At 35.5% G+C, this 144,179-nt stretch overlaps 1 protein-coding gene across 42 annotated transcripts; it reads left to right on the top strand.

Annotated features, from left to right (window-relative positions):
- Positions 1-27,416: 27,416 nt before the first annotated feature.
- Positions 27,417-141,823, top strand: POT1 (protection of telomeres 1). Of its 42 annotated transcripts, none has more exons than XM_077998116.1 (21): positions 27,417-27,453; positions 28,271-28,452; positions 42,651-42,723; positions 45,863-45,942; positions 59,369-59,482; positions 60,269-60,393; positions 60,650-60,697; positions 65,453-65,567; positions 93,636-93,766; positions 101,134-101,424; positions 105,687-105,842; positions 111,602-111,768; positions 112,822-112,901; positions 117,775-117,831; positions 121,289-121,445; positions 123,074-123,279; positions 128,803-128,938; positions 135,743-135,831; positions 137,793-137,884; positions 139,726-139,831; positions 141,008-141,823. In XM_077998116.1, the coding sequence occupies exons 7-21, from the start codon at positions 60,689-60,691 to the stop codon at positions 141,118-141,120; spliced, it is 1,905 nt and encodes a 634-aa protein (XP_077854242.1). In that variant the 5' UTR covers positions 27,417-27,453; positions 28,271-28,452; positions 42,651-42,723; positions 45,863-45,942; positions 59,369-59,482; positions 60,269-60,393; positions 60,650-60,688; the 3' UTR covers positions 141,121-141,823. The 42 variants fall into 42 exon arrangements, with proteins under 42 accessions (XP_077854242.1, XP_077854247.1, XP_077854246.1 ...); XM_077998121.1 differs by lacking the exon at positions 45,863-45,942 and adding an exon at positions 37,653-37,713; XM_077998120.1 differs by having other exon boundaries at positions 28,268-28,452.
- The last annotated feature ends 2,356 nt before the right edge of the window (positions 141,824-144,179 follow it).

The raw sequence follows: 144,179 nt of genomic DNA, 5'->3' as shown, positions 1-144,179 counted from the left end.
TTTGAGACAGAGTCTCCCTCTGTCACCCAGGCTGGAGTGGAGTGGCACAATCTCAGCTCACTGCAACCTCCACCTCCTGGGTTCAAGCGATTTTCCTGCCTCAGCCTCCTGAGTAGCTGGGATTACAGGCAACTGCCACCACATTCGAGTAATTTTTGTATTTTTAGTAGAGACGGGGTTTTGCCATGTTGACGAGGCTGGTCTTGAACTCCTGATCTCAGATGATCTGCCTGCCTCGGCCTCCCAAAGTGCTGGGATTACAGGCATGAGCCACCGCGCCCAGTCTAAGTACAACTTTTTACCCTGTAATCAACATCTCCCAATCCTGACTCCACTTGAGCCCTGGCATTCTCTTTGATTCCGTAAGTTTGACTTTTAGATTCTACATATCAGTGAGATCATACAGTAATTGTCTGTGTCTGGCTTATTTCATTAAGCATAATGTACTCCAGATTTATCTATGATGTTGCAAATGACAGAATTTTCTTCTCTTTTAAGTCTAACATTTCTTTGTGTGTCTTTGTGCATATATCTCTTTGAAATACTGATTTCATTTCCTTTGGAGACATACACAGTAGTGAAATTTCTGGGTCGTATGATACTTCTATTTTTAATTTTCTGATGAAGGTCCATAATAGCGTTTCCATAATAACTCTGCCAATTTGCATTCCCACTAACAGTATGCAAGAATTCCTTTTCTCCCACACTTCCTATCCCTTGGTCATTTTGATAATAGCCATCCTAACAGGTGTGAGATGCTTCAAATGTTTTTATTCTTTAGTATGAAATATGTGTTTTCTCATGCTGTATCTTTCTGTAAGTGCTTGTGTGGTTTACTTCTCAGAAGATTGAATTTTTATAGTCTCAACTTTTTATAACAATGTTAATTTCCTTTTATTATACAATATTTATTGACTCACCACTACAAGCAATTAGAATATCAGCTTACTTCACTCCCTCTGACTCTAGTTCCTTCCATTTACCACCTAATTTACATGAGTTATTTTATTATTTTTCTAGTAATTATTATTATTATTATTTTTTTTTTTTGAGGCGGAGTCTCGCTCTGTCGCCCAGGCTGGAGTGCAGTGGCACGATCTCGGCTCACTGCAAGCTCCGCCTCCCGGGTTCCCACCATTCTCCTGCCTCAGCCTCCCGAGTAGCTGGGACTACAGGCGCCGCCACCACGCCCGGCTAATTTTTTTGTATTTTTAGTGGAGACAGGGTTTCATTGTGTTAGCCAGGATGGTCTCGATCTCCTGACCTCGTGATCCGCCCGTCTCGGCCTCCCAAAGTGCTGGGATTACAGGCTTGAGCCACCGCGCCCGGCCTCTAGTAATTATTTTTACCTCATATATTCTTATGCCACTATACCTGGTTTAATCAGCATTTTGGTGTCTGCAAACTTTACCACATTTTAAAACTATGAAATCAGGATTTTTATAAACCTCCCTTTTTCTTTTTCCCTCTATCATCCAACATTTGATATTCATAGTGTTATTTCTGCCTTGTCGCATAACTTGTTCTGTAACCACAGTTTTCCTAGATATGCAAGTCTTACTTCAACATTTAAATGACATTAGGCTTAACCACAGTCTTTGCATTTATTTCAAAGCTGGTTGAAATGCATCCTCCAGTAATTTCTTGAAGAAGAGTCTGTAGAAATTATTTTGCCTGAATTATTACCTGGCTGAAAATATCTGCTACCTTTAGAGATATTCAAAAATGTAGAATGGTCCAAAATTTTGAGTCACACTTTCTCTACTTGGTCTTCCTAGAATTGCTTTACTTCCTTATTACATTGAAAAATGCTGTAGAGAAGGTTAAAATCAACCTAACAAGTACCTCTTAAGGTGAGTTAATATTTTATTTTATATAGTTTTGGTAGTGTCTATGCCATAAAAATCTTGCTTTAGTTTTAATCACAGGAAATTTCTGTGAAAAGGTCTCAGTATTAATAAATTGGAGGCAATTTTAAATGGATACAATATTCATTGAATTGAACCAAGTATTCTTTTATTTCAAGAATCTTTTTCATGGCTGTGTCTTTAAATATAGTTTCTGTTCTATTTGTTCTATTCTCCTCTACATGAACCCCAAGAAAGAATGTAGTGAATCTCTTTCGGCAAACTTCCACGTATATCTCTTTCTCTCCAATTACTTAAATGCTTTTATTATTTTCTATTACATTTAATTCAACATTCTGAAAACTGTTCTGCATTTAAATAGGTTTTTTTCCAGTGGTAGAAATGCTTCAATTGTTTGTTGGTTTTTGTTGTTGTTGTTGTTGTTTTAATTGCACCATGTTCTTTAACTTTGTTGCACACCCTTGAATGTGAGAAGTTCTTTCTGGCCCCAGTTATTTACAGAATTTAATGTGGAAAGAGACCAGGTGAATACTTTAGGCTAACATAAAGAGGAGGGTGGTAAGCTGCCTTGTTACAAAAATTGAATATGTATAGTTTTATTTTCTTCAATCCCAACTCCCTTGCCACTACAAGAGGAAAAAGAAGGCTTCTTCAGTCATGCTACACACTAGACCTTGAATGTCTAAAACAAGATTAGTTAAATTTCCACTGGATGGTACTAATCACTTTGGAAATCTACTACAATTACAGGTCCGCTCATTATCTGTAGTGGGTGATGATCTCTTTCATTCTTCTCTGTCAAAATGGTCCAATATTTAATGGACTTGGCATCCTTTATAAAGTCTGAAATTATTGCTGCTAATATCATCTAAGATAAAATTACCATTTCTATTTCTCATTTTCTTTGTTAGGAGTAGGCAGATTTTGCTCTTCCTCCAGCTTAAAACTACATGTCTGCATGCTTCCATTTTTTTAAGAGTAGGTCTTTTCTGTCTTTTCCATTGTGTCTATAGTTATTCATTAATTCCTATTTTCTATTACTCTAGAGCCAATACAGGTAATTTATATTTTCCTAGAAAATTGTCTATTTCATTTAGTCTTTGATTTTATTGACATAAATTTTTACACAGCATTAGTTTATACTTGTTTAATATTCTATATCTGTAATAAGTCCCTTTATTTCTAATATTTTTGTAATATTTTGGCTCACTCTGAAGATACTAATTATATTCATCTAAGAGTCTTCTGTTTACTTTCTAAAATATTGGGATTAGCTTCTTGTCAAATTGATAATTTATGTTAATAAACCATATTTTCTTACAATTTTGGTGATTTTATTTTGCTACCTTCTCATATTTTTATTATTTCTGCTTGCCTGGATGTGGATGTATGTTCTGACATCAGAGCTGGCCTCAGGAGACAGTGGGAAAAAAAAAACTGCTGGTAGACTGTGCCAGAAATTTCTGATTATATCTGGCGTCAGTGATCTAGGCACTCTCCCACGCAATGCTGTTCTGAGCGCAAATGAAGCTGATGCACAGGGAAGGAAAGAACTCTGTCCACCTATTCCACAGGCACTTACCCAAAAAAGTCCTTTCTCTGGGGGTCTCCCCAACTGTTTGTCGGTGTTGACTCTGGGCTCAAAGCATCCTTTGGTACCATTCAACATCTGTCACAATGTCCTCTTCAGTATGTCTTTTGGGTCGTGGTTTAGATGAAACTGTTTTCTCTGTTTTCTGTATTTAGTGAATTTCTCAAATTACAAGGTTAATAGAAAAAATAGATATTCCAGGGTTTCAGTACCACTTGAGATTTATTATTTTGTAAAATATATATGGCCATTTCAAAGAGAATTTGCACTGGAGAGGACGACCATGTTTTCAGTCAGACTTTATCCAGTGTCCACATTTGGTACTTTCTATGATATCTGATTTGAAGCCTGTTTTTTACTCTGACCTATATCATCTGAGTAGATTTCTCTTTTCTAGAAATGTGAGGGTTTATTTGTTTAAGAGGCATTTTTGCAAGGGAAACTTTCACTTGCAGAATGTTTTTTCCATATGTGCTTAAGGCAGGAAACAGATTCTAAAGGTTGTAATAGTAGAAAAAAGTGGTTTAGTTATAGCTGACACATTAAAATACAGTAATTCATGGTACGAAGATCAGAATAATATCAGTACATATTTTATTATCTAATGATACTAACTGAAATTAGTTTAAAAAAAAACTTGTGGATTAGGTTATGTGGAGGTTAAATACTTATATTTTTAAGACCTATGTTTTTCATCTTTGTGGCAGTCATCACCATAAAATGGAAATAATGGGGTACAGACAGAGCACAAATGTATCTATGCAAAAATGTAAGTATTTGCACTCAGTTAAATGACTCTAACATTCTGTGTTTTATGTCTGTTTTTCTTGAAATATCGGGGGGATCTGTTGACGATAACATGAAAACTCATATTAAAACTTGGAGCTATATGAATGTAATTAAACCTGCAATTATAATTAAAATATGCCAAAAACCATCATTTTACAAAAATGACTCTAGCTCGAGTATGTATTTTGTTATTTGAGTCTGGAGAAAGCAAGAAAATTGTAAATTTTATATAGGCATATAGAAATTGCCACACATAACATTTCTGGGAAGAGTCTTATGGTGTTAATATTTCATCTTCGTATTAATTTTTGATGACTTTTCTCAGGCTTTCTGGGATTTACAAAAGTGTTAAACTAGGGTAGTAGATAGCTGTATTTACCAAAGGGCCTCTGAGAAACAGTATTTAGATTAACAATTTATCATAGATTGTTTGTCCTGAAAAGGGTCTTTGTCACTGTTTTCTCCAGAATTTCTTTTTATCTTCAAAAATAAACATTTTGAAAGAGATTAGCATTGCCTTGAGGCACTCACTGTGTGTACTTTCCTTTTAATTCAGTAATTTCTAAGAGATAAGTGCTTTACCTCCTAATTCAGTGTTCTGAAAAATAGTTTATAAACTAGTCTTCAAAAAGTGAAATAAGGCTGAGCGCAGTGGCTCACGCCTGTAATTCCAGCACTTTGGGAGGCTGAGGCAGGCGGATCACGACGTCAAGAGATCAAGGCTGAGCCCGGCCAACGTGGTGAAACCCTGTCTCTACTGAAAATACAAAAAATTAGCTGGACGTGGTGGCACACGCCTGTAGTCCCACCTACTCGGGAGGATGAGGCAGGAGAATCACTTGAACGCGGGAGGCAGAGGTTGCTGTGAGCTGAGATCACGCCACTGCACTTCAGCCTGGCGACAGAGAGAGACTCCATCTCAAAAAAAAAAAAAAAAAAAAAAAAAAAAAAAAAAGCGAAATAAAATTCCTGTAAGGATATGCCATATATCCTTTCCTTGGCCCTCTATGCCTTCTCAACAGCCTCCTTTGACCTACTTTCTATCAGAAGAGGCTGATATGTATAGATCTCCTCACTGCTACCCCATACCCTCTGGCTTTTTTTCTTTTAACTTTTATTTTAAGTTCAGGGGTACATGTGCAGATTTGTTATGTAGGTAAACTCATGTCACAAGGGTCTGTTATACAGATTACTTTGTTACACAGGTATTAAACCTACAATCCATTAGTTGTTTTTTTCTGATCCTCTTTCTCCTCATACCCTCCATCCACAGGTAGCCCTTGGTGTCTATTCCCTTCTATGTGTCCCTGTATTCTGATCATTTAGCCTCCATTTATAAGTGGGAACATGCAGTATTTGATTTTCTGTTCCTGTGTTAATTTGCTAAGGATAATGGCCTCCAGCTCCATCCATATTGCTACAAAGGACACGATCACATTTTTTATGGCTGCATAGTACTCCACTGTGTATCTGTATCATATTTTCATTATCCAGTCTACCACTGATGGGCATTTAGGCTGATTCCATTACTTTGCTATTGTGAATAGTGCAGCAATGAACATACACCTGCATGTGTCTTTATGATAGAATGATTTATATTCCTTCACTGGGTCAAATTGTAGTTCTGCTTTTAGGTCTTTGAGAAATCGCCACAGTGCTTTACACAATGATTGAACTACTTTACACTCCCACCAACAGTGTATGAGCATTCCTTTTTCTCCACAACTTAGCCAGCATCCATTACTATTTTACTTTTCAATAATAACCATTCTGACTAGTGTGAGATGGTAACTCATTGTGGTTTTGATTTGCATTTCTCTAATGATCAGTGATATTGAGCTTTCTTTCATATGCTTATTGGCTGCATATATATCTTCTTTTGAAAAGTATCTGTTCATGTTCTTCGCCCACATTTTAATTGAGTTGTTTGTTTTATTCTTGTAAATCTGTTTAAGTTCCTTATAGATGCTGGATATTAGACCTTTGTCAGATGCACCGTTTGCAAAAATTTTCTCCCATTCTGTAGGTTATCTGTTTACTCTGTTGATAGTTTATTTTGCTGTGCAGAACCTCTTTAGTTTAGATTCCATTTGTCAATTTTGCTTTTGTTGCAATTGCTTTTGGTGTCATCATGAAATCTTTGCCTGTTCCTATGTCCAGAATGGTATTGCCTAGGTTGTCTCCCAGGATTTTTATAGTTTTAAGTTTTACATTTAAGTCTTTGATTCATCTTGAGTTGTTTTTGTGTATGGTGTAAGCAAGGGGTCCGGTTCCAATCTTCTGCATATGGCCAGCCAGTTATCCCAGCACCATTTATTGAATAGAAGAGTCCTTTCTTCATTACTTGTTTTTGTCAGCCTTGTCAAAGATCAGATAGTTTTAGGTGTGCAGTTTTATTTTCGGGCTTTCTATTCTGTTCCTTTGTTTTATGTGTCTGTTTTTGTACTGGTACTATGCTGATTTGGATATTGTAGCCCCATAGTATAATTTGAAGTGTGTCAGTTTGATGCCTCCAACTTTATTCTTTTTGCTTAGGATTGCCTTAGACATTCAGGTGCTTTTTGGTTCCACTGGAATTTTAAAATAGCTTTTGCTAGTTCTGTAAAGAATGTCTTTGGTCGTTTGATGGGCATAGCATTGAATCTGTCAATTGTTTTGGGCAGTATGGCCATTTTAATGATATTGATTCTTCTTATGTATGAGCAAGGAATATTTTTCCATTAATGTGTGTCATCTCTGATTTCTTTGAACAATGTTTTCTAGTTCTCATTGTAAAGATCTTTCACCTCCCTGGTTAGCTGTATTCCTAGGTATTTTATTCTTTTTGTGGCAATTGTGAATGGGATTGAAATCCTGATTTGGCTCTCAGCTTGGCTGTTGTTGATGTATAGGAATTCTAGGGATTTTTGTACGTTGGTTTTGTATCCTGAGATGTTGCTGAAGTTGTTAATCAGTTTAAGGAGCTTTTGGGCCAAGACTCTTGGGTTTTCTATATATAGAATCATGTTGTCTGCAAACAAAGATAGTTTGATTTCCTCTATTTCTATTTCAATGTCCTTTATTTCTTTCTCTTGCCGGATTTCTCTGGCCAGGACTTCCATTACCATGGTGAACAGGAGTGGTGAGAGAGGGAATCCTTGTCTTGTGCTGGTTTTCAAGAGGAATGCTTCTGGCTTTTGCCATTCAGTATGATGTTATCTGTGAGTTTGTATAGAATAGATGATTCTTATTACTTTGAGGTATGCTCCTTCAATATCTAGTTTATTGAGAGTTTTTAACATAAAGGGTGTTAAAATTTGTCAAAAGCAGTTTTTTGCATCTCTTGAGAGAATTATGTGATTTTTGTCTCTAGCTCTGTTTATGTGACGAATCACTTTTATTGATATGCATATGTCAAACCAACCTTATATCCCAGGGGTAAAGCTTACTTGACCATGGTGAATAAGCTTTTTGATGCACTGCTGGATACAGTTTGCCAGTATTTTTGTGAAGATTTTTGCATTGATATTCATCCAGGATATTGGCCTGAAGTTTCCTTGTTTTGTTGTTGTATCTCTGCCCGGTTTTGGTATCAGGATGATGCTGGCCTCAGATAATGAGTTAGGGAGGAGTTCGTCCTCCACAATGTTTTGAAATAGTTTCTGTAGGAATGGTACCAGCTCTCCCTTGTATATCTGGTAGAATTCAGCTCTGAATCCTGGGCTTTTTTTGGTTTGTAGGCTATTTATTACTGATTCAATTTCAGAACTTGTTATTGGTCTGTATAAAGATTCAATTTCTTCCTTGTTCAGTCTTGGGACAGTGTGTGTCTCTAGGAATTTACTCCTTTCTTCTAAGATTTTCTAGTTTGTGTGCATAAAACTATTCATAATATTTTCTGATAGGTATTTGTATTTGTGTGGCATAGGTTGTAATATACCCTTTGTCATTTCTAATTGTGTTTATTTGGATCTTCTCTCTTTTTCTCTTCATTATTCTAGCTAGCAGTCTATCTATCTTATTAACTATTTCAAATACACAACTCCTGAATTCATTGATCTTTTGAATGGTTTTTCATGTTTCAATCTCCTTCAGTTCAGCTCTGATTTTGGTTATTTGTTGTCTTCTGCTAGTTTTGTGGTTGGTTTGTTCTTTGTTCTCTAGTTTTCTTAGTAGTTCTGTTAGGTTGTTAAATTAAAATCTTTCTAACTTGTTGATGTGGGTGTTTAGTGCTATAAATTTTCCTCTTAACATTGCCTTAGCTGTGTTCCAGAGATTCTGGTATGTCGTATCCTTGTACTCATTAGTTTTAAATAACTTCTTGATTTCTGCCTTTATTTCATTATTTACACAAAAGCCATTCAGGAGCAGTTATTTAATTTCCATGTAATTGGTTTTGAGTGATTTTCTTGGTCTAGATTTCTAATTTTATTGTGCCATGTTCTGAGAGAGTGGTTGTCATGATTTCAGTCCTTTTGCATTTGCTAAGCATTGTTTCATGTCTTAATTGTGGTTGGTGTTAGAGTATATGATACGTGGCAATGAGAAGAATGTATATCCTGTTGTGTTTGGATGAAGAGTTCTGTAGATGTCTATCAGATCCATTTGATCCAGTGTTGAGTTCATGTCTTGACTACCTCTGTTAATTTTCTGCCTCAGTGATCTGTCTAATACTGTCAGTGGGGTGTTGAATCTCCCACTATTATTGTGTTGGAATCTAAGTCTCTTTGTAGGTCTCCAAGAACTTGCTCTATAAATCTAGCTGCTCCTGTGCTGGGTGCATATATATTAGAGACAGTTTGGTCTTCTTGTTGAATTGAATGCTTTACCATTATGTAATCTCCTTCTATGTCTCTTTTGGTCTTTGATGATTTAAGGTTTTTTTTTTTTTGTTTCACTTTGTTTTTGAAATTAGGATTGTAACTCCTGCTTTTTTCTGTTTTCCATTTGCTTGGTAGATTTTTCCACATTCCTTATGAGTCTCTGGGTTCCATTGCATGTGAGATGGGTCTCTTCAAGACAGAAAACCACTGGGTCTTGGTTCTCTGTCCAGTTTGCTACTCTACTTTTTAACTGGGAGCATTTAGACCATGTATGTTCAAGGTTAGTATTGATATGTGTGAATTTGATCCTGTCATCATGGGTTAGCTTATTGTTGTGCAGACTTGTTTGTGTGGTTGCTTTACAGTGTCATTAGTCTGCATACTTAAATGTATTTTTGTAGTGCATGGTAATGGTCTTTTCTTTCCATATTTAGTGGTTTCTTCAGGAACTCTTGTAAGGCCAGTCTAGTGGTAATAAATTCCCTCAGTATTTGCTTGTCTGAAAAATATCTTATTTCTCATTTGCCTAAGAAGCTTATTTTGGGTGGATATGAACTTCTTCATTGAAATTTTCTTTCCTTTAAGAATGTTGAATATTGGCCCTCAATCTCTTCTGGCTTGTAGGGTTTCTGCTGAGAAGTCTACTGCTAGTCTGATGGGCTTCCCATTGTAGGTGGCTTGACCGTTCTCTCTAGCTGCCTGTAACATTTTTTTCTTTCATTTCAACCTTGGAGAATCTGATGACTATGTGGCTGAGAGATGATTTTCTTGTGAAGGATTTCACTGATGATCTCTGCGTATCCTGAATTTGAATGTTAGCCTCTTTAGCTAGGTTGGGAAAGGTCTCATGGATAATTTCCTGAAATGTGTTTTCCAAATTGCTTCTATTCTCCCCATCTCGTTCCATCTCTTTCAAGGACACCAATGAGTCATAGATTTAGTCTGTTTGCATAATCCCATATTTTCCAGAGGTTTTATTCATTCTTTTTCATTTTGTTTGTCCATTCTTTTCTGATTGTCTTATTTTAGAAAGCCAGTCCTAAAGCTCTGAGAGTCTTTCCTCCATTTGTTCTATTCTACCATTATTACTGTGATTGCATTATGAAATTCTTGTAGTATGTTTTTCAGCTCTGATTGGTTACATTTTTTTTTTATACTGGCTATTTTTTTTTGTCAGCTTCTGTATCATTTTATTGTGATTCTTAGCTTCTTTGGATTGGGTTTCAATATACTCCTGCATTTCCATGATCTGTGTTCCTATCCATTTTCTGAATTCTATTTCTGTCATTCTAGCCATTTCAGCCTAGTTCAAAACCCTTGCTACAGAGCTAGTGCCATTGTTTGAACGAAAGAAGGCATTCTAGCTTTTTAAATTGTCAGAGTTTTTGCACTGGTTCATTCTCATCTGTGTGGGCTGATGTCCCTTCAGTCTTTAAAGTTGCTGTCCTTTGGATTTTTTTTTCTTTTATCCTATTTGATGACCTTGAGGGTTTGATTCAGTCAACTGGCATTATTGCTGGAAGATTTTAGGGGGCCAGTGCCCCACTCACAATTCCTGGATTGTGTGCTCTAACTCTGGGTGACTGGTATTGGGCCCTGACTTTGTTCTCTGGCTCCTTGAGGTTAGGAACCCACTGCACTATGGAGGCTGAGTTGCTCTCAAACCACTGTTCATAGCACTTCAATAGGTGGTGCCAGCCAAAGTGCTTCACAGGGTGATGGGAGTAGGATCCATCCTCATTTGCATGTGCCCACAGAAGCAACAGTGGCAGTGTGGCAGGATGCATGATCATCCACTGCAGTAGAGTGCCAGCAAGTGCCAGGGTGCCAGCCTTCCTGCAGGTGTTTGCAGCAGCAGCAGAGGCAGCACAGCTTGAAGAAGGTGGGTGCCCTGCTGGTGCCTGTGAGCAGCCGCACTGGTGATAGTTTTAGCCTGTGGGATGGGGTGTTGGTGGGCACAGGACCGTGTGTACCCTCTGCGCATTCACACAGGTGGAGGTGGCCACTGATGGTAGGGAGGGTTTGCTGTTTTCCATACGTAGTTTCACTGCAGTGGTAGTGTTGGCACAGTGGCAGGGCACTGGTGGCAGCAGAGCTGGTGGGCATAGGGCCCACCAAGGCTCCAACTACAATGACAGTAAGATATTGGGGCTGGCAGTGTATGCTTTGCTGGCAGCAGTGGGAGGCCAGCTTTCAAGCATACACATGCACTGGTGGGGCAGGGAAGAAAAGATGCCCTCTGACTTTTGATTGGCCTTGGCCAGTGGGGAACCTTGACAGTGTTACTGAGGGAATACAGATGTGTAGGTTTTCCTGAGGCTGGGTATATCAGTATATTGAAGGCCACACACCTGCTCAAAGTTGTGCTCTCTATATGACTTTCTCCTTCTGAGATCTATAATCTGCTAGCTCTCCTTGCTGTTGATATAAGTGGTCCTACAGCTTTACATGTAAACACAGATGATGTCAAGCCTCAAAATGGAAAGATTAATATCACTAGTAAAGAAAAAGAGATGGCAATAATTTCAATACATAATGTAGATAAGATCTATTTTTGGCTCATGGATAATAAGAACTTGCATTAATTATTTTAAGTGAAAGAAACTCATCAAATTTTCATAAGTAAAAATATATTAACTCTTATAACTGGAAAGTCTAAAAGTAGATAACCAGATTACAACAGATGCCTGGGTGGTTGTAACATTGCCTTTGGACACCTGCGCACATCCCTTCATTCTTATATTCCTCAGCCTCTTTTCTCCAACCTCTCCCTTTACTATTTCTTAGCTCTATTTTTATTTTAAGGGATTTTATTCTCAGCAAGCTCTATGTTTATCAAAGTTGAACGTACTTACAATCTTACAATATCTTGGTGTCTGGAAAGCCCAATGTAAGGAGAGCTTCTGTTTTTCCAGTTATTACAGCAAAATTCCCTATAGTTACCAAAGTAATTGGCTGTGTGATTGTTTCTAAACATCAATTAGTGTGGCTGGGGTGATAGGATTTGTTAACTGACCAGGTTTGCAGCAAATGAGTGCCTAGGATTGTGAGGATGGGGAGTGGGGTTACCCACCAAAATATTTATTCAATCAATCAATTAATATTACAGACTGTCTATATCCTATGGCACTTTCCTAAGTGATAGGGATATAGTCTGTAATAAAATCTCTGTCATAGTGAAACTTATCTTCTGGTCACAATTATAAACGGTAAAAATAAACAAACTGGAAATATATAGTGTATTAGTCTGTCCTCATGATGCGATGAAGAAATACCTGAGACTGAGTAGTTTATAAGGAAAAGAGGTTTAATTGACTCAGTTCTGCCTAGCTAGGGAGGCCTCAGGAAACTTACAATCATGGCGGAAGACACCGCTTCACGGGGCAGCAGGAGAGAGAATGAGAGCCAGTGGGGGAAATGTCAGATGCTTATAAAACCATCAGCTCTTGTGAGAAATTACTCACTATCATGAGAACACCATGGGGGAACTGCCCTCATGATTCAGTTACCTCCCACTGGGTTCCTCCCATGGCAGGTGGGAATTATAGGATTACAATTCCAGATGAGATTTGGGTGGGAACATAGCCAAACCACAACATTCCACCCCGGCCCCTCCCAAATCTCATGTCCTCACACTTCAAAACACAATCATGCCTTCCCAACAGTCCCCCGAAGTCTTAACTCATTCCAGCATTAACCCAAAAGTCAACAGTCTAAAGTCTCATCTGAGGTAAGACAAGTTTTCAAAACCAATCACGCCTTCCCAATAGTCCCCCAGAATCTTAACTTATTCCAGCATTAACTCAAAAGCCCACATTCCAAAGTCTCATCTGAGACAAGACAAGTCCCTTCCACCTATAAGCCTGTAACATCAAAAGCGAATTAGTTACTTCTTAAATATAATGGTGGTATAGGCATCAGGTAAATACACCCATTCCAAATGGGAAAAATTGGCCAAAGCAAAGGGTCTACAGGCACCTTGCAAGTCCAAAATCCAGTGAGGCAGTCAAATCTTAAAGCTCTAAAATTAACTCCTTTGACTCCATGTCTCACGTCCAGGTCACGCTGATGCAAGAGGTGGGCTCCCATGGCCTTGGGCAGCTCTGCCCCTGTCGCTTTGCAGAGTACAACCCCCCTGCAGGCTGCTTTCACAGGTTGGCATTGAGTGCATATGGCTGTGCAAGTACCTATGGGATTGAGTGGCTATAGCACGGTGCAAGCTGTTGGTGGATCTACCATTCTGGGGTCTGGAGGATGGTGGCCCTTTTCTCACACCTCTACTAGGCAGTACCCCGGTGGAGACTCTGCTCTGACCCCACATTTCCCTTCCACACTGCCCTGGTGGAGGTTACCCATGAGGATTCTGCCCCTGTAGCAAATTTCTGCCTGGACCTCCAGTCGTTTCCATACATCCTCTGAAATCTAGGTGGAGGTTCCCAAACTTCAATTCTTGACTTCTGTGAACCTGCAGGTCCAAAACCACATGGGAGCTGCCGAGGTCTGGGGTTTGCACCCTCTGAAGCAACAGCCTAAGCTGTACGTTGGCTCCTTTTAGCCATGGCTGGAGTGGATGGGAAGCAGGATGCCAAGTCCCCAGGCTGCATACAGCACGGGGGCCCTGGGCCAAGCCCAGGAAACTATTTTTCCCTTCTAGGCCTCTGGGTCTGTGATGGGAGGGTCTGCCAGAAAAGTCTCTGACATGGCCTGGAGACATTTTCCATATTGTCTTGGTAATTAGCATTTGGCTCCTTATTACTTATGCAAATTTCTGCAGCCCACTTGATTATATTCCCAGAAAATAGGATTTTCTTTTCTACTGCATAGTGAGGCTGCAAATTTTCCAAACTTTTATGCTCTGTCACCTCTTGAGTGTTTGATGCTTAGGAATTTTGAAACCACCTTTGTAAAACTATGACTGAAACAGTGAAAGAGATCTAACTTAACCAATTCCATCTTGTTCTAACCTCCAGGCTGTCTTTGTTCATTCCTGGGCATAGGCTGAACTAACTTTGGGAGAAGCTTAGTTTGTAGTTTACAGTTTAAACAAAGATGGTAATAGCTCTTTCCCAAAGCAGACCTCCTTCTTGCCTGGAGACTAGACTAACATTAGCCACAGGATTAGAAATTATGGTTTAGGAGTTGGACGAGCGAAGTGGCTCACGCCTGTAATCCCAGCAGTTTGGGAGGCTGAGGTGGGTGGATCACGAGGTCAGGAGTTTGAGACTAGCCTGGCCAATATGGTGAAACCCGTCTCTACTAAAAATACAAAAATAGTATTAGCTGGTGTAATGCCCAGACCGTTTGTTCCCCAAAGAAGACCACCAGAGTCCAGAGTCAAAGCCAAGCTGCAAGGATCTTTTACTGAAAGTTCGAACTTGGTCCCTCCATTCCACAGCATACAAGAGGGCCCCGAACAATGCGAGTGCTTGCCTTTTATAGCCCGATGTAAATAGGATACGTAAAGTTACAGAGGAACAAGGGAATTCTTTTGGTTACAGCACTACAATTGGTTAACATTTCAAGTTATACATTTAGCAGTTTTCTATTGGTTCCCGCGCTTTCAGTAAAACCATGAACGGCTGTGTCCTTATCGGAGACTTTCCAGGTGGTGTTTTTCTAAAGTTGAGATATATGGTAGTCTCTGAGTTGAGAAATGTGTTTGTACTGGGCTCAGGAAGTTGAGAGATATATGGTGGGATGTGTTTGTACTGGGCCTGTTTGTGTTGAGTCCGGGGTTGAGGAATGTGCCTGTTTTCTGTGTTTGTACTGGGCTCAGGAAGTTGAGAGATATATGGTGGGATGTGTTTGTACTGGGCCTGTTTGTGTTGAGTCTGGGGTTGAGGAATGTGCCTGTTTTCTTTCACTGGGCGTGATGGTACACTCTTGTAGTCCCAGCTGCGCCAGAGGCTGAGGCAGGATAATCGCTTGAACCCGGGAGGTGGAGATTGCAGTGAGCTGAGATCACACCACTGCACTCCAGCCTGGGCGACAGAGCGAGACTCCATTTCAAAAAAGAAAAAAAAGGAGTCACGCAGCTGGAGGCTACAACATTCTGATCCTCCCTACACTGCTCCTAAGATCAGTGCTTGAGATATTTTGCAGACTCTGCACTTGATGGATCTGCTGGCACCACCCAGATAGATAAACTGGCTCCTTTGATCTTGTGGCCCCCACCCAGGAACTGACTCAGTGCAAGAAGACAGCTTCTACTCCTATGATTACATCTCTGACGAATGAACACTCCTGACTCATTGGCTTCCTCGCCACCCACCAAGCTATCCTTAAAAACTGTGCTTTTCGAATGCTCAGAGGGACTGATTTGAGTAACAGTAAAACTCCGGTCTCACACACAGCCGGCTCTGCGTGAATTACTCGTTCTCTATTGCAGTTCCCCTGTCTTGATGAAGCGGCTCTGTCTAGGCAGTGGGCAATGAACCCCTTGGGCGATTACAATTTCTTTTGCCAGATACCCTAAATCATCTCTCAAGTTCAAAGTTCCGGCCGGGCGCGGTGGCTCAAGCCTGTAATCCCAGCACTTTGGGAGGCCGAGACGGGCGGATCACGAGGTCAGGAGATCGAAACCATCCTGGCTAACACGGTGAAACCCCGTCTCTATTAAGAAATACAAAAAACTAGCCGGGCGAGGTGGCGGGCGCCTGTAGTCCCAGCTACTCCGGAGGCTGAGGCCGGAGAATGGCGTGAACCCGGGAGGCGGAGCTTGCAGTGAGCTGAGATCCGGCCACTGCACTCCAGCCTGGGCGACAGAGCGAGACTCCGTCTCAAAAAAAAAAAAAAAAAAAAAAAAAAAAAACAAAGTTCCACAGATCTCTAGTGCAGGGACAAAATGCTACCAGTCTCTTTGCATAGCGAGTGACCTTTACTCCAGTTCCTCATCTCCATCTGTGACCATCTCAGCCTGGACTTTATTGTCCATATCACTATCAGCATTTTGGTCAAAGCCACTCAACAAGTCTGTAGGAAGTTTGAGAGTTGGAGATATCTTCTAGAGAGCAAGTGGAAATAATTAATACACAGTTGAAAATACAAGTCTGGAATTTATGAAAAATACAAATTTGGGATGTATATATCTAGAACTGAAGATATAAAATTGGGAAGTCATAAGCATATAAACTGCACTAAGAGTGGAAAGGGAGTGATTTATCAAAGGAATGTCAAGCTGTTGTTGGATAGTGGAAGGATGAGAAGTTAAGTACAGAACACTTAGGTGCTATACATTTATTTACTGTATTCTCCCATCTGGTAACAGTTTTTACTAAGTGCAAAGATTATTAGTGATTTTAGATGTCATGAGACTGTGAATTTCCTGATGTTTGACTGAAAGGAGATTGTTATTTTACTGCTAGTAACAGAAAACCAAAAACTCAAACTGACTTAAATAACAAGGAAATGTTCTAGTTCCTGTAAGTAGAAATTAAGAGACACATGAGATTTCAGGGTTAGTTCATGTAAGGGCTTAACACTACCATGAAAGTTGCAGATTTTATTTATTTTTTAAATTTACGTGGCATTCTGTTCAGCCAACCACAGGATTGGCTTCATCTTAAGTTGGGCTCCCTTTGGTCATGGAATGGCTGCCAGGAATAATCGGATTACACATTTCCTCACACAGCATCAGGAAGAGGAGAGGTTCATTTCCCATGATATTTCCCCAGAGAGAAAGAAAAAAAAATGTTCTAGAAATTCCAGAAGGTATTTCCTTACATCTCTTTGGCCTGCATTTGGTTACATGCTCATTTCTGAAATCTGCAGCTGTAGCAATGAAGACAGGATTTTTCTGCTCCAGGATACATGGTTTGATATAAAGGGTATCTGGTCGAAACGGAAAGAAAAGAAGCATTTTTACTATGAGGAAAATGAAGGAGGAGATTGATCAAGATTAGTATCATTAGTATTTGGATGTATAATATGGATAGAATTAACAGATTATCTAGAAGAGGTAGAAAATTATTGATGGTCAGATATAAACAACAAGATAAAAGAAATACATTTCTTTTTTAACATTTCCTTTCAGTGTAATAGACTTACAAGAGTTTATTAAACAAACATGCCTGTATACTTAGGACTGGTTTACACCATCCTCATGTGAAAATAAGTAAGAGTACAAAAGTATTTCTTTTTCTTCATCTCTTCTGTTCCTTTGGCTGTGCCAGACTCTGACGCCAAGTTCTGGGTTGAATATATCCTAATTAAACTGAAGTTTTTCAAATGCGATTATATAGTAATCACTTCTATTCTGCTCTAATCATAGAAAATATATCTTGGAGTAATTTTTTACTATTGAGAATTAGGTAAAAGGGACAACACAAATGAGATTTTATTATCTAATTAATACAGTAGCTGTAAACTTATCCTTCTAACAATACATAGTCTTTCATGGGCAAATTGTGGGGAGGAAAGGTAAACTCATATTTAGCCATAGAAAGTCTCAATATTATTGCACACAAGTGAAAAATAAATAAGCTACCCACAGTTTTCATCAAGGAGACTATATATTGACTTTCCCATTTCCCATAGAAGTGTATGAATGTAATGAATACAGGCAAATTTAATTTAAATTAAAAAGAAGGTTCTGACAAAGTTACAAAATGTCTTTCTGTGTTAAAAGTGTGTTTTCACCCTGAAACAAATGGTTCCTAATTACTCCAAATAAGCATAATGAACTTAAAAATCATGCAAACTCTTAATTATCTTTCCATTATTTAAAGCTATTCATTATAAAGTTTCTAAATTTGTGCCAATTGTTGATCATTCAAAAAACAGGAGGAAGACAAAGAAAAATGTCAGGCTAACAAATTGCTGTCTGCTTCTGTGCTCTCCAGCTTAAAGCTGGTTCATTACTTTTCAAAACAAATTAACTATCAACTCTTTTTTAAACATCTAAGATTACATAGAAAAGAAGCTGTAGATGTGGGCATTATTACAGATTTTCCCAGGACATATCTTCATGATATAAAATATAAGATATGTAGATGAAGGGGACATTGAACGCAAGACATAAACCCCTACCTCCACAGTGTAAAGGAGTTGAAAGATCCTCTTTGACTAGTCTACTTCTGTCTATTAATTTCCAGCAATTTTTTTTCTCTTTCTTTTTCTTCATGTGCCTTTTGTGTGTGCTGCGTCAACTAGAAATGCAGCAATCTGACATAAATCAAGCTCCTCACTGGTTTTCTCAAAAATTTCACTCATTCTTAAGCATTCTGTGAGCTCGATAACTTTTCTAAAGATTTTTTCTTTTTTTAAAATTATACTTTATGTTCTAGGGTACATGTGCACAATGTGCAGGTTTGTTACATATGTATACATGTGCCATGTTAGTGTGCTTTGAGTGGGTTGAATGCGGGCACAGCATAGGCATCAAAGAGTGGCATCTCCTCTGGGAAACATGCATACTCTCTTGGTTTCTCTGGTTCAGTTTCTTTTCTTCTTCTCTTGCTTCCCCATCTTTACAGAGAAACCTGAAGAACCAATCATTTTCTTAGGCAACATAGTTCTTCTCACACATAGGCACCTGGAGGATCTTGGCTGTTACTATAAGCAGATTTGTCAAAGAATGTGTTTCTGAATAAACACTCAGAATTATCACTCAAAATAATTTTCCTAAATGCAGGTTTAAAAAAAATCAGTAAATATATTTGGTGTAATTTAACCAAAACTTATCTCTGTTGAGATAGTCTATCTTAACCTTGTACCTTTTAGATACTGAGTCACCTAGGTGCCACATGGCATGGCTCAAAATTAGAAAACGACCCATTTCTCTCCACTATGAAAATTTTGGCTGTCCTTGCTTAGTCTGTGCCTTGTTGCATATACTTGGATCCTCTGTTATGCTAATTTGACTTTGAGGCTTTTATTTTCTTTCCGTTCATTTTTCCCTTAGTGCATGGCTTGTCTCAGCATTTCTCAGACAGGGCTTTTCATTGTATTTGTTTTCATTCACTCTAAGCCATTACCCCATCAGATGTAGTGAGAAAGGAGCTTAAAAGTAACCCAACCTGATTAAAAAATATGCTCTGTTGCTGAGAGAAAAGATGGCATGAGGGATCTTAATCTCCAAAGAGTGCTGGAGATAGACCTCTTGTTTAAACATTCTAATTAGAAACTATCTAATTCAAAAATCACTTGTCTTTATTAGCCTATGTAAACTTACAAAATTTGAATCTTGACTAATGTATGACATTACATTACACTCAAAAGTTTTTTCATTTCACTTGTAATTTACAAAATATGGTCTTTGAATCACTGATAGGCCATACAGATTCTCCATGTTATTCATGGAATAAATATATATAATGCTCATGTTTATAATATAGCTTCTCTACTTTTCTGGCATAAATAAGAAATTTGCGTGTTTTTCATCATCATAGATAACCTCACTGGTGTCTATCCAAAATCAGTCTTTCTTCATGTCCATCCTACTGATGGTTTCCAAGCATTGCTATATTGAAGTTAATGAAATGTGTTGTCCATCGGCCTGTGGACAACTGGAGAGAGAACTGGTTAGTGAATCATTAGGGATGGTGTTTAACCATTCATTAATCAAGTAATTATTGACTGCCAAATGAACAAAACAGGCTGAAATTCCTACTACTGTGGAGCTTACCTTTCAGTGTGAAACACAATTAAAAGGGTCGGTTTTACAGTATGTTAGAAGGTGACTAGTGCTCTGGGGAAAAAGAAAAGGGTAGCAAAACTCCGGAGGGATGTGTGTGCAAATTTAAATGCAGTAGTCAGTTTGACTTCTTTGACACGGTTATATCTGAGGAAAATTCTTGAAGTAATTGAGGGAATTAGTAAGGGAAGAGTATTCTAGCATTCCACTCTAAGCCTCCAGATAAACAGCAAGGAAGCCAGTCTATCTCAAGTGAGTGAACATAAGGGGTAAACTCAGAAGGATAGCAGAGGGATTCGATCACTTAAAGGACTTTGACTTTGACCCTGACAGTATTGCAGAACCCTTGTAGTGTTCTGAGCAGAGGAGCAAATGATCTGACCTGCTGTTCTTGATGAGAATGGACAAATAATTGCGCATGGGCAGGAAGTGAAGAGTAAAGAATCAGGGGGACACTCTAGGATGCTATTGCAGCAATCCAGTCCAGAGGGTATGTTGATTTGGATCGCAGTGGTGGTGGTGGAGGTGATATGCATTGGTCTGATTCTGTACACATTTTAAGATGAAAGCCAGTAGAAATTCCTGAGTGTTATCTGTCACAATGCTACTGGTTGCAAGTAACAGAAACTTAACAAAAACCAGTAAGTACTGGTGGAATTCAAAAGTGTCACATGGAACCTAGAGTTTTAACTCCTTTTGAAGGACATTTAACTCCTTTTGAAGAACTGTATCAAAGATACTGAAGATACTAAGAACCCAGCAAACTACTCTGTCTTTTTCTCTGGGATTGCATGGTGTCTGGGTTTGCTTCTCTGTATGTATCTGATTCATCCTTCTTTGCAGTTTGTTTTTTTCTGCCTCTTCACGCTGTTATGGACAATGGCCACCCTAGCCTCCTATTTGCCCTTGCAAATCAAGTGCCAAGGCCAACTCACTTGTACACAAACGACCAAAGTCGTTTACTGGGTTCTTTTTTATTTTATCTTTATTTTTTGAGACGGAGTCTCGCTCTGCCGCCAGGCTGGATTGCAAGTGGCGCCATGTCGGCTCACTGCAACCTCCACCTCCCAGCTTCAAGCGATTCTGCCTCAGCCTCCTGAGTAACTGGGACTACAGGCATGCACCACCACACCCAGCTAAGTTTTGTATTTTTGGTAGAGATAGGGGTTTCACCATGTTGGCCAGGATGGTCTTGATGTCTTGACCTCATGATCCTCCCACCTCGGCCTCCCAGAGTGCTGGGATTATAGGCATGAGCCATTGTGCGTGGCCCAATTTACTGGGTTCTTAAGAAACAGATTCTAACTGGCTCCATCCAGGCAATAGATTGGCTGCCTCCTGAGTCAAGTGATCAGGTGATTATCTTTTTTTTTTTTTTTTTTTTTTTTTTTTGGAGACGGAGTCTTGCTCTGTCGCCCAGGCTGGGGTGCAGTGGCCGGATCTCAGCTCACTGCAAGCTCCACCTCCTGGGTTTACGCCATTCTCCTGCCTCAGCCTCCCGAGTAGCTGGGACTACAGGCGCCCGCCACCTCGCCCGGCTAGTTTTTTGTATTTTTTAGTAGAGATGGGGTTTCACCGTGTTAGCCAGGATGGTCTCGATCTCCTGACCTCGTGATCCACCCGTCTCGGCCTCCCAAAGTGCTGGGATTACAGGCTTGAGCCACCGCGCCCGGCATCAGGTGATTATCTTGATCCAGCCTGTAGTCAGGATGGAACAGGATTAAGTGCATAATACCAACATGGCTACATACACAGACTTGTGTGTGTGGAAGGCAGCTCTTAGTGGCGTGTGAACTGCATAAACATCCAAAATGTTGTATATATGGTTATCAGATAATTTTACCACTAGAGGTTGCTTAAATATGAGTCTTTCAAAAAACTTCTTTTGGTTTAGTTATTTTTAGTCATGTGGCTAAGTGATAAAAGCAGTGAAAAAACTTTTGATTAAAAAAGATAAAGCAGCTAGTCATCTAAATTCTTCATTCAACAATAACCAGTGTGAACATTTTATCAATATCATTTCAGATATCTCTGTATAATACATATAATTAGACTTAAGCTACTGGCCAGGAAGACAGAGTTAATTTAAAATAAAATAATCATAAATGATATTTTAAATTAAAAGTATTAATTTAAATTTTATTTGAATTAAAAAACAGTTTAAGTAAAACTGAAGGGATGATTAAACTTTGGATTAATGATTTTTTCCCCAACAAAACACATACATTCTTATAAGAATCCTCTGATCTGGAAGAAAGCAAGCTGGAAGAAGAAAGTGCCCATTCTTGTCATAGCACTGAGATGAACCAGGGCCTTTTATTTATTCTCAGGAAACAGCCAACTCTGAGTCTTGAGGGTGCTCAGGTTGACTTTTAGCAGCAGAACATCTAATTCACTGACAAGCCTTGAAGGCTTACTCTGTGCTTAGAAATAGGTGAATATACATCTATAAAAATAAAATTATATGCCATAGATGAGAAAATTTAAAGAAAGGGATCCCTGTCTTTTCAGAATCACTAGAGAGATTACAGTTATTATACAGAGTCTTGAATTTTACAAATTGGGTTAGAAAACTAAGGGAAAGAACATGGCATAGCCGAACACTTGTAAATATTACCGGAGCCATAGCTGTAATTTATTTCTAATCCAAATCAAGGCACAGAAAGAAAATAAAGAAGAAAACAGGACACATCTGAAGAAGGTTAATTACATGCCTAGGAAAGAGACCATTTGAGAGGCAAACATTCAGGGGAGATGGTGCCCTGACCACAAATGTGAACATCCACATGTATTTCTTCAGTAGACTATGACACCAAACTCACATGACTTGATTATGTTAGGTTGTAGGATCATATGAAACATTGTGTGTGTCGAAATTCCATGCTTTCTCAACAGCCAAGTGTTTATCATTTGGTTCCTCATAAGTACTGATATGAAGATAATGCCATATTCCAGATATATAGCTAATAATTTAAAACATTTGGTTGGAATTTAATACATTTGTATTACCAGGTTTTTAAAAATATCAATGTGAGTTTGTTTAACATGAGCCAGTTTCACCAGAGTCACACTCTGAGTATTTTTTTGTGTCTAATATCTGAGCATGATCACATAAAATCATTGCCTATATGAGGGCTATATCCGTGGCAGTCTACAGCCTAGGGATAACAAAAGAAGTGATGAATTTGATCTGAAGACCAAAATTAAGGCTGCAACAGGGTTTAGAGAGTATTTAAGAATAAGAAAAAATATGTATATATTGATTAGCCCACAGTTTTTTATGCTTGAAGCCATATGTTTTTATGACTGAAATGTACTACAGAGAACTAAAATTTGCCTTTATTTTATTGCTGTATTTTCATCTCTGCTTAATTCTTACTTCTCAGGAAGGTCTAATGTGACCTTTCTATCTAGGTCAGTTTCTTCCATTACATACTTTCCTAGTACCATGACTATTCTTTGTATCTCACATCATAATCAAAATTTTGCATCAGTTTATCTGAATTTTGAAAAGAGATTCTGTCTCCACTGCAAGATCCAAATCAGCTAGGGCCACGCCTGGTTGTGTTTAACTTATTGTTACATGGCCCTGCTCAATTTCAGGTACGTGGTAAGTGTTCTCTGAATATTCATTAAGTTTACATAATACCTTTTTTCTAACATATTAAAAAAATGTTATCAGAAATGGTGGCTCACGTCTGTAATACCAGCATTTTGGGAGGCCAAGGTGGGAGGGTCACTTGAACCCGGAGTTTGTGACCAGCCTGGGCAGCATAGTGAGACTTCACGTCTGCTAAAAATAATTAGTGGGGCACAATGTTGCCTGCCTAAAACCCCAGCTACTCAAGAAGCTGAAGTGGGAGGATCACTTGAGTCTGGGAGATTGAGGATACGGTGAGAGGTATGATCTTCCCACTGTATGCCAGCCAGGGCAACAGAGTGAGACCCTGTCTCAAAATAAAAAAAATATATATATATATAGAAAGAGAAAATGTTATACATGAGGTATATGAGGAAACATGTATATTTTTGGGGAAGTCATACATTTCTAATAGTCTTTGAACAAGAGAAAGTTCATATTTGTAATTCATTTATACAACTCAATACACTATAATATATTGACCTACTTATAGTTTATAATTAAAATTTGAATCTAGGTTATTTTATTCTTTTCTTGGACAATTCTTAAAATGAGTAGCAATTGAAGGAAAGACAATTTTGTAACTGATGAGGATTTTTTTTCTTTTTTCTTGAGATGGAGTCTCGCACTGTTGCTGGGGCTGGAGTGCAATGGCGTGATCTCAGCTCACTGCAACCCCACCTCCCAGGTTCAAGCGATTGTCCCGCCTCAGCCCCCCGAGTAGCTGGGATTACAGGTGCCTACTACCACACCCGGCTAATTTTTTGTATTTTTAGTAGAGACAGGTTTTCACTATGTTGGCCAGGCTGGTCTCGAACTCCTGACCTCGTGATCTGCTTGGCTTGGCCTCCCAAAGTGCTGGGATTACAGGTGTGAGCCACTGTGCCTGGCCTAGGATATTTTAAAATAATAAATTAAAAAGATTTATTATTAAAGTACAAAAGCTTTTGGGAGACCTCTTCAATGGACACTAATGTTTTCTCAATTTGTAGTACCTAATATTATGTTTTAAAAATATCTTTATTTTCTTCCTAATATGCAATGAATTATTACATGCTTTACCATTTAAATTTAGAACTTAAACATACATTTGAGAAAAATTTGTTTGATTTATCTCCTGGTTCAGCTACATAACAATATAAAAATTTGATGCTTTATTGAAATAGGACTTTACAAATCCACTTAGATGTTCATTAGGATTGGGCAGAAAGACTATTTGATACAAGGAAATGAACTCCAACTAATGTAGCCTAGCTATTATTGCTAGAAAAATCTCAGGAGTAAGAAGATGATACTGTCAGGCTCTAGAAATGCAACCTGATGACAATGGCTTGCAGGACAGATCAACTGCAAATAGGAATGGGTTAATCACCCCACAATTAATGCAAAGGAAATGAATTTGAAGCGCCGGACATGTTAGGAATTCAATTTTACATTTAGACGTTAATAAGTAAATAGTAAAGGATAATATGAAAATGTTATGACAGGGAAGATGTGTCAGAAATTTGCAGATTAATTTCTTTCATTTTGATTTATAATAACTGTACTGAATCTTTATATTTATACATCACTTAAAAAATTACCCATTCCGCTTTTGGTCTTCATTATTTATTAACAAAAATTTAATTTTAACTTTTCTTAAAATTGAACATTTTCACATTGTAGATTTTATATAAAAACTTTTTTCATTGCACCTTTAAAGGTCATGACTTCTAATAACAATTACATTAATTGTTAGCCTTAGAGTAGCTTTTTTATGCTGCTTCAACAGGCATAGAATAACAGTAATGGATTGTTTTGGCATTAATATGTCTTCATTGCCTTATTCAGTTGATTCAATCTCTTTTTTTCCTCTCTTATTATCTTAAATTGTACTGTATATTCATGAGCAATTTTCTTCATCTGTGGAAACTAATTACTAACGTGAGGTAAAGCATTACAGGCTCTGGAGCCTCTGCCACTAATTGGGAGATTATGCAGAAGAAATAAGATTGGAAGTTACTTGGACGTGTAGGAAGTGTTGTGTCCCACAGGAACTGAGAACAACCACTTTAACAAAATAAAAGGACTTAGTATACCTCTATTAGATATCTTCATCACATTCTATAGAACAGGGATACTTATCGGCTAAACAGATTATGAGAAATTTTAAAAGATTCAGTTGGTAGAAAGTAAAAGGAAAACTAGGACCATGTTGTAGCACAAAGAATGTTTTCAAAAATATGAGACTAAAAATGTCCTTTTGGGTTAGCAACAAAGAGTTCTTCAGTGGTTTTTCTAAGGGCAGTTTAAGTGTAATGGGGTGGTGCTGGGCAGGGGTAGGTGGAGGGGTGGAAGTCAGAAGTAAGATAAACAGTTTTCCTCAGCATTTGTTCATTCAACAAATATTTAACACTCACAGAGGAGTGTGAGACCAACTGGGCAACATAGTGAGAACTCGTCTCCACAAATTTTTTTTAAAAAATTGGCCGGGTGTGGTGGCCTGTGCCTGTGGTCCCAGCTACTTAAAAGGCTGAGGCCAGAGGATTGCTTGAGCCCAGGAGTTCCAGGCTGCAGTGAGCTATCATCTTGCCACTGCACTCCAGCACGGGCGACAGAGCAAGAGCCTGGGAGAATGTGTTTAAATGGTGACAGGAAAGAATGAATAAAGAAGGAAAGCTTAAAATACATTGAGAGAAAATATATTGATGATGATGGAAGGGAGATGAAAGTGGTCAGGGTCCAAAGCCCATGTGGAGGGCTTCACATAGAAAGAAAGAACAGTATTTCACAGGTGGATGCAGCCAGAGTTGGAAGGATAGCATCTAAACTTTCCCTACAGTTTTCCTCAAATGGACAACTCCTGAGTTCATGCTCTTGTCACCCCTGGCTTCTGCATGGGATATAACTACAGGGATGGGGAGGGGAAATGGGAGATGGGCTCACACTGAATGCTTCCTGTTGATAAAAAAGGCACTTTAAACATAGCTGGCTGGGCCCGCTGGCTCACGTCTGTAATCCCAGCACTTTGGGAGGCCAAGGTGGGCGGATCACAAGGTCATGAGTTCGAGACCAGCCTGGCCAAAATGGTGAAACCCGTCTCTACTAAAAAAATACAAAAATTAGCCGGGCATGGTGGCCTGCGCCTGTAATCCCAGCTACTCGGGAAGCTGAGGCAGGAGAATTGTTTGAACCCGGGAGGCAGAGGTTGCAGTTAGCTGAGATCGCGCCATTGCACTCCAGCCTGGCGACAGAGCAAGATTCCGTATCAAAGAAAAAAAAGTTAGCTATATCCTCCTACAAATATGTATATAAAGAAGATATTTTAGTTCAAATTACTCTTGGAAATATTAATGTAAATTCTTTATTACATTTAGTTTCACGCTAGGATGGTTTCACTTAAATGATTGAAGGCATATATCTGAAATTAGCAGAGGATTCAGTTTAACAATTTATCATTATAAATGATAAATGATAATACTTATCAACTATAAGTTATAATAAATATTAAATAAACTATAATAAACCTATAATTTATAACTATTAATTATACCACAATATCATAGCCCTATAAAACAATGACAAGGTTACAAATCTGTCTGTAAATAGCAAGACTCAATGGTGGCATTAATGCCAATGCCAGAAATTACTATAGAAACTCTCAAATAACACTGTTATCCTTGTAAATGTTTCCTTATAAAGACTGCAGTAGGTGCCTACTTCTTCGGGGAAGAGAACTGGACATTAAAAGAAAGGCTCTGCCTGCATAAGCTTCCAATCTACCAAACGGAAGCTGAAACCCTGCCCAGCGGACCCGCCCACTTGCCCTGAACGTGCCTCCCGCCACGCAAGCTGGAAAGCGACTGGGGGCGGAGCTAAGGGGAGCGGCGTGATTCCGGAAATGTGACCGGACTGGGCGGGGCCTGTACCTTGGCCCTACGCTCCCGTTGGCGCCGCATCCTGTCAATATTTCGCCAAACCTCCAGGCGCCGTCAGTGTGTGAACCGTTACAGAGCTTGCCGCCGCGGGCGGAAAACTAGCTGCTATGCCCAGGGATCCTGCACGCATGCGTGGAGCTGGACCGTCAACGTACGAGTGACGTCACGTGCGCGCCAGTCTAAACTCTTCCTAGGGTTCTTTCTAAACTGCGGGTGAGTAAAATTTGTAAGGTTTGGTGTGTTCGTTGAGTGGGTACCAGACGGAAGGGGCCCGGGATTGAATTAGTTTAGATCCAAATTTGATGTAATTGTCGCAGAGAGACACTTTTTCTTACGAGTGTTTATCTCGATCCTACTGTGTTCAACATCTTTCTTGGTGTTTTGGGAGGAGCAGAGTTAAGTCCAAGTCCCCGCCCTCACAGAGCTCAGGTGGCTTGGGGGAAGGTTGGTGCGCAAACGTTAAAATAGGATATCGACACTAGTGAGTGTCACAGTCAAGAGGTCTGCAAATAAGGTGGAGCCTACGATGCACAAGTTTATCTCAGTTCAGTAATTTTTGTTTTTTAGTTTATTTAGGGAGTGAAGGGAGGAGGCCACAGAAACATCTTGGAGTACGAAGCTTTTGGTGCACAATTTGCCTACACAATATTACAGCTCCCGTGGGGGTTAAAAAAAAAAAAACCCAGGATTTTTCAGCTTCCCTCTTCCCCAATAACTTTTACATTTTAAAGCGCAATGTTAAAGGCGTAGCCTACTTTTTAATGTTAGTGACATTGTTACAGATTTTAAAACTTGCTTTTTAGAGGTACTTTAAATACGCAGCTTAGTAGAAAATGGTTAAGTTTCAGTTCCGTGGAAGAATGTCCTGTATTGATCTTTGCAATAAAATCGTAAAATAATCCATCCTCCTGTCACCCCCAACCCTGAACCGTGTTAACCATAATAAGGAAAAGCATAACTAAGTCAAAGAGACTTAAAGCAAATTATTGACTGCATTTTGGATAAAACACTGGTTTTGTATCTTCAGCAGCAAGTTGTCAGATTCCCTAGTTGAATTTGCTTTGGACATCAGTGTGAAGAAGAACTGATATGCCACTTGAATTAATAAAGGAAGTCAATGGGGTGCCTGAAGTTCAGCCGCTGAGTAAATTACGTAAAGTAGATTTCGGATCCCTACAGCCAGGTTACAATTATAGCAAGAAATATATTCAGGTAAGAATTTCTGTAACTCAGAATGCTTTTTCCTACTAAAAGGAATGCAGTTTTTAAATGTTGAGTTTATGAGAACTGGTTTAGGTATGGTTTTTGTCTTTGTCATAACATTTGAGATTGAATATTTCAATACGTTTTTCAGTATTTAGCAAACAATGAGAAAATTCGTGAAACATTGGAGTAAGTTTCTGAGGTACAAAGATGAAGAAGTGTAGTCCCTGAACTAAAGGTAATCACATTTCTGTGGGGTCTGACAATCACCTGATCTCCAGTTAAAATTAATAGGTGTGTTATTAGCATTGTGATATGTGAGTATGAGAGCTTTTGGTTCTGACAGATCAGGAAAGTTGAGCTGCAACTTGAGGGATAACAGACTGTGCTGTACCTTCCTTTGGTGTAAAAAACAGTTCTTATGTGCATATTGAGGAATTTGGATGTTACTCTAAAAACTATGGGAAGTTTTTGGTAGGTTTTAGCAGGAGAAAAACATGATTTACTTTGAGTTCAAAAAACTTTGCTTCTAGGTAGAGGGTATATTGGAGAAGGCAAGATTAGTGGAAAGATGTTAAGAGGCAATTACAGTAATTTAGATGAGAGTTGATGATAATCTGGGCCAGTGGCAGAGGGGATGCTGGAAAGGAGATTGAAAAAAGATAGTAATAATAATACCTAAAGTTAACATTCGTTGCATTTTTTTCCGTACGTTAGGTAGTGTTTTAAGTGCTTTACATGTATTATTTAATCATCAGAAAGACCTATGACAGTAGGTACTGTTATTAAAGATGCTGTATTTCAGAAAGATTAAGCAATTTGCTTGAGATTGTATTGATAAAATGTAGTAGAGCAGGAATTTGAATATAGATGATTTGCTTTAGACTTGACAGGATAAAGAAGCAGAATCAGCAGGTCTTAGAGAGCAATTAGACTAGAGTGGCAAAGAGAAATTCAGGAAACTTCTGTTTCTAATTCCTAGCCAGCCAGGAGAAGAAAATAGGGGGTACACATTTAGGGAGAAACATTTAGGGAGTTCAATTTGGACAAATTTGAAAGGTCTTCAGAGATGTATAAATAGTAGTGTCCGGTAGGCAAATGGATTGGGGAGTTTGAAGCCCAGAGGGTCTCTAATTTAGATGGGTTTGAGCCAAAGCATAGAAGAGAAGAGAACCATGTTGAAGGAGTCAGTGAAAGAAAGTAGCATGAATAGGAAGCAGAGATGGTCTAGAGAAGGAGGAAGAAACTCAGGAGAGAGTGGTGTCTTTGATACATAAGAAAGCAAGTTTCAGTAACACTTGTATAGATTGCTGTTTAGTAGGCACTCTCCTAAATGCTTTGTATATGTAATCTCTTAGTCCTGAGAACCCTAAATATTATTCTCATTTTATAGCTGGGAAACAAACACAGGTTCAGTAATTTATTCAAGGTCTAATAGCCAGTAAGTGGCTGAGCAGTGATTTACATGCCCATTGTCTTTGCCACTAACCAGAGCATTATGTTGCCATTAGATGCCCAAAGGTCTGAAAAGTATCTGTTCATTCTAATAACCAAGAAATTATTGATCACTTGGAAAGGTTAGTTTTGTTTAAACACTAAGAAGCAAATTCATTTTTCGGTAGTGTGAGGATTGAATATGTCAGGTGAAAAAATGAAAGCAGAAAATGTCTTTCAAGAAATGAGTTGTGATACTTTTGATAATTTAAGCAATTTTTTAAAAATTTGTTTTGTAAATATGTATGGGAAACAAGTGCAGTTTTGCTACATTGATATATAGCATTGTGGTGAAGTAAGTGCCTTCAGTGCATCTGTCCCTGGAGCAATGCAGCTTGTACCCACCAAGCAACCTCCCATCATCCACTCCACTGCTAATCCCCTACCCCTCCAAGTTTCCATTGTCCATCTTTCTACACTCTGCTTCCATGTGTACTCATTATTTAGCTTACATTTTTGAGTGAGAACATGCAGTATTTCTCTTTGTGTCTCAGTTGTTTCATTTAAGATAAAGGTCTCCATTTCTATCCATGTTGCTGTGAAAGACAATTTCATTCTTTTTAATGTCTAAATAGTATTGTGTATCTATATGACTTTTTAAATCCAGTCCTCCATTGATGTACACTTTGGTTGATTCCATATCTTTGTGATTTTGAATACCACTGTGGTGTACATATGAGTGCAGGTCTCTTTTTTATTTAATGATTTCTTTTCCTTTGGGTAGATACCCAGTAGTGGGATTGCTGGATCAAATGGTAGTTCTACTTTTAGTTCTTTGAGAACTCACTGTACTATTTTCCATAGAGGTTGTAGTAATGTGTGTTCTCGCCAACAGCGTAAAAGAGTTCCTTTTTCTTTGCACCCCAATGTCATGTTTTTGTTTTTTTAGTACCCATTCTGATTGGTGTAAGGTGATATTTCATTGTAGTTTAATCTGCATTTTACTGATGATTAGTTATATTGAAAATTTTCTCATGTGCTTGTTGGCTGTTTATCTTCTTTTGAAAAATGTCTATTCATGTCCTTAGCCTACTTTTTAATGGGATTATTTGGGGTTTTTTGGTTGAGTCTCTTGTAAAATCTGGATATTAGTCCCCTGTTGAATGCATAGTTTGCAAATATTTTCTCTCATTCCAGAGATTGTTCATTCTGATTATTTCTTTTGTAGCACAGAAGCTTTTTAATTTAATTAAGTTCCATTTGTCTATTTGTGTTTTTATTGCCTGCACTTTTGAGGTCTTAGTCATTGTGGGGAAAAGAAAAGAAAGATCAGACTGTTACTGTGTCTATATAGAAAGAAGTAGACATAAGAGACTCCATTTTGTTCTGTATTTGAGATGCTGTTAATCTGTGACCCTACCCCCAACCTTGTCCTTGCAAGAGACATTTGCTGTGGTGACTCAAGGTTTAACGGATTTTGGGCTGTGCAGGGTGTGCTTTGTTAAACAAGTGCCTGAAGGCAGCTTGCTGGTTAAAAGTCATCACCATTCTCTTAATCTCAAGTACTCGGACGCGTACACTGCCAAAGGTCGCAGGTACCTCTGCCTAGGAAAGCTAAGTATTGTCCAAGGTTTCTCCCCATGTGATAGTCTGAAATATGGCCTCGTGGGAAGGGAAAGATCTGATCGTCCCCTAGCCTGACACCCGTGAAGGGTCTGTGCTGAGGAGGACTAGTGTAAGAGGAAAGAAGCCTCTTGGCAATTGAGATAGAGAAAAGCATCTGTCTCCTGCCCATCCCTGGGCAATGGAACAACATCTCGGTGTAAAACCCGATTGTCTGTTCCGTTTACTGAGAAAGGAAAAACTGCCTTAGGGCGAAAGGCGGGACTTGCTAGCGTCATGCTGCTCTTTATGCACTAAAAAGGTTTATGGAGATGTTTACATATGCATATCAAGGCACAGCATTTTTCCTTAAACTTCTGTCACAGAGATCTTTATTCATATGTCTTACTGCTGACCTTCTCCCTACGATTGATCCTATTATCCTGTCACTTCCCTTTTTCTAAGATGGTAAAGATAATGATCAGTAAATACTGAGGGAACTCAGAGACCGGTGCTGGCATGGATCCTCTGCATGCTGAGCGCCGGTCCCCTGGGCCCACTTTTTCTTTCTCTATACTTTGTGTCTTATTTCTTTTCTCACGTCTCTCATTCCACCTAACGAGAAACGCCCGCAGGTGTGGAGGGGCAGGCCACCCCTACAGTCATGAATTGTTTGCCTAAACCAATATCTAAAAGAGTTTTTCCTAGGTTTTCTTCTAGTATTTTTATAGTTTTGGGTCTTGCATTTAAATGTTTAATCCATCTTAAGTTTATTTTCATATATGGTGACATATACGAGTCCAGTTTCACTCTTCTGCATGTGGCAATCCAGTTTTCCCAGCACCATTAATTGAAAAGTTTGTCTTTTCCCCAGTGTAGTGTTCTTGCCATCTTTGTCATAGATCAGTTGGCTGTAAGTATGTGACTTTATTTCTCGTTTCTCTGTTTTGTTCCATTTATCTGTGTCTCCATTTTTATACTACTACCATACTATTTTGGTTGCCTTGTAATATGTTTTGAAGTGAGGCAATGTGTACCTCCACCATTGTTCTTTTTGATTAGAATTGCTTCGGCAATTTGGCCTCTTTTTTGGTTCCATATGAACTTTATCATTGTTTTCTTCTAATTCTGTGAAGAATGACATCAGTAATTTGATAAGGTTTGCATCGAACCTGTACTTTGGGTGGTATGTTCATTTTAATAATATTAATTCTTCTGATCCACCAGCATGAGATGTTTTTCCATTTTTTTAATGTTGTTTGCAATTTCTTTCATCCGTCCTTTGTAGTTTTCCTTGCAGAGATCTTTCACCTTGTTAGTTAAGTATATTCCTAGGTATTTTATTTTATTTTTGCAGCTGTTGTGAATGGGATTGCATTCTTGATCCTCAGCTAGCTTTTTATTGGTGTATAGAAACACTACTGATTTTTGTACATTGATATTGTATCTTGAAGCTTTACTTAATTTATCAATCTAAGAGATTTTTGTTGGAGTCTTGAGGGTTTTCTGTATACAAGATCATATCATTAGCCAACCATGATAATTTGACTACTTCTTTTCCAATTTGGATGCCTTTTGTTTTTTTCTCTTGCCTGATTTTTCTGGCTAGGACTTGCAGTACTATATTGAATAAGAGTGGTGAAAGTGGGTATCCTTATCTTGTTCCAATTCTTAGAGGGAATCTTTTCAACCTTTCCCCAATTCAGTATTATGTTGGCTGTGGATTTGTCATACATGGCCTTTATTATGTTGAGGGATGTTCCTTCTGTGTCTGGTTTGTTGAGGAGTTTTGTCATGAATGAAAGATGAATTTTGTCAAATGCTTTTTCTTCATCGGTTGGGATGATCATCTGGTTTTTGTCCTTAATTCTGTTTATGTGGTGTATGACACTTATTGATTTGTGTATGTTGAACTATCCTTGCATCCCTGAGATAAGTCTCACTTGATCGTGGTGTGTGATCTTTTTGACATGCTGTTGGATTCAATTTGCTATTATTTTGTTGATAATTTTGCGTGTCTGTCATCAGAGATACTAGTTGTCAGACCTCTGAGCCCAAGCCAAGCCATCGCATCCCCTGTGACTTGCACATATATGCCCAGATGGCCTGAAGTAACTGAAGAATCACAAAAGAAGTGCAAATGCCCTGCCTTAACTGATGACATTTCACCACAAAAGAAGTGAAAATGGCCAGTCCTTGCCTTAAGGGATGATATTATCTTGTGAAATTCCTTTTCCTGGCTCATCCTGGCTCATCTTGGCTCAAAAAGCTCCCCCACTGAGCACCTTGTGACCCCCCACTCCTGCCTGCCAGAGAACAACCCCCCTTTGACTGTAATTTTCCTTTACCTACCCAAATCCTATAAAATGGCCCCACCCTTATCTCCCTTCGCTGACTCTTTTCAGACTCAGCCCACCTGCACCCAGGTGAAATAAACAGCCATGTTGCTCACACAAAGCCTGTTTGGTGGTCTCTTCACACGGATGCGCATGACACTAGTCTGTAGTTTTTGTTTTGTGTGCCTTTGTCTGGTTTTGATATCAGGGTGATTCTGACCTTGTAGAATGAGTTAGGGAGAATTCCCTCCTCAGTAGTTTTGGAATAGTTTCAGGTGGATTGGTGTTAGCTCTTTTTGTGTTTTGTACATCTAGGCTGTGAATCCATCTGGTCCTGGACTTTGTTTTATTGGGATTTTTTTTTTTTGTATTACTATGCAGTCTTGCTATCATCATTGATCTGTTCAGGAATTCTGTTTCTTCCTGGGTCAATCTTGGGAGGTCATATGTTTCCAGTAAAAGAAACCAGGCACATTCCTCCATATATCTCCCGACTTCCTGAGCCCAGCACAAACACATTCCTCCATATCTCTCTCAACTTTAGAAAAACACCACCTGGGAAATCTCCGATAAGGGCACAGCGGGAACCAATAAAAAATGCTAAATGTATAATGTTAACCAATTGTAATGTTGTAACCAAAAGAATTCCCTTGTTCCCCTGTAACTTTACATATCCTGTTTACATCAGGCTATAAAAAGCAAGCACTCGCATTGTTCGAGGCCCTCTTGTATGCTGTGGAAGGGAGGGACCAAGTTCGAACTTGCAGTAAAAGATCCTTGCCGCTTGGCTTTGACTCTGGACTCTGGTGGTCTTCTTTGGGGAACAAACGGTCTGGGCATAACAACAGCAATTTATCCATTTTTTCTATGTTTTCTAGTTTATGGGCATATAGTTATACATAATAGTCTCTGATTACCTTTAGAATTTCTGTGGTATCAGTTGTAATGTCTCCTTTTACCTCTCTAATTTTATTTGGATCTCTTCTCTCCTTTTCTTGGTTAGTCTAGCTGATAGTTCATCAATTTTATTTCTCTCTTTAAATAACCAACTTTTTGTCTCATTGATCCTTTGGGTTTTTTTGTTGTTGTTTTTGGTTATTGTTCATTTAGTTTTGCTCTGATCTTTGTTATTTCTTTGCTTCTGCTAACTCTTGAGTTTAATTTGTTCTTTTTTTTTCTAGTTTCATTGAGGTGTGATGCTAGTGTGTTAATTTGTGATCTTTCTACTTTTTTCTCTACTGAATCCCACATTGTTTGTGAAAGGACACAAAGATACAGAAATGCGCGCCCTCCCTGTCCCCCCGATGTTGCTAAACTCTTTGTTCTGCTCCATGCACGTACCAAAGGTTTCGTAAGTTCTGTAAGTACATGTTTTTCTTTCTGAGGCCAGGTCACAAGGAATGTTTAAGTAAGATGGCCAGGTCACAAGGAATGTTTAAGTAAGATAGCCAGGTCACAAGGAATGTATAAGTAAGATAGCCAGGTCACAAGGAATGTTTAAGCAAGATAGCCATAAACTGGTTGTGCAACCTGACGCAATATAATTAACTGCCTTTGTGTAAAACTGCTCATCCGCCTCAAGGGTTGTACTGAAATATCAGAAATGGCGGGAACCAATCATAGTTTGCCAAATCGCTTTGTTCAAACTCTAGCCAATCATACCTCTGATTTGTGTAATAATTCTATGCCTACTGTCCTTAGAATATATAACATTGTTGGGAGCTCACTTGGGGAGCTCTCCTGCCCGTCTCGTTTCACGAGCGAGGGAGAGTTCCAGGTTCGAACCTGTAATAAAGATCCTTGCTGCTTAGCTTTGACTCAGGACTCTGGTGGTCTTCTTCGGGGAATACGGTCTGGGCATAACATTTGCTTGTCTAGGAAATTTTTTATATCTCTTTTATTAAGCTTCTTCTGGCAATATATAAAATTTTGGCTTACTTTTTTTTTTTCTTTTTTTCGAGCACTTTGAAAATGCCATCCATTCCCTTTTGGCCTGTAAGATTTTTGTTGAAAAGTCCAGTTAGTTTTATAGTGTTTTCTTTATAGGTGACTAGATAGATGCTTTTCTCTTGGTAATTTTAAATTTTTTTTTTTAAACTTTGACTTTACATGTTATGAATATAATATGCTATGGTGAAGTCCTTTTTGCAGTGTATTTTCCTCGGGATAGCTGGGCTTCCTGTATCTGGATGTCTAACTCTCTTCCTAGACTTTAGAAGTTTTCATTGATTATTTCCTTAAATAGGTTTTTTAAACTTTCTAATCTCTCTTTCTCCTTAGGAATACTGATAATTCATACGTTTGTTTGCTTTATGTAGTCCTGGACATCTCAAAAGGCTTTGCTCATTCCTTTTTATACTTTTTCCTATTTTTGCCTGACTGCATTATTTCAAAATTTCGTTCTGTCTTCAGGTTCTGAGATTCTTTCTTTTGCTTGGTCTAATCTGTTATTGAATCTTTTGAATATATTTTGTATTTTCTTCAATTTTTTAATTCATGGTTTCCATTTTTTTTCTTTCTTGTTTTTTTAAAGATCTCTGTTTCATTGGTAAATCTCTCATTCATAACCTGAATTGATTTTCTGATTTCTTTGTATTGGTTTTCAGATTTCTCTTGCATCTCATTAAACTTCTTTAAAATCACTAGTTTGGATTCTTTATCTGGCATTTTGAGGAATTTTTTAAAATTGATATCTATTGCTAGATAATTGTTGTGGTCTTTTAGCGATGTCGTATTTCTCTGCTTTTTCATGTTTTCTGTGCCCTTCCTTTGATATCTGCGCATCTGGTGTAGCAATTACTTGGTCCTTTTTTTTTTTGAAATTGCATTTGTAGGGAAGAAATGTTTTCTGAAGATGTGTATATGTTGTTGGTTAAGATACTTTGGCTTTGATTTTTGGTGCCTTTGGTAGTGTGGCCTTATATTAAGAGTGTATCAACATTTCCTTTCTTTTTCAACTTATTTATGGTTTAGTATTTTAATTATCTCTTAGCATATAACAAGATCATGTTTTTTTAATCCAGTCTGACAGTCCTACTATTTAATCAGCATAGTCAACTTATTTAAAATAATTATTGATATGGTTTTGTTTGTCTATGAAACGATTTGAGTTCCCTTTGTTTTTCCTGTTTTTTGTTTTCATTCCTGAGTTCTTTTGGGTTAAATATTTTTTATTCTATTTTATTTTCTCCATTGGCTTTGAACAACACCTGTTTTGTTCCTTTAGTGGTTATGATAGTGCTAACAATATGCATCCTTACTAAGGTATACTTACAGCTACTATTGTACCATTCCCCATGGTACAGTTGTTATTTCTCATGTCCTGCTTTTTTCTTCCCTTGACAAATATAAGAATCTTATAATAGTGAAATTCCATTTACTCACTCCCCTGTTCATTGAGCTGTTATATTTTTTACATGTACGTGTATTATAAACTCTACCTTACTTTACTACTTTTGCTTTAAACAATGAGTCTAAAGGAAATTAAAAGAAGGAAAAAATATGGTCTTTATATTTACTGACATATTTACCATTTCTGGTGTTCTTCATTTTTACCTGTAGATCCATTTTTATCTGGGCATTATTTCCCTTCATCTTGAAAAACATCTGCCATTTCATATATTTCAGCTGGAGATAACTTCTCTTAGCTTTCATTCGTTTGAAAATGCCTTTATTTCATGTTTGTTTTGAGGGATGTATTTATTGGATATAGAATTCTGTGTTGACTTTTTTTTTCTTTTAGGACTGTAGAGATACCAGTTCACTGCTTTCTGGCTTCTATTGTTTTGTATGTGATTTGCATTTTTTTTACTGTCCCCTTTCTATTTTATCTTTTAGTTTAAGCAGTTGGACTGGCATGTGCTTAAGTATGCTTTTTCTTTGAATTTCTTCTCTGTGGGTAAGTGAGCTTCTTGGATTTATTCAGTGTTTTTCATCAAATTTGGGAAATTATTGGATAATATTTCTTGAAATATATTTTTTCTGCCACATTATTACCCTTTTCTGTTTTTGGGATGCCAATTACATGTGTATGTCGTATTAGGCTGTTTAATACTGTAACACAGATCTCTGAGATTCTGTTCCTTTCTCTTTTACTGTGTTTTATTTGTGTGGCAGAGAGGATTTTCAGTTGAGTAATTTCTGTTGCTCTCTCTTTGAGTTCACTGAACCTTTTGTCTGCCATATCCAATATTCTGGATGCATTTTTAGTGAGTGTTTTAATTTTAGTTGAGGGAGTGAGGGATAAAATATATCTGATAATAAAAAGAAATCTACATTTCAGTTTTGCTTGTCTATATTTTTCATGTAGACATTTGTTTGTAACACATTTTACTCACCTATTTCTTTTTAATTTTTATTTCTATTTATTTTCCTGGAATTTTCTTTCTTATTAAATGAAGTGTTATGAATTACAGTTGGTCTTTTCTACTTAATTGCATTTAAATTATTATCAAATGCTTGTTAGCATTCTCAACGTATTTTACATCTGGTCAATTAGTGTGATATTTCTTGTATACTTGTATTTATTAATAAAGTGCCATGATTTGATTCCTTTTTGACATATCATTGATAAGGATTATTTCCAAGCTGCATCTAATTTTGACATACTTTTATTGTTTTGTATGCTTGATATAGAGATGTTAAATACTATGACAGCTTACTAAGTTCTTATTTTATTTTTGTTCCTACTAGAGGGCAGGGTCTTTCTATGTTCCCCAGGCTGGTCTCAAACTCTGCACCCTCAAGCAATCCTCCCACCTTGACCTGTCAAAGTGCTGGGATTACAGGCATGAGCTATCACCCCTGTCCAATTTTAACATTTTTATTAACGAATTCTTTTAGCTATAAGTGAACATGTTAGTATCTAGTAGGGCTAAAACTAGGAAATACCTTTTATGTATTTCTCATGGTTAACAGATTGCTATGTAGAATGCTCGTTTTTTTAAAAAAAAGATTGAGGTATTTGTGTTCTTTTACATATTGGAATCATTTTTCAGCTCTCTATTGTGTACTTACATACCCTTTTCTAATCTGCAGATGTCAATGTTTTTTGAATTTTATTAAATGGATTTTAGTGCTACATTCTGTTTTTTGTGTAGACTTCTATGAGTTTTGACAAATATGTGCAAATGTGTATGTAACCACAATCACAATCAAATAGTTCATCACCTTCTAGAATTTTATAGTTAGCTACTTTGCCAACTCTAACCACTCATGACCGCTTACCAATTTCCTGGCATTGTATTTTTGTTTTTCAAGAATGTCATATAAATGGCATTATACAGCATGTAACCTTTTGCATCTGGCTTCTTTCACTTAGTATGATGCATTTGACATTCTTTCAGGTTGTTTTTTTTCAGTAGTATTTCTTTCTGTTGGTGATTAGAATTTTGTTGCAGCCTATTCATCCCTTGCGCAGTGTAGGAATATTTGGATTCTTTCCAGTTTTTGTGATGGTGAATAATACAACTGTAAATATATATGTACAGATTTTTATCTGAACATAGGTTTTCATTTCATTTGAGTAAATGTCAAGTGTTCAAATAGTTCCTAAGCAACAGTATATGATATAGCTCGTAGGCTGACATGCTACACTTCTCTAGATTCAGCTGTTAAGGAGGCAAGGCACCCAAATAGATTTAGGTAGTATATTACTTATTGGCACAGCAGGGAACATGAACTTCATGTTTGCACTGGTTCTTCTTTCCTCCCCAAGTCCCATGGGGGCAGGGCCAGGTACATAATGTGCACATGGAGTTTGTAGCACATCTGAGGGTCACTGAGCTTAGAAAATCCCCAGTTTTTAAGAAGTGTATATTTGTTTGTCAGGTCAGCCATAACAAAGTACCACAGATTGGGTGGCTTAAACGTTTATTTTTCTCATAGTTCTGAAGGCTAGAAGATCAGTATCAGAGTGGCCGCAAGATTGGTTTCTTCTGAGGTCTCTCCTTGGCTTACAGATGCTCACCTTCTTGCTGTGTCTTCACCTGGCTTTTTCTCTGTGCTTGCCCGAGACTCTGGTATCTTTCTGTATGTCCCATTCTCTTTTGAGGTCACCAGTCAGACTGGATTAGGGCACATTCTAATGGCCTCTTTTTAACCAAACTACCTCTTTAATGGCCCTGTCTCCAAATACAGTCAAATTCAAAGTTATTGGGGGTTAGAGCTTCAACCTGAAATTTGGGAGAACACAATTCAGTCCATAACAGGATGTGTTATGTTTTTTATATCTATACTAATTCATTTTTGTCCTAAAAGCAAACAGAATTTGTAGAGTCAGACTCTTATCACAGTTATGCAGTGTATACGATATCTCAGTCTACAATGCACTGCATATATGATGGTGGTCCGTCCCATAAGATCATAGTACTGTGTTTTTACTCTACCTTTTCTAGGTTTGTATATGTTTAGATACATACTTACAATTGTCTTATAATTGCCTACAGTATTTAATACAGTATATGTTGTGCAGGTTTATAGCTTAAAAGCAATAGGCTATATTGTATAGCCTCGGTGTATAGTAGGCTATACCATGTAGGTTGGTTTAGGCATACTCTGATGTTCACACAAAGATGAAATTGCCTGACAACACATGTTTCAGAATGTATCCCTGTTGTTAAGCACCACATAATTATATTATTCTCAGCAACTGCTCCATTTCAGCATATCTCAGCAATAACTCCCTGCCCATTCTCCCCATTCAGAGCGATGCAGTGAGGGCCAGATGTCTTCCTGCTATGTGAAGGGGATTTCTTGTACTCTCAGTGAGGAAGGTTGAAATGATGCATCTAGGAGTTTATATAGGGCAGCTATTCAACTTTACCCCTCCTGATTAAGTTGTCATTTAATCTGATTGATTGTGGTTCTCTTGATTGCTTTGTGTTTTTTCTTGCCTTTTTTGTATGTCTCATATGTTGTTATTGTTCAAAGCTATACGTCTTGTGTAGGACAGTGGAAATTGAGGTAGTTTTTATTTCTGGGCATGTGTAGGTCTTTCTTTGTGCTAGGCCTTTAGTGTGGTGCATTGAGTTCATCTAGTCAGGGGTAGAGTTAGGTTTGGGATTTGTTGTTGTTGGTTCTTCAATGCACTAGAGGCTTCATATTCCTCTAAAGTTACTTTGTATGTAGGATCAGAGCTGGTCGACTAGAGGATTTTTCTTTTGTCTTCCCCATCCTTAGTTTTAGATCTTTCCTCTGTGCTTTGCCTCAAATAAGGTCTCTCTCCCTGCTCCAGGTCTTCTCTTCCAGTAGTAGACTATGTTACTTTTTACTAGGTACTGGTTAGCCTTTAATTGGTAGATGTTCTCTGTACTGATGAAGCCTGTCTTGGTAGCAGTAGGTCCCGGGTCTTGTGAGTGGGGCCTTTTCAATGATCCTGCTTTGCCTCTAGCTGTATAGGTCTGGGCCTTTCACCTATGTACCTGTTCCTGCCCACCCCTAACAGGGATAGAAGGTTTTTTTTTTCTGTTCTTGCCTTTCAGCTGCAGTGGGTTTCCACCAATAGTCGTGGGTTGACATGTTTTTTTGCCCTTCTCCCAGCATTTTAAGGCCTTTGTTCTGAAAGAAAGAGGAGAAAGATCCAAGCAGAGTTTCCTGCCTTTCGTGCAGTAACTGCTGCTGCCATTGCCCTACTTCTGTCCTGAACCTTGTCAGGTCTGTGGAGAAGCGCATGTAAATGAATATGAATTCCCCTGTGTTTGCAGCTCCGGGGCTCCATGTGTTTTCATTGCCCCATACTTGGCCTCTAGCAATTCATTAAAAGTGTTAGATGAATTTTTCTTACAGATATCTGGGAACATTTGTCATTTAGGTAAGCAAGTTGCTATAAAAATTTTATTTATATCTTGGTGTGATTATAAACTTTGGCTTTTCTTTGTAACTATTTTTTTTTTTTCATTTCAGGGAAATCTTTCATTTATCTCTTCTTTAACTTATGACAGAAATAAAACAGTTGTTTTATTCTCATTAGAAGTACCCTGCTTTTCTCAGATTTCTGCTTAGTTGGTTGCCCTGTCACCTCAACACTTCTGGGTCAAGAAAAGTTTTGAGATTTACAGATTGTTTAACTTTTTGTCATTGTTACTTTTTTTCAGCTTTCTATCTTCTAAATGTAACTACTTTTGCTTTTGACTGTAAATCATTATGCATTGTTGATAACCATATTTTTATTTATGTTCCTATAAGTAAAATTGAGTTCTATTTTATAAGTAAAATTGATGTGTTTTTTGTTAGCTGTATCAAAGTCTGGAATATTAACCTGGGAGGCTAATAGGATCTATTTTTAAATTTTATTTACAGAAACCAGATTAAACAGTTCATTTTATCTGAGACTCAAATAACTTTTTTTAAACTGACAGAGCTGGTTAGTTTCAGAAGCTGAACAAAGACTAAACTGTACTTACGTCTTAATCTGTAGATTTGTCCACACTATATTTATGATATTTCTGTTTTGCATTTCTAAATCTTTATTAAGTTTTCATTTCTTTCTAGGAGCAAACATCATTTTATTATTTTTTAGAGAACAATATTACAGATTAAAACAAAGCCAGGGAAAGTTGATCTAATTATTGGCAAAATAAGGAACTCATAGTACCTACCTAATAGGATTACTTAAGAAATTATATTATAAACCTTGAAGTATTTGTAGACCTGATTTTTCCCTAGAAAAACGAATTCAGCACTGTTCCTTGTCTTAAAATAGTTACCTGAACACAGTACTTTGACTTCTTGAAAGATAAAACTGTTGCTATAAAAATTCTAATTTTTATTTATATCTTGGTTTCATTATAAACTCATTTGACTTTTCTTTGTAACTATTTTTTTTTCTCATTTCAGGGAAAACTTTCACTTATCTCTTCTTTAACTTATCGTGGAAATAAAACAGCTGTTTTGCAGATTGGACTACAAGGTATATAGTATAAGCAAACTATTTCTACTTTTTCCCTGTAATATACAAATATGTGACTTCATATATATGTGTGTGTATGTACACACATACATATAAATGATTTCTGACAGGTAGTACATTAGTAGTAGTATGAAAATTTATAGAATGAAAAGTTAGTCTTTCTTCTAGCAAAGTTTTTCCCAAATATCCCTTCCCTTTCCCTCCCATTTCTTCTATTCTACTTCATGGCCCTTTACTCGCATACCTAGACCATTGCAGTAGCTAACTGGTCTTCCTGCTTCTAGTTTCACTTATGTGACTTAAACATCTTAGCAGCTTAACTGTCTTAAAACTTGGCTTTCAACATGTTACTTGTTACATAGATGTACTTGTTAACTAGGTGTTGTTCTTACACAGGGGGAATTCTTTCTCCATGTAGCCCTCAAATAATCATGGTAAGCTTGGAAGGGCTACTTTGTAACACTTAGGGACAAAAGTAGATCTCATCTGAAGCCTGTGGTTGGTTAGAACAGTCTGGAGCAGTAAATGGGAAACAAACTACAAAATTCTACAACTGCTGACAACTAAGTATATATCAGATACTGTTCTAGGTCCTGGGGTTATAGCTGTGAATAAAACTTAGTTCTTACCTTCATGGAATTTACATTTTAGGGGAATGAAGAAATGCAAGGAATAATTACATAAAGTAATATTAGGTAGAAATGTGATCTGGAGAAAAAGCAAGTTAAGGTGGTAGAGCTTAAAGGGAGGTATGAGAAATAAATTAATTTTCTGAAGAAGTTAAATATAAATACATTTATTAAGTAACAGATACTTGTAGAAAATTGAGTTACAGTTGTTTCTCTGTATCGGCGTGAGATTAGTTCCAGGAGCCCCCTATGGATATAAAAATCTGTGGATGCTCAAATCTTATATAAAATGGCAAAATATTTGCTTATCACCCATGTGTATTCTCCCCACCATTTACATTAAATCATCTCTAGATTATTTATAATACCTAATGCAATGTACATGCTATCTAAATAGCTATACTATATATTTTTTTAATTTGTATTATTTTTTATTGTTGTTGTATAATTTTTTTAAAAAACTTTTTCTGAATATTTTTCAGTCTGAGTTGGTTGAATTTACAGATGCAAAATTTGCAGATACAGGGCCAACTATATGTCAGAAGAAGTGCTTTTTTTCTTTTTTATTTTTTTGGTACTTTCTGTGGTTAGTGCCCTCTACATAGCAGAAACTTGTGTAGAAAGACTTGATATGTTAAACTGTCAATACTACCCAAAATGATCTATAGATTCAAGATAATCCCCATGAGAATTATAAAATTTGCTGCAGAAATGTAAGGACTAATCCCCAAATTTGTATGAAATTTCAAGGGGCTTCAAATTGCCACAACAACCTTAAAAAAGAACAACAAAGTCTTAATACTCAGGCTTCCCAGTTTCAAAACTTATCACAGAGCTGCAGTAATCAAAACAGTGGTACTGGCATAAGGATAGACAGAGATCAATGGAGTACAATTGAGTCCAGAAATAAACCCATACTGTTTTTTTTTTTTTCTTTCTTTCTGAGTTGGAGTCTCGTTCTGTCGCCCAGGCTGGAGTGCAGTGGCATGACCTTGACTCACTGCAACCTCTGCCTCCTGGGTTCAAGCAGTTCTGCTGCCTCAGCCTTCCGAGTAGCTGGGACTACAGGCATGTGCCACCACATCTGGCTAATTTTTTGTATTTTTAATAGAGATGGGGTTTCACTGTGTTAGCCAGGATGGTCTTGATCTCCTGACCTCATGATCCGCCCACTTCGGCCTCCCAAAGTGCTGGGATTACAGTAAACCCATACTGCTATGGCTAAGTAGTTTTTTGACAAGGATGACATGTTCAGTCAACGGTGAAAACAGATAAGAAAAAGAAATAAAAGACATTCAAATTAGAAGGGAAGGAGTAAAACTATCTCTATTTAAAAATGACCATTTGTCTTTTCAACAAATAATAATGAGACAACTGGATTTCCACATGCAAAAGAATGAAATTAGATTCTTACCTTATATTATATACAAAATTTAACTCAAAATGGGTTAAACGTCTATATATGAGAGCTAAATCGATAAAGTCATTGAGAAATACAGAGGCAAATCTTCATGAGCTTGGTTTTGGCAATGGATTGTTAGATATGATACAAAAGGGATGAGCAATGAGGAAAAATTGATAAATTAAGCTTCATAAAAATTTTAAAATGTTACGCATCAAAGGACATTATCGTGAACATGAAAAGACAGTGTATAGAGTGGTAGAAAATATTTGCAAATCATATATCTAATGAGGATTTGCTATTTAGGATATATAACGGACTTCTTAAATTCAACAACAAAAAGATAAACAATTCAATTAAAAAAATAGGTGATTTGAGTTAAGTATTTCCTCAAAGAAGAAATACAGTACTGATGGTGGTTGATACGGTTTGGCTGTGTCCCCACCCAAATCTCATCTTGAATTGTAACTCCCACAATTCCCACGTGTCATGGGAGGAACCTGGTGGGAGGTGGTTTAATTATGGAGGCGGATCTTTCCTGGACTGTTCTTGTGATAGTGAATGAGTGTCATGGGATCAGATGATTTTAAAAACCAGAGTTTTTCTGCGCAAGCTCTCTCTTTGCCTACTGCCATCCACATGAGATGTGACTTGCTCTTCCTTGCCTTCCGCCATGATTGTGAGGCCTCCCCAGCTATGTGGAACTGTAAGTCCAATAAACCTCTTTGTTTTGTAAATTGCCCAGTCTCGTGTATGTCTTAGAGGCTTGAAAACGGACTAATACAATGGTCCTGGCATTTTGGGGAGTATCTTATCTTCTGAGGCTGTGGCCATCTGTTAGCCTTGTGGAGCTGGAGCCTCTGCAGTATACCTTGCTAGTTTTTTGTATTTGAAATATTACTCTGAATACATCTGTGCTTCTTAAGGGAAATAGGAGAATTTGCATATATTCATTAAGCCATTCACACATTTATTAAACAATATATCGAATACCTATGAAGAGCCGGGCCCTATTCCTAGGCACTGATGAGCCAAACAGACAAAGTTGTCCTTATGCAGCATACGTTCTAGGGAAGAAAGACAATAAGTAAATATATACCTTTTCTAGTTGGAAACAATGCTATGGAGAACATAAGGCAATGGACGAAAGATGAGATGTGAACTGTAAACGTGAGAAGGGGAAGGAAGGTATGTATTTATTTGGTGGTGAAGAAAAGACTGACAAGTCACATTTGATAAGAGACTTCAAAGAAGTGATGTGAAGATCCTTCAGGTATTTGAAATAAGAGTGTTCTAGAACAGAACTTAGCAATTACAAAGACTCTGCAGTGTGAGTGCATGTTTCATATATGGCAAGGGAAGGCTCAGGGTATCTAAAACCCAGCAGGTGTGACTTGGAGTAAAACTCTTAATTCCATTGAGCTTTTTTTTTTTTTCCCTCCAATTTTAAAGATGGAGGTAATGATACCTGCCTTTCTGGATTGTTGAAAGGACTCGAGACAGAATATAGCCACTATTAGCACATAGTAGTAACTCAGTACATAGCAACTATTATTATCGTCATTACTACTATTGTAATTAGATACAGCTTCAATGAAGAAGAAGACAGTGGAGGGAGGACATCTGAACCCTGAACCCAGTAGTTTAGCTTCTAATCCCTGCTTTTCTTCAGTTAATTATTGGCCCTTGAATAACATTGAATGTTGCCAGTTTCAAATTTAATCAAATATAAAGTAAGGGTTTTGGATTAGCTGAGAATTCTGAATAGTTTTGACATATAGTAGTTGCAGAAATTGTGGTGATTTATAAATAATTCAGTGCCCTTGAGAAATGGTACCATTTTTGTAAAACCTGTGGGGTCTGGAATAAAGATCCATTTCAAGCAAACTGTTAGAACATCTGCTTTTATTTTCTTGTTACAAGAATTTTGTGATACACTGTCAAACTCAGATTTTATCTTTTTTGCTCAAGTTGCTGTGAAGAACTGTTATATCAGTTAATTTTTTTCTCACTTCTACTTTGAACAAAGAAAAGGAAAATCAGTGTTATGTTAGTTTTCCATGTGCAGTGCTGTTACTAATCAGTGATATATCTTAAAATCTTGCTTTAGAATTTAGGGAAGTAATGCATTTGCCGTACAGTTCATGTCCTAAAGCTCGTAGTACAAATCATCAGACCATTTCTCTGAGATTGATCGCTGATAAAATTTTTAAAATATTGATTGAAATATAGTTCTAATCTAGTTGATATGGCACAAAAATTCTAGAGACAAATATACTATGAAGAAGTTTCTGACAGTCATCAGGGAAGGACACTAGGAAATAAAATAGAAAAAAGCATGCATGCATATACACACAATCGTGCCTGCTTGAGGCGATTTCAGGTAGGCATTAATTGCTCCAAAAGAATCCCTGTGTAAATATCTATTTTGATAAGGTGCTTTTTTTAGTTGGTGGCCCTAGTAAAGGTCTGCTATCATTACTGTTATTTGTATTATTCTTTCCCTTGAAGGCAAGACTTTATTTCAGCTTAGTTAAAATAATTAATATTTGAGATGACAGCTCTAAATTATTAAGAATTCAGTGTTGGTATCTTATAAAAGTTTGCATTTATGAACATTAAATAAATGTCAGGTGCTAATATGAATACAAAATCTCATTCACTAAAGAATTTTTGAAACATTTGTTTTAACACAATACAGAAAATAGTGTTGGGGTAAATGTAGGTAGAGTTGCTCTGAGAGAGGTGTGTGTACATTATATTTGTATGAATATATTTAAACATTTTTCTGAGTGTATAAATCTGTTATACTTTTTCTCATTACTCTTAGGGTGTGTCTGTGTACCTGTCTGTGTTAACACACCTATGGGCGTTTATGTTTGGGAATTCATAATTTAAAGGGTTTTTCTAGTTAACATTTTAGATGTTTTGAGGTATAATGATGTAAAGAGATGCAAATTCTAATTTCTTGTGAGGTAAGGAGATTAAAGAACTTATTTTTCTGTTTCTTTTCCTATCCTTTGTTTATTTTACATAGTTCAGTAGCAAATAAGGTCTATATATAAAGAGCCGTTAGGTAATAAAAACCATTGTTTCTTTTTCAAACATTTATTACAGCCAATTTTTAACATTTAACCAGTTTTTTTCAGAATTAAAATTTTACTAATAATATTATATTTGTATGAAATCTTACAGATTGCAAAGTGTCTTCGTATAAGTTTTTCATTTAACTGTTAACCCTCTGTGATGATGGTGATTGGCACTTTCATTATGAAGATAACCCTCTAAGGCTAACATTTGTTATAGGGCTTAAAATAAGTAGAGAAACCACTCTATCTCCACACCTTTTTTTCTTACCTCATGGTGGTATTATGGACTTGACAATCTTACAAATATTTGTCTGAGAAGATTTTGTTGTTTTTGTGTAGTCATGATTTTAAAACATTCAGACAGTATGGCAGGCTATAAACTGAAAAGCAAAAGTTCCCTCATTCCCACTGAATCCCCTGCCATTTCCCAGTCCCATTCTTCAGGTAAAAATCACTGCTATGCTTTTTTTGGTACCCTTCCAGGTTTTATGTATGTGTGTATATATATGTGCACTTGCCTTTGTGTGTGTCTGTGGGCATGGATAAGCCTGTCTGCATATTTTTCACCAAGTAACTGTGTTTTCCAAGTTGCTTTATTTTTACCTAATATATCTTGGATATTTTAGAGCTGTGTTTTAAAAATAAATACATGCTATTGAATATCAGAGATCAATTTGTTTATATTTTAAATATATTTCACCTTTATCCTTTAAGATTTTTACATTTATTAACTGTTTATTTGAGAAACTGTAAAAGGGTTATGATATGAATTAACAAAACATGTATAGTACACCTACAGAACATGTACATTACATTAGGTATTAGTATTTTGCCTGACATGTAAAGTGTTTTCTGCTATTGAAATACATTTTAAATAGGTATTCATTAAAATAGAATAGAACTACACTAGTTAATTAGTACCTGTCAGATGACAGGTTGTTAATAATGGTAAGTCAAGGTTTCTTGCTTTTAAAATGATGTAAAGACTGAGGTCACATTTACTTTAAATTATTTCTGGATTTAAAACCCAGAAATGCTGATTATTTGAGGGTCTAATATACCCATTTATTATAGTATCAAGATTGAAGGTTGTTCCAACCCAAGGGTAAAACTTTTTGCTTAAAGGAATGAGTTTTCTCCAATTTGATTCTTAAACCTTCTTCTTTGCCATTTGCTTGTTCCCTTAAGGGTAGTGTTGTATTTGAATACAGTAATCCTAAAACACTGAAATGAATTTTAACAGGATTTTAATCCTTGCTTTGGTAGACTAATGTGATATATTTTGCAGAAATACACATGCTATAATTAAGCCTTACTCTGTATGAGACAGTTTTTGTTTTAGTTTTCATATTTTAAAGTCAGTTTTAACATTTAATATGTGGACTTAAAATATGAGGAAAGACTTTTCCAAAGTATTCTGAAAGTTAAAAAAAAAATACCACAAAACTGTCAAAAATAAAGACATTTATTAATACCTTTTTTCTCCCTGTATCCCTGTTAGAGTTAGTTCTGAAAGAGGAATTAGAGTGGTGCCTGTCTTGAAAGTCAGGAGATTTGGATTCTCATCTTGGTTCATAGGTAATTAACTGTATGTGACCTTAGACCATTTATTTATTCTGTCTGGCCCTTATTTTCTTATCTGAAAAATGAAGATGTTTGATTACATGATCTCTAAGGTCATTTTAAGTTCTAAAATGCTAAGAGTCTATGAAGTAAGTTTTGTAGTAGTTGTACATTTTGTTTTATTTTAAGATTCGTGAAGGTATACTGTCTACATACGTATGAATATTAATATCTTTGATTATTTAGTTGTCCAAACATTTGTTAAATGCTTTTGTATTCTATGATAGATGTTAGAGATATAGCAGTGAATAAGACAGTCATGGACCTTGCCCTCATAGAGCATAGTGTCCCATGGAGAAGAATTAAACAATTATTACGTAATTATTTTATCCAGATATGATATGTAACTATGAATATTGAATAGTAGAACGAGAAGAGTAGTGGAAAAATGATCACGGGGTACTTGGGTTGTAGATTGCAAGGAGAGAATAGCATATACAGAGGCCTTGAGCAAGCGTCCTGGAATATTTAATGAATTTTGAGAAGACAGAATACAGGGTGAGTCACACAATATGTGGCTGCTGAGGTGGGTAGGGGTCAAATCATACAGTGATTTGTAGGCAATTTAAGAATTTTGGTTTTTAATGCTAATATTATTCACTTACATTACTTCCAATTGTGACCTTGGTATTACTCAACCCAATACATGCAATTACTCAGGAAATATGTTTTTATAGAGAAACATTTCTGTTTATCACTACACTATCAATGCCTTCAGGTCTCTGGTTTCTGCCTGTACCCTTATTCTTCAACGGTGTTTTAAAATATGATAACCTAATAAGATTTGTAAGGTCAATGTAGAAAAATTATTTAATGCTTGTTAAAGCCAAATAAGTGTTTTTCATTTTGAATTATCAGTCATTTTATATTTTCAGTGCCCTTTTCCTGCCCACTAAGTGTAACGACTTGAGAATTTCTGATGTATTATTTGTTAAAAAATTAGCAAACTAATACACGAGTCTTATAATTTATGCTATTATTTGATGGTTGATTTGCTTATTTCACCACTGACTGTTTATTAGGAGGTACTAACATATAAAAACCGTATTTGTTAATATGCAAGTAAATAATCTGATATACTTTTAAAAATACATTTTTAAAGCTTTGTTTTTTTTAAAAAATACTTTACAAAAAAAGTTTTCGGTTCACAGCACAATTGAGAGAAAAGTAGAGAGATTTCCCTCACACTCTCTACCTGCAGTTATGCATAGCCACTTCTGCTATCAACGTTCCCTCACCAGAGTGGTATTACAGTTGGTGAACCTGCAATGACATCATTATCACTCAGAGTTCATGGTTTACAATAGGGTTTACTCTTGGTGTTGTACCTTCTGTGAATTTTGAAAAATGTGTTTCAACATATATCTACCATTATAGTACCTTATAGAGTATTTTCCACTGCCCTATAAATCCTCCGTGCTCTGCCTATTCATCCCTCCCTTTCCCTAACCTCTGGCAACCTCCGATCTTTTAGGTAGAATCATACAGTATGTGACTTTAATTTTGCAGGGGGTGGAGCAGTTAAGTTAATTGTTGATTTTCTGAAGAACACTTCTTATTGTTAAGAAGACCCTTTACTGACTTCATTTTTCTTCTCTGAGACTGGTTTGCAGTAAATATTCTATTTGGCTATACTAAACAGGGAATTGTTTAATGACAAGGGGCTCACTCTTTGTAAGACAATGTGACAGGGATGACAGAGTAGTACAGACACAAAAGGGAAATGACCCCTTTGCTAATATTTAAGTATCTTAAATTAGTTTAAAGACTTCAGTGATTCCAAATGCGTTTTTAGTTTTATAACATGTATATGCATTGATAAAGCCTTCTTACTTTTTGTAGCATAGTATTTTTTTCTCCAGGCTGGTCTCTTAACTTTTTTCACCCAATTGAGTTAAACATCTACTGTGGTATGTCAGAATATACTCTTGGCACAGAACTATGTAATGCCAATTCTTGTTTGAATGGCTTCAGTATACTCTTCTCAGAAGCTTAGAAGACCCCATATAAAATCTCATTTTTAATTCGATCTAATGAGTGTTTATACAAACTAGTATTACCTGTTATTTATTTATCTTTCTTTTTTTTTTTGAGACAAAGTCTCGCTCTGTTGCCCAGGCTGGAGTGCAGTGGCCGGATCTCAGCTCACTGCAAGCTCCGCCTCCCGGGTTCACGCCGTTCTCCTGCCTCAGCCTCCCTAGCAGCTGGGACTACAGGCGCCCACCACCTCGCCCGGCTAGTTTTTTTGTATTTTTTAGTAGAGACGGGGTTTCACCGGGTTAGCCAGGATGGTCTCTATCTCCTGACCTCGTGATCTGCCCGTCTCGGCCTCCCAAAGTGCTGGGATTACAGGCTTGAGCCACCGCGCCCGGCCATTTATCTTTCTTATCCTCCGTGTACTTGAATTAGTTTAAAAGCCATTATGATTTATAAATTCATGGAAACTGGATCCTAAGAGCCGTTTTTATTTTCCCTCTTTGTTTAGTTCTGTGCTTCAGTCTTTGTCCTGTTCATTCATTCATTCACCAGATATTTGTTGAGCACTATGAACAGAAACCTCTGGCAGCCATTTATATGAAATATACACATGAATAAGACATTATTTTATTTTTAATTTTTATTATACTTTTAAGTTCTAGGGTACATGTGCACAACGTACAGGTTTGTTACATATGTATATATGTGCCATGTTGGTGTGCTGCACCCATTAACTTGTCTTTTATATTAGTTGTATCTCCTAATGCTCCCTCCCCCTTCCCCCGACCCCACCACAGGCCCCTGTGTGTGATGTTCCCCTTCTTGTGTCCAAGTGTTCTTATTGTTCAATTCCCACCTATGAGTGAGAACATGCGGTGTTTGGTTTTCTGTCCTTGCAATAGTTTCCTCAGAATGATGGTTTCCAGCTTCATCCATGTCCCTACAAAGGACATGAACTCATCCCTTTTTATGGCTGCATAGTATTCCATGGTGTGTATGTGCCACATTTTCTTAATCCAGTCTGTCACTGATGGACATTTGGGTTGGTTCCAAGTCTTTGCTATGGTGAATAGTGCCGCAATAAACACATGTGTTCATGTGTCTTTATAGTAGCATGATTTATAATCCTTCGGGTGTACACTCAGTAATGGGATCACTGGGTGAAATGGTATTTCTAGTTCTAGATCTTTGAGGAATTGCCACATGGTCTTCCACAGTGGTTGAACTCGTTTACAGTCCCACCAACAGTGTAAAAGTGTTCCTATTTCCACATCCTCTTCAGCACCTGTTGTTTCCTGACTTTTTAATGATCGCCATTCTAACTGGTGTGAGATGGTATCTCATTGTGGTTTTGATTTGCATTTCTCTGATGACGAGTGATGATGAGCATTGTTTCATGTGTCTGTTGGCTGCATAAATGTCTTCTTTTGAGAAGTGTCTGTTCATATTAGTTGCCCATTTTTTAAGGGGGTGGTTTGATTTTTTGTTGTAAATTTGTTTAAGTTCCTTGTAGATTCTGGATATTAGTCCTTTGTCAGATGAGTAGATTGCAAAAATGTTCTCCCATTCTGTAGGTTGCCTGTTCACTCTGATGGTAGTTTCTTTTGCTGTGCAGAAGCTCTTTAGTTTAATTAGATCCCATTTGTCAATTTTGGCTTTTGTTGCCAAAGCTTTTGGTGTTTTTAGACATGAAGTCTTTGCCCATGTCCATGTCCTGAATGGTATTGTCTAGGTTTTCTTCTAGGGTTTTTATGGTTTTAAGTCTAGGATTTAAGTCTCTAATCCATCTTGAATTAATTTTTGTATAAGGTGTAAGGAAGGGATCTAGTTTCAACTTTCTACATAGAGCTAGTCAGTTTTCCCAGCACCATTTATTAAATAGGGAATCCTTTCCTAATTTCTTGTTATTGTCAGGTTTGTCAAAGATCAGATGGTTGTAGATGTGTGGTATTATTTCTGAGGGCTCTGTTCTGTTCCATTGGCCTATATCTCTGTTTTGATACCAGTATCATGCTGTTTTGGTTACTGTACCTTGTAGTATAGCTTGAAGTCAGGTAGCGTGATGCCTCCAGTTTTGTTCTTTTTGCTTAGGATTGTCTTGGCAATGAGGGTTCTTTTTTGGTTCCATATGAACTTTAAAGTATTTTTTTCCAATTGTGTGAAGAAAGTCATTGGTAGCTTGATGGGGATGGCATTGAATCTATAAATTACCTTGGGCTGTATGGCCATTTTCACGATACTGATTCTTCCTATTCATGAGCATGGAATGTTCTTCCGTTTGTTTGTGTCCTCTTTTATTTCGTTGAGCTGTGGTTTGTAGTTGTACTTGAAGAGGTCCTTTATATCTCTCGTAAGTTGGATTCCTAGGTATTTTATTCTCTTTGAAGCTATTGTGAATGGGAGTTCACTCATGATTTGGCTCTCTGTTTGTCTATTATTGGTATATAGGAATGCTTGTGATTTTTGCACATTGATTTTGTATCCTGAGACTTTGCTGAAGTTGCTTATCAGCTTAAGGAGATTTGGAGCTGAGACAATGGAGTTTTGTAAACATACAATCATGTCATCTGCAAACAGGGACAATTTGACTTCTTCTTTTCCTAATTGAATACCCTTTATTTCTTTCTCTTGTCTGATTGCCTTGGCCAGAACTTCCAGTTACTGAATAGGAATGGTGAGAGAGGCATCCTTGTCTTGTGCCAGTTTTCAAAGGGAATGCTTCCAGTTTTTGCCCATTCAGTATGATATTGGCTGTGGGTTTGTCATAAATAGCTCTTATTATTTTGAGATACACCCCATCAATACCTACCTAGTTTATCGAGAGTTTTTAGCATGAAGGGGTGTTGAATTTTGTCAAAGGCCTTTTCTGCATTTATTGAGATACTCATGGGATTGTTGTCTTTGGTTCTGTTTATATGATGGATTACATTTATTGATTTGTGTCTGTTGAACCAGCCTTGCATCCCAGGGATGAAGCCAACTTGATTGTGTTGGATAAGCTTTTTGATGTGCTGCTTGATTCGGTTTGCCAGTATTTTATTGAGGATTTTCGCATTGATGTTCGTCAGGGATATTGAATGTATATTCTGTTGATTTGGGGTGGAGAGTTCCGTAGATGTCTATTAAGTCCACTTGGTGCAGAGCTGAGTTCAAGTCCTGGATGTTCTTGTTAACTTTCTGTCTCATTGATCTGTCTAATGTTGACAGTGGGGTATTAAAGTCTCCCATTATTATTGTGTGGGAGTCTAAGTCCCTTTGTAGGGCTCTAAGAGCTTGGTTTATGAATCTGGGTGCTCTTGTATTCGGTGCATATATATTTAGGATAGTTAGCTCTTCTTGTTGAATTGATCCCTTTACCATTATGTAATGGCCTTCTTTGTCTCTCTTGATCTTTGTTGGTTTAAAGCCTGTTTTGTGAGAGACTAGGATTGCAACCCTGCTTTTTTTTTTTTATTTTTTATTTGCTTGGTAGATCTTCCTCCATCCCTTTATTTTGAGCCTATGTGTGTCTCTGCACATGAGATGGGTCTCCTGAACACAGCACACTGAGGGATCTTGACAGTTTATCCAGTTTGCCAGTCTGTGTCTTTTAATTGAGGCATTTATCCCATTTACATTTAAGGTTAATATTGTTATGTGTGAATTTGATCCTGCCGTTATGATGTTAGCTGGTTATTTTGCTCGTTAGTTGATGCAGTTTCTTCCTAGCATCGATGGACTTTACAATTTGGAATGTTTTTGCTGTGGCTGGTACCGGTTGTTCCTTTCCATGTTTAGTGTTTCCTCCAGGACCTCTTGTAAAGCAGGCCTGGTGGTATTGAAATCTCTCAGCATTTGCTTGTCTGTAAAGGATTTTATTTCTCTTTGACTTAAGAAGCTTAGTTTGGCTGGATATGAAATTCTGGGTTGAAAATGCTTTTCTTTAAGAATGTTGAATATTAAACCCCACTCTCTTCTGGCTTGTAGAGTTTCTGCTGAGAGATCCGCTATTAATCTGATCGACTTCCCTTTGTGGGTAACCTGACCTTTTTTTCTGGCTGCCATTAACATTTTTTCCTTCATTTCAACCTTGGTGAATCTGACAATTATGTGTCTTGCGGTTGCTCTTCTCAAAGAGTACCTTTGTGGCATTCTTTATATTTCCTGAATTTGAATGTTGGCCTGCCTTGCTAGGTTGGGGAAGTTCTCCTGGATAATATCCTGGAGAGTGTTTTCCAGTTTGGTTCTATTCTCCCCATCACTTTCAGGTACACCAATCAAATGTAGATTTGGTCTTTTCACATAGTCCCATATTTTTTGGAGGCTTTGTTCATTTTTTTTTTTAAACTCTTTTTTCTCTAAACTTCTCTTCTCACTTCATTTCATTCATTTGATCTTCAGTCACTGATACCCTTTTTTCCACTTGATCCAATTGACTACTGAAGCTTGTGCATGCATCACATAGTTCTTGTGCCATTGTTTTCAACTCCATCAGGTCATTTAAGTTCTTCTCTACACTGTTTATTCTAGTTAGCCATTTGTCTAATCTTTTTTCAAGGCTTTTAGCTTATTTGCGATGGGTTCAAACATCCGCCTTTAACTTGGAGAAGTTTTTTATTACTGATCTTTCGAAGCCTACTTCTGCCAACTTGTCAAAGTCATTCTCTATCTAGCTTTGTTCCATCACTGGCGAGAAGCTGCGATCCTTTGGAGGAGAAGAGGTGCTCTGATTTTTAGAATTTTCAGCTTTTCTGCTCTGGTTTCTCCGCATCTTTGAGGTTTTATCTACATTTGGTCTTTGATAATGGCGACCTACAGATGGGGTTTTGGTGTGAAGGTCCTTTTTGTTGATGTTGATGCTATTCCTTTCTGTTTGTTAGTTTTCCTTCTTACAGTCAGGACCCTCAGCTGCAGGTCTGTTGGAGTTTGCTGGAGATCCACTCCAGACCCTGTTTGCCTGGGTATCACCAGCAGAGGCTGCAGAACAGCAAATATTTCAGAAGAGCAAATGTTGCCGCCTGAGCCTTCCTCTGGAAGCTCGTCTCAGAGGGGCACCCAGCTGTATGAGGTGTCAGTCAGCCCCTACTGCGAGGTGTCTCCCAGTTAGGCTACTCGGGGGTCAGGGACCCACCCGAGGAGGCAATCTGTCCGTTCTCAGATCTCAAACTCCATACTGGGAAAACCACTGCTCTCTTCAAAGCTGTCAGACAGGGACGTTTAAGTCTGCAGAAGTTCCTGCTGCCTTTTATTCAGCTATGCCCTGCCACCAGAGGTGGAATCTACAGAGGCAGGCAGGCCTGGTTGAACTGCAGTGGGCTCCACCCAGTTCAAGCTTCCCAGCCGCTTTGTTTACCTAGTCAAGCCTTAGTCAAGCCTCAGCAATGGTGGACGCCCCTCCCCGAGCCTCGCTGCAGTCTCGCAGTTTGATCTGCTGTGCTAGCAGTGAGCAAGACTCTATGGGCTTGGGACCTGATGAGCCAGTCATGGGATATAATCCCCTAGTGTGCCGTTTGCTAAGACCGTTGGAAAAGCACAGTATTATGTCAGGAGTGTCCCGATTTTCCAGGTACCAAGTTTCATGGCTTCCCTTGGCCAGGAAAGGGAATTCCCCCACCCCTGTGCTTCCCCAGTGAGGCCATGCCTGCTTCGCCTCACACTCTGTGGGCCGCAACCACTGTCCAACAAGTCCTAGTGAGATGAACCCAGTACCTCAGTTGGAAATGCAGAAATCACCTGTCTTCTGCATGACTCACGCTGGGAGCTGTAGACTGGAGCTGTTCCTATTCGGCCATCTTGGAATGATCTCCATTATTTTTAGTCCAAGGAACTTACAGGACTTTAAGGGCTTTAAAGGCGTTAAGAAAAGTTTGTAAATAACACACAAAGAGAAAAATGCTAAAATGCTATGTAGGAGAGTTTAGAGGAAGGTAGAATTACTTGTTTTTGAGAGAGAATCAGTCATAGATTCTACCAGGAAGAAGGCTAAACTTTGAAATATGGGTAAGGTTAGATATGTACAAATGGGAAACATGTTTTTTATTTGTAGCAGTGGCTCAAAGTATGTAAAGAATATATGTGGAAAAGCACTATACTTTTAAGAGGATCTAATTTGTCTGATATTGAATGGGAAGTATGTAGAAATAAAACAGGAATAGTTGGTTGGAATGAGATCACTGAGGGCCTTCAGTGCAGTTTTTATATGTATATTCAAATATAAATCCACATTTACGAATATAATAAACACATTTTAATTTTTTTAAAAAAGCTGTGATTATTGTTTCTATGCTGTTGAATATATGCCAGAGGAAGGGTTGTAACTTTTTACTGAATTGTGTGTAGCTACTGTTAACTTCAGAAACATTTTTCTTATGAATGCTGATGTCCAGCTTTTAGTCATTTATTCTTTTCAAAATTTTTCTTCATGATAAAAGAAATACATACTCAGTCTTTTTAAAAAGTTTAGATTCTGCAGGAAAATAGAAAATGGTCATCTGTACTCCAACATTTGCATTTGGTGTATAATATTTACTTTTGAAAACATTTTTAAGTGGAACACTGAATAACAAGAGGTAAGTTTTTTTCTGCTTGGATAATTTAGAACTGATAAACTGTTGGCTTCCCTACTTCTATTTATCTTCTATGTTAGTTTGATAAACAACTTTAAATCTTTGACTAAAATCTTAAGTTTTCATTTAATCAGAATGTATTGGTTTGAGGTCACTTGAAAGTAGAGTGTATTTTTCAGTTTGTAAAACTGAAAAAAAGTTACTCATTTGTTATTTTTATTCCAGAAGCGTGTTCATTTTATTTTTTAAACTACATAAAACATTTTAGAGAGATGTAAAATCTTCAGTAAGAAGAAAAATTTTCTCCCACTTAACTATGAAGAGTTGTGGTAATTTGGCATCATCAACATACACACAGTTATGTTTGCAATCTCATGTGAAGAAAAAAAGGCAGGAGTTTGCAGAGCTACAATACCTGGTTAGGGCAAGAGATTTTTAGAAAAGGCAACATAAGGTCTTTCCTTTGGTTCATAGACAGTTTGTTTTGGGAGGGCCTGCTTTGTGCCAACTCCTGTAAATACAGAGCAGAATTAGAAATGACCGCTATCTACAATATGCTCTCAGTCCAATTATTAAGTCTGAATAGAGGATTGTGGGAATTGACACTAGGCCCTTGTATGTGCAAAGCAAACTGGTAATGCAGAAGACTTCCACTTGATAGAGTTTAAAATTATTGAAGGAAGATGACCAAAAGCCCAGGCATTTTGGTGTATCTTAAGGTATTGGTGTTAAAATTAAGGGAGTAAGACAACAAAAAATATATATGCAGCAAGGCAAAACCCTTTGAGTATTTCTGTTTTAGTATTTGGAAAATAAGAAAAGGAAATTTGAAGAATGAGAGAGGAAGGGATAAATGGAGAATGGCTTCTTACTGCTGTTACAAACCTAAGTAGTAAGAAGCTATCTTTGTTCTTACTAGTCTATAAATGGAGGTATCTTATTTTATCTATGCCCTGTATTTGTATGCACATGTATTAGTTTTGTAATATGTGAAGTTTTTGCACTGTTATGCCTTTCTCAATGTAGTTTCTCAACTTTGAGATTTAGTTTCATTTAAATTCCATCCTTGATACTACTGGAACATCTAAGTTTCACTACATAAAACTTTCTTAGTAATTTAGCATTTTCCTGGTCCCATGAAGTGGGACATTATAGCCATCTGTGGCTATATTGTAGCTGTAGATGTTGAAGATGTTTTAGAGGAAGTGATAGTCTAAATCATGTATTCAGTAAGTGTTACACAAGTTTGGGTTAACCAGTTTTCTACTTTATAGAAGTAATTTTTGTTCTAAAGATAGTAATATAAATAAGGATTTATATGACGTTCCAAATTGTAGATATTTTGGTGATTGATTCAAAAACTTTCTTTTTCCTGTGTAGGACACCATTGCAGTGGCTAGATTTATTGTTTTTTTAGCTTCTTCATCTATAGGCAAAGATGATAAACCTTGCATATTTTTGAAAGCATTTGAAGACCTCAAATCAACTGTTTATGTAAGTATGTAGTTTTTATTCTCTAATTATATTGCAGATTTAATGAGCTACAGTGATGGAACTGAAAGTATTTCTGTTAATCTGCAGATAAACTACTTGGTCTGACTAAATTATTTTAATTGAATATTTTAAGTTTAAAAAATAGAAGTTTTTTCTTGGTTTTATGTTTAAAATGACTAGATAGAAAAGGGAATTCCTTTATAATACTTCCATAATTACTTATTAATAAATAAGTACTTATTAATACTTATTAATACTTAGTGAAATAATAAATAATAATGAAACTTACAAAACTGTACAAACATTCTAGACTGGATATTATTCTTTGTAATTATACTATCAGGCACTTTGCTCTACCTGATTTCCCTTTAAATTAATCACCTACCCCTCTTTAGGTAAAACTGATTTTTTCCTTCTATTTTATTCGTTGTGAAGATGGCCTTCCTCTCCTTTCCTCTTTTAACGCCCTACTTTCCACACACACACTTGAAAACTGCCTTTTTAGTCAAAACATTTTAGAGAGATATAAAATCTTCAGTAATAAGAAAAATTTTCTAGGTAGAATTGGGCTAAACAATTACTAGGTAGAATTGGGCTAAGCCAAGTGCCTGCAGGCCAACATCTGCCTCTTTTTTTCTAGTACGCACAAAGGTACTATAAGTGCTGGCGGTGGCTGTGCTTGATATTAAAGTTAATGAATTAGGCTGGAGGTGGGTAAAATTTGCAGTTAAAGTGATCACTGAAGCACTTCCTTATTTTTTTTGTTTTCTTTCTGAAAACGTCTAGGGTTCTATGCAGGAAAAATTTTGAATATCAGCTCTGATTTTCCACTTCTATTGGACTGACAGAAGTTTGCATTATTTTACATTCTATCTTGAGAACTGAATATTGCTGTGCTTCAAATTTAATCTGTAAGAACACTAATATTTTAATAAAGTACATTTTCATTTGACCTTACATCTTTGCCTTTTTTTTAAGTTTCTGTAGCTTAGACAACTTTGCACATTTCACTCTTAATTTGTAAGCCATAACTTTATATCATCCTAGTGAATTTGAATATTTTACGAGTAAGTGTGTACTTTTACTAAAACTAAAAGTCTGTAATCACATTGGAGGTTATCTGTGTACAAGTTCTTTGTATATAAGTTCTTTCTTTTTTTCCTTCAGGTTTATGTCAAATCTGTAAGAGATTTTTCTACAGAATCAATGTCTTTGGTAAGATGATATTCAGTTTAATTTAGAATATTACACCTATACCCATATATACCACACATACACAGATACATGTATATGTATATTCAGTCCACTTTGTAGTCTGATGTTGATATAGTATCAGTACACTGGAAAAACATAATCTTTTTTATAGCTGATAATGTTTTATCGGAGTGATATATTTTACCTAGTAATCAATATCTGAATATTCTGTTGTCTGGAATAATATCTGCTGATATTTTGTTTAAGCTATACATACACAAGAAAAATAAAGTAAGTTTTTACTGTATGAGGATCCTTAAATTTTTGTTTTAAACCATAGGCAAATTCATTTCTTTTTACATTAGCTTGTATTTAACCAGACAATTTTGTGCTGAATTATATAATTGAACAAATTATATAATTTTAAGTTATTTTCTTACGATACATTTCTCTTTTTTTACCCATTTTTCCCGTTATTTTAAAGCATAGGTATAGCTAGAGCTTCCTCATAGCAATAGGAAGATTCCCATTCCCATTTTTATAGTAGTCTACTTGTAGCTGAGTGAAACTGGAAAGAAGATATTAATAATTTATGAGTATAGTTTAATATAATGTTTATGTTCTACTTATGTTTTTGAACCTTTAGTTTCAAATGGACAGAATTCAGGAACTGTTTCTACTTGACAATGACTATAGAATACAGATACTAAATTCTAAGTATTAGTATAATTAATATTTTTGGGGGGGGACTGTTACCAGTAAAAGAACTGATGTACTTTTTTAAAAATGTGAATTAGCTCTGGTATTAGTGTTTCCCAAAATTGTTATAGATTGTTTAATTTAAAATATTTGATATATTTGTGAACCTGTAAATAAGGCAGGAATAGTAAAAGCCTCTGAACAATAAGTTAAATCAGGCATAGATCTATTTGACTTTATTTTCCTGACTCATAAAAAGATGCTCATTTGGCACATTTCCACATTTTAAAACAGAGCATGCATCTTGCAGTTGATTATCGAGAAAACTGACAGTTACTGTTTTTGAGTTTCTTGTTTTCCTAAAAAAGTGTATTTTTTTCGAGGATATAGTATTAAATGTGTAGTCTGTGAGGGCCAGGGTGTTTTTAGAATTTAGAAAATAAAGTATTTTGTTTTTCAGTGGTAGAAAGTTTGCTTTTCAAGTGACTCAGGGTAATCATTTGATCTTGTACTGTCTTCAGGATTTAAAAGCTTTATTAGCCCACTTATGTGGAATCTGAAGGCCCAACATAAACTATCCCCTGTATTTTTATTCAACCTAGTCTTGTCATTACCTTTGACCAGTACACTCCAGCCATCCAAACCTCCTGGATTTTCAAACATACTGAATGTGTTTTCTCTGCTTGGAACACTGTTGCTTATCTCATTCCCAACTTCTGTACTTCATTTAATTAGTTCTTTCTTTAAATATCTTTTCAAAGAGACCTTCTAAGACAACTCTAAGACATCTCCCTGCTTTTATGGTTTGTTCTTCCATTGGTGCAGGGGCTATTTGTGTTTCGTTCACACTTATTTTTATTGCCCTGTATAATAAATGGCCCATCAATGAATGAATGAAAGGACGACAGAATATAAAGGAATGAATGAGTTGAATTATGCTGCTAGGTGTTTTTCTCTCTTTAGGCTTTTATTGTCTGCTGTGCTTGATTTTTGTCCACTAGTTAACTTTCTGCCTATGCTGTGAATTGCATCTCATTTAACCCAGTGCTCACATTTTCTTGACTGATTGATTCCATAATGGGCTGCCACTTAAGCTATCCAAAAAAAAAATTGTTCATGTCTGTGTGAACTGTGGATCAAGTGATGTACTTAATGATAATGCCATCAGGTTATCTTTAGTATGTCATGAGCCGATGGTTTTCTCATGGACATGTGCCTGTGCTGTGCAATACTGAGCAATTAGCTGTGTGTGGCTATTAAAAATTCAGTTCATGATTTGCACTAGTCATTTAAATTCCTGAATAGCCACAATATTGATATAGAATATTTTCATTATCACAGAAGATTCTCTTGGATAGTGCTGTTCTAGATTATTTAGTGAGCAATAAAAAAACCTCAACAAGTATTTTCGTAAGTACTAAATAGTTTTATTAACCTAGGAGTTGTTAGGATGCCATAAATATTATATGCCTGTTGTTTTAGATATTAGCCCTGTGCCTTTTGCACCAGCAGTGTGAATCTATTTTCAGACCTCTGATTACATGATGCTAGTATGTGCTATCACTTCTCCTTGTTACTTGTCCTTCAAAATTTAGATTTTGTTGCCACCTTCAGAAAGCCTTTGCTTACCATTCTCCTAAGCTAACTCCACTGTTTCTCTAGCTAACACATTTGTTCAAACTGATTTGGATGTCCCTCTACAGTCCTTTTTTATGGAATACAATAATTTATTGTGTCAGCAAGGGAGACCAATTCCCTACTAAGATAGGGCTTTTTGGGAATCATGTAAATTTAATTACCTTGTTCAAGTGTGAGCTTACTCAAGGGTACGTTAACCAAACTTGTAAGAATATTAACCTAACTCATTAGAGAATTATTAAGCAAAAATATCAATTTATGAATTTATAATGAGGATTATATCTTAGCTGTTGTACACATAAATACTTGCCGATTTACGTGGAAAGCCAAACAAGAAGTTGTTTATTGGTAATGAATTAACAAATGGCAGTTACTTAGTTGATTGTAATGGTTAGTGTCATTGAGTTTTGCTGGCCTTTCCCATTCATCTCTCCATGAGATGTTAAGATAGAGTATTGAGTGTACGCTAAGCACATGTTTTCTCCCTACTGTTCAGTATGCTTCTCTTCCATTATTTCTCTTTCCATTCCATTATTCTGTCATTCTTTTTTTAATCATTGATGAGTTAGCTAGCTTTTATGTTGAAGTTTGATTAGATTAGCAAATTCTACTCTTTTGTTTGAACTGAGAAGCCTCCTTGGAAAAACTAATTAATTTGAGTTTAAAAATTTTAACTCTTAGAGTGATAGGTGTCCTTTTTTCCATTTGATGTTGGGGCCACCTATCTAAAGCCCTTTAAGGCTTTTTTTAGTATCACTGTTAATATGCAAACATATCCTTGTAAACCACTTTCCCTTTTCTTTCCCAACTTATTCACAGTTACTTCAAAAAATAATCTTTCGCTCTCATTATTATAGAGCAAAAGGAGCTCACTCTACCTGATGTGCTATAAGCCAATACTGTGAAATCAAATTTTTGAGAAAAGAAAAGCTGAAAGTCAGTCAGCACCTAAGGAGACACGAGCTGAGCTCAAATATGTCTCCCTGTGCTGTCTTTAAGTCAGTGATTTTATTAGAAGAGTTTTAGAGAGTAGATACTCGGATTAGTAAGTCATTCGTAGGACGAAAGGGGAGGTTTGGAAAGTCCTTGGGCATGCACAGTTATTTCTTCACATTAATGCATGGGTTGCATGCGCAAATTCAGGTGGAGTTAGTATGATGAATGTGATGGAAATTCATACTGTGATGTCAGCAAGCTCGTTCTCAAATTCCAGTCAGCCATCTTGATTTCAACTGATTTCAGATAGTTTGTTATTGCTCTCAATAATCAGTAGGAGTTTCAGTAGTATCTCAGCGAGTTGTTTCTTTTCTTATCTGGTACTCTGCAAACTCAAGAATTTTTGTTAGTTGCTGATTTCAACTTTTCAGTAAGTTTTCATTTCTTATCTACTATACTGTAAGCCCGAGAATTTAGGCATTATTAGTTTTAATTCTTTGGGGTACAGTTTCATTATTATCATTTTAAATCTTTTTATACCATTTATGACTCAAAACCTGGCTTGAATTATGAGTCAAAATCTAGGCCTGTGGAAAATCTCTATAATAGCATGGGGGTAAAGGGAAGAGAGAAATTGTACCACAAGTTTTGAAGTGATATTAGTTAAAAAATAGAACCAAAATCTCTTAAATTGCATTTTTTAGAATTTGCTCTCTGTTAACAATTTGATTTCTTGTCCCCCAGCTACAGTTTCTTGACCAAATAAGCTGGGGATGTACTAACTTAAAGACAGCTAGGATGATTTAATTACTTAAAGATTCCTTGAGAGTGTCCTTAAAAAAAAAGTTTTCTAAACTTACAAGAGATGTAACTTGTATTGTTAAGACTAGTATTCTGGTTACCTTTTCAGGGCTTCTAAAAATATCTCATGCCTAGTCATTTACCTTTAATAAAACTCTCTTTTCTTAGACCTTTTACATTGAAGATGTACATATTTTAAAAAAGTATTTCTTGTTTTCTGTTATTGCTTCAGTTTTGATAAGTATTTCTGGTATTTCACTACAGATGCTCCTTGATTTACAGTGAGGTTACATCCAGTAAACCCATCATAAGTCATAAATGTTATAAATACAAAATGCATTAAACAGCCTACTAGACCCATTCTAAAGTCAGAAGATTATAAGTTGAACCATCATAAGTCAGGGACTGTATGTATATACTGTTTGCTACTTTTGTATTGGAGAAGTATAATGTTTTAATTAGATTATAGGTTATGCCTTTATGAGCTAGTGTGCAAATTGTACCATTTATAAACAAAGTTCTAAGGTAAACTAGTTGGATAAGCTAAGCTGTGTTCATTGCCTTTTTTTCAGGTTACAGCTTCTTTTAGACACTTAAAAGGATAAAATACAGTTATATGGATTTGCTGCTAATATGATTATAACATGATTCTACAATGTAAATACTTACTATAAATGTATTCACTGTCTTCTCCTTCTTTAGGTTCCAGCAACAAATTATATATATACACCCCTGAATCAACTTAAGGGTGGTACAATTGTCAATGTCTACGGTGTTGTGAAGTTCTTTAAGCCCCCATATCTAAGCAAAGGAACTGGTAGGTATTAAAACTGGTGGAATTTTTATAGAGTAGAAATGCATTATTGATTTAAGAACACAGTTCCATCTGTACCCTAAGTCCTAGAATAGAAGCTCAGTTTGGACCTATAATTGCCAAACAACACTGATGCATATTCTTTGGCTAGTTTAATTTGTAAAATAAACATGATCTTTAGATTCTAGAGTCTAGTTAAAAACAGTAAGGAAAAAGAATGAAGCAAAGGATGCCAAACAGCAACGTGAAACCGTGTATAAACCAAGTATAAAATTCACTGGTAAAGGTAAATATATAAACAAATGCAGAATACTGTAATTCTGTAACATTGATGCATAAATCACTTTTAATTCTGGTATAGAAGTTGAAAGGCAAATATATAAAAGGAGCTATGACTCTAGAAATATGTTAATGGATACATAGTATAAAAAGATGAAAAGTATGAAATCAGTAACATAAAGTGTGTGGGGTAGAAGTAAAAGTGTAGAGTTTTTGTATGTAATGAAAGTTAAATTGTCAGGTTAAAATAGATTGCTATAAATATTAGGTACGTTATGTAAACCCCATGGTAACCACAAAGAAAATAACCTATAAAAGATACGCAAAAGAAAATGAGGCCGGGCGCGGTGGCTCAAGCGTGTAATCCCAGCACTTTGGGAGGCGGAGATGGGCGGATCACAAGGTCAGGAGATCAAGACCATCCTGGCTAACATGGTGAAACCCCGTCTCTACTAAAAATACAAAAAAATTAGCCGGGCGTGGTAGCGGGCGCCTGTAGTCCCAGCTACTCGGGAGGCTGAGGCAAGAGAATGGCGTGAACCCAGGAGGCGGAGCTTGTAGTGAGCCGAGATCGCGCCACTGCACTCCAGCCTGGGTGACAGAGTGAGACTCCATCTCAAAAAAAAAAAAAAAAAAAAAAAAAAAAAGAAAATGAGAAGGGAATCAAAGCAGGTCATTACAAAAAAATGAAACACAAAGGAAGATAGCAAGAGAAGAAAATAGGGAATTAAGTGTCACAAGACAGATAGAAAACAATGAATTAAATGGCAATCGTAAGACCTTTCTAATCAATAACTAGTATTATTATAAATGAACTAAATTCCCTACTAAAAAAATCATAGAGTAGTTGAGTGCATTAAAAAAAACAAGATACAACTATATGCTTTCTACAAAAACTCACTTTAGATTTAAGGACACACATAGGCTAAGTCAAAGTGAAGGAATGAAGAAAGATATTTTTTGCAAATGGTAACCGAAAGAAGAGAAGTGGCCATACTTCCATCAGACAAAAGAGACTTTAAGTCAAAAACTGTCACAACAGGCAGTTTTGGGATATCATATAATGATGAAAGGGTTAATTCACCAAGAAAATATAACAATTATGTATGCTGCTAACATCAGAGCGCTTAATCCATGAAGCAGACATTTCAGAAGTGAAGGGAGAAATAGCAACACAGTTATAGTAGGAGATTTCATTTCACCACTTCCGGTAATGGGGGAGATGGTCCAGACAGAGATCAGTACGGAAACGGAAAACTTGAACAACACTGTAGACCAAATGAACCTAACAGAATATTCTACCCAGCTAGAGCAGAGTATACATTTTTCTCAAGTGCACATGGAACATTCTCCAGCATAGATAGCTTGTTAGGTCACAAAACAAGTGAATAAATTTAAGATAGCTAGTATCTTTTCTGACTTCAGTAAAATCAAACTAGAAGTCAATAGCAGGAGGAAAATAGTAAAATTTTGAAATGTGTGGATATTAAACAGTAAACTCTTAAACAATCAGTGAGCCAAACAGGAAGTCAAAAAGGAAATTAGAAAATATCTTGAGACGGAAGTGAAAATACAGCATACCAAACGTATGTGGTGTGGCAAAAGCAGTTTTAACAGGGAGATTTATAGCAAAAAGTATATATATTTAAGAAGCAGAAAGATCCCAAACAAGTTTACACCTCAAGGAACTGGAAAAAGAAGAACAAACTGAACCCAAAATGAGAAGTAGGGCGAAAATAGTAACGATCAAAACAGAAGTAAATGGAATAGAGAATAGTAACAATAGAGAAAATAGTCAGTGAAACTCAGTTAATTTTTTTTGAAAAGATACATAGAACTGGCAGACTTTTACTTAGACTAAGAAGAAAATGAGAAGAATTAAATCAGAAATGAGAGTACTTTATAGCTGATGCCACAGAAATACAAATCATAAGAGACTACTATGAAAATTTATATGCCAACAAATTGGATAACCTAGAAGAAATAGATGATTTTCTAGAAACATAAAATCTGCCAAAATTGAGTCATGAAAAAATAAAAAAAAAAATGAACAGACCTGTATCTAGTAATGAGATTAAATCAGTAATCCAAACACCTCCCAAAATAGAGAAAAGTTGAGGACCAGATAGCTTTACTAGGGAATCCTACCAAACATTTAAAGAAGAATTAATGCCAATCCTTTAAAACTCTTCCAGAAAAATTGAAGAGAATGAAATACTTCCAAACCCATTTTATAAGACTGACTTTACCATAATAACAAAACCAAAGACTACAAAAATAGATGCAGAAATCCTCAGTAATATACTAGGTAACCACATTTAACAGCACATTAAAAGGATCATACACTATGACCAAGTTAAATATATCACTGTGTTGCAAGGATATTTCAACATGGAAAGCTAGTCAATGTGATACCTTAAGAAATGCAGGATAAAAATCACATGATTAGACAAGATGGCCAATTAGAGGTAGCTAGGAAGTTAACTTCCTGCCGAGGGAAACCAAAATATTCAGTAAACCAGATTTTTGAAGAGAAAACAAGAGTTTCTCTTATTGCATAGAGAGGCAATGCAGACACCAAGACTGAAGAGGAAGGAAGCTGGGAATTCTGTGCGTGGTTACCATGTGCCAGTGCTAGTTTCCGGCTTTGAACGGCTCTTAGAAAAGGGCAGAGTGAAGGGATGGCAGGGCAGCCCACTCTTGCCATTGACCTGTGGGATCCTAGCTACAAGAAGTCTCACCATCTCCATGGACATTTGAACTCAGAGGGCAGGGGAATCTACCTGGAAAGTAGGCAGAGATAGAGCTGCAGCCTGTGTATATGTAGCTCAGGAGCTTTTGCATATAGGACAGCTACAGTAGAATGTCACCATTGGTGTCCATGCCCAAAGGCTCTTCATCTTTTTCCAAGTAGCTCTAACCCAAGCTGACTGCTGGGCCAAGAGAGAGCAGGGTTGACCTCCCCATGAGACTGGAACATGTCTGTTCTTTAGGTCTGCCAGCCCTTCCCAAGGTCCCTGCCTGGCTGCTCCTGCAGGATCATGTATGCAGCACAGCACCCATTACACAGCCTGGGTGATTTGCTGGTGACCCAGCCTGAATACTTTACTGGTGGTCTGGGAGCACTTTGGATCCCCCAGCACAGATGGTACCTGATCCTGAAGGGCCAGAGGATGGAGCTGCAGACTGGTCCCAATGCCCCAGGGCTGCAACGTGCAGCTTGGCAGTGCTAACCTGATATCTGTAGCTGGTATGTGAGTGAGGGAGGAGCCCTTACTCTCAAAACACTGAGAAAGGTGATGAGTTCATGGGGCCAGTGCAGAAGTGGAGCATCCCTTCCAAAACAGGTGGTCTGGGAAGGGAGTGGCCTGTCTCCCAGCTGTGCCCTATGCCCAAGGAAGAAAGACCCATGACCCAGAATACCTAACAAAGGAGACATGGGCACAGTGCTAGTTATTGGTGGGGGCTTTCCTCAGGCCCAGGACTGGTGGGGGCTCCCCTCAGGCCCAAGAGCAGACTTGGTGAAGGGGTCATCCCTCTTCTTTCCCAACATAGACCAGTACTGTGAACTCACTGAAATACAAAGGCAGCGTAGCTGAATAAGAGGCTGTATGCTATTTTAAGCACCATGTATTGGGTTCCATCCCAAATTGCAAGACCAAAAATATTTTTCCAGCATATGTTGCCTATGAAATCCAGGACAAGAATCAAATAAAGATCCTATTCAGAGTCTTGGTCCTCTAAAATAACCCAGAAACGAAGCCAGTTGGATATACTCTACTCAAGCCACAGTTACAGACACACAAGCTCTTTCAGTTAAGAACCAGTGCAAGAACTCTGACAATCAAAAAGTCAGAGTGTCTTCATACCTCCAGGGAGCCTACTAGCTCCCCAGCAATAGTTCATAGCCAGATTGAAATGGCTGAAATGACAGGCATAAAATTCAAAATCTGGATGGCAAGGAAGCTCATCAAGACTCAAAGAAAGTTGAAACCCAACCCAAGAAATCTAAGGGATTCAGTATAATGGTACAAGACCTGAAAGACGAAACAGTCATTTTAAGAAAGAACCAAACTGAACTTCCTGACATTGAAACGTTTACAAGAATTTCGTGATATAGTCAGAAGCATTGACAGTATATTAGACCAAGATATGGAAAGAATCTCAGATCTCAAAGACCAGTTCTTCCAAACAACTCAGTCAGGCAAAAATAAATAAAACAGGATTTTTTTTTTAAGTGAATAAAGCCTCTGACAAATAGATGTGTATTTGAAGAGACCAAACCTACAACTTACTGGCATTCCTGAGAGAGAGGAGAGATAGTAAACAACTTGGAAAACATATTTGAGGATATAGTCTGAAAATTTCCCAATCGCACTAAAGAGGCTGACATGAAAATTCAAGAAATACAGAACAACCCTGGTGATACTATGTAAGACAACCATCCCCAAGGTCAATGTGAAAGAAAAAAATCTTATAGGCAGTTAGAAAGAAGGGTCAGGTCATTTACAAAGAGAATCCCATCAAGATGGCAGGGGAACTCTGAGCAGAAACCTTAGAGGCTGGAAGAGGTTTGGGGTCTATTTTCAGTATCCTTAAAAGAAATTTCAGTTAGGAATTTCGTATTCCACTAAATTAAGCTTCATAAGTGAAGGAGAAATGAAATTCCTCTATCAGACAAGCAAATGGGAATTTGTTACAGCCAGACCAGTCTTACCAGAGATCCTTAAGGGAGTGCTAAACATGGAAACAAAAGTATACCTGCTATCATAAAAACACACTGAAGCACGTAGCACAGAGACACTATAATGCAAAGCACACTCAGGTCTACAAAACGGCCATCTAACAGCATGATGACAGATTCAAAATCTCATGTATTAGTACTAATCTTGAATTTAAACAGTCTGAATGCCCCCACTTAAAAGGCACTGAGGGGCAAGCTGGATAAAAACACAAGACCCAACTGTCTCCTGCCCTGAGGAGACCCATCTCACATGTAACATCACCCACAGGTTCAGTGAAAAAGATTGGATAAATACGTACCATGCAACAGAAACAAACAAAAAGACAGGAGTCTCTTATGTCAGATATAACAGACTTTAAACCAGCAACAATTTAAGAGGGACAAAGATGGCCACTACAAAATGATAAAAGTGTTCAATTTAAGAAGACGTAGCTATCCTAATGTATATGCACCCAACGTTGGAGCACTCAGATTCATAAAACAAGTTCTTCTTTACCTAAGAAAAGACATAGACAGCAACACAATGACAATGGGAGAGAGACTTCAGCACCCTACTGACAGTGTTAGATATCTAGGCAGAAAACTAACAAATTCTGGAAGTAAACTCGACACTAGATCATTTGGATCTAGTGGACATCTATAAAATACTCCACCCAACAACCACAGAATACACATTCTTTCCATCTGCACTTGGAACATATTATAAGATCAGCTGCATGCTTGGTTATGAATTAAGTCTGGATAAATGATAAATTCAGAAAAGTCAATCATACCAAGCACACTCTTGGACCATAGTGCAATAAAAGTAGAAATCTATCAAGGAGATCTCGCAAAACTACACAAAAACATGGGAATTTAAAAACTTAATCCTGCATAACTCTCAGGTGAACAACGAAATTAAGGCAGAAAACAGAAACTTTGAAATTAATTAAAATTAAACAAGAAGAACTTGTTTTATGAATCTGAGTGCTTTCCGTATGCTCTAATAGTCCCATGTCTGTTGTTCCCGTCTTTGTCTATGAGTACTCAAGGTTTAGTTCCTACTTGTAAGTGAGCGTGTGAGTTATTTGGCTTTCTGTTTCTGTGTTAATTCTCCTAAGATAATAGCTTCCATCTGCACCCCTGCTGTTGCAAAGGACATGATTTTATTCCTTTTTATGACTGCGTGGTGTTAGATGGTGTATATGTACATCATATTCTTTAACCCACCATTGATGGCGCCTGGGTTGATTCCATGTCTTTGCTATTGTGAATTAGTGCTGTGATGAAATATGACTGTGGGTTTTTTTTTGATAGAACAATTTATTTTCCTTTGAGTATATACCCAGTAATGAAATTACTGAGTCTAATGGTAGCTCTGTTTTAAGTTCTTTGAGAAATTTTCAAACTCCCAACAGTGTATATAAGCATTTCCTTTGCTCCATAGCCTCCCTCACCAGCATGTGTTATTTTTTTACTTTTTTTACAGCCATTCTGACTGATATGAGATGGTGTCTTGTTGTGGTTTCCTTTTGAATTTCTCTGATGATAGTATGATAAACATTTTTTCATGTTTGTCTTCTTTTGAGAAGTGTCTGTTCATGTGCTTTGCCCACTTTTTAATGTTATTTGCCTTTTGCTTGTTGATTTAACTCCCTTATAGATTCTGGATAGCAGACGTTTGTCAGATGCACAGTTTCTAAATATTTTCTCACATTCTGTAGGCTGTATAGTTACTCTGTTGATAGCATCTTTTGCATGCAGCTCATTAGTTTAGTTTGTTCTCATTTGTCAATTTTTGTTTTTGTTACAATTGCTTTTGGGGATGTAGCCAAAAATTATTTGCCAAGGCCAATGTTGAGAAGGGTGTTTCCTAGGTTTTCTTCTAGGATTTTTATAATTTTAGGTCTTATATTTAAATCCTTAATCCATCTTGAGTTAATGTTTTGTATATGGTGAAAGGTAGGGCTCCAGTTTCATTCTTCTGCACATGGCTAGTCGGTTGTCCCAGCACACTTTATTTAATAGGGAGTCCTTTTCCCACAGCATTTGACAACTTTATTGAAGATCTGATGGTTGTTGTGTTAGACCCCATGATCAAAACACCTCCCACCATGCCCCACCTCCAGCATTGGGGATTACAATTCAACATGAGATTTGGTCAGGAACAAATATCAAAACTGTATCAGTTGTAGGTGTATAGCTTTCTTTCTGAGTTTTCTATTCTGTTCTACCTGTCTATGTGTCTATTTCTGTACCACCAGTACCAGGCTGTTTTGGTTATTGCAGCTTTCCAGTATAGTTTGAAGTCAGCTACTGTGATGCTTTCAGCTTTGTTCTTGTTGCTTCAGGTTGCTTTGGCTATTTGGGCTCTTTTTTGATTCCATATGAATTTCAGAGTTTTTTTTTCTAATTGTGTGAAGAATGACATTGGTAGTTTGATAGGAATAGTGTTCAATCTGTAAAGTGCTTTGGACAGTATTTTAACAATATTGATTCTTCTTATCCATGAGTATGAAATGTTTTTTCCATTTGTTTGTGTCATCTGTAATTTCTTTCAGTAGTGTTTTGTAATTTCCATTGTAGACATCTTTCATCCCCTTGCTTAGCTTTATTCCTAGGTATTTTATATATTTTGTGGCTATTGTTAATATGGTTGTATTCTTGATATGGCTGTCAACTTGGACATTATTGGTGTATAGAAATGTTACTAATTTTTGTACATTGACTTGGTAACTTGAAACTTTATTAAAGTTGTTTGTAAGTTCTGAGAGCCTTTGGGCAAAGACTATGGGGTTTTCTAGCTATAGGATCATATCATCTGCAAAAAGATAGTTTGACTTCCTCTCTTCCTATTTGGATGCCTTTTTTTTTTTTCTTTCTCTTGCCTGATTGGTCTGGCTAGGAGTTCAGTACTATGTTGAATAGGAGTGGTGAAAGTAGGCATCCTTGTCTTGTTCTGTTCTCAAGAATAATACTTCCAGCTTTTGGTTTTTCAGCGTAACGCTGCCTGTGGGTTTGTCATAGATGGTTCTTGCTATTATATTTGGAAGTATATTCCTCTGATGCTTAGTCTGTTGAGGATTTTTATCATGAAGGGATGTTGCACTTTCTAACTTCTTGATGAAGGCATTTAGTGTTATAAACTTTCCTGTTAATATGCTTTAGCTCCACCTCAAAGATTTCAGTACACCTGTCAACCAAGTAGTATATGCTGTACCAAATATATAGCCTTTTATCCCTCACCCTCCTCCGAACCTTGCCCCCACACTGAGTCCCCAAAGTCCATCATATCTTTCTTATCTCTTTGCATCCTCATAGCATAGCTTTCACTTACAATTGAGGACATATGATATTTTGTTTTTCCAATCCTGAGTTACTTCACTTAGAATAATGTCTTCTGGCTCCATCCAAGTTGCTGCAAAAGATATTATTTCGTTCCTTTTTATGGCTGAGTAGTATTCCATGGTGTATATATACTACATTTTCTTTATCCACTTGTTGATTGATGGGCACTTAGGTTGGTTCCATGTTTTTGCAGTTGTGAACGTGCTGCTATAAACATGCATGTGCATGTGTCTTCCTATAATGACTTCTTTTCCTTTGAGTAAATACTCAGTAGTGGGATTACTGGATTGAATGGTAGTTCTAGTTTTAGTTCTTTAAGGAGGCTCCATGCTGTTTTTTATAGTGGTTTTACTACTTTACATTAAAAAATGTATGCACCTTGATGAAAAATACAGTATTGCTAAAAAATGCTAAGGATAAGTTGAGCCTTCAGTGAGTTATCGTTTTGCTGGTGGAGATGATAGACTGATTGGTCAGGATGGTGTTTTCTGAAGACTAGTGTGGCTGTAACAGTTTATTAAAATAAGACAGTACTGAATTTTCTCATCTCAATTGACTCTTCCTTTTATAAAAGATTTCTTTGTAACATGAGATGCTGTTTGATAGCATTTTATTCACAGTAGAACTTCTTTCAAAATTTCAGTCAGTTCTCTTCAACCTTGAGAGTTCTCTTCAACTAAGTTTATGGAATATTCTAAATCTTTTATTGTCATTTCAAAAATATTCATAAAATCTTTACCAGGAATAGATTACTTCTTAAGAAACTACTTTCTTCCCTCATCCATAAGAAGCAACTCTTCATCTGTTGAAGTTTTATTATGAGATTGCATCAGTTCAGTTACACTTTCAGGCTCCATTTCTCATTCTAATTTTCTTACTGTTTCCACCACATCTGCAGTGACTTAACTCCACCAAAGTCTTGAACCCATCAAAGTCATCTGTGAGGGTTGGAATTAACTTTTTCCAAACCCCTGTTGATGTTGGATTTTGACCTCACACGAATCAGGAATGTTCTTGATGTCATCTAGAATAAATATTTTCCAGGTTTTTATTTTACTTTGCCCTAGTCCATCAGAAGGATCTCTATCTATGGTGGGTATAGCCTTATGAAAGGTATTTCTTTTAAATAATGACACTTAAAAGTAAAAATTATTCCTTGGTTTGTGGGCTGCATAATGGATATTGTATTAGCAGGCATGAAAATAACATTAATCTTGAACATCTCCATCAGAGCTCTTGTTTGACTAGGTGCACTGTCAATGAGCAGTCATATTTTGAAAATAATCTTTTTTGCTGAGCAGTACGTCTCAACATTGGGCTTAAAATATTCAGGAAGCCATGCGGTAAGCAATGCCATGCAGGCTTTGTTGTTTCATTAAAGAGCACAGGCACAGTTGGTTTTGCCTAATTTTGAAAGGCCCTAGGATTTTGAGAATAAGTGAATATTGGCTTCAACTAAAAGTCACCAACTGCATTAGACCCTCACAAGAGAGTGAACCTGTTTTTCGAAGCTTTGAAGGCAGGCACATTGACTTCTCCATAGCTATGAAGGTCCTAGATGGCACCTTGTTCCAAGAGAAGACTATTTTGTTTACATTGAAAATGTATTGGTTTGTGTAGCCACCTTCGTTGATGATCTTAGTTAGGTCTTCTGGATAACTTGCTCCAGCTTCTTCATCAGCACTTGCTACTTGCTGCTTCACCTTGTACTTTATGTTATGAAGATGTCTTCTTTTCTGAAATGCCATGAACCAATGTGATAGCTTCAGATATATCTTCTCTAACCTCCCCACCTCTGTTGCCCTTTAAAGAACTAAAGAGAGTTAGGACCTCATTCTACTTTAGGCTTTGGCTTAAGGGAATGTTGTGCTGGTTTGATCATCTATGCAGACGACTAAAATTTTCTCTGTATCAGCTATAAGGCTCTTCGACTTTCTTCTTATTCATGTGTTCACTAAAGTAACACCTTTAATTTCCTTCAGAAACTTTTTCTTTGTATTCACAACCTGGCTAACTGGGCACAAGAGTCCTACTTTCAGTGTATCTCAGCTTTAGATATATGCCTTCCTAAGCTTCATCATTTGTAACTTTTGATTTAAAGTGAGAGATATGTGACACTCACTTGAACACTTATAGGCCATTATAGGGTTATCACATCATCTAATTTCAATATTGTTGTGTTTCAGAGAATAAGGAGGCCTCAGGAGACGGAGAGAGGGGAATGACAGATTGATGGGGGAGTTAGAATACACATGTTTATTGGTTAAGTACACTGTATTATATGGTTGTGACTTGTGATACCCCAAAACAATTACAGTAGTAATGCTAAAGATCACTGATCACAGTTCACCATAACAGATACAATGAAAATGGGAAAGTTTGAAGTATTGTGAGAATTACCAAAATATAACATAGATGCACATACTGTTGCAAAAATGGTGACAATAGACTTGCTCAATGCAGAGTTGCCACAAACCTTTAATTTGTAAAATTGCAGTATTACAAAGTACAATAAAATTAAGTACAATTACATGAGGTATGCCTTTATTAATGTGGCCATACTACTCAGTCATCTGAGATTCAGTGTATTCCCTATCAAAATCCAAGTAGCATTTTTTATAGAAAAACAAAAATCAATCTTAAAATTCATATGGAAACACAGAGGATCCTGAATAGCCAAAAGAATCCTGAGAAAGATCAAACCTGGAGGCTTCTCTCTTTCTAATTTCAAAATATGTTAAAAAGTAACAGTATTGAGACAATTTGGTACTGCCATGAAGCCAGACATACTGATAAATGGAATTGAATGGAGAGCCTAGAAATAAGCCCACACATTTATTATGGTCAACTGATTTTCGACAAGGGTGCACGAATATATAATGGGGAAAGTGCAGTCTCTTCACGAAATGAGGTTGGGGAAACTGTATATCCACATGCAAAGAATGAAATTGGATCCTTAGATCATACACAAAAAAATCAACTCAACGTGGATTAAAGACTTAAGAGTATGACCTGAAACTGAATGTTCTAGAATAAGATATAGGGAAAAGGTTTCTTGGCATTGGCCCTGGCCATGATTTTATGTAAATATATACATATATATGAACTGATACAGAGATATGTATATATTTGGATAGTTTTAGAAGTAAAGTAAAAATATATAACCTGTTAATTGCTTTATGATAATGTAAGGTTTTAACATGTAAATGAAAACATCAAAAGCCATGAATTTCAGTTTATCATGAGGTAATAAAATGAACAGAAACACACACTTCACCTGTGTTTAATTTAGTTTTACTAAATTTAACATTGATTTTTGTATTTCATCTATTCTAAAACACCATTATCTGTAAAAGACTTTGTCATTTTATATATCATTAAGAAGAGAGGGCTGGACGCGGTGGCTCACGCCTGTAACCCCAGCACTTTGGGAGGCCGAGGCGGGCGGATCACAAGATCAGGAGATCAAGACCACGGTGAAAGCCCGTCTCTACTAAAAATACAAAAAATTAGCCGGGCGCGGTGGCGGGCGCCTGTAGTCCCAGCTACTCAGGAGGCTGAGGCGGGAGAATGGCGTGATCCCAGGAGGCGGAGCTTGCAGTGAGCCGAGATCACGCCACTGCACTCCAGCCAGGGGGACAGCAAGATTCCGTCTCAAAAAAAAAAAAAAAAAAAAAAAAAAAAAAAAAAAAAGAAGGGAAAATGCTGCTAATTAAACTATGCTTAACTGTCAATATTAAGATATAGCCATATTTCAGAGATGGTAAATAGTGAAACAGGGATGTTAATGAAATGTTGACTTTATCTGCTGCATGCCAGGAGTTGCATGTTGAAAACACAAAGATGTTCTCATTGACTTCATATTAGAAAACCATTTTTAAATAAAGATACATATATACAGATTTTATTGTTGAGAAATAAACTAGGAATCTACTCTTTGGTCAGGTAAATGGGGGAAAATCTTTTTCTTGTGGTCAGCATATTTTATTAATGTATAATATAAAAAAAAAACTAGTCTGTGTGTAAATGAACGTTGTGAAGACTATTAAATACAAAGATAGGTTTTAAATAGACCTCATAATAAGCCTGAAGACTGCAAAGAATGTTTTGTGGAAAATCATTTTAATATCTGTTGTTTTAGAGGAAAGGGGAACATTAAAGGTGAAGTAGAGAAATTTGTGCTTAAATACATATTTCTCAAATATTCTCATTTCAGTTTATTCCCAAAGTCTTCGTTTCCCCACCCCATCATACTGTTCAACATAAACTCACATACTTTTCCCTTAGTAGTTTCCTCTCCCCATCAGTTTTCTTCAAATCCTACGTGTGCTGCCCTTTCTCGGAGTTAGCTGTAAAGATGTAATCACTATGATCCTCTTTGAATTTAAAGTTTTACCTAATTGAAGTTAATTGGCCCATCAAACTTAGGAATAAGCTACATTGTTGCTAATAATGTCTATCTAACTTGATAGAAGATATAATTTAAAAAGTTTTTTTAACAAATTGATCTGCAAATACATCATTTTAAAAACAACTTATGATAATATAGACTAAAATGATAGCTGTCTTAAAACATTGATGACAACATTAATTTTCAGTTGTTATTACAAAAATCATGTATTGTCATGATGTTATTAAATCTTGCATATAAAATGAAAGCCATGGGGAACAAGAGTATGTATTATATTTGCATATGTATCTTATATCTCTATCAGATATGTTTACTTCAATCACTGCAGTCCCTTAGTAAAAAATTCATGACCAGTAATGAGCCATCTGTTATTACAGAGATAATATGTTTATTTCTTCTAAGATACTAAATTAAAATGAATATCATCAATTTTATCCGAACCTAGTCATTGAAGCTTTTAAATCAATCTTAAGACATAGCAAGATGTCTTGACTACTAGCCAGACAATAAAGTTTTAAAACTCTCTCTCTCATAACTTTAGTTAGTTATGTTAGACAATAGCACTGATATTTGTGTTCAAGAAAGGATCGCCTCCATTAGTATTACCACAGAGAAGTACGAGAATAGATGTATAGAAACAGTCCACAGCTGTGCCTTTTAAGATATTACCTAAAGCAGTATTTTTTCACAAATACAGGGCTACAATCTAAATAACATCCAGATGTACATAACTAGTTATGTGGTGGAAAATTACCTTTATGCAATTCAAATTTAGGTAGATGGAAAAAATGTATTCTGTTATATATCATTAGCTAGAATTTTTCATTAAAATTCATCTTATAAATGTTAAATTCAGTGCAATAGAAGCAATTAGCAATTTGGCATCTTTACTCCTTGACAGAAATTTTTCCTGAAAACTTTGCTCTTATCCTGAATAAAGATTACATATGACCTGTAGCATGCTGTCTTATTTCTGGTAGAAATCTTATTCTGGTAGAAATGCTTCTATTCCTAAGCTTTATATTCACTCTTGGAGTAAAGTTTTTATTTTTACATAGAGTCTTATCAGTCCTGTTGTTAAAAGATCATATAATGCTATGGATACTAACCTTCCTATTCAGTTTTGATAAGATTAATGATGAAAACTGAGAAAGAATTCCTCAAGTATTACATAATCAACATATATTGAAATGTCTTATCATCAAAATTTATTTTATATTATTTTATTTTTTAAGACAGGGTCTTGCTCTGTTGACTAGGCTGCAGTGCACTGCCGAGATCATAGCTCACCTCAGTCTCAACTCCTGGGCTCAAGCAATCCTCCCACTTCAGCCTCCCTAGTAGCTGTAACTAGCAGCATATGCCACCGTGCCCAACTAATTAAAAAACATTTTTTTTTTTTTGGTAGAGATGGAGGTCTCGCATTGTTGTCCAGGCTGGCCTAAAATTCCTGGCCTCAAGCAATCTTTCTGCCTCAGCCTCCCAAAGTGCTGGGATTACAAGTGTGAGACGCCACACCAAGCCCAAAATTGATTTTGATAATGACTCATCAGTGATACATACTATGCTTCTTTCATATAGGAAAACAAAGTCACTGCCTTCTTTAAGACTAGAGATTTTATAGCAATAATTTTCTCTGAAAGCCTTACATATTCTTTTGCTTTGGGAGCTAGCTAGATAGTATTAGGTATGCAGTTTTTGCCATGGACACATACCATTAATCATATTTTCTTAGATAACACATGTAAGGGAATTAAATTTTAGTTGTATTTCAGATTTTTAGAAATAGCTAACTATTTCTTAAGCTTGAGACACATTTACTCCGTTGTTATTATCTGCTCTTACAAAATAAAATAAATTTATTCACACCATAAAACATTTCCAGGCTTGTTAATAGTATATGACTCATCCTTGCTTGATCAATATACCATAATTCCTACTCACAATGTGAGCAAATAGGAAAAATAGAAGGAAATTTGTTTGTGCTTAATTTCCTAATATTTGAATTTAGAGGAAGGGAGAGACAAAATATTTATTGTTCGCCTCTCCTTTTTGTTCTTTCCTCAAATTTTGAGTCCCTTCTTTCTTTTATTCGCTAGAGATCTCTCAGCCTTTTTGTGCCACATAATGCGGTACATCACCTGTGGGCTCACTACCTTACCTCAGGAATGGTCTGTGTCCAAAATTATTTATTGTTTTTCTTACCCTACCTCCCATTAAAACTCATTTTAGAAAAGTAGTTTGATTAGCAATCTTGGATGTTACAGTGTTACTAGAAGCAGATCTTTATCTCTTCCTGTTCACTGTCTTACAAGGACACCTTCTGTTTTAGCTACTTACTGAGCAGTATAATCACATTTCTCAGAGTAGCGTCCAAAACATTAGATTCTGAGAGCCGCTGTCAGTTTTGTTTGCTTTTAGTTTTTGGGATAGGATGCTAGGATATAGAGCCCTAACATTTTTTTCTTTTCCTATTCTATAAAAACATCCCAGCTAACTCTAGAATGCTGTTTTTTGTTATGTAATATTGATTATTTTCACATCTGAGAAGGACATGTCATTTACACATAGTGTCATGTAGCGTAATTGTTTTAATACTTTGGTTTTGTATTCACAATATTGGTTGCATATTAAATGAATATATATTTTGCCTTTTAATTTTTTAAAGTATAACAATGTACTTCCACATATCTGGAACTGATATAGTTGAAAATGTCAACTATGTATTATTGATATGCATATTGATGTTAATGTATTAATTACTGAGTAATTAATGACTCATTGTTACTTCAGAAGACCCAGGAGCCTTCTGATTTATCAAAGAGAGATTAAAGAATCTAGTATGATGTAAAATTTTATGTGATAATTATTTAATATATTTTTAAATTGTTTTAAATTGAAAAGGCACCTTTGGTGTTTTAAAACAAAAAAGCCTTTTGCAGTCATACACATGTGAAGAAAAGTTACAGAACCTATCCTAGAAAAATATACAACCCATACACGTATACAGACTTATGCATATATCTATGGTTCATGCTTCTTCCACTTTGAACTCCATGTTGTGAACTCATGACCTGTGATATGTTCATATTCACTTATCTGAATATTTAGATAATATTAAAACCATAAGGTTGTCCTCTTCATTTAATGTATGGCACATAAAATAAATAAATATGTAGTTTTATATTTTGGTTCACTCATTTGTTTCTTCAACAAACTGATTATGTATTTTCTATATGCCAGATAATATGACATGGGAAATTCAAAGGTGTATATGTCATTGTTTCTGACAAGGGATTAAATTTTGTGAAGACAGATTAATGAATAATAATTACAATATAATTATAACTATTATATAAACTTTGTTTCAGTCTTTCCCCAATTGGTAAAACTCTACTTTTCCATGTTTTGGCTATGTAAGATAGAATCTTCATTTGTGAAGGATACCATGCTTTTTGAATATATATTTTCAAATTGAATGATGACTTATCTATTATAATGAATGGAGTTGGTGGATCAGACAGACAATGAGTTTTCCATTTCTCAGGAGCCAAAAAAGAAAGTATTATGGTATGTCTAGGTGAGTGAGGGGAGACTCTTCCCAGGTGCTTAACTGCCTTTCAGAAATGGACTCATGCAGGTCATGGCGTGTCATCACTTACCTCTTCAAAGATTTTGGTAGTTGAGACAAGCCTCTCCTCTTCAGCTTACTCATACTATTTTCCAGTTATTCTATCAATTTTCATCTAAAGAATGGAGATGGAGAAAGGACACTTTCCTCTCCCTATCACTTCACTTTGTATTTATTTTTTTGCTCTTTCTCATTTACAGGAATGACTTTTTTGATGAAGCTTCAGGCTTCCATCTGACTTTTATGAGACTACCACTAGCCTTTTGTCTTTCATGACCTTTTCCTCAAATTATTAGCATACTAATTTAGAGAATTATCCCTGTCTTCATTAGTTTACAATTTGAATTGTTTTAACGAATCATAAAATTTAGTACTTTTTTTAATTCTTAAAACTTGTGGTACAGTCTTTTATTCATTCAATTAAAAGACTTTTTCCCTAGTCTTATGTATGGTGTAAAACATAGAAGTAAAACTCCACCAGAATAACGTTTATGAATGCTTGCAATGTCTAACATCTGTCTAATCTGTGTCACTGTATATATCATAATATTTATTATATCATAACATATATTCTTTCTTCTTTTTTTTCATCTTCCATGCTGTCATGCTCTTGCAATAGAATAAAAGCACAAGGGGAAATTATGTAAGCTCACACCAGAGAAATAAAGAGAGCGCTCTTATTTTTGTATTGTACAGTAAGTTTCTTTGTAAAAGAAGTAAGATGACAGCACATGATGTAGCTCGATTCAGTAATTTGCCTTCATAGGTATTACTTGAATGTTTTAATGATATGCTTTTCTACCAGTGAAATAGTGTTGCTCAAATACTGATTGGTTTTAAAACAGCAGTGTTTTAGTAGATAAAAAAGATGAAGCAACTTTCATGGAGGAACTTTTTGTGGATTGTATAATTTATGCATGCATGCTTCTTTGATTAAAAACCTTGTTTAGATGAACTACCAGCTCTCCCTTATAATAAAACTCTAAGGCAATTTACACTTAATCATACTGAGTAAATTAGGTGAATTACTCAAGATTGCAAAATAGAGAACTTAATTTATCATTTGTTATCTTTTCCAGATTTATATCAAGCTATGTGAAGTATTACCAGAGTGTTAAACTAGTTACTTTGTCAACAGTTTAAATATGAGGTATTACTAAAGCATTAAAGTCAATACTTTATCAGTGGTTTAAAAATATACATTATAGGGACTGTGTACTATTTATTTAAAGTACAAATGCTGATTTATTAAAGGATTTTCTACTCTTTCCTCTCTCCCTGGTAATGTTGACTAACAAGAAGATAGACTTTTAAATTACCTTTAGCTTTGTACCTTCATTTGGGAAACAGTGAAAAATAAGGCACGGGGAAAATATTTTTATTACTTTGTGAAGTCTTTATTGAAGGACATTTTTGTGTGTGTGTTTGGTAAAACACTTCCTTGGAGCAGTTAAATAAGACATATTTTAGCAGTTTGCATTGTTATTATTTGTTAAAACAAGTAGTGTGGTTCCCTTCATGCCATGAATCTAATGCTAATTGAGGGAACCTGAAAGCTATTTAACATTTCTTTTAGCTTGCTATTTTTTTTCTTATTGTTCTTGAGAGATTATTGAATGGATTTTTAAAATGCCACTTGTTTCCTTAACCTGAGTTTTGTTTCCTTTTACAAATATGTACATATTTAAATTAAACATAAAGTACAGTCATGTGCCACATAACATTTTGATCAACAATGGACTGCATATATGACAGCGGTCTCATAAGATTATAATGGAGCTTATATAGAAACCTGATACATGGCACTGGATATTGGCATAACAGATCAGTTAGGGGAAATGATGGATGTTTAGTAGCGATGTTGGGACATTGTGGTTTTTCATATGAAAAAATATATATAAATTTAAAAATAAACATCATCTGGGCTTGTGTAAGTACATTCTGATTGCACAACAATGAAATCGCCTAACCACACATCTCTCAGAACATATCCCCATCATTAAGCAATACATGACTGTATATTGAAACAGTATTTTATTTTGCAACTGCTCATTATTTTATAGATAACCTTAGGAGATTCTAAGATCATACTAACGTGTAGTTATGTCATTCCAGAGAGCTTGCATTGTAGCAAGTAGATGATATTTTGAAAGTATTGCTACTGTAAGTGTATCTGAGCCTACAATTCAGTAATTTAATAGAATTGTGTGTGTGTAGCTAAGGCTGCTGCTCTTTTGGACTCAGTCAAGGTCCTCTGTAAAATTGTTTAGGTTTTTGCAGTACTTTTATTTGAGAAAGGAGAGTTTCTAACTTTCACAAAGATTCTGAAAAAGCAAGAGGTGGCCTTGTAAAGATCTCGATAGTGAGTCTGCAATAATGTTTATCAAAGTGTTACGTAGAGTCTTTTGCAGTCTGTTAGGTGGTCTTTTGGAAAGTTGACGTTTTCATAGAAATATCAAAATGTGAAACAATTTTCAGTATTTTAAAATGTAGATTAAACCTAAATTTTTACAAAAATCTCAATAGTTTTTTGTAGTTATTACATTCTTCAGTATTACGTAAGTGTTACAGGAACTGAGCTTTGTCAGTTCATTTTCGCTAACATTAAACTATGCAAATTAAACATTAAGTTAAACTAACATTAACATTAAATTAAACTATTTACCATTTTTTATGCCTAGTTAAATTCAGTTTTTTTCTTGTATTGGTTTTGTATTCACAATTTACAAAAGTAGATCAATTTGGAGCATTAAGTGAGAGGAGTAATACAGAATTACTGCAGCTTAAAATCCGAATTGGATTTTGTCAGACTAGTGATCTCTTTCCCTTTGTGTTTGTCGTGAAATTTTAAGAAACTTCAAACATTCAGAGTATTTGTGTTTTGTGCAAAGTACATTGTGTTTTTTTTTTTTTTTTTTTAATTGGCAAACCAATCATTTGTTTCACTGTGAAATTGCTTGTGTCACATTTGTGGGGAAAAGGGGGATCAAAACTATACAGGCATTATTCACAGTTCTACTTATAGCGGAAACAGGTTCAAGTGACAATATTGAGAATATCCTTATGAATCCAGCTGTAAAGTTAATAGCCAGTATAGTGCTTGGGGAAACCCTATAAGCTATTACCAAAAAATCCGCTGTGAGAGGGTGGTAGTTGGATGTCACATAACATAAATGATGTGCTGTGTGGAGGAACAGTTGTTGTATTGTGAATTGTGGGATTTGTATTTAGATGAAACCTTTAATGTACATAGTAGGAATTAACTATTACATAGGTGAAGTACAAATATGGGAGAGAAGTGATAGTGATTTTTTTCTCTTTATCACTAAAATCCTATATTGCTAAAGAATGAATTTTCCCTCTCAGAACACACTACATTATCCCAATTTCTTTACTTTTTAATGTTGCTGTTCAACAGAAAAATATCCCATTGCATTCTTCTTTTTCAAGTATGTCTTAAATAACAGTAGCCCCTACTCGTCCGTTTTAACTTTAGAGTCAACATGTCATTTGCCATTAACAAAAACCAAAACAAAACAAAAACTAAAGAAAACCAAACTAAGAGGATATCTACACAAATTTCATTGAATGTATTAATGCCAGTTACTCCACAAACTGGCCTATTATTATTTTTCCCTCGTTTCCAAACCATGGCACAGACAGGCAGATTTTCTTCGTGATTCTCTATACTAGCAGGTGGATTTTTTTCCCGTAGCTTCCATTTTTTAAGATAAATGATTTATGCTGATAGCTTACTTTCAGCTTCTACCTTGCAATAGACCAAGATGTAGTTTCTTTTTTCAGACTTGGTGTATAATTTCCAAAACTCTAGATTTCTAGTAAGAGCCCTTTCAGATGTGTTTTAGCTTTTGAATTTGCCTCCCACCTTGATTCACCTCCTGGATTATTTGTTTTTATCCTGGGATTAACTTTTGATTTGAGAAATAATTTTTTAAAAGTGTTACCATGTGGTTGTAATTTAACAAACAATTAGTATTTTCAGAAGAAGAGTTTAGATTATGTAAATGTTTTATACTATGGAAAATACCATTCCTTTTAAATTTTTATTCATTTTTTTCTTATTGATTCTCTTTAACTTTAAATAATGTATTTGTCTTTCATTTCTTATTCGTCAACTTTATTCAGTGTTATTGTTTACTTCTTTAGTCTTCTGTCAGGTATACCTTAACTCATCTTTTGTCATAATTATGAGCATTTATATTCTCTTCTGTACCATACATATTTCTTCCATTCTTTGGCTATCTCTATGCTACATTTTAGTTTTCTTCATATTTGGATGAGCTATTCCTTTATAGTCTTTTATATTTTGTGGGATTTCTAATGCCTTTTCTTTTTTGTTGCTATTGTTATTAATGATAAAACTGTGCCTTCACTATGCCCTCAAGTTTATATAAATATGTAGTTGTCTATGGGATTATTTATTGTTTTAATTTAAATTTTTATTTTAAATTGGCAAACAAATATATATTGTGGGGGACAATGTGTAGATATGTGTATACATTGTGGAATGATTACATAAAGCTAATTAACATACCCATTACATCACATACTTATTTTTTGTAGTGAGAACATTTAAAATCTCTCAGCAATTTTGAAATATGCAATACATTATTATTAACCATGGTCACCATACTGTGCAAATCTTGGAAATTTATTCCTCCTGTTGAACTGAAAGTTTGTATATCCTTTGATGAGCATTTCTCCCTGCCCCTTTTTTTGAGACAGAGTTGCTCTGTCACCCAGACTGGAGTTCAGTGGCATGATCTCAGCTTACTGCAATCTCTGCCTCCTGTGTTCAAGTGATTCTCATGCCTCAGCCTCCTAAATAGCTGGGGTTACAGACAGGCACCACCACACCTGGTTAATTTTTTGTATTTTTAGTAGAGACGAGGTTTCACCATATTGGCCAGGCTAGTCTCGAACTCCTGGTCTCAAGTGATTCACCCACCTTGTCCTCCCAAAGTGCTGGGATTACAGGCATGAGCCACCATGCCGGGCCAGCATCTCCCCATTTCTCACCACCCCCGCTCCCTGGCATTGATAATCACTTTCTACTTCTGTAAGTTTGACTATTTTAGATTCCGTGTGAAATGAAATCATGTGGAAAAAAAGAAGGAAATCCCGTCACTTGAAGCAACATGAAGGAATCTGGAGAACATTACGCTAAGTGATTACTCTTTTATTTTTTTTAATGAACCTCTCCTTTCTTATCAGCTCCCTTCCGCTCCAATCTAGAGTAGTAGTTTGCTAGGCCTGCTCTCTAACTATCAATCTGGGAGATCCATTACTATTGTCCGTACTCTGCATTTTCCTATTTTATGTTTTTTCCCATTGTATTGCTGGAGAATTACCTAAGAAAGATACTGTGGAGGTAAAATATTTGATTGGCCAAAATCTGGAAATGTTCTTCATCTGTCTTTATGCTTGATTGATAGTTTTGTCAGGTTTTATAAAGTTGAAGTATCAGCATTTTTCCTTAGACTTTGAAGACATTGATTTGTTGTCTTTTTAGTAACCCCAGTCGTGTTGATAGAAAAGTCTGATGTTAATCTACTTTTCAGTCTTACATTGGTGACTTGTTTTATTCTCTACAGAAGTTTTTAGAATTTTAAAAAATATTTGGTGTTCCCAAATTTCACAATTATGTGACTTGGTGTGATCATTTATCCTGTTTGCCTTCAGTGGGCCCTTTTAATTGGAAGACTGCATCATTCACTTCTAGTAAATGTTCTTCCTCTATTCTTGAACACTACTTTTGGGGCTTCTCTTGGTCAGATATTGTACTGCTAAAGTTGATTTTATGGAATAAGATTGTCAGCTGTTCTTTGGTTCTGACTTTTTTGCCTGGGGTACAGAATTTAACAGAAACAAAGTCTGTGTAGAGTAGAACAGTTAATAGAATATTTTTGCATGGCTTTTCTTTTGCTCCTGAATTTTTTACAGAGTATGTATTTGCTGTGGAATGTTCCACAAAAGTGTACAAGTGCTGGAGTTGAGAACCATAGCCCATTCTTGCCACATGAATTTCCTTTAATGTGTATGTTCCAGAAAAATTTACAGAAACAGTCTGTATATTTAAGTAATGCTACAAATGTTCAGCACCCTTGAGTTTTGAACCAAATTGCATAAGTGAGGATATAACCTTATTGTGGGGAAGCAGGCTGTTGTACCATATCCAAATATCCATAAAGAGGATCTCTTTCTCAGAAAGCAGAGTTCAGAAAGCCGAATTCTTTGAGTTTTCTCTCTCACTCATTGTTTTCTCCATTTTCTGTCCTTTTGTCATTCTTTTTCCTTTTGCTTTAAGTTCTAAGAAATATCATCAGTTTTTTGGCACCTAAGCATAATAGGAAAAACAATCATTATCTTTTACTATATGGTTCCAATACCTTTTAAAGTTTTTGAATTTTTAAGTCATTTTTCAAATATTATGCAGCAGTGAGAATAAGGAGAAAATAAAGTCACTAAAAATTATAAAAAGGACATAAACATAGCAGAGTCATTTTTCTTTCATAATCCCATATTTTCCTAGTTTTAAAGATACACAAACAAATGGTTCTAGCTTATTACTGCTTTTGGTTTTTCTTCTTGCACTTGCATCATCAAAATACTTTTGAAAACTTTGTTGACTCAAAAATTTTTTTGGAGAGAGCAGCTGTTTTTGCTCCATAATTACAAAACAGTTTCTATTTTAGATTTGTAAACATCAATTCAAATGATTAAAGATGGATCTTTCATTTTGAGCTCACCTATTCTTTCCACTACCTTTATGTATACACTTGCCTTCTGCATATCCATTTACATGCCATTTTATGTGAATTTTGGTATGCAAATATCATTTAAGATGAAAGAATGCCATCACAAGTCATTTTAGCAAAGTGGAATGGTCCTTAGTCATGTCCCAGAATATCGTATGGTGAAATCATTTTTGTTGAATGACTTACTGGATAAGAATACCATATTTCTCTCCGTTTTTAGAAATATTTTGTGTTTTCTCCCTATTTTTAGAAACGTATTTTCATGCATCAATTCTTGAGCTTGAGAAACTTTATATAGGATATCATCTGGAGATAAATAGCCTGAGATTTTACTTATGTGATCAATTTTATCATCATTGGCTAACGCGCTGCTGTTTTTGCATTTAGCTTCTGATTCATCTAATAATGGTTAAATGACTTCCTCCATCAATGTTCTTCTCACTGACCGTGGGCACAAATTTTAAAATTTTGAATTTTTAACTATGTTTAAATAAAGCTAAAGAAGAAACTCAAAAGATGGTGTCTCCAAACTTCTTTTATATCTTGAGTATGAAAACTGAAGAATGATACAATAGTGATTATTTGATTCTTGTATCATCCTTTAGACAATTGCCTCATTTCACATTTTAAAAATTAGTCTTTTTAAGCGTGCATAGAAATAATTGATGCATAGTGATGAAATAATTACTCAGATAATGAATATCAATATATTTCAAGATATAGGAAAAAAGATTCCATAATGTATCTCAGATGTATAAAACGGTACGATAGAGTCATATGGTAATTGCAAGTAAGAATGTGTTCTGTTTCGAAAAATAAATAAAATTTGTCTTTGGTCATTGGAAGACTGCTAACAAAGAAAAAATGGCACGAAGTGTCGCTCCTTACTGATAGTAAGAAATAGTGACAAAGGAAACTTAAAACCTAAAGTTGGAGCCAGTGGGTCCTCATGGGATGAGAATATAATATATTTTTACTCTTTCTGAAAATGCTTATTAAAGTTTTTTCATTTTTAGAGTTTTTTTGTTGTTGTTGTTCCAGGTTATTTCACCCTTCTCACAAATTCAGATTTCTCTTTTTCTACCCTCCTTTCTCGTCTCCCTTTCCCTTCCCATTCCTCTCTCTCTTTCCTCCCTTCTTTCTCCCCTTTGCTCTCTCTCTCCTTTTTTTCCCTCCCCCTCACTCCCTTCTCTCGTTTTTCTTCTTAACCCCATTTTCTTTCTGTCTCCCTTTTTTTTTTGTGAGACAGATCTCACTCTGTCATCTAGGCTGGAGTGCAGTGGCATGATCTCGACTCACTGCAACCTCCACTTCCCAGGAGAGCACCACTACCACCCAGCTAACTTTTGTAATTTTTAGTAGAGGTGGGGTTTCACCATGTTGGCCAAGCTGGTCTTGAACTCCTGACCTCAAATGATCCACCCACCTTGGCCTCCCAAAGTGCTAGGATTACAGCGTCTTCCATTTTTATTCTAATGCCTGGTAATTTTCTGCTGTATTTTTGTATTTAAGAATGTAGATATAGTTTATTTTAGGTTTCATATACCTTTCTCATTTGCTTTGTTTGTAAGTAGTTCATTTCTGTAATACTCCCTCTCCTTGAGTGGGAAACTTGATAGTGACTAATAGTACTTGTTAGGGCATGTTGATTGAAATTTTCAGCCTAGGGTGGGTGGGATGAGAACTGCCAACCAAGCTGTAGGTTCCCTAATGTGATGGTGAGGAGGAATTTATTCTGATTGTTAACACCAACGTGAGAAGTCTTACCACTTCCCAGTTAATGAGTTCAGCTTCCTTGGAAAAGAACCTGTGTTCCTAGAAGTTTTCAAAATGGAAAGGTTGTTAAATACAAAGATGCTGCCTGAAGTCATTTTCAGGGAAGTGGAGAATAAGGATGGTTAGTCATGGAATTGAAACACTTGTTCTGTGTGTAAACTTCTAATTGATCCCCTGATTTCATCCCTACTTTTTACTCTCACGCTTAATCCCAGTGGCTCCCATCTTTACTGTAGCCACCTTGTAGTATCTTCTGGATTTTGGCCTCTTCTGTTTATTTTATCTCTTAACCACTTACTTTCCATTTTCCTGAAATACGTTGTTTTTTCCCACTCTCCTTTCCTTCACTGTTTTGTGGTTTGTTCCTTTCAATCTCTATACCTTCATTACTAGGGGACTAGGAAGGACAGAAAGTCAATGCATTTTTCTGAATCATGTGTATAGGTAGCATCAAATTCTATCAAACATTCCATGGAGAACTAACACTAATTCTTCTCAGCCTCTTCCCAAAATGGAAGAGAAGGAAATATTTTCCAAACTCATTTCACGAGGCCAGCGTTACTCTGATACTGAAGACACAAAGACAGTAAAAATTAACAGCAAAAAAAACTGCAGGCCAATATAGATGCAAAAATCCTCAACAGAATACTAGCAAACCAAATTCAATAGCACATTAAAGAGACTATTTGCCATGATCAAGTAGGATTTATTCCAGGTATGCAAGGGTGGTTCCACACATGCAAATCAAAGTGTTTATTAGCAGAATGGAGCACAAAAATTATGTGATCATTTTAATAAATGCAGAAAAAGTTGAAATCTTTTCCTCTAAGATCTGTAACAAGACAAAGATGCCCACTCTTGCCACTTCTGTTCAATGTAGTACTATGAACCTACTAGAAGAAAACATAGGGGAAAAGCTCCATGAGATTGAGCTCACCAAAAATTCTTTGGAAAGGACCTCAAAAGCTCAGGCAATGAAAGCAAGAATAGATAAATGGGATTGTATCAAGCTTAAAAACCTTCTGCACAACCAGCATTAACAGAGTAAAGAATGGGAGAAAATATTTGCAAACTGTGTATCTGATAATGGGTTAATATCTAAAGTATATGAGGAACTCAACTAGATGATTAGAAAACAACCCAATTTAAACATGGGCAAAGGACCTGAATAGACATTTCTTTAAAGATAACATACAAATGGCAGACAAGTATGCGAAAAGATGTTCAACATCACTAATCATTAAAATAAAACCACAGCAAGATATTACTTCTCACCTTTTACAATAGCTGTTATCAAAAAGAAGACTAGTATCGCAAGGGTGTGAAGAAGAGATAACCTTTGCGCATTGTAGGTAACAATGTAAATTAGCACAGGTATTGTGGAAAACATATAAATATTCTTCCAAAAATTAGAACTGCCATATGATCCCACAATCTCACTACTGGGTACAGTACTTTTCCTTTGTCCAAAGGGGATATGCTCCAAGACCCCTAGCAGCTGCCCAAAACCATGGATGGTACTGAACTCTGTATACACTGTTTTTTCCTAAATATACATACCTATAATAAAGTTTAACTAAGCACTTACCACTTTGTCTTAGCACTTTGGGGCCATTAAGTAAAATAAGGGTTGCATGATCACCAGCACTGTGATACCTCAACAGTTGATATGATAGCAGAGACAGCTACTAAGTGACTAACAGGCAGGGAGCATGCACAGTGTGGATACCCTGCATGAAGGGATGATTCATGTTGTTTATTTCTGGAATTTTCCATTAAATATTTGTAGTTCATGGTTGACTGCAGGTAACTGAAACTGTGGAAGGTGACACTTCAGATAGGGATCACTACTATGTATATCAAAAGGAAATAATATGTTGAAGAGACATCCACACTCCCATGTTTATTGCAGGCTTGTTCACATTAGGCATAGAATAAACCTAAGCGTCCATTAATGGATGAATAAAGAAAATATGGTCTATATACACAGTGGAATACTATTTAGACATAAGAAGGAAATTCTGTCATTTACAACAACATGGATGAACCTGGAGGACATTCTTAAGTAAAATAAGCCAGGTACAGAATCTTAAAAAATTAATCTCATAGAAGTAGAGAGTAGAATGGTTGTTGCCAGGGCCCTGTGTGGCTATGGGAAGGTTTTGGGGAGATGTTGGTCAAAGGATACACTATTTTGGTTAGCAAGAATAAGTTCAGGGGTTCTATTGTATAACATAGTGACTGTAGTGAAAAATATGTTGTATTCTTGAAAAATGCTAAGAAAATGGATGTAAAGTGTTCTCACTGCAAAAATAACTATGTGAGGTAATGTGTGAATTTTCATTAGCTAGATTTGATGATTTCACAATGTATGTGTACTTCAAAACCATGTATAGCACACCTAAATACATACAATCTTTTATGTGTTAATTAAAAAAAAAAAAGGCAGTTTTTACTACCACCAGCAGACAATTTTTACTACCACCAATGTTTAAAGTTACCATTTTACAGCAACCCGAATATTAAATTTTTCTGCCAGTTTAAATTTTATAAAATACCTCTCTTTTGTTATAATGTATAATTTTTTTATAGGTGACCAGCAAGAATTGCCATTTTCTCTTTTGAATTTTTTGTTATGACGTTTTCTATGAATTGTTTATTCATTTGTATGACATATATACTCTATCATCCTGATTTTTATAAGTTCTTTATGCAGTATGGGTACAACCTTCATATCTGCTATAAATAGCTTAGCCTTTGTTTTCATTCTAAATTTAGTTATGTTTATTTTATAAATTGCTTTTTTCTTATTTGACTACGTTTATGTTTCATGATTTGTAAACCTTGAAGCAATAAAAAAGGTTATTTTCTCTCCAGACAATTTATACTGAATTAGATTTTTATTTTTGTTTTACTAAACTTTCTAAAAGTAATATTTATAGAACACTTCTGCAAAATAATTTTGCAGTGTGTATTGAAAGCTAAGAAAATGTCTGTATTTTAACTCTTAGAAGGCTTAATTAAAAAGAAGAATAAAGTTTGGTGTTTTGAAGTAAGCATATTCTTATTTTATCTAATGCTTTAAAATATTGAAAGTCAGGTAAAATATTTTTGTGTTTTCCAGATTATTGCTCAGTTGTAACAATTGTGGACCAGACAAATGTAAAATTAACTTGCCTGCTCTTTAGTGGAAACTATGAAGCCCTTCCAATAATTTATAAAAATGGAGATATTGTTCGCTTTCACAGGCTGAAGGTATAATTCATACTGTCTAGAACTTTATTTGAAGAGAACTCTGTATTGTTCACTGAAACTAGTTAGCACTAATTATGTGGTTGCTTTGTTAGAACATGACAGCAAGCTTTTCACGAGATAAGAAGTAGTGTAAATATTATCAGACTTCAAATAATTTACAGTAAGAAACATCTTCATTTGAACAAACCACTTGCCTTCGTTCCCCAGAAATGTATTACATGCCCTGATTAAGACTACTTCCATTCTGTCTTCTGTTTCTAAATATAGACTAATGCTGTAGAAGTTTTATCTGTAGAGTTTGATAAAGAACGCTTGTGTTTTAATGTTTTAAAAAACAACTTTAGGTCAACAAGAAAAAATGTATACAAGATTAGGAGATTATATTATTCTTTCCTGTTTCTTGTATTAATTCATGTTCAATGAAAACATTGAGATACTAAGTATAAAATCAAATTAAGTTGGTTTTCATTTATAAGAAATAAGATATGAACAGGTACTTTTAAAAGTATGCCTGTAGTTAAATAACTAAATGTAAGAAAGCCTTTAATATAAGGGTAGAGTTATTAAATAGCACAATTTTTAAGAAATAAAAATTTTAGAACTTACAAATGCAAAGGATTATTATTTTCTCAAAATTATTTTCCTTATTGCTATAATATTTATTTAATTGAGCTTTTTTGTTCAATGAACTTTTGGAATTTTTCTTTGGAAATTACTGCATGATGCTTTGGACAGCTTTTAAATACTTTGTATATTTTCAGTCCCTTAGATTTTAAATATTTCAGTTTCTTCATGTTTTCTTTTGTTACATGGGTTTCCATGTAACCTCTTCATCATCCTGGTTGTCTTTTTCTTCTAAGGCTTCAGTTTAATTCTGTCCTTCACGGTCAGTCTGGTGCTCACAAATGAGGACAGCGTTCAGCTGTGTTCTACTCTTAGGCACTTCTTATGACCTATTAATGCTGTTTCCTTGAGAATAGGAGGATAATGGAGAATATTTGTGTAAAGATAAAAAGAAATAGAAATATTATCATTGCTGGGCGTGGTGGCTCACGCCTGTAATCCCAGCACTTTGGGAGGTTGACACTGGCGGATCACCTGAGGTCAGGAGTTCGAGACCAGCCTGACCAACATAGAGAAACCTTGTGTCTACTAAAAATGCAAAATTAGCCGGGCGTGGTGCTACATGCTTGTAATCCCAGCTATTCAGGAGGCTGAGGCAGGAGAATCACTTGAACCCGGAGGGCGGAGGTTGTGGCAAGCCAAGATTGTGCTATTGCATTCCAGCCTGGGCAACAAGAGCAAAACTCCGACTCAAAAAGAAAAAGAAAAAAAGAAATATTATCATAGCCATGCAATACATACTATTTAAACGTCAAAAAATTGCTTACTTTTCAAAGTATTGTTTCCTATATACTGTATTCAAAGAATGCATGCTTCCTTCATAAACATATTTAGTTGTTGTTATTGTTTATGGAAGTTACTATTTAATAGCAAATAGATAAACATTTCATCATTCACAATATAACTATACTCATATAGCTAACACTCTAGAAACTTCCCTCATATCCCCATCCAGAGAGGTCATTATTGTGTCTCCTGCTACAGGAGTAAAGAATCTCATGACCTCTAACAGCATATAGTTACCCCTTGAACAACACAGGTTTGAACTACATGGGTACACTTACATGCAGACTTTTTTCACCAAGTATTTTGGAAAATTTTTTGGAGATTTTCAACAATTTATATACACAAACACTTACAGACCATACATGGCTCCATTCACAGTCTAGAGAAATGTGAATGAATATAAAGATGCAGTATTATCACTGTAGAAAATTAACTTTACTACTATAATAATTTAGCCATCTCTTTTGTAATATATTCATTTATGACTAAATTTTTTAAGTACTGCCTTAGTTGTATCCAGCAGGTTTTAATTTGTCATAACTTCATTACCATTCAGTTGAATATATAATTGAATTTTTATATTGATCATTGATTTCATCTCTGATCTATGGGTTTATAAATAATTTGTAAATAATCCATAAGTCAGAGAGGAAATCAATATGAAAATTCAAATATTGACTCATCGAGTATATATTGAATTATTATTGAATATATTGAATTATATTGAACATATATTTATATATTGAATTTATATTTGAATTATATTCAAATAATCCAAATAATATATATATAGAGTTATATTCAATCCAATTCCATAGGATTATTGTTTGTTTTTTATATTTATTTAAATCATTTAATAGTTACCTTCTTTTACTATTGTTTATTGTGGTCAGGAAACATACTCTGAAATGTTTAGTATTTTGAAATTTGTGAATGCTTACTTTATGTTCTACCATATGGTCAATATCATTTTTTATTTCTTATCTACTTATTTTATCAGCTATTGAAAACTGTGTTTTAAAGACTACTGTGATAGAGGATTTGCCTGTTTCTTTTAGTTCTATCGATTTTGCTTAATAATTTAAAGCAATGTTAATGGGGTTTAAGCCTTCTTATTTAATTTTATGTTTTATATATTTTGAGGCTGCTGTATAGATTTAGGGTTACTATATTTTTCTATAAAGTTGTTTCTCTGTTTTCATGAAATGTTCATATTTAGGGCTACTAGCACTTCCTTACACTCTTTATGTTGATAGTTCGCTAGCTTTGTTTGAATAGCCCTGTTTTCTTTAGTTGAGCAAGGTCATTCTAAGTACAGACATCTGTTTTAGATATCAGAATTTATTTTTTCTTGTTTTTCTTATTGCGGTTTTGAGGATCATAATTCATAGCGAAAATATACATAAAACAGCCAGAATTTATTTTTTCTTGTTTTTCTTATTGCAATTTGAAGATGATAGTTCATAGCAAAAATATACATAAAACAAGAGTCAAGATCTACTCTTCTTTTTTCCAGCAAAAATTGGTTCTTTTTTTTTTTGTATAGGCTTCTGTTTTAATGCAAAGAAGCAGACAATATAAAAGTAAAGCATATAAATCAAAGTAATTTCAAGTAGTGATAGTTGCTATAAAGAAAATAAAGCAACCGGGCACAGTGGCTCACACCTGTAATCCCAGCACTTTGGGAGGTCTAGGCAGGAGGATTGCAAGATCAGGAGTTCGAGACCAGCCTGGCCAGTATGGTGAAACGATATCTCTACTAAAAATACAAATATTAGCCGGGTGTGGTGGTGGGTGCTTGTAGTCACAGCTACTCGGGAGGCTGAGGTAGGAGAATTGCTTGAACCCGGGAGGTGGAGGTTGCAGTGAGCTGAGATCACACCACTACACTCCAGCCTGGCCGACAGAGCGAGACTCCATCTCAAAAATAATAAATAAATAAATAAAATAAGGCAAAATCACGAAAGGCCTTTCTAATGAGGAGACATAAGAATTGAGACCCAAATGATGATAATGAGAAGTCCTACTGAGATTTGAGGGAAAACGTTTTCCACCAGATGACACTATAGGTGCCAAGGCCCTATAATAGGAATGAGTGTGGTATTGGAGAAACAGAAAGAAGACTAGCATGGATCCTAGTCAGCTATGGGGGAGGTGTTACGAGATGAAATTGTGGTAGGTAAGTTATTTAGATTTTACTCTAGGTATAATGAGAAGTCATTAGAGGGTTTTAAATGTGCACATGAAATGATTGGTTAAAATTTTGAAAAAAAATCACTCAGTAACACGTGGATAACAGATGGGTTGTTGAAGAACAAGCATGAAGGCAAAGATATTCTTTAGAAGACTATTTCAGTTTACAGACATGAAATGAGGATGCCTTAGACTACAGTGGTGGTGGAAATAGAAGTAGACTAATTAAGGTATATTTTGAATCTCAAGCAAAGAGGATCTGCTCATAAATGATATGTGAAAGCTACCAACACACCTAAGCTAGAAGTTGGTTCTGTTTTACTATGATAATCAGCAGAGGCAAGCTTTGGTAAACAGTATACACTAGTGAGCATGGAATTGGTAATAACAATGATGATCACAGAACCAAGCATCAATCAGACATTGGAGTATTAAAGAGAAGCAGCATATACATCAAGTAGAATCCATTTAAAAGTGTAAAGTTAGGTAATAGATCAGTTGTAGGCAAGTATAGTTAGAATCTGCAGAGTGAATTTCCGCATTGTGAGAAATTAACTGGTACTGGACTAACCCTGCTGCAACGAAGACCCATAAAACGTATGAGGCAACTGTTTTTTAGGCATTGGACAATGGGTAGCTATGATCAGAGAGTGAAGAGAAACTTTTAAAGTGAGCCCCATGATGACCACATCCCTGCCTACAGACATTTTCTCAACCACTGCACAGTAAGCTGAAGTTCAAGCTGTGGTCCTGATATAGCTGAAGTCAAAGTTCAAGGCAGCTGAAAACTGGAATTTTCACAACAAGAAACCAGAGAGGAAAGAGCTATACAGAAGGGGATGTCTAAAAGTCCATCAGGGTTGGGGTGGACTTGAATACTTGGTTGAAAACCAGGCTGCACAGGGTGGGGTAGAACTACTTAAGGATTACAAAAGCTGCTGTGTGTTTGAACTGTGGTTGAACATTGTGGTTGAACATGAAGCAGATACTAGAGGTCTAGTAATGGGGTGCTGGAAGTCCAAGATAGGGACAAATAATAACTATTTAACACCTTGGAAATTAACTTACTAATAACTATTTAACACCTTGGAAATTCAGCTGAGGCAATATAAAGGTTTCACCCCCCCTAAAGTAGCTCACCTCACAAAGGATCACATCTTATAGTAAGGCCTGTTATACACATGTTTTGTCAAAGCCTAAAACGAGTTCTACGGAGAAGACTTCGCAGAGAGTTTGCAGGATGAGTCCCATCAATGTAGAAGACTTTGGGAAACATCATGGGCTTTCCACAGATCACCCTAACAAAGCATAAAAACAAGCATTCATGAGTTTAAGATGACCAGACAACAACTCAGTGGCCAGCAAAAACAAAAATCAGTGTTTGTCAGAAGAAGCCAACATAATTCAGAGTCTTTACAGTATAGCATCTATGATGTCTAGTAAAGAAAAAAGATATACTAGACATGAAAACAAGAAAGTGTTTCCCCTAGTCAAGAAAAAAGAAAGCATAGACATTCCAAATCAACTCCATGGTAGCCCAAATGTTGTCTTTATTAAACAAAAACTTTAAAGCACAGATTATACAGACTTTCAAAGAATTAAGTGGAGGTGGGAAGATCCCTTGAGCCCGGGAGGTCGTGGCTGCAGTGAAATATTATTACACCACTGCATTCCAACCTGAGTGACAGAACGAGACCCTTCTCAAAAATAAATAAATAAAATAATTTTTAAAAAGAAATTAAGCAAAAATACATTCAGTGAATTAGAGGAAGATGTTAAATGAATGTGAAAAGATAAATTTCAGCAGAGAAGTGAAAACTTAAAAAAATAGAAATTCAGGAACTGAAAAGAACAAATGAAAAGAAAAATCTACTGGATGGGCTAAGATCAGATATAAGTTAAATTGATGACAAATCATTAGAAACTACCTAATCTGAAGAACAAGGATTAAATAAAAATTAATAGACTGTAAGGACCTATGGAACAATATCAAATGTTACATGTAATTTAGGATGCAAGAGGAGAGCGGGTGAAGGGAAATAAAATATTTATAGAAATAAGGACCAGAATTTCCCCAAATTTGAGGAAAAACAAAGACTTAAATGTACTTTATGCAGGGTATGCACAAAGAAAAGCATATCCAAACAAAAGATAGTGATACCATTGAAAAAGAGAAAAATCTTGAAATCAACTGGAGAATAAATGATATTGTTGGAGAACAATGATACCAGTCATCTTTCACTTTTTACCAGAGACAATGACACCCAGAGAACAAAGAAATAATTTGTACATGGTGATAGAAAAAAAATTTGTTCACACAGAATTTTATATCCAGCAAATACATTCTTCAGGAATAAGAGTGAAATAAACATTTTATATAAAGGAAAAATGAGATAGTCCATGGCCAGCATATCTGCATAGCATTAATGCAAAAGAATGATATTCAGGCCAAAGAGGAATGCTAGCAACTAGAAGCTGGATAGTTAAGAAGTGACAAAAATACAAGAAATGATGGAAAAAAATAGTAAATATGTAAACAGAATGTTTTTCTTTCCAGAATTTAATTACAAGATAAATGCCTATTTAAAGCAAAACTGGTAATATTACATGGTGGAGTTTATAAAATATGTAGAAAAAATACTACAACAGTAACACAAAGGATGGGTGGGATGAGTGAATGGAATTCTACCAGTGAAAAGTTATATTTGTGAAGTAGAATGCATGAAATAGGAAGTAGCAAGTATGAAATGGAAAGTAGAAAGTACATAGTAGAACAATATTGATTTCCAAGTAGACATTGAAAAGTTAAAGATTTATTTATAGCCAAGAAGAAGGAAGTGGAGCACTAATAAGAATTCCAAAAGGAAAACAAGAAAGGAACAATAGAAAAAAAAAAGTTTAAAAAAACAAAGAAGCTAAAAAGCAAGAAGCGTGGAAAAAAAGGAAAACAAGATAGTAGACTCAAATATGGCCATGTTAATAACTGCCTTTCTGTGAATGGACTAATTTCCATTTGCAAGGGAAAGATTGACTGAACAAAAAAAATCAGGAACCAAATATATGCTACCTACAAGAAGTGCACTTTAAATATGAAGACCTAAACAAGTTAGAACTAAAGCTGTAAAAAAAAAGTACTAAGTAAACATAAGGGAAATGAAATAACTATATTACTATGAGAGAGTTTTGGAAGGAGCTTTTCATAAAGACAAAGGGGTCTCTTCATGAAGATATAGCAATATAAATGTGTGTGCCTCCGATAACAGCCCCCAAATTCAGAAAGCAAAAGAGCTTATGGCATATCTCAGTGCTCTCAGTCACTCTGATTCAACCCTAGCCTGAGCTTCATTTTATTCACTTTATATTCTCATATTTCAAGTGTTCTAGTCTTTTCTGTAATACTCATAAGTCACTGTCATTTATGATCCTTTTTCCTTGTATAAATTACACCTTAATAAAAAAAACTAATAAAATGTAAAACTGCAAGCTTGATAGGATTAGGGAGACCACCACCTAGCTCTTTCAAAAATGTAAGTGAATTTTGCATGGAGGTTCACAGTGTCCATGATACTTATGTATCTTAGTGTAGCACCATCACGTGAGAGTAGAATTTCATATGCTAATTAAATAAAAATAGTTTTTAAAAAATGCCCTCTCTTAATTATGCTGGCAAAATTGATAATCTTTCCAATTTCTTCAGTTCATAGATTCTGCATCAGTAAGCTATTTTATTTGTATCTCTTTTCTACTTTGCCCTACTTTCTTAGATTCAAGTATATAAAAAGGAGACTCAGGGTATCACCAGCTCTGGCTTTGCATCTTTGACGTTTGAGGGAACTTTGGGAGCCCCTATCATACCTCGCACTTCAAGCAAGTATTTTAACTTCACTACTGAGGACCACAAAATGGTAGAAACTTTACGTGTTTGGGCATCTACTCATATGTCACCGTCTTGGACATTACTAAAATTGTGTGATGTGCAGCCAATGCAGTATTTTGACCTGACTTGTCAGCTCTTGGGCAAAGCAGAAGTGGATGGAGCATCATTTCTTCTAAAGGTACATATTTTTTAATACTGGAAATTATAAGTTAGCAACACTTATATGTCTGTAAAGAGCTTATGTTTCAGCTTTCTGATGAGACAAATATGCATACAGTATATTATATTAGGAACTTAGATTTTAACTATTTTTGATGAGCTTTGATATTCATGCAGCTCTACTCTTGCACCTCTCTAAAATTTTTCTTTCCTTCCTGTTTTACACTTTCCTTCTAGTGTTATCAGATCTACATGTTAAATATAGTATGACTTACGCATTTTTTTATTTTAGTAGTAATAATATGTAGACTTGTTTTCTATTATTTCATAGTTTATAGTCCCATACATGAATATTTCTGTTTCCCTGTCAAGGTCACCTTCCCTCTCATTTATTTACTTTTTTGTCCCCTTGATGTTGGGTTCTCTTCTTATATCTTTCACTGCCTACTTCATAGTCATACCGTGGATAGTTTTGAAGCATTTTATATTACTGTGTTTTGCTTTTAAATCAGCAAGATAAAAAAGTAACTTAAGACCCATCAGATCTCTGTTTACACCTATCCCAGTTTAGAGAATAACTTCTGGAGAAGGTGAATGTCTGTTTTTCTTGCCTGGACATCCTGTGGAGGATACATTTAAACAAATGCCTCTTCAGGCCTGCTCCTATGGTTATTTCTCGATACTCTCTTTGGAATAATAGGGCAGGAAATGGAGTGCAGTGGCACTTGGACAAGTCTTGGGGTTTAGCATTATCATTTATACCTTGCCCATATTAAAGAACAGAGAAGTTAGCAATCATTGAAAAAAATATAAAGTTCTAGCAGTTGAAAATAGCACATTCATATACACATGGAATACTATGAGAAAGTTGTAAATATATGCCATAGAGAAAGTTAAATAAGTCAAATATGATAAAGCTGAAACAAAAGTAATATAAAATCAAACAAAGTTAGAATGAATCTTAGGTCAGCCAGTCATACTCTCTGGCAAATGTGACGTTCTTAACAAATGAGCATTTGCTAACAACTGAACACTTACTATGACAAGGACTCTACTACTATGCAGTGAGGAATATTCTATCTTTTGACTATGTTTTTAGAAAATTCTTAAATTCTAAGATAAAATGTGCCAAATTTTAGCTGAAATAGTTGAGTCTACATTTTCTCTCTACAGAAACAAAACATATACCTGCATCCCATTGTAATAGATAACTTTTTTGGACAAGTGAAAACAACTGTCATGTAAGTGTTAGTTTAAAATATAACACTGAAAAGTCAATAAAGAGCCCAAGAGCCCATATACCCAAGACAATCCTAAGCAAAAAGAATAAAGCTAGAGGCATCACGCTGCCTGGCTTCAACCTATACTACAAGGCTACAGTAACCAAAAAAGCATTGTACTACTACCAAAACAGATATATAGACCAATGGAACACAACAGAGGCCTCAGAAATAACGCCACACATCTGCAATCATCTGATCTTTGACAAACCTGACAAAAACAAGCAATGGGGAAAGGATTCCCTATTTAATAAAGTGGTGTTGGGAAAACTGGTTAGCCATATGCAGAAAACTGAAACTGGACCCCTTCCTTACACCTTATACAAAAATTAACTCACGATGGGTTAAAGACTTAAACATAAGCCCTAAAACCATAAAAACCCTAGAAGAAAACCTAGGCAATACATTCAGGACATAGGCATGGGCAAAGACTTCATGACTAAAACACCAGAAGCAATGACAACAAAAGCCAAAATTGACAAATGGATCTAGTTAAGTTAAAGAGCTTCTGCACAGCAAAAGAAACTATCATCACAGTGAACAGGCAACCTACAGAATGGGAGAACATTTTTGCAATCTGTCCATCTTTCAAAGGGCTAATATCCAGAATCTACAAGGAACTTAAACTAATTTACAAGAAAAAAACAACTCCATTAAAATGTGGGCGAAGAATACGAACAGATACTCCTCAAAAGAAGACCTTTGTGCGGCTAACAGACATAGGAAAAAAGTTCATAATCACTGGTCATTACAGAAATGCAAATCAGAATCACAATGAGATACCACCTCACACCAGTTAGAATGGCAATCATTAAAAAGTCAGGAAACAACAGGGGCTGGAGAGGATGTGGAGAAATGGGAACACTTTTACACTGTTGGTGGGAGTGTAAATTAGGTCAACCATTGTGGAAGATAGTGTGGCAGTTCCTCAAGGATCTAGAACCAGAAATACCATTTGACAGTGCAATCCCATTACTGGGTATATACCCAAATGATTATAAATCATTCTGCTATAAAGACACATGCACATTGTATGTTTATTGCAGCACTATTCACAATAGCAAAGACTTGGAACCAACCCAAATGCCCATGAATGATAGACTGGATTAAGAAAATGTGTCACATATACACCATGAAATACTATGCAGCCAAAAAAAGGATCAGTTCGCATCCTTTGCAGGGACATGGATGAAGCTAGAAACCATCATTCTCAGCCAACTAACACAAAAATGGAAAACCAAACACCGCATGTTCTTACTCATAACTGGGAGTTGAACAATGAGAACACATGGAGACAGGGAGGGGAACATCACACACCAGGGCCTGTTGGGGGTTAGGGGGCTAGGGAAGAGATAGCATTAGGAGAAATACCTAATGTAGATGATGGGTTGATGGGTGCAGCAAGCCCTTATGGCACGTGTATACCTATGTAACAAACCTGCACATTCTGCACATGTATCCCAAAACTTAAAGTATAATTTAAAAAAAGAAAAGAATTAGTAAAAGCCTTTCTTATGACAATTTAAAAGTAAACCTCAAAAGTCTTTTTGTACCTTTCAACTCAGCAATTTTATTTTCATTATCTTAAGGAAATAATTTAAAATATTTGTAAAGGTACACTTAAAAGGATATATTTATCTTTCTTACAGTATAAAAAATGAGAATACAGTAGAAAAATTAGAAAAAGCCCCAATACTAACAATAGAAAATTGTGTACACTATTTATGTAGGATGACCATAAAATAACATTGTAAATGTCATCATAAAATACTTTGTAACCATAAAATGATATTATAGACATGTACTTGTTGAGATAGAATTTCATGATAGTCTATTTAGTGATACTGTAGTTTCATTTACACACTAAAAATGTATATGTACATAGAAAAATATATTGGGAGGCCTATAAAGCAACATTTTACTGTTTTCGTCTCTGGGAAATAGAATTATGAGTGATTTTTTTTCCATACATTGATTTTCTTACGTGTCAGAAATAATTTTTAAATTTTATTTTTTAAAAACAGAGGAGCTAGACATTACTCGAAATAACGTCTGGTTACATACGAAATAGTATAATCATTTTCCATCTCAACCTGGGCACAATATTAATGTTGGTAGCTTTTTTACTAACCACAGTGCATTCATTTTAATTTTTCAGTAGCCATGGTACACCAATCATTTGCATTAAATATAATTCAATAAATTTGTTGATCGGGCATCATTCCACATTTTTCTCTATTCTGTTAATATTATATAAATTATTTTTCTGAGCAGTATTCTCAAATTGAATTTTCTCTAAGTGTATATATTCTATTTGTTTTAATATCTACAATATTGGTGCAGCCTTATCTTTTGTGTTTTGTTTTATGTTTTTTTTTTTTTTTTTTTTTAAATAAATAACCAGGCGTCATTTATAGCCAGAGCTGGTAGGTAGTTTGTATGTCTCATCTGTAATATGGTTTGGAGAACAAAAAGCATAATGTGAACCAGAAAATCATCATATAAAGGAAATTATTCAAATTTACAACATTTACTTCTTTGTATGGAAACATCAGAATAATGCTTTACAACTAATTTAAGAATGAGACTGAATCTCATAGAAATAATTTGATTAATGTCAAAGAAATGTATTATTTTTATAATTTTTAGAACATTCGTAATTTTACTAGTTGTATTTGCAAAAATGTTTTAATACATATGAGTGTTTTTCAAGACCATTTTGGTTTGTTTTTATTGTATAAAAACACTTGACTCAGGAATATTTAGTCTGGGCTTATGGCAGTGTGACTCTTTTTCTTCTTTACATTCTTCTACATTTTCCACATTACCCATAGTTCATATGTAGTTCTTTTACAATCAGAAAATAATGTCATATTTAAAATAGTGCCAATATTCAGAGGCATACGTTTAATTACTTTTAAGTACTATTATCAGGAAAAAACTTTTTAGCACAAGCATTTTTTCTAAAGGATCATAAAACTACTCTACTCTCTTATGGCAGGTATGGGATGGCACCAGGACACCATTTCCATCTTGGAGAGTCTTAATACAAGACCTTGTTCTTGAAGGTGATTTAAGTCACATCCATCGGCTACAAAATCTGACAATAGACATTTTAGTCTACGATAACCATGTTCATGTGGCAAGATCTCTGAAGGTGATGTTGAGTAGGAAAATATTTTATGTTTTTATAAATTATAGTGATTTTTGCTTATGTAAATTTTTTATATATGGTTACATGTATAGGTGGTACAGTCTAGAAATTATATTTATTTCTTTGATTTTTAAGTTGTAAAATGTATGTTACAATAAATTATTAAAAGATAAATTTAATGCATTAGAGGAATTTTTAAAATGATCTTTCTTAAATATCTTAAAGGTATACATAATTTTACTGTGAAAATAGTACAGAAAAATTTTGTCGTGTGAGATAATACTGCTTCAGAATGACAAATGCTATATAAAATATTGCTAACTTAAAGACTAAGCTTGATAAACTGGTTTGATAGAATGTAGCTGATAACTTTTTTTTCATTAGTTTAACAAATTGTTCAATTACCTCTAATGTATATTACAAATTGGGTATGTGTGTATAGTGTGTAATGTATAGAATTTGCATGCTTTCTTTTGAAATACATTAAGGTACACAGTTTAGATATGGCAGTACTTAACTATTAAAAATTGTAGGAAATTTTTTTTCTCTATTATATCTTTTATTTGAAAGTACTTTTTGTAGTAAAGAATGGTATGATAAATAACAATACAGTAATAAGAGTAACCTTTGCTAGGCATTTCATATGCATTTGGTACTCTCTGATAAGATAGGTGATGATAGTCATCTCATTCTACAAATGTGAAATGAGGCACTCAAAGGTTGAATCAGTGGTTCAAGATTCCACAGCTAGTTGGATTGAAGCAGGGTATTTCCCTTACCCCTTCATGGGCGGGAACTGGAGTGCATGGGTGTTGGAACTAGCCAGCCACTTCAGTGCTGGCAGGGGAGAGCTCCACTCACTGAGACCACAGGAATGGGAGCATGCAGGTGAGCAGGTGCAGGAGCCAGGGCAAGGGCTTTTGGGCACGGGCAGAAGCAAACTCTGTACTGGCCCTACAGCAGCATCTGAGAGGGTGCTGGTGACCCCTGAAGCCGCAGAGGAAGTGTTACAGTACTGTTTTAGCTCTGCTGTCCATGGACAGCTTACGTGTTAATGACTCAGTGGAGGGTAACTGTGACTGCCTTTCGCACCACACTTGCGGCACCTGAGCTCTTGTCTAGCACCCGGGAGGAATGAGGTCTCAAGAATAAATTGAAGATGGTAAATGCAGGGGATTTTATTACTGATGAAAGTGGCTCAGTGGAAAGGGGAGGTGAAAAGGGGATGGAGCAGGAAGGTAGTCTTACCCTGAAGTCTAGCCCTCTAGGGCCAGATTCTTCTCCCAGGTTACACCATCAGGCTGTCCCTCTGAAGTCAGGCTGCTTCTCTCTGACATCCAGCCATAGTCTCTGATGGCCAGCTGCCTCTCTTCCCTCTGCTGGCTGAGCCTGGGGTTTTCATGGGCACAGGATGGCAGGTGGGGTGGGCCCTGGGTAGTTTTGGAAAAGACAACATTTGAGCAGGAAAATAGGGATGTAAGTTCTCACTTTGGGCCATGGTATCAGGCTTTTCAGCTTGAGAGCAGGGTCCTTGCTGGGGATCTGCCCTCTTCTACCTAAAATTTCCCTGCCTCCTGTCCCTATCTGGATGAAGCCAGTGTTTGAATCCACAATGTCTCTTTGCAGAGCTAATCCTTTAAAGCATTAAATGGAAGGGATCTACATCACAAATATCTTCTAGTCTACTAATAGGAAGTTAAAAGAAGAGTGAAGATCTGAATTTCAGTGCCCAATTTCCTTTATAAATGAGTGGCCATGGAGTAGCAAATATATCCATTCTACATTGTATTACAAATAAGTTCACCATCAACACTGTTCTAGGTTACAGAAAAAATAAACAACAACAACAACAACAACAAAACAAGTTTACCCAACTCAAATCAATAAATTAGATTAAATCTAGGATCCAGGAAAATAGTGACTGTATTTTATCATCTGTAAGTGTGTATATATGCATGCACATACCTCTGTGACATATCAGAAAACACTGACTGTTGAGGATATATTTTTGACGTTATTTCCCTGAAAGATATTATCTACATTGATTAGTTTATTTCAAAATTAAATATAATGGTAAGTTCAGTTCTGGAGGTTTTTTCATATAGTTCTTTCATAAACAAAATGAATTTACATTTTAGATTCACCTTAGTTCCACACTCTACATACCTTCCTTTGCCATTTAATTCTCTTCTCTTTCCCTATACTGCTTCCAGACATAGGTCTTCCAACATAGGTCTTTCTGTTTCTGCTTTTCCTGCTTTTCTTGTCTTAGTCCTGAGCAGCACCTATCACAGTGCTTTCCCCGTAGTGAAGATGAAGTAAGTAAGAGCTGCTGCTGAATGAATGAATCTGTGAATGCTGTGGATTTTTTTTCCAGATTCTTTTTTCCTTTTTTATGGTCTGCTTTATTTTGCCCACTAGAGGGTGATATGAGCACACATAATTAAGAAAATATATGGCACTGTGTTTTCTATAAAGATATCATGGCATTATATTACTTGTCTGCAATGCAGTATAAAAATGAAAATGATTTTTCTCTGTGTACATAATATAACTTTAGATTTTTATTTAATACACATTGACATCACATTTATTTGTTTTCTGACAACCTCTGTAACATTTCTTCTTGATTTAGGAACTCTTCACTCACTTGACATTGATATAAATGAATTCTTCTTGGTACTTTCAAGACAACTGTTTAAAATTACATTTTTATATAAAAATACCTGGAACCAGTGCGAAAGACTTTTGTTGTATAGGAGCAGGAAAAAATGTGTTTTTATTTTAATAAAGAGGACAGTATAATGCAATTATAGGATATAATACAGTCAACATCTACAAGCAATACATTTTAGAGCCTGAATTGCCCTTAACTATTTTCTGAATCTCGCTTTTTGTTATGTCATTCCCTTAAACATTTTACACAGATCCAGTCACGTTAACTGAGATTTCAAATATTTTGTCTAGAAACTAAAGCTTTACTTTCTAAGTCCCTACTCTTAACCAGAGACAATTGTTAATTATAAAATATACATGGTCATAATTATGTTTTGGCCTTCAGTAGTTCAACAACTGTGATTTGATTGGCTATTTTGAGATATATTCAGGGAATTAAAAATAATAAACCTGAAGAGAAATTCTTGACAGTTTATGAGGAATCGGTTGATTATTTCTAAAGGGATAGTCTTTTCTTACTAGCCATATTTACTTTGCTTTTTTTTTTTTTTTTTTTTTTTTTTTTTTTTTTAGTGTTTCTGTATTTAAATAGACATCTATCATCATTTTTTAAACTATATTTTTATAATTTTTTGGTTGATGTTTCATTTGTATTTTTGGAATCTTAATACTGACAAGATTAACCAATACTTGTTTTTTATAATAGAGCATCTGGCACATTTTGTAGTATTTTTAGTCAAGCTTTTAAAAAAATACAATGCTGCCTCCATAAGGAATTTTTGATAATAACAACTTATCTTTATGTGAATAACTTGTATCTTGGCCTCAAAATTTTGTTATATTAAAAAATACTCTAGTAGACAAGATAGTATAATAAACACCCATGTGTTCACCTTATTTTTAAATGTTTTGCCACATTTATCTCAGACACTTTTAAGTTTTAGGAAATAAAACTCTATGCATCAAACCTTTGACTTTGAGCCCCTGCCTGCTCTTGTTTTTTTTTTTTTTTTTTTTTTTTTGCTCCCCAGCTCCCTCTCTATGTCTCCATATGTAGGTTTGTATGTATACCTATGTTTATTATCCTTTTTCTTTATGTATTTTTTGATAGGGTAAAGCCCCCCTCTCATATTCTTTAAAATTGATTTGACTAGTCTCTTTTGTATATGTTTTTGGATTAGCTTTTCAGATTCCACGAAACCTTCTGGGAATTTTGATTGAATTGCATAGAATTTAATATTTAATTTGGAGGAAATTATCATTTTTGTAGTATCAAAAGTTTTTTGTGTATGAATGTCTTTCTCCATATGTTTAGGCCTTCTTTCAAATCCTTTGTAGATCATACATACATGTGCTATACTAATATATTTATATATACATATATACACACACATATTTTAAAAGAATCACAAAATAAGTCAAAAAGAATGAGATAAAACTAGAAATTTTTATGTTTTTTCCAATATCTCACTTTGAAGACTATGAGGAAAATTAGTTTTTTCTTTCTGTGCTTTTCTTCTTTAAGTTTCTTTATACTACTCCCTGGCTGTGATACAGATGTCAGCGAAAGAGGTCAAAGAAAAGGCTTGTATCTTATCTGCTCCTCATAAAACCCATGACTGGATGGGAAAAAAGATCCTTAGGAATGAAAGAGTAGCACCTGGGAGAGTGGGTTTTCTCCTTACCTCCTTTGCTGATATCCTCCATCAGAAATAAAGAGTAATGAGGGGAAATAAAATTAAGAGAAGCTACAATAAGCAGAATTGGAAACCTGATTTGCTGCTCATCTTTTTTTTTTTTTTTTTTTTAATGTTTCCCTTTATAGGATTGAGCCTCCATGATCTAAAAGTCCAGAATTCTAAATGCAAACCTTTTTGAGTGCCAGTATAAGATAGTGACCCCTTTGCTTTCCAGTTATTCAGTGTACAAAAACTTTGTGTCATGCACAAAATAATTGAAAATGTTATCGAAAATTACCTTCAGGTTATGTGTATGACATATATGTGAAACATAAATGAATTTCATGTTTAGACTTGGGTCTCATCCCTAAGATATCTCATTATGTATATGCAGATATTCCAAAATCCGTAAACATCTGAAATCTGAAACACTTCTGGTTTCAAGTGTTTCAGATAAAGAATATTTAACCTATATTGCTTTTTTTTTTTTGTTATTTAAGATGTCTGTTATTCAATCCTGAACTTGTGGGGTCAAAAAAAGTGGTATCTCTGTAGTCACCCAATAGTCAGGAGTGCTATTTTTATACAAATGAATTAAATTTCCTTGTTTGTAACTCCTTTTGCTTCTAAATCTTTCTTCATAAATGTAAATGTGATTTAGGTTATATACCTTCTTTTAGGTAGGTGTCAATATATTTGAATAGCATTCTGCATCTCTCTCATTTGACATCTCCATTAAAAGAAAAATCTCAGTGGTCTATAATTAAAGATATTTGTAGACTAAGTTTAGCAAAACATCTGAGATTAACTATAGAACATTTATTTCAAAACTCTGATAACTCATATTTGAACTCACAGAGTGTTTCACACTGTGGTGGTGCAGGCACAAATGCAAAAGTTTTTTTCCATAGAACTTGTAAGATGGAAGATGTTTATTATTTTTTGATAGTACCACATTTAAAATTTCTTCTTAGTATTCTCATAATGACAGTATCTTGGGGATCATATTTAATTAAGTCTTAAACTGGTTAAAGCAAAGCATTTTCAGAAACTTTAGTCAAATAGAGGGCTTGAATTCCATTTAGGTAATGGGTTTCTTAACCATTGTATTTTATTGATGCTAAGACACAGTTTTTTTTCACATTTTAATATGTCTGAAATGAAAATATCTCTTACAGTTGAATGTGTGTGTATATGTATGTGTGTGCATACATGCTTAGGCATGCACATGTCCATATATTTAGTTTTGATACAGTTTCCATGCAGCTGTTACTCAGCCATACTCGTATAGCATACTTTGCAGATACTTTAGTATATTTCCTGATTGGTCAGTGCCCTCATTGCCCCACATTGGTTATTAAAGTTTTATTTTCCTCGCTTTCCAAATAACAAATTATCTATTTTTAGGTTGGAAGCTTTCTTAGAATCTATAGCCTTCATACCAAACTTCAATCAATGAATTCGGAGAATCAGACAATGTTAAGTTTAGAGTTTCATCTTCATGGAGGTACCAGTTATGGTCGGGGAATCAGGGTCTTGCCAGAAACTAACTCTGATGTGGATCAACTGAAAAAGTAAGCTTTTAATTTTTAGAAAATGTAAATAAGGTATTGATTAAGCCGATTTCTAAGATAATATTGTTCCTGGGGTTTCTGATAGGTTCCCTAGCCTTTTGTGCCATTCGCCATGTTTTTAAACAGATGAGCCGAATGAAAGAAATCAAATGATTACAGGCTCATATAGCTAAGTAGTAGCAGAGCCAAGGTTATAGTTGAAGTTTTCCAACTGTTAGAATCTGGCTTTTACACTCTTGCTTCTTTTCTATCATTTACCACACTCTGCAAGTACAGCAACATACAGTGGAAACTAGACCTTAGCTAAAGTTTAGAAAATTTGATACATATCTAAGATTCCAAAAATATTTAATTCTTTCATGAAAAAAATATATTTCTGATGTGCCACTGATTAAATAGGTAACACATGTTTTGGTGTATCACTCTCTTTTAAACCTTTTAAAAACATTTTTAAAACTTTTACATGTGCCAGAAAGTAAATAGTATCTTAAACCTGCTATATATTTAGATCTCTTTTTCCCAAGGTATTCCTAGCGAGTACTGTGTGCAGAAGCATTTTGGTCAATATTCTAGAAATTTAAAAAGTCTTCATATCTTCAAAGAGAAAACATACTGTTCAGTAAATTTAAATAAATTTTGTCTAAATTTTAATTCATTGAAATCAGTGTGACTTTAAATTAGCTTCTGTTTTATTACTTTTATATCAGTTTCACTGATTTTAATATCATTGCCATATATAGCAACATAGTATTTAGCTTCTTGAATCTAGAGTTAGATTGTTCTGACCCAGAATGCCATCCGTTAAATTCCTAGTTTATTTTTGTTTGTATTATTTTGTCATTGCCCTGTTTCACTTGTATCTTTCTAAACTCAGCTTTTTAATTTGAACCCTCAGAAAATTTGATGAAAGCAACAGATCCTTTACTGAAGAATGTTTATACACACAGAATTTTATATACAATATCAATGAATTTCTGGATTTTGTGGGTACAGCTAAATTTACTATATTGACTTTGTTTTATGCAATTTGAAATTGTATTCTTTCAATTATAGGGATTTAGAATCTGCAAATTTGACAGCCAATCAGCATTCAGATGTTATCTGTCAATCAGAACCTGATGACAGCTTTCCAAGTAAGGACAACCTTTAACATTGACAGTTTAGTTCTTGCTAAATAAAATAGCTTTATCAACATAATTATTTTTAATGTCTTCTCTTTGTCTCTCTTATTAAAAATTTCATGTAGTAAAGGAACATACTAAAATCTTTATCTGTATCCTATGCCAAAAAGTAAACATGGTTTCTTCCTAAATTATGTAATTACATTTTCAAATTGGGTGGTGGTGATTACTTGATTATGATATATACATAACATGTGTTTGTATTCACAAGAAAATCTGTATTGATTTCATAGACAACTATTTTGCTTGTCAGTTTTTAAAGGGAACAAAGATTGTTTTTGCCACTTATTTCACATGGCCCAAATACTTTTTGCTCATACATATGTTAGATGTATACATAGTTTCTAGTCTTTATTGAATTAAGCAGGTATCTAAATACAAAATATTAACAAACAGTGGAATATGTCCTTCTAATATTGTCTACTTGAATAGATGACTAGTCAAATCTGAACTTGAAAGCTTTCAGTGTGCATTGTTTTTTTTTACCACTTTGTCTTAATTTCTGGGTTTTTGTTTGTTTAAGAGACATTGTCTTGCTCTGGCGACCAGGCTGGAATGCAGTGGCAGGATCATAGCTCACTGCAGCTTCAAACTCCTGGGCTCAAGCGATATCCTCCTGCCTCAGCCTCCTGAGTAGCAAGGACTTGTAGTCCTGCACATGCCAACACGCCTGGCTTTTTTTACTCTTTTAAATTTTTATTTTTGGTAGAAACAGGATCTCACTATATATTGTTCCAGGCCTGTCTCAACCTCCTGGTCTCCTGGTCTCAAGCAGTCCTCCTGCCTTAGGCTCCCAAAATTCTGGAATTACAGGTGTTAGCCACCACGCCTGGCCTGTCTGAATTTCTACATCTGCATTTTGGGACCTGGAATCTAGGTCACGTTTCTTTGTTTTTGTTTTGTTTTTTTTTGTTTTTGTTTTATTTTCTACCTAACTCCTACCTTGCTGTGATCCAAAAAATCGTTTTATGAGATTTATTCTCTTTCCATCCCAATAATGATAAGCATGAAAATTAACATACATTTCTTGGTAGGCATGTAAGTGCCTGCAGGCATTATTATTTAATTCTTTTGTTTGTTTATTTGTGTGTTTTTTGAGATGGAGTTTTGCTGTGTCACCCAGGCTGGAGTGAGGTGGCGCCATCTCGGCTCACTGCAAGCTCCGCCTCCTGGGTTCACGCCTTTCTCCTGCCTCAGCCTCCCGAGTAGAAGCTGGGACTACAGGCACCCGCCACCGCACCCAGCTAAATTTTTTTTTTTTTTAATTTTTAGTAGAGACGGGGTTTCACCATGTTAGACAGGATGGTCTCGATCTCCTGACCTCGTGATCCACCTGCCTTGGCCTCCCAAAGTGCTGGGATTACAGGCGTGGGCCACCGCACACGGCCGCATTATTATTTAATTCTAACAGCAATCCTATGAGATGAATTATTCTGTCTCCTTTTAACAATGGGAAACTGAGGCTTCGATGGATGGATATCATATAATTTGTCCACGGTTACTTAGCTGTTAACTGATGATAAAGCAAGACAAATTCAAATGCAGGCTTTTTGATTTTTTGGTATGTACTTTACATTTATTTTCTTCATTATCTCTGTTTTAAAACTCTACTTATTTTAAAATGCTAACACCTTCGTGATAACATTGTGGCCTAGTGTATGATTACTTGAACTACCATGAGGAAACCGATTTAGTTCAAATGACAATCACTTGGAGACAATATAATTTGTAATTATACTTTTTACAATCTCTTTTTCCTTTTAGAATTATTCTTTCATTATTTTTAAAGTACACTGTAATAGGTGTTATAATATCTAGTTGAATAGCTTTCACTATGCCTTTATTCCCTACTCCCTGAGGTAAGATTTAACAGTTTAGTGTGATTCCTTCAATCACTTCATCTTTATACAAACATATATACCTATACATAAACAATATGACTCTTCTCTTTTTCTTAAATTTTTACCAAAATGAAATCACACTATAATAAATAGTTGCTTTCTTCAACAATATATTATAGATCTTTTTTTCTGGGCTAATTCATATGACTCAAATTCATTATAGTTGCATAGTAATAATGTTACACTTTTTTCATTTTTCATTTAATAGACGTTGAGATCTTTACCATTTTTTTGCTGTTATAAATAATACTTTAATAAACATCCTTGAATATATGTGCTTCCATGTTTGCACTTCTCCACAATCAACTCCTAAAAGTGAGGTTGATATATCGAAGGGTATGCATGTCTTTTAATAGATGCTGCCCGATTATTTACCAAAAGTCATAGGAATTTATATCCAAATAGCAGTATAGAAGAATGTACTTTCCTCATACCTTCACAGTATTGAAATTTAACATTATATGTAATTTTTGACAGTTCAGCAGGTGAAACGCATTTTCTTACTTAATTTTCCTGACTACTTGGAAACTTGAAAATCTTATTATATGTTTATGAACGTTTTTAATTCCCTCTTCCTCAGATTATTTGCTCTTACCCTTTATCTGATTTTCTGTTAAATTATATTTTTGTCAGTTTGTGGGCAACCATGTATGTTTTACACATTTTCTTATTTGACTACTTTTATGGTTTCTGCCATTGTTTCCATCTCGTGTTGTAATGGCTAATATTAATTACTGAATTAGATTTATTGAAATTATACCAATGCCAGCTTGAGATGTTCATTCAAGTCCTCTTGACTTGGATTTTTATACCACTTATTAGCAATACTGAGGATATGTTTGTGTGTAATGCTTTATAAAATAAATTATAAAAACATAATATACTGTTATGTATAATAGAATGTAAGCTAAAGTGATTACAAAATACAGATTTTTAAAGTCTTAAATTCTTCTTTTTAGAAAGCATTTTGTAACCTAAATGCTATGACTACTACTTTTGCTTTCTTGTTAAAGTCCTATTTTTGATGTTCATTTGGTCATTCTATTAAATTTCATAAGTTTACTATTTTATCCATCTCCTCTTTTATTTCCTCTACACTGTATTTTTTCAACATAATAAAGACTTTCGTACATGGTAGAGTTAAAACAGTTGTACAATGAATACTCAAATACCTACCAGCTAGACTCTCCAATAACTATTTTACTTTGTTTGCTCCATCACATGTGCATTTATTTCTATATGCCTCTTTTTTCTTTTTCTTTTGAGGTGTAATCTTGCTTTGTCCTCCATGCTGGAGGTCAGTGGCACGATCTCAGCTCACTGCAGCCTCTGCCTCCTGAGTTCAAGCTTCTCCTGCCTCAGCCTCCCAAGTAGCTGGGATTACAGGTGCCTGTCACCATGCCCAGCTAATTTTTGTATTTTTAGTAGAGACAAGGTTTCACCATGTTGGCCAGGCTGGTCTCGAACTCCTGACTTTAGGTAATCCACCCGCCTCAGCCTCCCAAAGTTCTGGGATTACAGGTGTGAGCCACCGCGCCTGGCTTACATGCCTTTTCATTCATTAATTTATATTTTTTACACATTTCAAAGTAAGTTGCAGACATAAATACATTTTCTAAACACCGTGGCATGAACATAATTAGCTAGAGTTGAGTAGTTATTTAGAGTTTTTTGTTTTTGAGGTAAAATTAGCAGTGAAATGGACAACTTTCCATTTTATGAACCACTCCATGAGTTTTGACTAATACATAAGCGTGTAACCTAAATGCCTCTAGATTTGCAGTTCTAGAACTTTGAAAAAATTGAATCATATGTATCCTTTTTTACATACTATATGTTTTTGAGATTTAATCACATTGTTGCATATATCACTAGTTTGTTTCCTTTTTAATGCCACATGATATGTGGTAGACATTTTTTCTTTAGATAGGAATTTCTAGTTGTTATGGCATCATTTGTTTCCTTTTTCCTGTTAGATGACTTCAATGTCTTTGTCAGAAGTCAAGCGAGTATAAATGTGGGCTTATGTCTAGTCTTCCCATTCAATGCTTACTAGTATAGTGTGAAGTATGCATTTTCCCCATACTAAATTTTCAATTATTGCATCACCTTTTGCATTCTCCTTGCATTGCTTTGCTGCTTTAGTAAAAAATCAAAATACAATGTAAATGTGGGTTTATTTCCAGGCTCTCTATTTAATTTAATTCAGTTGATCTATTTTTCAATCCTCATGCCAGTTCTATGTTGTCTTAAATTACTGTAAGTTTATAGTAAGTCTTAAAGTTATGTACATTGTTCTCCAACTTTGTTCTTATTTTATAAAATGTTATTTAATATTCTAGATTTTCTGCACTTCCACATAAGTGATAGCATCTGCTTTGCAAGTTCTGCAGTAAAGCCTCTGCTGTTTGTTTGTTTGTTGTTGTTGTTTTGAGGCAGAGTCTCGTTCTCTTGCCCAGGCTGTAGTGCAATGGCACAATCTGAGCTCACTGCATCCTTCGCCTCCTGGGTTCAAGCGATTCTCGTGCCTCAGCCTCCTGAGTAGCTGGGATTACAGGCATCTGCACCACACTTGGCTAGTTTCTGTATTTATAGTAGAGAAGGGATTTCACCATGTTGACCAGGCTGGTCTCTAACGCCTGACCTCAAGTGATCCACCCACCTCAGTCTCCTGAAGTGTTGGGATTATAGGCGTGAGCCACTGTGCCCACCCCAGTCTCTGCTATTTTGAAAGGATTATACTGAATCTGCAGATTCATTTGGAGAGAATTGATAACTTAATATTGAGCCTTTTAAATCATGAATGTGACATATCTCACCATTCATTTGTATTGTCTTCAGTTTCTCTCAGCAATGCTCTACTGTTTTCAGTTCTACATTGAAGTTGTAATGGGCTTAATTCTTTTGCCTTTTCCTTTTTATAGGCTCTGGATCAGTATCATTGTATGAGGTAGAAAGATGTCAACAGCTATCTGCTACAAGTAAGACCATGTATCATTTTTGATATGGGCACAGTAATGAGTGTAATAAAGTCTGCCTCTACACTTACCAACTAATCCATTTCTTTCTAATAGTAGAACACGTATCCTTTAAAGCTAAAATATGTCCATATTTAACTTTCTTCTTCTACCATGTGCCATTGGCACAAAACGGAACCCATAAAGATACGAGTCTTTACATTGCATATTTTAAGTCATATATCTCTAACAGACTTAACGTTTAAAACAGATATATATTTTAAGCATTAAATACCTGATGTATTTTAAGTCATGTATCTCTGTTAGAGTTACATGACTTAAAATATGCAATGTAAAGACACGTATCTTTAAACTGTTACACGAAGAGTTATCCTGTCACATGATGCATTAAACAGTGTACCATAAAGGAGCTCCTTGCAATATGCCTCAAAATTTTAATTTAATGTTAGTAATGATAGTGTGTCTATCAAGTACCCTCCTTTTGTTACATCAGCTAATTAATACAATTTTCAGAAAAATATTTTTAAGCACAAATTTATTAAATTTTAATTTCTCAAATTGGAGGAAGAAGATACAAATACGAATGGGAAAAGGATTGATGAATGCTTTTAATGTTGTATTGTAATTGGAGGTGCCATCATGTACTCATGTTTTCCTAGGTAAATACAGAAATAGATGTAGCTGTATGTATGTATGATACATACATATTCACATACATACACACACTTTCGTTTATATTATAGGGGGGGGTGTGTGTGTGTGTCAGTATGAATGTGTGTTCATATATACCCTATCTCTCTCTCCATGAAAAGTCATAGAGGCAGCAGCACTCCAGTTGCCATAAGCAAACCTAGTGCACAGATCGTAGTTTATAAATAATATTTTTCTCTAAAGGAATCAGAGCTCCTTGGTGAAACAACAGATTTCAGAACTAGAACAGGGGAATTACAAAATTAGTATGGAGTAACCTTGTAGTACTAGAAAGTAAGGAGGTTCTCAGTTAATGATGAAACTCGTCAAATGGCTTAGGATAGAACATGTCTAATCTGGGAACATTTGAGCATCAAAACAAATAAGATTAATACTAATTGAGTAAAGCAGGAATGCGTGAGCCCATGTTGATGATGATAAAGGAAAAATAAAATATATGGGGTTAAGTGGAAATATCTTTCTTAAAGTAGAATAACAAATATGAAAGGAATGATGAAATTAAAAAAAAAAGTCACCATTTTGTAACCATGATAGTCATTGTTGAGTTAGTTATGAATCTGTGGATTCTAAACTATCAAGATATATGATGAAAAATAAGATATTTACTTGTATATTCTTGTTAAATGCAAGGGGAAAGCGGTAAGTTTTTAGTAGAGAAGTGATTGGACACCACCTTTACCAGGTGAATAAAGTTTAGGTCTACAGTAATAGAAACACTCACTTTGTATGCCCCTTGATGTGCTGCACTGAGAAGCACACAGTATCATGTATGCATTATGCCAGCCAAAAATGCATAAGCTAAACCTGAGCCTGAAGAAGAACCAGACACACACAATTTGGTGTTTATTCTACAGAGTAAATAGCTGTGCAAATATATCAGTGTCGTGAAAGATAAAGAAAAACTGAGGATTTATTTTACATTAAAGAAGTCTAAAGAGACATGAGAATAAAATGTAATACATGGTCCAGAATTGGATCTTAGACTTGAAAACAAAATAAATGCTACGAAGAACATTTTGAGGACAATTGTAGAAATTTGAGTAATGTTTGTTAATTTGATTATAGTAATAAATCAGTTAAATGTTCTAATGTTGAAAATTACCTGTAATTATGTCAATAAAATGTCTTCTTTTCAAATACATACTGGAGGATTTAGAGAAAAGGAGGCATAATGTCTGGTAGTTATTCTCAAATGATTCAATAATATTTATGTGTTGAGAGACAGGTAAAGACAGACACGGTGACAACGATAAATGTGCAAAAATGTTAACAATTGGTGAATCTTAGTGAAGATTATACAGAAGGTCTTTGTATTGTTTTTACAATTTTCCTTAAGTTTGAAAGCATTTTAAAATGAAAAGTTAAAAACTTTAGGTTAAAATATGAGTTTGAAGCAATTGCTCTTATCACTGTGTAGCAATTTACACTAAATTGATCAGGTCTGCCAATGGTCTTTTTAAAACAATCGCCAGCCGGGCGTGGTGGCTCACGCCTGTAATCCCAGCACTTTGGGAGGCTGAGGCGTGCAGATCACCCGAGGACGGGAGTTCGAAGCCAACCTGACCAGCATGGAGAAACCCTGTCTCTACTTGAAGTGCAAAAATTATCTGGGCGTGGTGGCACATGCCTGTAATCCCAGTTACTTAGGAGGCTGAGGCAGGAGACTCACTTGAACCCGGGAGATAGAGGTTGTGGTGAGCAGAGATCACACCATTGCACTCCAGCCTGGGCAACAAGAGCGAAACTCCATCTCAAAAAAAAAAAAAAAAAACAAAACAAAAATCACCACAACAAAATGTTCCACTGTAAACTCTTGGCCGTTTGATCCTTGAAGGAAAACTAATTCAACAAGGATTTCACTGAATTAAAGCTGAAAGGAATTGTCTTTGCCATTGAGGTTAATAAGATTTGTACATCATTTTCATTTTCTAAAACACATGAAAGTGTTAAGCTAGAATGTATAGCAAGCTGTTGCCTTAAGCTAAGGGTCACCAGCAATTTTATACTTTTTTCCAGTAAAAACTGATCACCCAGGCCATCTTTCCACAAGTAGCTGAGGAGACCTCTTGTACCTATTTCCCAGGCAATTGCTCCTAATGCTTTTGTCTGACTTTTTTTTTCCAGTTTGATTCAACTTCCTCTTCCTTTTCCTCTCCCTCATGCTCCACTCTCTCCTTCCAACTCCCCAAACTTCCTCTTCTCTTCTCCACTACTACACCACTCCCATGACAGTTATATCACCCTTAATGTCCTTTCCTATTCTTAATCTGATTTTATAAATGATAGTTCCGTAACTAATTTGAAACATCCAAGAGCCTGCAAATAATATTCAGCAAGTGTGTTTTGTTACATTCTTTTGTGGCAGACACCAATTAGAACTTAAACGGTTGCCTAGCATATTATTTTCTTAGCTAAATAAACCTTGCTTTTTTTCTGTTAGCCAGATTTCCATTAGTCCCATATAAAAATACTTTTTTGAATGCTTATTAGGCAATTAAGTTATTTCTTCCCCCAAATTATCCAGCGTTTATTTAGTACACATTTGTTGAGTGCCTACTGTGTGCCTGGCAGTATGCTAGTGGGCCCTGGATATACATTAGGGAATAAAGACATAACCCTTGCTTTCATGGAGTGACACTTAATAGATCTAAAATTAATTAAATTTTATAGTATATATTTGGTTCAGAAGGATGCATGTCATAAATATGATTCTTGCTATTCTGTTTTAATATATAAAAATTCTTTACAGTACTTACAGATCATCAATATTTGGAGAGGACACCACTGTGTGCCATTTTGAAACAAAAAGCTCCTCAACAATATCGCATCCGAGCAAAATTGAGGTCATATAAGCCCAGAAGACTATTTCAGTCTGTTAAACTTCATTGCCCTAAATGTCATTTACTGTGAGTATTTTCCATAATAAAACAAATGTGCTTTCATATTATTTGTCTATATATGTGCACATATGTATAATTTTGTGTCTTAGGAATAAGTAAATTGTTAATATATTTTGCAAGAGTGGTAAATTTTTTAGGTAAAATGCTAAATTCTTAGAGAATAAATTATTCTGATAGTAATAAAAGTGGTTGCTATTTTAAGATCTAAAATTCAGCTTAGTCACTCTGATAAAGGCAAATGAGAAATAATAAATAATTAATATATTTGGGCAGACTCATTTGTCACAAAAGTATCTTCTTAAATATAAACCTTTATTAACTGAAATTTTTGGAAAGAGTTGTGATTACTTGAAATATCTAATTAAGTGATACAGAGAGCCTTGTTGGTAAACTTCTGTCCTACTTAATAACTAGAATATAATAAATGTAATTTAAATTTTCTTTAGTAATTGAGAATTTCTCAGTGCCTTACTGTGAACATCAGTGATTATATAAATATGTAATAAATGTATATAACTGTTTTGTAATCCTTTTACTACGTAATCAGCTTGAGACATATTCTGAAAATCATTTTTAAAAGCTCCTCATCTTTTTGCAATTTGCTTATTTTTCCTCTGAATATCTAAGATGATGTTTTGGAAAATGTAGATAATTGATGGCTGTATGCATTTGGATGCCATAAATTGAGTTTTCACTGAAATGTGCTACAATATGTATATATATATGTACATCGCCATGTATTTGTGTGCTTATAAATTGTGAGTATCAGTGTTCATTAATATACATATATTTTCCCCTCAAAAATTTGAGTATAATGCTGTTTGAGGAAATTTTTTATTTTAAAATCTCTTTAAATAAAATGTAAGGGAACAGTTTTTACCCATTTGAGCTTGAAATGGTGGTTGGGATTAAAATGTATATATAAGGATTTTAGATAATTCTTCAAGTATTATCAAATTTTGGTTTATTGAATTTTGTAAAATCATACAGCTTTGTAAAATAAAACCACTCTCTGCGATCATTTTTTAAACAAATAAGGACATTATCTCAGAAATTAACAGAAACTGTCTAAAGTTACACAGTTAATTGACAACAGAACTAGAATAAAACCATACACTTTTTGATTCCAAATGATGCCATTTCTGCTACATGATACTTAACCATATGACTTCTCAAAATTATTAATTATTAAATAGAATTGGAAATATTATTAGTTTAGAAGTGCCCTTTTCCCTAAGTGTGGTAAGTGGGTATTTAACTGGAGTGAAGACCGGGGGCCACTGTATTTTTTTTCTCCTACTGGGAAATTTAGCATTCCTTACGGAGAAGAAAAAAATTGATACTAGAAATAATTATAAGTGGCTTTGTATCACAAAACCAGGCATGGAAATCACTGGTAATTAATGTAATTATGATTGGGATATACTTACCCACAAAATACCAAATATTTATCTATTGAAAAAAGTTATTTGTTCTGCAAAGTGAATTGTCTCCATAATTTAGATAATTTAAGAAAAAGTAACTGACTCATCTGCATATAAGAATGATACTTTTTAATTTGATTACTTGTTAAATTGAAATCTTCAAGCTTATACCAAAATTGATTTTTGTCATTTCATTGTCAATAATTTTAGGCAAGAAGTTCCACGTGAGGGTGATTTGGATATAATTTTGCAGGATGGTGCAACTAAAACCCCAGATGTCAAGCTTCAAAATACAGCATTATACGATTCAAAAATCTGGACCACTAAAAATCAGAAAGGACGAAAAGTAGCAGTTCATTTTGTGAAAAATAATGGTATTCTCCCACTTTCAAATGAATGTCTACTTTTGATAGAAGGTAAGATGTTTAAGTCACTGTTTTGTTAGAATACTCCTTTTCCATATTTTTCCTAATTATTGTTTAATATATTTTACAGACAACCCAGAACATATAAAGTAAAAATAGTGTTTAAATTTTACAAAATTGAATATATATGTTAACTGGATTCAAATATATATATGCACACGTACATAAATTTATCTTAATTACATTTGAAATTGTACTTCAGACTCAAGTGTTAACATTTAACTATATTGTTGGATTGCATTTTATTTTGTCAATGCTAACATGAGTGTCTAGTTAAGTAATAATAAAAGGCTGATTGCTTATGTACCGTCGCTGTTTTATTGGCCTCTGGATGTCACTGTTGTTTCATAGAAATAGGGTGAAAGTCATCTATTGTATCAAAATCAAAGAAGAGACCATTGAAACAAGTAAAGATAACTTGAGTTTTAAATGAAATTTATCATGTTTGTTTTTTCATTTTCATCTAATTTTTATCTAATATTTATCTAAAATATGTACTGTAAATGTTTTCTCATGGCAAGTTTAGAGTTTTTCTTAAGGCTTTTCTTCCCTTGTAACCTTTTCATTATTTTTCTTAAGGCTTTCCTTCCCTTGTAACCTTTTGTAATAGAAGAAAAATACCTTCTTTAATTTGCATTAGAGTAATATTTAGCTTTGTTTTTAATAAATGAGGGAATTCTGTGTAAATTATAGACTTTGAGTGATTATGTGTCATTATAGGTTCATTTTTAACAAATGTACCACTCTGGTGGAGGATGTTGATACTGGAGGAGGCTAGCGTGTATGGTAGCAGGGGATATGGAAAATCTCTATACCTTCCTCTTAATTTTGCTGTGAACCTGAAACTGCTCCTTAAAAAAAAAATGAAGTCTTAAAAACAAAACCTGGAATGTACAACACGGAGAGTGAATCCTAATATAGACTAGACTTTGAGTGATAATGGGTTTGTTAAGAATGTAAACTGTGGACTTTGAGTGATAATGGTTTGTTACTAATGTAAACTGTGGCCTTTGAGTGATAATGGTTTGTTAGTAATGTAAAGAGTGGACTTTGAGTGATAATGGTTTGTTACTAATGTAAAGTGTGGACTTTGAGTGATAGTGGTTTGTTAAAATAGGTTTCTTGATTGACTAAATTTACCACTCTGGTGCAAGATGTCGATAATGGGGAAGAGACTAGGAGACATAGGGAAACTTTGTACCTTTTGCTTAATTTTGCTATGAACCTAAAACTTCTTTTTAAAAAAGGCTTATTTTTTTAAAAAAATGAGGATGTATGTAGAAGCACTTTGAAATGTAAAAGGAATATAAGAAATGTGAGCTATTTTTATTTTATGTTTCTAAGTATAACCTGAGCCAAGGACTAGGATCTTACTGAAGTATGGCACTATTCTGATTAGGAAGTAACAAAATCAAAAACTGACTTGGACTTAGAGATGAACCAAAGAAAATGATATAAATACAAAGTCATTCTTAGACTTTAAGCACCTACAGTAGCATTCACTGATATTCATGCCAAGTTAATGCAGTTGACTCTATTTTATTGTGACCCTAGTTTACATTAGGGTTCACCCGTTTTGCTTTACAGTTCTTTATGCTTTGACAAATGCAGAATACCATGTACCCACCATTAGAGTCTCATACAAAACAGTATCAGTTAATTTCTGTAAAAGGTGTAAGATCTGTGTCCAGATTTTTTTTTGCATGCAGATGTCCAGTTTTCCAGTACCATTTGTTAAAAAGACTGTTCCTTCGCCATTGAATTACCTTTGCTTCTTTGTCAAACCAGTTTATTTTTGTGAATTTGTTTCTGTGTTCTCTGTTCTGTTTTAATCTAGCTATCTGTTATTTTCCCAATATCACACCATTGTTATTTCTAAAGCTATACAGTAATTCTTGAAATTGTGTAGTGTTGGTCCTGCAACTTTCTTTGTCTTCCGTATTGTGTTGGCTATTGTAAATCTTTTGCATTTCCATATAAACTTTATAAGCAGTTTTTCAATATCAAAAAATAACTTGCTGGAATTTTTGTTAAGATTGCCATCTGGGCGCGGTGGCTCACTCCAGTAATTCTAGCACTTTGGGAGGCCAAGGCAGGCAGATCACCTGAGGTTGGGAGTTTGAGACCAGCCTGACCAACATGGATGAAACCCCATCTCTACTAAAAATACAAAATTAGTCCGGCATGGTGGCGCATACCTGTAATCCCAAGTACTCAGGAGGCTGAGGCAGTAGAATAGCTTGAACCCGGGAGGCGGAGGTTGCAGTGAGCCGAGATCGCGCCGTTGCACTCCAGCCTTGGCAACAAGAGCGAAACTTCATCTCAAAAAAAAAAAAAAAAGATTGCCATAAATCTATAAGTCAAGCTGGAGGGGGAGAACTAACATCTTGATATTATTGACAATGAACCTGGACTATCTATGTAGATCTTCTTAGATCTCTTTAGGGTTTTATAGTTTTACTCAGATAAATATTGTAAATCCAACAATATATAGATCACATTTTGTTAGCTTTATACCTCAGTATTTTCTTTTTTGGTGCTAATTATTTAATGTTAAATTCAAACTCCGATTATTTATTGCTTATGTATAGTCAAGCAATTGATTTTTTTTTTGTAGATTAACCTTGTATCCTCTACCGTTAATAATTGCTTATTGTTTCAGGAATTTTTTTGTTGTGATTTCCTGTAAACAAAGACAGTTTATCTCTTCCTTCCTAGTGTGTATACCTTTTGTTTCCTTTTCTCACTGCATTAGATAGGGCTTCCAGTACAATATTGAATAGGAGCAATGAGAGGGAATGTTCTTGCTTTTATCTCAGTCTTAGGTGGAAAGTGTCACCATTAAATGTGATTTTAGCTGTAGCTGTTTTATCGATGTTCTTTGTCAAGTTGAAGAAGCTCCCCAATATTCCTAGTTTGTTGAGAATTTTTGTTATTAATGATGTTGAATTTTATCAAGTGCTTTTCTATTGCATCTATTAATATGATCATACAATTTTTCTTCTTTAACCTATTAATGTGATAAATTACATTAATTGATTTTGAGGTGTTTAACCAGCCTTGCATACCTAAAATGAATTTCATTTGGTCATGGTGAATAATTATTTTCTTTTTTGATTCAATTTTTAAATACTTTTTGAGTATTTTTGTATGTATTTTCATAAGAGAAGTTGATCTATAGGTTTTCATTCTTGTAATGTATTTGGTTATGTATTAGAATATTGCTGGCCTCATAAGAATTAGGAAACATCCCCTCTACTTCCATTTTCTGGAATACATAGTAGAGAATTGGTATCATTTCTGTGTTTGGGTAGACTTATCTATTGAAACAATCTGAGCCTGGTGACTTTTTTCAAGATGATTATTATTGATTTAATTTCTCTATAGACATAGACCTATTCAGATGATATATTTCTCCTTGTGTGAATTTTGATAGATTATGTCTTTCAAGAAATGGAACAATTTTATCTAAGGTGTCAAACTTGTGGGTATAGAATTGTTTACAATATTTATTATTAACATTATATTTTAAACTGCATACTCTGAAACATAATTTGTATGGAACTCTCATGTCACCAAATCATTTTATTATAATATTTATTATTACCTATAATTTACTGAATAGACTATGTGTCAGGCACTGTACTGCCTACTTTAGTATTTTATCTTTAACTCTCATAACAATCTTCTGTAAGCTAGATGTATCCCCTTTTTAAACAGGTGAGGAAACTGAGACCAAGAGAAAAAGGTGAAGTACTCAAAGGTAAAGACCTAGTAAATGTCAGACAAAAATTCACACTTAGGCCTTTCTGTCTCCATAGTCCATGTTAAATATTTCTACTGGTTGCAAATAAATTGCTCTCAGTTAGGATGTCTCCAGATACAAACCTTAAGAAACCTAGTATGCACGTATATACATGCAAATGTCTTTCTTTGTACTCATTCATTCGTTTAGCACATGTTTATTGAATGCCTACTGTGTGCCAGACACTGATTTAGGCATTAGTGGTAATGTAGCAAACACAACAAAGTATTTCCTTTCATGGACTTTATATTAAGAGGAAATCACTAAAATATTGATAATAATAGTCACTCATGGCTCTAAGTGCTTTACAAATATTAACTCATTTAATCTTTATAATGATCTTACAGAGTAACATTATTCTCAGTTTTACAAATGGGAAAATGTTATACTAGAGTTTAAGTAACTTGACCAAGGTTGTCCAGCTTATTTGCCAGAGCCAAACTCGTGTGAATAGACAGTGTGAATGACTAGATGAGCTCTCACCAGGTTCTTTGAAATAGTATTTTTGAGGAGGAACTCAGAGAGAAGAATTCTCTTTCTCTATAAGAACTATGAGAATAGGTGAATGGTCACCTATTGCAGTTTTGAACAGTAGGCAGGAGTTTCTTTAGCAGGGCTAGGTATCCATCTCCAGAAGATAGACTAACTTTTGGACTGTGAAACTTTTAAGTAGCATGCTTAGGGAATATTGTTTGGAGTTTTTAAGCATGCATAATGTGGGTTTCTATCTAACTGCAATATGACATAGCAGAACTGTGGCTTCCAGTAACAAAGAGCTTGGGGGAAGGAGGATGGGAACAGGGCAAGTTAAAATGCCACAGAGCTCAACCATTCTTGCCAAAATTCAGCCCTTTTTCTGGAGCAAACACTCCTTGGATTGTTGAAGGCCTCTGGTAATTTCCAGAGTTCTAAAAAAGGTTTTACAGTTTTTGCCGATATTCTTAACTGCTGTTACAGTCAAGTGTCTTTGGATGTCCTCACTCTGCTATGCCAGAAGTGCTTCTCCTTTATAATTGAATGTTGACATTACAAATTCTACCCAAATTTTAGGAAATACACAGAGGTATTTTTTTAAATCCTATTCATTTTGCCTGGAGAGAGGAAGCATTATAAGCTAAGTAAAAAGGACACTGCCTTCTAATAATGGCATGCCACCAGGCAATACTTCTCCGCCAGCTTGGTCATTTGAATGCTTCCTTTGTCATAGAATTAAGTGTGATAATATTATCAGGAAAAATGAACAAATTTTATATGTGAATTCATATTACATGAACCACTCATATCTATATTTAAATGAAATATTGACCGGAAAATTGAGATTTAAACTCTAAATTTGCCCAGATATTAATTAGTATATAGCAAATTAGTGAGAATCTGATCATAACCTGGCTTTTAGCTTATATTCCCTCTTTTGGTTATTTGAACCAACGTGTTCCTGGCATAAAAAGCAATTTGTTTAAATTTAAGAAATTAGTTAAAATTTCACAAGCTTTATATTTTACCCGAGTCTCAGCATTTTTGTGGATTGATTTTTTTAATCAATATATAGGATTGTACATTTACAAATTAATATTTTTCACATACATTTATTGTCTTTTTCTGTCGATTCCTTTAGTCTTTTATTATACCTCACATGTTGTTTAATAGGACTGTACATTGGTCTACATTTTATTTGCACTACTTGAAGGATTTATTTATTCTCTTAACAGGAGGTACACTCAGTGAAATTTGCAAACTCTCGAACAAGTTTAATAGTGTAATTCCTGTGAGATCTGGCCACGAAGACCTGGAACTTTTGGATCTTTCAGCACCATTTCTTATACAAGGAACAATACATCACTATGGGTATGTTTTTTGTTTTGTTTTGTTTTGTTTTGTTTATTATATTTTAAGTTCTGGGGTCATGTACAGAACATGCAGATTTGTTACATAGATATATACGTGCCATGGTAGTTTGCTGCACCCATCAACCCATCACCTACATTAGGCATTTCTCCTAATGCTGTCCTTCCCCTAGCCTCCCACCCCGTGACAGGCCCTGATGTGTGATGTTCCCCTCCCTGTCTCCATGTGTTCTCACTATTAAACTCCCACTTATGAGTGAGAATATGCGGTGTTTGGTTTTCTGTTCTTGTGTTAGTTTGCTGAGAATGATGGTTTCCGGCTTCATCCATATGCCCGGCAAGGACATGAACTCATCCTTTTTTTGGCTGCATAGTATTTCATGGTGTATATGTGCCACATTTTCTTAATCCAGTCTATCACTGATGGACATTTGGGTTAGTTACAAGTGTTTGCTATTGTGAATAGTGCTGCAGTAAACATACGTGTGCATGTGTCTTTATAGTAGAATGATTTATAATCCTTTGGGTATATACCCAGTAATGGGATTGCTGGATCAAATGGTATTTCTAGTTCTAGATCCTTGAGGAGTTGCCACACTGTTTTCCACAATGACTGAACTAATTTACACTCCCACCAACAGTGTAAAAGCATTCCGTTTCTCCACATTTTCTCCAGCATCTGTTGTTTCCTGACTTTTTAATGATTGCTATTCTAGCTGGCGTGAGATGGTATCTCATTGTGGTTTTCATTTGCATTTCTCTAATGACCAGTGATGATGAGCTTTTTTTCGTATATTTGTTGACTGCATAAATGTCTCCTTTTAAGAAGTGTCTATTCATATCCTTTGCCCACTTTTTGATGGGGTCATTTGTTTTTTTCTTGTAAATTTGTCTAAGTTCTTTGTAGATTCTAGATATTAGCCCTTTGTCAGATGGATTGCAAAAATTTCCTCGCATTCTATAGGTTGCCTGTTTACTCTGATGATAGTTTCTTTTGCCATTCAGGAGCTCTTTAGTTTAATTAGGTCCCATTTGTCTATTTTGGCTTTTGTTGCCATTGCTTTTGGTGTTTTAGACATGAAGTCTTTGCCCATGCCTATGTCCTGAATGGTATTGCGCAGGTTTTCTTCTAGGATTTTATGGTTTTAGATCTTACATTTAAGTCTTTAATCCATCTTGAATTGATTTTTGTATAAGGTGTGAGGAAGGGGTCCAGATTCAGTTTTCTGCATATGGCTAGCCAGTTTTCCAAACACCACTTTATTAAATAGGGAATCCTTTCCCCACTGCTTGTTTTTTTCAGGTTTGTCAAAGATCAGATGGTTGTAGATATGTGGTAGTGTTTTCAACTGAGAAAAATTTTGGAATTAAAAACTGTGTAAGAGTAATTTTTATTCTTTTATTTCATTGGTGACTATTCAACAGAAACTTACAGTATATCAACTTATATGTATAGGTTTTTCTGGCATATATCTGTTGTTTCGATAAGCATATATAGTGAGAGTACACACAATGTGTGAGGCATAAGGCTGCCGTCTTTTTAATTCCTCAGCCAGAGGCTGGTACTCACTTGTTTTCTTTAACAGTGAGGATTTAGATACCAGTTACAGAGAAAAATTCAGAGCTGCAAACCTGGTAAAAATTAAGTGATTGAATTTCAGAATTTCTGAGCCACTAAATCACAAATTTGCTGCCACTGATATTTGGAATATAAAAGAATTCATTCGAGCTATAAACAGATTTCTACATTTAGGAGGGGATTAGGGATAAAATCTCCTCTACTGCTTGATGAAACAATGACCCTGGACATATTCTAATTTGAGAAACCTTGGATTATAGCATATATTTTATCATCCTCTTTCTTTCCGACTTCTAAATTTGTAGCAATCATTAGTCATTGTCATAATGTGCAAATCCTGATTGAAAAATTATATACTAGCTGAAAAATATTATACTGTAAGCATGATACCTCCCTAATTGTGTGGTAAAGTCACTATTAGGCATTGCCCTATGTTCTTCCAACATATCATAAAATTTTAGCCATAAAGCGAAACTGTATACCACTGACTTAAATTTCTGTGTTGTTGCTGTTTTTACTCTGATATACTCAGTGTCTAATTCCTTCTCTCATTAGTCTTATGATCTGAGAGTCTGTCTTTTTTGAAAATAAAGTGATTTTTAATTAAACCAATTAATTAAAAAATTAAAACTCATAAAATTCTGTTTTTCTTGTATAATAAATCACTGAGCTTTATCTTTTTGCATGCAGATCCTCACTCACTAGCTTTTGTTCTTTCCCCTTTCTCTCTATTTTGCCTTCCCAGTACTGGGCACCATGACGAGTCTAAACCAGGAAAGGAAATATTCATTTTAAACTCTGAAATACTACTTCTTCTTTCACTAAAAGTCTCAACAATTTTACCCTAATATTGCGGGATCTGGCCAGCAGCCCACAATGCAACAGGGCTCTCTCTTTGTTCCCAGGCGGATCGGCAGGTGGAGAAATAATAGACACACACGAGATAGTGAAAGCTGGGTCCAGGGGGAGTCACCACCTTCTGGTCCCACGGTGCCAACAATGCAATATGCCAGCATTTATTATTAAGTTTAGTGAGGGCAGGGGTAGGTTAGTGAGGGATTTAGGGTCGTTTGATTATGAGGTGAGATGGTCACATGGGGATGAAGTAATTCTTTAACATCTGTAATAGAAGTACAGTATATAGAGATAAGAATTTACAACATAGTGTGTACATCAGTAATTTCTAACAGAGCCTTAAAACAGGAACAGCGGTAACAGTTGCAGCGAAAGGTGGTTACAAACAATTCATAGAAACAGGACGTGAAGTTAGACAACTGGTTAGACCAGAAATTCTTAGAAGGGAGTATGAACCCTAAAGAGGCCTAGAAGCGCCGCAGCAAGATGAGGGCATTTATAGCCCTATCTTATCCATATGGACAGGCACCCCCCCATGCGTCCGATTATAGGCTTCCCACAAGGGTCACATTCCATTCCCAGAGCTATGAACATCTGCTTTTCTGGGATAGGAATCTTGGTGATGTGAAACCTTCCTGACTGCACGTTCATTCATAGGCTCTCTGCAGGGGGAAGCACATCACACGCTGTTGGCTGATTCTGGCAGTCCAACCCCTGGCATTGTCTTTACACAATCCTGCATGCAATTTTGTATTTATAGTAATCAGGAGCATTTCATCTTTTATTCCGTAGCAATAGTTTCAGGGTGTCTCCCTACATCTCCACCTTTTCTCTGATTTAAATGAACCATAGCAATCTATTCCATAGCAATAGTTTCAGGAGGTCTCCCTACACCTTAAGGCCCCTTCCATTTTTTTTTTTTTCTTTTGAGATGGAGTTTTGTTCTATTGCCCAGGCTGCAGTGCAGTGGCATGATCTCGACTCACTGCAACCTCTGCCTCCCAGGTTCAAGCGATTCTCGTGTCTCAGCCCCCCGAGTAGCTGGGACTACAGGCACGCACCACTAACACCCAGCTGATTTTTTTGTATTTTTATTAGAAACAAGGTTTCACCATGTTGGCCAAGCTGGTCTTGACCTCCTGACCTTAGGTGATCCGCCCACCTCGGCTTCCCAAAGTGCTGGGATTACAGGCGTGAGCCACTGCGCCCAACCAAGGCTGTCGACTTTTTTACTAGTTGCTTCAAAACTAAGGCACATGTTGTTCACACTCCAGATTTTAAGACATTTTTACATTTTTTATTACTTGAGTTTCATCATCAAAAACCAGTATATCTTTTAATTGATTCTTATTTTTATTTTGGGGTTATGAAATAATTTCAACTTATAGAAAAATATAAAAAGTAACATCACAACAATTATGTATCCACCATTTAGATTTAACAAATCTTAACGTTTTAACATTTCAGACCCTTTTTCTTTTCTTTTTTTTTTTTTTTTTTTGAGACAGAGTGTCACTCAGACACCCAGGCTGCAGTGGCATGATTTCAGCTCATTGTAACCTTGACATCCTGGACTCAAGCAATCCTCCCACCTCAGCCTCCCAAGTAGCTGGGGCTACAGGTGCACACCACCACACCTGGCTAATTTTTGTATTTTTTGTAGAGATGGGGTTTTGCCATGTTGCCCAGGCTGGTCTTGAACTCTGGAGTTTAAGCAGTCCACCTGCCTTGGCCTCCAAACTTTTATTTTTAAGAAATTAAATGTTACAGAGAAGTAGTATAACCCCATATCAATCCCTTCGCTAACTCTTTTTTTCTCAGAGGTAGCTACTTTTCCAAAATTGTATGAAATCCTACTCATCAGTGTTTTTATGCCTTCATTATATGTGTGAATTCTTAAGCAGTGTGGTGTATTTTTCGTTTTTTTAATTTATATAAACTGTTTCATACTATGCCAAGCCTTTTGAAGCTTGCTTTTTTTGATTCATTATTATTTTCAAGATTTACCCCTATTGATGCATGTAGATTTAGATTATTTAACGTCTATGGAGTATGTTATGAAGTATCAGAATTTATTAGCCTATTTTCCTATTAATGGATATGTGTTTTTTGTTTCATTTACAGACTGTACTGAAGTCACATTATATGTTTTCTTGTGTATTTCTCTTGTCATAAAATGAGTTCAGTGGGTCATAACCAGTTTTTTTTTTTAATTATATGATGTGGTTGTAGTAAGAAATAGAATGAGAGGGAATGGATAATAGAGAACATTTTACATAGTAAGGGTCATTGTTGTTCCCTAAACTTTCATTTCAATTGTATGTGTATGTATGTATTACTAAGATACGATATTAAATGAATTTCTTACTGTGAGTCCTTAAAAAAATGTTTGAAAGTTACTCCTAAGGTGTTTACCTGGAATTAGAATTACTGGATTGTAAGTTTTGCTTTATGGGAAAAATACCAAGTTGTTCTTCCCATGGTTTTAACAATGTATGGTCCCATCAGTGATTAATAAAATTTTACTTTCTACCAAGTTCTACCAAGTTCACTCCAACACTTGGTATTAGTCTATTTCTGTCTGATACTTGGCATTAGTCTAACTTGTAACTTTCCAGTGAGCATCAGATGGTATCCATGATGTTTTCGTTTGTATTTCCTAGATGTCTAGTGTGTTTAAGCAGCCCCCATGTTTATCAACTACGTAGGTTTCCTACTCTGTGAATTCCATGTTCACATCTTTTGCCTGTTTTTCTGTGTGGTTACTGATTTCTTTTTTGGTTCATGTGTGAGCACACATACATGTAATTGATTGTAAGGTTTCTTTCCATGTTAGAGATACTAATCTTTTGTCAGTTTCATCCATACTTTGAATGTATTCCATGCCTTTTTAACTTTACAGTTTCTTGTGTTTTATAGGTTTTTTAAAATTTTTGTTTGGTAATTGCTTTATAGCTTACTCTCATCCCTTTGCTTTCAAGTTTGTGGCATTCTGTTTTGTATGTCACTCATACATAAAAGCTTATGGCTAAATTTTAGTTTTAATAGTTGAGTTTAAATATATTCTTAAGTTATTGATATATTTAGTTTATGTTTCTAATTTTTTCTGTTTCCCCTTTCGCTGCTTTGGAAGTAAGTAGTTCTGTATTTAATTTTCACTTAATATCCTTAATTTTTATACTATACTTACTTTAATAATGTCTAATGCTAATCAATATCCTAGTCTTTTTCTTAGGCAATAATATTCTTTCATTAAATTAACATCTTTTGTTAGAAAAGAAACATCTATTTGTTTCATGAGTAGAAGGGGATAAGATGCAATATGGTTACCCTCTTGTTTTCCTCAAAGTGCAAATGAGAACAAATGTGCATGTACCTTTTAAACTTTTATTTTTATTCAAGTATATCTTTTCAAGTATATTTTCTTAACATCTCATAAATATTATGATGATGCATAATAAAAAATAAATTACTCATATTTAAAATACATTGGTATTCAAGTAAAGCAAAATACCTGTACTACACAATGCACAACTTTAGTGTATTGTGTAGTCTTAGACTTACATACATTTCAAAAGTTAACTATGGAATTAGGCATCATAAACTACAGAGCTCTGGATATGTGCTTACTAAAAATATTCATTATCTAGAATCTTGCATGTTCTGACTGTTTAGTAATTTTTATCTATATGCCATATTTATTAACACTTTGAATTTATTAAGATATTACTTACAGAGGCCGGGCATGGTGGCTCACGCCTGTAATCCCAGTATTTTGGGAGGCCAAGGCAGGCAGATGGCTTGAGCTCAGAAGTTCAAGACCAGCCTAGGCATTGTGGCAAGATATGTCTCTACAAAATTACAAAAATTACCCAGTCATAGTGGTGTGCAGCTGTGGTTCTAGCTACTTGGAAGGCTGAGGTGGGAGACTCACTTGAGCCCAGGAGGCAGAGGTGGCAGTGCCTGGGTGACAGACTGAGACCTTATCTTTAAAAAAAAAAAAAAAATTGCTCATAGAATCAGAGAATTCTTAGAGATGATCATTTTCTTCAACTTTTCATTTTAACAAATAAGGAAATTGAGAGCAAAATTAATTAATGATTTGGACCTGGAACCCAGCACCCAGTTCTCAATTTAGAGTTGTTTATTCTGAATCTTATACTGCCTTTTTTATTGCCTTTATGTAACAAGCTTACTCCTTCATAATACTCTTGTGAAACAAGCAAGCACATTACAATATAGGGGATGCAGTATTCTTCTGTTTAATAATTTATATTTTAAAACTACACGTTTGAGCAGTAAAAAGTTATAACAATTAAACAAGCTAAATTGTTTTTAAATATTTATGGTTCTTTCTTTTATAAATTTCAGATGTAAGCAGTGTTCTAGTTTGAGATCCATACAAAATCTAAATTCGTTGGTCGATAAAACATCGTGGATTCCTTCTTCTGTGGCAGAAGGTTAGCTAAATTTCCATGCCCTGCAATTTTAACTGTTTGTGTATAAGGTTATTCCACCTGTTTATATTTCAGTATACCTGAAAGTATACCTATTCCTTCTTTATATACCTATTCCTTCTTCTGTAAGATAAACAGACTTTGTAAAATTAAAGATATCTGCCAAGCCTTTCTTTAGTCTATATTTATTCAAGCAGGCACCATCACATTTGTTTGTACTTTCCCCTGTGCCTTACTATTTTGTTTTTCCTCCTCAGTAAGCATTCCACTTTACTAGTGCTCTTCTCAGAATTTGCCATTCAGAGCTGGACATTGTGCTGCAGATGTTGTTTGACCAGTTCAGAACAGAGTGAAATTATTTTTTACCTAAAATTGGACACTCCACTTCTACTAGCCTGAAATGTCATTGTATAGCTATTTACTTGTACACTTGGTTTTGTTTTCTTTCCTTTTTAATACAGCTATCTCATGTTTTATTTGTGGTACGTTGAAATCCTGGGTTCTTGTCATATTAACTTCTTGAACTTGGTCTCCTCATTCTATTCTTATTGTAATTTTTTTTTTCCTGTCACATGAGCTTCTTGAACTTGGTCTCTTCATTCTATTCTTAATGTAATATTTTTGTTTTTATGGTTCCTGGGAGTAGTTACTAAGTTCATCTTTCTTAGTTTTAGTTCACGGTTTTAATCTATTGAGACCTTTTGAAGCCTAAAAAATCAGTTCCCCTGTAGTAATGTCTTTTGTATGCCCTAGTTCATGTCTGTATGTCCTAATTTATTCTTACTTGCCCTCTTAATTAGTCCTACTATTTAAATATGGGTTCCACAGATAGAAGCTAATAAAACGTTCTATAAATTGAGTATCTTCATTACCAAACAAGAAGATGTTTATCTTAACCTGTGAATTTTCATGTTACCCAGTATCTCTAATTTCTTATTTCTTCCTCATCTTACCAAATTATTAAATCTCAGATTCTGACATTCTTGTCCATTCAACTAGATGATATCCCTTTTTTCTTTTTTAAAATTACAAATTATTCCCCTAGCTTATAATGGAGAGAGGCATGCTAAAACAGTATTTAACTGCATGCTATTTTTTAGAACATTCTGTATTTTAATTTTATCTTTCATAAAACTAACATGCAATGAGTTACATTTCATGAATCACTTTTTGTGGTTTCTGTGGAGGCTATCAACTGTTTTATTTATTTATTTATTTATTTATTTTATTTATTTATTTTGAGACACAGCCTTACTCTGTCGACCAGGCTGGAATGCAGTGGTGCAGTCTCCACTCACTGCAACCTCCGCCTCCCAGTTCAAGCATTTCTCATGCCTCATCCTGCAGAGGAGCTGGGATTACAGGTGTATGTTACTGTGCCTTACTATTTTTTTGGTATTTTTAGTAGAGACAGGGTTTCGTCATGTTGACCAGGCTGATCTTGAACTCCTGTCAGGTGATCTATCCACCTCAGCCTCCCAAAGTGCTGGGAGTACAGGTGTGAGAGTGTCAACTCTTTTTAAATATACATTAATATTTAATCGAAAAAGATTAAATTGTTTATCATAAGATATTCTCCCTAAGTAGGTATAGTGAAATGTTCCAAAATGAATCTGCTAAATGAGCTTAATTATAGGTTGAGTATCTGTGGAGTTAAAAACACAAACTGTTTGTCCTCTGCTCTGACACCACAGCAATCAGCACAGGAGACTTATGTGACCAAAACGCATAGGGGTTTTCACCCACACACCAAGCAGGCAGTCCCTCAGCAGATGCCAGCTGGGTGTCCTCCAGTTCAGTTCTGACACTGTCTACCTGGAGATAATGCCAAGTTTTTCTTTGTATCTTGAGTTATTTTAGTAAATAAAATTTATAGGTCTATACTATCATAAAACAATTCCAACTTTACCTTGATAATAAGGAATAGCAGACTCATATGGTTTGATCTTTTTTTCCTTCACTAGTACTGGGTATTGTACCCCTCCAATATGTGTTTGTTATGACGTTTACACTTGATGATGGAACAGGAGTACTAGAAGCCTATCTCATGGATTCTGTAAGTATCAGAGGTAGTGAAGATATTTTTAATTAAAACATAATATTTAAAAAAATTGAATGCGTGTATTCATACCTGCTTTATTCCTAAAAGGACTTAAGGCAACTTAAAAATATAAGTAAAATATGAGCACATAAATTTTGAATCATCTGTGTATGTATCTCTTTTTTTATTTGACACTAAATCTTAACAGTTGAATAGTGGAAAATTAAGGAACAGGGATTTAAAGAGTCATTTCCTATACCACAGCCAAAATGCAGAGATACGGCTACACTATGGAAGCATTATTTGTAATCAACATTTTGTCGTACTTCTGTTTGTTTGTTTTTTGAGATGGAGTCTTGCTCTGTCTCCCAGGCTGGAGTGTAGTGGCACGATCTCGGCTCACTGCAACCTCCGCCTCCCGGGTTCAAGGAGTTCTCTGCCTCAGCCTCCCATGGCTGGGACTACAGCTATGCGCCACCATGCCTGGCTAATTTTTGTATTTTTAGTAGAGACAGGGTTTCACCCTCTTGGCCAGGCTGGTCTTGAACTCCTGACCTTGCGATCCACCCGCCTTGGCCTCCCAAAGTGCTGGGATTACAGGCGTGAGCCTCCACGCCCAGCCTTGATCATACTTTTTAAACCTCCACATTTTATATTAGAGGAAATGAAATTACTTTGACAGGGAAGATAGATATTATTGTATAAAGTTTTCAGGCAGTCTACAAAAATCTTCCTCATTTCTGACAATAATTGCAATTGGAAGTCCCCAAGGCCACTCTTAGATTTGATAATTCACAAGACTCCTAGAACTCACTGAAAACTATTATACTGACAGTTACAGATTATTACAGCTAACAGATGTACATTAAAATCAGATAATGAAAGAAATGTACAGGACAGAGTTCAGGAAAGTTCCAGACACGGAGCTTATGGTTGTCCTCTCCCCATAGAGATGTGGACTGTTACTTTACCTGCAACAGTGTGTAGCAATATACATAATACATTGCCAGATAGGGAAGCTCTGCTAAAAGATTTTAGTGGGACTCTGTCATGTAGGTATGGTTGACTGCCCATATGGCTGATCACAGTCTTCAGCCCCTCTTGAGATCAACATGATACCACATGCTCCAAACTTCCCACTCTACATCATACTGTTAAACTCTTCATAGTGACCCAAGGCTACCAGGCAAAAATGCTTCTATCAAGTGTGACATGGAAAGGGCTTAGAGATTACGTTCCACAAGCTAAGGTCAAAGCCCAGACCTCTCTTAGGGTAAAGTTAAAATGTTTACTACATGGATTGGAAAAGAGCTGAGGTGTAGTTGAGAGGAGAATTTTTCTCCCACCTACACAGTTCATTTAACCTTTCATTAAATATTTAATGAGCACCTGCTGTGTACTAGGTACTATCCTATGTGATGGAGAGACAGCAGTGAACAAAGTAAGCAAAATTCCTTCCTTCTTGAAACTTATAACCTGATAGGGGAGAGAAAAATTAAATAACTATATAATACATATACTATATGTTATATTCATTTAAGCTTAGCACAAGATGTTTTTTCTATACATAAAGAGAATAGTTAGCCTCTTTGTTTTAAAATCATTATTACCATCATCATTATTAAATCAGAGCAATTTACTTGATTGTGTATATCTCAAAGCTGTTTTAAGATTAAAGTAGCAAATAAGATTTTGGAGTCGAGACCAGCATTCTAGTTTATGAATTCTACAGTCTTGATAGAGGGAAGCTGTCTAGATTATCTTTTAATTGGACAATATTGAAATATGTGTTAATAATAACAACATTAAAATGATTATTTCCTTTTTTTTTTTTCCTCTCATGAAACATTTTTAAGGACAAATTCTTCCAGATCCCAGCATCAGAAGTTCTAATGGATGATGACCTTCAGAAAAGTATGGATATGATCATGGATATGTTTTGTCCTCCAGGAATAAAAATTGGTAGGCAAGAATATTTTAACAGTCCCACACATCTTTTACTTGAGATAACGCTAGCATATATGTACTCTGTGGACTTTTAGAAGTCTGAAAGCTTTGCTTCAAATGAATTACGAAGTAGTGACTGATTACTGTATGATCAACCTTTGATGAAGAGAGTGGCAAGGATAAAATAGTTATGAATCAAAATTCTTGCAGTCAAAAGATTTTAAAAATATTTTAAAATATAGGAAAGGGGGGTAGCTTTGATCACAAGCACATTTGACATTGTCATGCTACAAGCATTTTAGTTGAAATTAGACCAAAAGTGATAAATTGTTGGCAGTAAACATTTTCTGTAACAAACTCCAATTATCCAATTTAATTCAGGGATGATTTTTTTTTATTTAGTGTTAACTAGTTTCACATTTTACAAGCTTTTGTTTTACCAATTTTTTATGAGCTTTGTTTTCTGAATAAACATTTGATTAATAAACTAGATCCTCCTCATTTCAAATTGTACTGCTTATACCTACTGCTACTGAATTTTCCTTCTGTGACCATATTTGTGCTTATGTTGAAACTTGCAGATCTAAGTTATATTAAGACAATTTGATTTTTCTCACAGTTTTTTATTGTGGGAAATTTTACGAGCTGCAGATTTAGCAGCTGGTTTAATTTTTATATATTATTTTAAATCAGGCTTTACTCTTCCTGGTCAATCTTTGCATCTTATAATAGTTACATAATGATAGAAATTTGTGTTGATCTGTAACAAAGTTTAACTTGAATACCTTTATTTGTTGTCAGTTTTAATTTGTGTTAGCTGTTTGGATTCTTTTGGATAGATTTCTAGAAGTAAATCTTTATATCCAAAAGCATGGGCCTGGTAGACCCATTTTAACCACTATTTTAGATTTTTAAAATATATACTAACCATTTTGAAACCCAAGGTGTAATCACTGTTACCTGTTTGTGACAAAAAATTCAGATTAGTCACAATTGCTCCAAAACAATAACATGAATCTAGTATGTATTTTGGAGAGAGAATAATGTTAAATTTGGAAGGGACGTTTACTTACTTTTCAAGCCAAAATAAATGTTAATTTTTCTAGCTCAGTGGTAAGCTTAGGTACCTAGTTCAGAGTTACTTATTTTGTTTTAATGGTTAAATACCTTTTTTTGTTTTTGTTTTTGTAGATGCATATCCGTGGTTGGAATGCTTCATCAAGTCATACAATGTCACAAATGGAACGGACAATCAAATTTGCTATCAGATTTTTGACACCACAGTTGCAGAAGATGTAATCTAATATTGCCATCCAATTTAGCATACATAAAATGTTGCCACTCACCATCCCGGTTTGAGCTTCTTTTCCTGCCCTGAGTTTTGTATCAGCAATGTTGATGATTTTAGCATGGGTATGGGATTAGAAAATGTCCTTTATTTAAATCTCTTGGCTTTTACTGGGTGCAAGGTAAATAATGGCTGTAGATTTTATTTTGCTTTCTGTTTTTCTTTTGCACAAACAGACCTGCTTTTAACAAGTACTGCTGAGATAAGTGTTTGTCTGATCAAGCTAAAGTGTACTTTAAGTAGAAATGGCAAAGTTGCTTTGTTAGGGTGCTGATACTGATGATTTTATGATAAATTCAGTTCTTTAAACATGTAATACATGATTTGATTGCTTGTTTCTCTCCAGGATAGTAGAGATTTCTCTATTTCACCTCAACCTAATAAAGTGGTCAGATTTATAATGTTAATGACTTAATATGATCCTTTTCTAATAGTCTCCTGTAAAATATGCCAGTATTACAACTTACAACTGATTGAATGAGATGTTAACTTAGTAAAATAATTTGATTTTTACCTGACAGTGTTTGTCAAAGTTAAAATCATGAATATTCAATTTTATACAAACATTTAATATGTGTATAGATTTGTATTTGTTATTTGCCAAAGACAGAAATAAATTACCTGGTTTAATATTAGTGAAGAATAAATAAGTGCACACATTTCAACTGTTTCATTTATTTGCCCTAAGTTGAGCCAAAAAATGATATGAGGCAAAGAATCAAAGCAGGTGTGACAATACAGCAGATGTTTAGGGCTGTCTACATCCCAGGTACTGTGCTAAGCACTAAACATGTATTTGATCCTCACAGCAACCCATTTTTCTGATAAGAAATCTGAGGCTTGATTGATAAGCTAAGTTCACACAGTTTTTAAATGCTAGAGTCTGTGCCTTAATTCACATAATCTCTATTCAGAGCCTGTACTCTTAACCACTCAGGGATTCTGGAACAGAAGCTAACAGTTTTCTGCAATGAGTCTTTGACTTAAATATCTGAAATAACATTGGAAATAGATTATAAGAGGAATCAGTGTGTTTTTCTATACTTTCAAAATACTTTTAACATCTTATTGTCAAAAAAGGATTGGATAACTGATTTTCTTTGCTCATAATAACTCTAAATTCTAGTTCCTGAGTATATTAACACATCTGTATACCTAACTACCAATGTCCCCCATCATCGACTAATCAGCTTATTTGAGACAATGAGAAAGACTGATTTTATTTTCAGGAATATAGACTCGGTTCAAAACATTTTCAGGAAAAATATTTTAAAACCCTACAGTTGAACAGGTGTGTTTCTGTGTTGATGATGTGCTCAGGATACAAAGGTGAGATAAACATTTTTTCTGCCTTCAGAAAGCATTCAGTCTAGAAGAGTAGAGGTCCAAAGGTGCCATAGGTTCACACTGTGAGCCTGCAAGATCTCCACGTTAACAAAGGAAAACTCTTCCTATGAATCTTCATGATGATAGGCCATGTCTCTTTTTATTTTTTTTTTAAATAAACATCCACATTATCGTGATTTCTTTTGGTTTATTGTGGGGTTTTGTCCTTGTCTTTTTTAAAAACTTTTCAGTTTTTAGCAAGAATTATTCCATCAACACCTAGTGTTTATCTAGAGTGATGTATGCACTCTGTGCTAATCAGGAACCCAGAGTTAGGAGAATTTTTATTTCTGGAGCAACAACTAAATGGTAGTTCATTGTGCCCTAATTTGATTCCTGCCCCTTTCTGTAAACACTGATAGAATCTTCCTGTCAGATTTTAAATTACACAAATTTAAGAAAGAGGTTCATGTACAGACTCAATCTCAATTTCCACTTTCTGCAGCATCCATTTTTTAAGACACTACTGGATTGACTCATACTGTCCCTATATTGTTCTTAGAATGCATGTCTTAGAAAAATACGAGATAATACATTATTCTTTATCTAGATGTAGCAATGAGAAACACACTACTTAGAGACTTTTTCTGTGGCGACCTTCAATTATACTGCTGTATTTGAGGAAACTATACATGCCAACATACAATATATCAATCCTCATTTCTTTTTACCCCTGCTCATGCTTTAAGTCAGGAATTGTTTCTAAATGATTATAGAAAGATGGATGTTGATAGACTAGAAGAAGCTGACTATAGTATACTCTGTCTACTTAAAAAAGCCATCTTCACCCGTTAGGATACTGGCTGCCCAGATTTCAAATTGGTGTAGATCCTGTGCCTTAGCTACTTGGAGGTAACAGAAAAGGGCCAAAATATTTTCCCTGCCCACTTCCCAGCTGACTATGCAGTCCTGTTTTAGATAATAAAGCATGAATTTTTCACTACGTGTGACTCTGAATCCAGACAGTTTTCTTCTATACTTTCTAGAAGCTTTCCTTGGGATCTGGAAAGGCTAAACTCATTTGATTATTTTCAGTGTTGTTTTAAATTTGACGTTATATTTCATCGTTTTGTTTTTATCTAGACTTTTTTTATTAATAAAATTAAGAATTTAAAACAAATGTAGGGTCTATAAACTTGAACTAATTCCTGCTCCAATTAGTACCCAGGAAGAAACCACTTTTAACAATATGGTATATAATTTTTAAGATTGTTCTTTCTAAGAACATGTGAGCATGCATATATATGTTAGCATCATGTTAAATAGTACTACAACTTTCTTTTGTCATATAGAGAACTGTATTTTTGCATGTTGATACACATACAGGGAGAAACTTACTGCTTATAATTACTCAGCATAAGTAACTTTCAATGTGTAATTCTCTGATAATTTTACTTTCTATTTCTGTTGTGGTTTTTTGTGTAAGTATTCTATTTTTTATTGTGCCAGTTTGGGATTTTATATGTTTACAAAAATGTATTCTTGATATCTGCTTTATTAGCACATAGTTATTCATGATAATGTGTTTTACTTATTATTTTACTTTGTATTTTGTCTGGTGTTATTTCCCCTTTAAATGCATCTGGAAGCTCAGAGACCTAGTTTCACTATGTCCTTTGGAGGTTTTTA

Source organism: Macaca mulatta, chromosome 3, assembly GCF_049350105.2.
Source record: "Macaca mulatta isolate MMU2019108-1 chromosome 3, T2T-MMU8v2.0, whole genome shotgun sequence".
Classification (NCBI taxonomy): Eukaryota; Metazoa; Chordata; class Mammalia; order Primates; family Cercopithecidae; genus Macaca; species Macaca mulatta.
Note: the sequence above shows the minus strand (reverse complement) of the source record. Positions and strands in the feature narration are given on the sequence as shown.

What these genes read in the sequence shown, in the direction of transcription:
- POT1 (XM_028846241.2), top strand. Translation starts at nt 28,330, where the DNA reads ATGCCACTTGAATTAATAAAGGAAGTCAATGGGGTGCCTGAAGTTCAG. An exon ending in TTTGCAGATTGGACTACAAG is followed by an intron (nt 42,724 to 93,635) that starts GTATATAGTATA and finishes TGTGTTTTCCAG; the next exon opens with ATTATTGCTCAGTTGTAACA. An exon ending in TCCTTCTTCTGTGGCAGAAG is followed by an intron (nt 135,832 to 137,792) that starts GTTAGCTAAATT and finishes TTCCTTCACTAG; the next exon opens with TACTGGGTATTGTACCCCTC.